Below are 104024 nucleotides of genomic sequence, written 5' to 3' on the forward strand. Positions count from 1 at the left end.
CACCGAAAGGGGAGTGGTTTTAACTGGAACTGAAGGCTGTAACCAGCACAGGGGGCGCAGGGGGCGCAGTCGCCGGACCCTTGGGACCCTAGGGTGCCAGTTGCCCCTCTTTGCAGGCCGACCACACTGCGGGGCAGGTGCTGCCGGGCGTGCCATAAGAGCACAGGCTGGCCTGGGCGGAGACTGTCGCCCCCACAGGGGGGAAACCCTAGCAGGCAAAGCAGGCTTCCGTGGAAGCAGCTGGGCATACTGCCTTGATGCCTCCCTGGTCTTCAGAGTCCACTGAAGCACCTCCTCCACTGTGGGGCCAGAAGTATGGCCAGGAGTGACATGGGTGTCCAGGAGAGAGGACTTGTCCAACTCCTGAACTCTAGCCTAGGAAAGCCAGAGTTGCCATCTGGTGAACACCAGTGCCGCAAGGCATCAGTCCTCCACTCTGGCTGTGAGTTGAGTCTGGTGTCTGCCTCAGAGACCTGGTTAAGCTCTTGTCTCTGAGCCGCCATGACCATATCAGGGAGCTCCTTAATAAGGATGGCCTGATAAACAGAGAGCATGTTCGACACATTGGAAAGCCGGGCAGCTGGGAGCAAGCAGCATACGCCTTCTTGAGGTGTGTCTTTGTTGTCCGACACTGTATGTTAGGACATTGCAGGTCCTTGGCCGGTCCAATGCCTGGTGCCTGTACGAGGGCCGCAATGGCGGAGTCCACCGGAGGTAAGTCTGCCAAGCCGGCACCCTCCGCTCCCTGCTTGGAAGAAGAAACCTGAGCTCCAGCCACCATGCTAGGTGCTGATGCTGACTTGAGAAAGGTGGCAGTGTCCTGTCCTGTACTGGCTTAACCGAGGGGAACCAGGAGCCCTGGGGCTCCTTGTCTCTAGGCCATTCCACCCATAGACGTTGAGCCGCTTGCTCAGCCAAAGCCTCAAACGCTGGCCTTGGAGATACCTCCGGTTCCTGCTGCAGCTCATCCATCGAGTTGCAAGAAAGCCCCTCCTACACAAGCTCCTCGTCACCAGATGCCTGCAGAGAAAGGATGTCCTCTTCATAGTCTTAGATGGCCTTAGGCTCAAGCTCAGGCTCAACAGTTGGAATGGGCAGCCGGGGAACTGGCACAGCCATGGTGCCAGGGGCCGACAACATACTCATCATGAGTGACTGTTGTCCCATCACCACCTCCATAAAACAACCAATCTGGTCCGTGAGAGCCGAGATCCCGCTAGGTTGTCTGTCCCTAGGGGACCTGGAGCGCACACGCTTCTACGCGGGAGGTGAATGCTCCTTAGGAGGGGAGTGCCGAAGCTGCCCCACACTCCTGGTAGGTGGAACGAGAGCGTTGCCTGAGAGATGAGGAGGGTGACCTGGATAGCTGCAGGTGGGCAGAAGATGATGCTGTAACCACCTGAAGGGGGAACAGACTCAGAATGAGATCCCCTGCTACATGGAGATCCCAGCCCCACTGCTCTGTTGGCTCTAGCCCTTAGTACCTGCCTCTGGAACTTCCCGCGGATAGTGCAGAATGCTCTGTCGAACAGAGCCAAAGTAGCATGTTCTGGACCCAGGCATGAAACACAGAATTCATGCGGGTCCTCTGAGGGAGCGGGTATGCGCACAGGGTGCGTGATAAGTGCACTGGCGCAGAACAGATTTGCACCGATGAGTGCACGGGATTCTCAGTTGCATGGGCGCACGGGCACCAATGTGCACGGAGAGCACACAAGCCACAGGTGCACGGATAGATGTACCGGCACGGATGTGCACGGGGCACGGGTGTGCATGGGCATGGAAGTGCATGGGTATGCACAGGGTGCATGGGCATGGATGTGCATGGGCACGGGTGTGCACGGGGTGCACGGACATGGGTGTGCACAGGGCACAGGTGTGCAGAGGGTGCACAGATACGGAAGTGCACGGCTATGCATGGGGTGCAATGGCACGGAAATGCACCGGTATCCACGGGGTGCACGGGCACAGATGTGCACTGGCACGGATGTGCACGGAGCACAGGTGTGCCAGATGTGCCTTGTATGCACAGGGTGCACGGGCATGGATGTGCAAGGGCACGGCAGTGCACGAGCACGGTGCTTGGATGTGCACGGGGCACAGGAATGCATGGGTGTGCCTGATTAAAATTAGTTTGGGAGATCTAAGCCAACACACAGGGTAAAAACTTTGTGTGCAGCTGGTGTCTGGAGCAGGCTATTGTCTAATAAAGATCGCTGCTGAGTGTTTAGCAGGCTAAGATCTAATAAAGACCACTGCTGTAGTGTTCCCTCTGGCCCAGGGCGAACACATACACCTGTTTCTCTCTGAAAGAAAGAAAAACAAATGTTAGTACAAATAATAAAATATACAATTAATAACAATAAGCTCTCAAATAATAAAATAATAATAGACAGACTCAAAGAGTCAGCAAGCTGAAAAAGAGTCAGAACGCTCTAATAAGCGACTCAGCCGAGTGCTTAAGGGGCGGTGCCAGCCAGCACGTTGAATAGGAGAGCCTGTGCAACATTATATGAAAAAATCAATGACCGCGGTACTTTTTAAGCAATACCACATTACTGTTTTTTTTCTTGTTGTGGCCACTTAAAATCCCATTCATCTGTAGGTTCGTCTAGTGTCAAAAAATGTCATTTAAAATCTATTTTTACAGTAGATTCCACATTACTCTTGTATTTTTGGTCTCTATTGGATATGTACAGGGAGATCACATTGAATATAAGTAAACTATATGAGTATAACATATAACGATATATATCATATATATATATTAATATATGATCATATATATATATCTATATATAGATATATAGTTTCAATCCTCTAGCCTTTACCTGGCTTTCAGCTTGCTTTGTTTGGAGAATCCTACGTTCCAAATTATAAGACAAAAAGAGTCTTGTTTTCATGCCTAATTGGCCTAGCACACTAAACTTGCCATGCAACTCCCCAGATCTGGATTTATAATTGTGTTATGAAAATAATTATATGAGAAGATCCTGAGTCCTGAAAAGAAAGCCAGACCATATGGCTTCTACTGCATACATTCAGGCATGGGGTTCAAAGGCACTGTCTAGTATTTTTGGTGCTGAACCTAACATTTAGGTTAATTTTTGTATTTAGATTTAGAATATTTCATAGATCAAGGGATAGACGTATTTGTGTAAAATGATTCCATTAACAGGTTGATTGAAAGAAAACAACCAGTTCTCCCAATTTAATAAGGTAAAGTGTAATCGTAAAGGAATACAAATTACTATTAACTGAGAATCCAAGCACCTTTTTAAAAAATTATAATATGCTAATCTCTAAATTCTTATATTTAATTGGACACATTTCATAAATACTACGGTATATGTTTTTTTATTATATCAGTCTAGCTGCTGTGTACGGAATGAACAATGGGTATTGTGGCAACAAAGCAAGTCAGCAGATAAGCAACTGTGCCTCCTGATTCAGACTCCTTAAACAGTATTTCTATGTATTTGTGGAGGCTCTAAACAGCACAAGCATGCATTCAAAAGCCTCAGCTTTTTTATGTACGGTATTTAAGTACTTAGAGAGGCGCTTTTGTAAAGGATGCACTTAGTTCCTTTATTGCAAACTGAAACTGACTTGCATTCTAGATTCATTCAAGGCATGTTGTATTTTCTCAATGTAGAACGCTTCAAAATATTGTGTCCACACAGCAGGGCTGTTTTGTGCTCTATGTGAAATACGAAGTTGGCACTGACTTTCTCAACATACTGACATTTTATCAGGCGTGCTATATCAAAATGGAATGACAAGTACCTGACGATTTTGGATTTTAAGACTGCATGTACATAGTCAATGTAATCTTTTAACTCTGCCATCCCAGCCTCGTCACTCTGTCTATATATATGGTAGGTGAGGCAGGACCCATTGCCATATGATTTGAATGGCACAAGGTAAGCAGTGCAGGTGCCTAGGATTCTCCAAACAACCTCAAAGCCAGGTAAAGGCAGATTCAAATAAACTGTAATAATCTAATACTGGAGCAACAGAACCCAATACCAATCAAAATGATTGCAAATACTATAACATAGTAAGGGGATTTTTAAAAAGCACTTAAAGCTATGTGTTCTTTAAACAAAGAGATCTGCCTTCATTAAACATGCTCTACACATATTATATTGTGTACAAGATGTGTGTTCATATCCTGTGCGTTAATATTCCTGCCTGTGTTCTCATTCTCTTTATGTCTTTATTGACCTGTATTCCATTTTGTTACCCATTTTATTTTATTTATTTTTTAAATCATATCCTATTATTCGCAAGACACGGTAAAAAAGAAATGGTTTCTTCAGAGAGCAGCCTCCTTAATGCATTGTCTACAGGCTAGAGAGAAAAGAATAGGAAATCATTAGCTTTCTCCCAGCTGTCAGTCCAGCAAACACTTCTTTCATTGCGATGTAAAGGTGGTCCAGTGTCACAGTTCTCTGTCATAATGTTCAAGATGCGTCACCGCTTGGTAATTCACACAGTCTTCCTATATTTAGGTCTGCATTCACATGTCTGTGTAATATCCTGAATCACAGAGGTTTGCTGCGTGACTGTGATTCTAACGGTGAGTGGAGATTCCAGGGACTAGAAATGCAATATAAGAGTGGAGTGCATTACTTTAAAAGATTGTAGTAGCTTGTCACAAAGACGGCTGTAGTGGGTGACGTCAGACCAGAAACAGGGACCAACACAGAACAGACACAGATAGGGAGTTTGGTGAAGCTGAGCGCTTGTTTGCGCTCAGCATTTAATAATTAAACAGACAGAAAATAAAAGGTTAGAAAAGCAAACAAAACACAGGACATGGCACTGGTAGCCAAAATAGAGAGACAAACAAACACGGTGAGCTGTTATTATGCTTACTATTATTATTACCTCTATCTCCAATCCCGTTCTCCACTCACCGAACACACAACCACGAGAGAGTGAAAACATGCTGCTTGTATGCAGCTGTACAGAGACTCGGTACAACTACATGTGAATTTAGTGCAATTCCCCATGCTCACATATTATTACATTTTACCTGCACTTGAAGTGCTGTGCAATCCCTGTGCCTAAATACAAATATACATTTTAAACATTCGTGCTCGTAACCCATATTATATACGGTGTACCAATGACTATACACCAACATTAACACACTACATACAACATAAAACACAAATAAATAGCACAGGGGTGGGCACTTTGCCACAAAGCTGTTCTCATATTGTTTCCATAATCATTTTAAAATATAAATATATCAACATATAATTTGAGAGCTGCGGCCAAACGTTTTGCATCACCCTACACGTGATGTTCAAAGTTCAAACCAATAGTGCTGAATAATGTTACGTTAACATATTGAATTGCATTCTGCTTTGTAGTTTTCTATATGCTTAAAGAAAAAAAAAGACACATCTAATATAAAATACAGTACTTAGTTATGGTGTCTGGTAGGCTGTTGAATATAATTTTGCAGTTTCTTTGATAAAATAAAAGATTAAAATTAAGTTAATTTTATTTATTTATTTATTTAACTATGTCTCAATCCTAAAATTCTAGGTAATTCTTGGCCATAGCTGTGCATTGTGAATGCCAGTAAACTAAAGGTAATGTTAAACTGTGATTTAATGTCATGCAGTAGTTTAAAGATCCCTCATTATAATACATTAGGTAAAACTTTCCATTCTGACATTACTGTGTTTTAATACAGGCAAGCTGACCTAGAACTTTTGTAGAACTGCCAGACTAATCATAGAGTAGTTATAAATGATTTTCAATAGTAACTGTTTACACCAAACTACTGGTACATGTGCAAATATATTATTAAGTGTGATGCTAAAGCCCAGTTCTCTTTGATGTATCAGAGTGTATTCAAGACTAAATAGTTAATGAGATGGTTGACAAATACAAATCTGTTTCAGTGTGAAGCTGCATAATCCTGCAATGAACTTCTATTCAAGTGCAGTTTATATGTAGAGATGGCCCTCTTGTTTCTAGAGACGGTGCATATTAACCTTATTCACTCTGACACGGTTATTATGTTGGAAATGCAGATGAGCAGTGGTAACAAAGTAAGTGTTGGGTGTTGCAACAAATATTTACTGACCTTTTAGTGGGCCCACAGCAGGCAAATAAAACCCTTGAAAGCGTTGACAAATAGATTCATTAGGAGATAAAACTTTGTGTTTTCTTGGATCATTTACCAATCTCCTGACCTTCTGAAAACCAGAAAACTAACAGCTGTGACCATTATACAAAAGTGTGACCCATTGCTAGAATTAAATTAAAATAGTGCCTGCTGTAGCATATATATCAATTAGGTCTTTTAATTGACTGAGATGTTTCTTTTTTTTTTTTTTTGTGGTTCAGCTGATTTTGAACAACACCACTACAGCTGCAGTTTGTCTACTTATCATTTTGATAAATGGCTGGTTTCACAGAGCCTAATTAGCACTAATCCTGAACTAATGTATGACCAACAATTACTGCAAGTGCCGAGCTTTGCCTGTTGTAAAAAGATAAGGCTGCCAACTATGAAACTCTGAAATACAGCAGAAGTGATCTAGTCTTGATAATTGACAATCCGGCACAATTTCTGGACACTCATACTAAAATACACACATATTCCAAATTGAAGAATAAAATATATACAATGAAACAAAAGGTGAGAAGATAATATTGTGAGCCGGTGGAAGGAAAGTTAATTTTGGTTGGCAGTCTTTTCACCTATCATACTTGTCTAGTTGACTACGTTTCTTCTAGTAGTATATCTGTTTATGGTTGCTTGTTTAAGCTGATGCTGATTTCCTGCTCTTTTATTGGGCTGGTTTGCCAGAAGGTGAGCCCACTTTGAAACACACAAGAGAGTGCAGCTTCCTCCTCAAGCTGTGTGAGAATGTAAATTGCGCCCTCTTGTGGAGATTGTCATCTTAAATCTGACAATGTGTTTGCTGTTTAAAAATTAGAAGTTAAACTAAATACAATGGCTATAGAAAGTTTACACCCCCTTGAACTTTTTGCACATTCTGTTGTGTCAGTGCCTCAGAGTTTCATGCATTTAAATGAGGATTTTTTTCCACTACACTACACACTGTTAAGGGAAAAAAAGTTTCTATTGAGAAAATAATTATATATTAAAAATACAAACTTGAAAGAATATAATTGGATAAGTCTCCACCCAATTCTTAGTGGAAGCACCTTTGGCAGCAATTACAGCTGTGAGTCTGTTGGGATAGGTCTTACTAACTTTGCACACCTAGATTTGGCGATATTTGACCATTCTTCTTTACAAAACTGTTCAAGCTCTGTCAAGTTCCTTGGGAGCGTTGATGGACAGTAATCTTCAAGTAATGGCACAAATTTTTAATTGGATTTATGTCGGGGCTCTGACTGGGCCACTAAAGGACATTTACCTTTTTGTTCCTTAGCCACTCCAGTGTAGCTTTGGCTGTGTGCTTTGGGTCGTTGTCATGCTAAAAGGTGAACTTCCGTCTCAGTTTCAGCTTTCTTGCAGAGGGTAGCAAGTTTTCCTCACACACTTTTCTGTACTTTGCTCCATTCATTTTCCCTTCTATCCTGACAAGTGCCCCAGTCCCTGCCAGTGAGAAACATCCCCATAACATGATGCTGCCACCACCATGCTTCACAGTAGGGATGTTCTTGGGCGATGTGCTGTGTTGGGTTTGCACCAAACAACGCTTTGCATTTAGGCCAAAAAGTTCCACTTTAGTTTCGTCAGACCACAAAACTTTTTTCCACATTGCTACAGAATCTCCTGAGTGTTTTTTTTGCATTCTTCAAACGGGATTCAAGGTGAGCTTTCTTGAGTTATGGCTTCCTTCTTGCCATCCTACCATACAGGCCAGATTTGTGGAGTGCTTGGGATATTGTTGTCACATGCAAACTTTGACCAGTCTGATAAAAGCCTGTAGCTCTTGTAAAGTTGCCATTGGCCTCTTGGTAGCCTCTTTGATCAGTCTCCTCCTTGCTCGGTCATCCAGTTTAGAGGGACAGCCTGATCTAGGCAGGGTCTTTGTGGTGCCATACAACTTCTTAATAATCGTCTTGACTGTGCTCCAAGGGATATTCAAGGCCTTATATTTTTTAAAAATATATATCAAGGAATATTTTTTTATACCCATCCCATGATCTTACCTTTCAACAACTTTGTCCCGAAGTTCTTTTGAATGCACCTTGGTGTTCGTGATTGATTTTAATGCATTTTAAATCCAGGCTATAAGGCAACAAAAGGTGAAAATTTTGAAAGGGGGTATACACTTTATATAGGCACTGTATATAAAAAAGCAAGAAGAAAAAAATAAACACTGTCAGTTAATATACATTTTAGACCACAACAAAATATTGTACACATTGGAAATAGGGGTTATACTAATAATTGAAATGTTTCTATTCCCCAGTTGAAACTGTTTATAGTCTCTCTGTTTAGTAAAACTTGTAAGATCTTCTACCCTGTTCTGTATTTGTCAGCAAGGGAAAACCCCAGGACCCTAGCAACACAAAGACAGGAACTCCCATTAACAACGGATAGAAAACTGAACTTACACAATTTACACAAAGACAACCTGTTCCCCAACTATCAAATTAAAATAAAAAACCCAAAATGAAACTGGAAGCCCCTGTGTAAGAAAAACACACACACACACGCACACACACACACACACACACACACACACACACACACACACACACACACACACACACACACACACACACACACACGCAGGATAGTGGGTTTTTAGTAAAGCAGCTTTGTGGAAATGATTTAACACTGAGTTATTGAACCACACAGCGTTTCATTTTGAACACCAGATGTTCCCTATTCTGTGACTTTAATCACAGGCATGTATAAACATGTGTAACGGGCAGTGTTGTGTGATACAGATTTTGTCCAATCCTGTCTGTGAGATGAGATGTGGTTAAAAGCGTTAAAAATAATTAAAAACAATGATGCAAATGAGCCTGACACTGTGGTTTAGACGCTCGCTTGCAGTGCGCAGGGTCACATGTTCACTCCCAGCCTCCACCCTGTTACACGTGCCACTGCATACTATGAACACAAGAATAAAACACAAAATATACAGCACTTCTGGAAGTTTTGTTTAGATTTTATGATTGGTAAAATCCATGCCCTAATATAATAATTACAAAAAGTTGTTAAACTGGTGTCATATATAATATTGCTGATGCACGCACACACACACACACACATACACAGATGCTGACTGCTGCGACTCAGAGAAAGGGAAGGAAGGAGGGGGGAGGAGTGATTTCTCTGAAACGCAGAAGTGAAGTGTTCAGAAACAGAACGGAAACCTGTTGCACCAAGAGAAAGAGAGAAAGAGTGCTAGAGAGAGGGCCCTGGCACTGTAAGGGTTAAAAGATGGCACCGTGGAGCAGGTCAAATAAGCATAAATATGGAGTGGGTAAGGATAATGACACCTTCTCTAGATAGACATTATGCAGTTACTACCATCTTCTCTCTGTATCAGTGAATTATTCTTATTTCAAGTTTAGGAAGTACTATAGTTCTCTGTGAGGCTTCCTCTGCACAGGATGTGGGCAGGTGCTTGCTGGCTGAATGTTAACTATCAGCTACAATTCTTCGATACAGAAATATTGCTATTTTGTTGTCTCAGTCTGATCATGACAATATAATTCTGTGCAGCTTTGTTGGGTGGGAGGGGATGGACACAATTCAAATTCATATAACAGTAGCTGGAGGGTTTCACATTGACAAGCAGTAAGACTTTTATAATTTAATGAGGATACAGAATGTATACAGGTTGGGCTGTTTGTGTAGGCCCAGTCCCCGTACTGAGTTGAGGCGGTGAGGGAATTCACAAATGGTACCTATGTAGGTTGTTTGAATTTTGGTGTGTATGTATGTATGTGAGTGCATCTATGTAGAGTATGTATATAAGCATTTGGATCAATCAATTAGCAGTTTGGGTAAAACAAGATTTAGGTGGGGAAAAAACTAAAACTTTGACCCCTATCTAAGCAATGTAAGCCAGGAGCACCATTTGCTGGTCTGTGTGTTCCTGTATCAAACTTAACCGTCAGATTAAGCCTTTTTCTGCAAATCGTTGTTAGAACAATCAAGAAAACACTTAAGGTTACAAGCCACTAAATTAAATGTCTCTGTTTTTTTTGTATTCTTGGTTTGCTAAGTTATATTGGGTACATTTTTGCCTTTTTGAAAAATCATGCTAAAGATGATTTAGTATCTCCATAAACAAATGATACAACAAGATCTGAAAAGTCTCTTGCAGCATTCTTCCATTGCATGTTTTATAATGATGGCATGTATGAGACAAAGACAGGGTTAAGGGATTCAGCATTGGTATTAAAGATGTCTCCCCCACGTACACACATATTTCAATAGTGTACACAAAACCAATACCCGCCTTACTTAACCACCATCATGTACTAAATTATTATATTTGTAGAAACGCAGAAAGCTCCACAACTGGCAGGAAATCACAGAGGAAGTCCGTCTTTGACACAGAAACTTAGACAGACACACATACTGAGTACCAGTGGTGTGACTGGGATGTACACACTGTGGGATCTACCCAGACCCCACTCCCACAAGATATACTTTATAAATATGCATGCCAAATTAGCTTTGCACTGCACAAATATAATTGTGTAAAGTATTAATAATGAACCAGTACTTTATACTTCATGTATTAATAGGCATTATTTAAAAAAAAAAAAAAAAAAAAAAACAGCATTTGTAAATGCATTTTAATACCTACAGTATATAGGTCATATTGTGTGGGGTTACGGTTGATCAAATTTACATTTAAATTTACTTTGAATCACTCAATCCCACACTTAAAACCACTGCAGTAATGTTTGAATACCATCATTTCTGTATACAGAAACTGTGATGCTCAATGTGTTGCAGAAGTGTAAAGCATTTTTCTTTAGCAACGTTCCATTTTGTTTTGTTTTTTTTGCAAAAGCAGATAACTTGGAAAAGGATCCTCTTTCTATGCTTAGTCTTGATAGCTCGCTTGGCAAATCTCCAAATGATCTTTGTAAACCAATATTGCTCTGAGATCAAGCATTGCAACCATACAGTCAGAAATCCTTTATTGCATGTCTGTCTCATTATGATTATACCACAGTGGTATTCTGTGTGCTGTAACAATACATTAGTTCAGTAAAGCCAATGAACACTGGTAAGAAAAGCATGTGGTCTTTTATTGGTATTTGGAAAAGGATACTGTGTACTTTAAATCATTTGAGGCTTTCAGTGACATAATCCATTTACATGTTATTTCAGCAACTTACAATTTCAATGGAACAGGGGAAATGCATCTGTCCCTTCAGATTGGGGACACCGTCCACATCCAGGAGACCTGTGAGGGTGAGTTCAACATGCAAAAAGGGAATCTGGCTTCAGTCAGAAACTCACACAATATATTATTTAGTAAAGCTTAGACTAGACATCACTACTACAAAAATATATATTTTACACAACATTAGTCAGCCTTTGTACTCGTCTTTTGGGGTACCCCTGCCCATAAATCAACTTGCAGATAAAGTGGATTGGTGGAGCATGGGCAGGGGGGCAGGATAGCTCCCGTCCCCCATTAGACAGCCAAAAAGCAGGTGGAGGTGAACTCTGGCATGCAGCAAGGACGTAATGGATTGAGGTAGGATATAAATCTTTTCATTGCCAGTCATTAGACGTATTGATGAAAAATAAGATGCTATACAACTGATGATTTGATCTGGTTTTGGAAGCACCTAAGATGTGCTTCGTATTTACATGATTTGGTCTAAAGTTAAAGTAAGTTCCCTGCCAGAACCTTTGTTTTGATTAATTTCTGGCATTGCAGAAAACATATTAAGCTGGGAACTGCGTTTGACCCTCAGTCGCTGCCTATATATACTGCAAAGAGTGCTGACGTACATTTCCATGAGTTTTTTTCTAAATACATCATTCAGTGTGGGGTTTGTGTGAGAATGCAAAGGATCATGGATGTTTATTTAAACACAGCCTGCAATCAAACACTGGCTGAAATAAACTATTTTATTTGAAAGCATTGTGAAAATGTTAATGGTATTTTTTTCTCTTTTGGCTTTAGGTTGGTTCAAAGGGTACTTGACAAAAAACAAATCACGCAAGGTAATTTTTAAAGTGATGTTTTACAGCTTTATTTTCACTGGCAGTGTCACAGAAAAAACACGAAACAGCAAATAATATTATAATCAAAAAGTGTAGATGTATAATATCTACGATTTTTCACTGCAGGCAAATTTGCCAGCTTCCTACATTTGCTATGGAGTGGGCAATTTTAGCTGCTAGTTGCACATTGTGGAACATACAGGCCCAGGTTTCAAAAAGTGTCAGGCCTCAAAATACACGATTTAAAAAGGCAAAGATAAACAAGTTAAATAATTTTCCAACAGCAGCCAAGTCTGGGTTTCTGATTGATAGCCCCTTTTCATCATAATTCCTTATTTTGTGCTTGGCTGTTTTGTACAGGTGGCTTGTTTTGGTTAGATATGGTGAGTCATGTGTGTGTTTTCCTTGGTTCTAATTGGTCAATGTTCATGAGTACCTCTTGTTTTAAAATAGAACCCTTGCTTGAGAGAGGATTGCTTGTGTTATGTGTAACCCATTTCAATTCAGGTTCTTTTGAGTGAGTCTCAGAAAATGAGTGCCCTTTTTCCAGGTGTTTATAGGTCAGGGAGTACAGTCATAAAGAAAATTTCCTTTATGATAGCTGTTATTTGGAGCTTTTGTGGTGAAAAAAAGATCTGTTGGCTCTCAAAGATATAAAGATTTTTTCCCCATGAAAATCACACTAATTGCACACTGGACTGTTATTGTGAGTTATCTGTCTACCCCTCTGTTTATCCACAGTGATGGGACGTAGAGTAACAGTGGAGTGCATGCTGCTGTAATGGGGATGACTGTGTGTTTAATGTGAATTATCCTTCTTGTCGCTCAGGGTGTGTTTCCAGCTGCCTTTGTCCACGTGAAGGAGGTGATTGTTGAGATGAAAGGGTAAAGAAAGAATTCTCTGTAGTTATGACATTTCATTTTTTTTTTTATATTGGCTAGGAGTGGACTCAATTATAGTGTTTATCCATATATTATATGTTAATAAACGCTGTGTAAAAATAAGGACTGCCCCTGAGAATGCAAATACAAAACACCGTCACCTGGAATTGAGCCAAATATGGCTATGACAAGAATGTTTAGCTGACCACAAGATGGAAAATATGTACAGGAATGTCACAAGCCAATAAAACAGGCAAAATAAAAGCAAATGTAGAAATTGTGTTGTAGCATATTTTAAACCATTACAGTATGTGTTGTATTTTATTGACTCAGGCTGTATTGCTTTCCTATAAAATGAAATGCCCCCCCCCCCCCCCACCTGCAGGGAGCAAGAGTGTGTGACCTCGGCAGAGATGCCCCTGGTTAAGGAGGTGACAACTACCCTCAGGGAGTGGGGCAGCATATGGAAACACTTGTATGTGGTAAGAGCTTTTTTTTAAGAGTAGTAGCCTGTGTTCTGGTCTTATTATTTCTTCATAGGGCAAAATTTTTTTGGCAGAATTACATTTTTTTATTCTAATACATTTCAATGCATTCTATTTATTAAGCAATGAAAGCAGACATCATAGAGGACGTGAAAAAAAAAAAATCTGTTAGGTCACGATCACAAGATAACTCTTGTGATCTCCACAAGATGGTTTGATATGGCTCCTGAGATCATTTATCTTGCGATCCTGATATAACCAATTTTTATTTTATGTTTTTCATCTGTCTTTATTGAACCACCATCCCGGGATGACTTGCATGACCCTGGAGCCAAACGGCCATCATAATTATATGAAAGATTTTAAATTATATGACTCATCCATCACTTGAAACACTCATAACGTCTGAACTAAAACATATAGATCGTTCCACCTGAAATGGACTATATTCTGGAGTTGCATTTGTAGATGATGATATAATATCCACATGTATTGGAGAAAATAGGCCCAAGGGATGTATCATGAACAGCAAAAATAAATCTGTTTAGCGAATGCCCCTCTTTGTTGGTCCAACTTAAGCCACAATGAATCTTGCTTTAGTGGATTCACCGTCAACCTGTGCCACTTGACTAGGGCTGTCTCTCATGGCAAGCTGCATCACAGTTTGAAAGGTACTGTGACTCTCACCTCTGCAGACCAACAAGCAGGACAAGTGGCGGCAGGTGCAGCGCATGATGTGGGAACTGATGGAGTGGCGCTCCCAGCTTCTGTCTGGGACGTTGCCCAAGGATGAGTACAAAGAGCTCAAGCAAAAGGTCACCTCCAAGATCGACTATGGGAACAAGTAGGTGGCCTTGCCTCTCAATCTGTTTCATTGAAGGAGAATAGCAAGAGAGTTTGAGATTGGGACTAAGTCATAGCCATTCAAACATTAGTGCCAATCGGGGTCTGTTAGAAACGGTCTCAAGCTATCAGCCTACACTATCAACCTGTTTGTTCTCTGTAGCATTCTAGAGCTGGACCTGGTGGTTCGAGATGAGAATGGGAACATTCTAGATCCTGAAGACACCAGTGTGATCAGCCTGTTCCGAGCTCACGAGGAGGCAACAATTAAAATCTCTGAACGAATTAAGGAGGAGATGGTATGTAGTGCATTGTAGTACCATCAACGTACCAGTGCTTTAAAATACATACATTCAAAATAAACTTGTTTGTTAATCTGCCCATTTGTTGAACAGTATGTTGCTTTAAATGCAATTTTAATTGATTTTTTACAGTTCTGTATGATATATATTTTTTTCTTATATCTATCATAACTAGACTTTACCAGGCTGTGAGCTTGCTTAGACTATTCCAACTGCCAGACAGTGAACAGAATAGCTCTTTCCATGTAAAATACGTGACAATGAAACATTTCAACATGCTGGCTCCACCTTCTCTCTGCAGATATAAGTAAAGTAGGAGTGGCCAGCAGAGTTGAAAGGTCACATTGTCACATGATTTCAATTGAATGAGGGGGTCAGTTTAATTATCCGCAACTTGTTTAATCCTAGTTTCCATAGATACGCAGTCATAGTCAGGCAGCTATGGGTGTGACTAGCATCCGTAACCACAGTCAACCACACTGAAGCAATCCTTACACTGAAGCATTCTTATCTAGAAATGTAACAAAACAACAAAACATCAAAAGTTTTGGTTTTCTTTAAGACTAAGTTTAACTTAATGTTGATAGCATGTGAAAACAATGTATTGGAAGCTATACGAAAGTCTTACACAATCCTACAGGTCTAATGTGTTAAGTATACATCCTTTCATATACAAGTACAATATTGTACAATATTTTGTTTTTTCTTTTAAAGACATTCTATTTTCACCATCAGTGAATTATCAAACAAAATAAAAAATAAAAATTAAATGTAAACCTAACGACACATGAAATGAATGTCGCCTTTTTGTACTGGACAGAAATAGTTCTGATCTTTGATGCAGCTGGTGTCTTTTTCATTGAAGACATTTGAAGTGCAGCTCTATGCAGTGTGTTCAATCATTTACAGGAAGCAAACTAAACCGGGAGCCAGGTTCCTAAATGCAGTGTGAATGCCAGTGAAAATAAAGCATTGCCCAAACAAACTAATTACAGTCCTCCCGTCCTACCTTTATGAGTGAAAGTTGCTTATCAGCAGTTTTTCCCCTTCTCTCTCCCTCCCATGCAGTCAAATGTGCAGACAGACCACTCCGGTGTCTCGGCCAGGATCCAGTCCTCCCCTACTCACAGCCTCTACGTCTTCCTCCGGAACTTTGTGTGCCGGATCGGCGAGGATGCTGAGCTTTTTATGTCCCTATATGACCCTCACAAACAGGCCATTATCAGGTAGTGATCAGAGAGCAAAGAGCTGCTGTCCAACATTGTTAACAGGTGCAGAGTAGGCAACTGCTGAATGCTGAGCCATTCATTAGAAAAAGATTCCAAACTCTGAGATATCAGCCACTAAATACATCCAGTCCTTGTCATTTTCTTTAACCTGAACAGTTTATTTTAGTGCAGTCTTTATTGCTTATTAAACGGTGAGCTATGTTTTAGCAATGCAGATTTGAATTACTCAGTTTCTAAATGGAAGCGTGAGTTTCTTTGTGAAGCTGGCACATTCAATAAGTGCAAACAGAGTGTACTGCAAGTAGCGCACATGTACTTATAGATTCCGGATGGCTATCACTACAGTTTATCATGAGAATCCCACACCGTCTGATACCTGCGTTTCCTTCTTCACAGTGAGAACTACCTGGTGCGCTGGGGCAGCCGGGGATTCCCTAAAGAGATCGACATGCTCAACAATCTGAAGGTCGTCTTCACAGTGAGTGACCACCAAGGGGCCATATCAACCCCAACACATGAAACACAGCTATCTTAATGCAGACCGTGTACTGACTCACACTGAACTGTAGTTGTGCTGTTCTAAACTTCACGAGGCCATGGCCAGTCACTGTGACCACTACAGGTGTAACTACTATTTCAGCATTGAAAGTTATCTCCTAAATTGAGTTTTAAGTTGATAAAAAGGAGCTCAAACTTAATGCGGACAGGGTGGTTTGTATTCATGTTTTTCAGTAGTTTCAGTATTTGTGCAATTTGTACATTTTAAAGTGGTTATGTACAATGTATTAGACATTATATAGAGCAAGGTGTTGTAACAACATTTACCAATGCTTTATAAATATCCTGGTAATATTGTTTGTCACATCTGATCATGTTTACTGTGTGTTAAACTGTGTGTGTGGCTTTGGATCTTCCCCTTTAAAACAAGGCCGTTAAACCACAGTTGACTTAATGACTTTTCATATGTTAGTTGTTTTGTGTTATTTTAAAAGAAATAAAGACTGACTCAATTGCATTTGAACATTTTCATCAGTTTTAACAGGACACTAATTAAACATCAATATGGTTCTTGATAGTTTTCTACTGTCAATTTTTATGTCCTTCCAAAAAATGTCTGTTAGAAAATGAGGCCCACAATGTTACTCCAGTACAGACTGTGAAAGTTAAAGCTTTCACAATCCGCTACTATCATGTATTATGCACTTTCCACTCTATTTAATGTATTATGCTTTTATATATACTTTATGCATTTCTCTGTATTTGAAGTATTATGGATTTTCTTGTTGTTGCTGCATCTTGTAAAGCGCTTTATGATGGTGGTCCACTATGAAAGGCACTATATAAAATAAAGATTGATTGATTATGTGAATCAGATACACTAACCTGAACTGATTACTCTCAGGATCTGGGGAATAAAGACCTGAATCGTGAGAAGATCTACCTTATCTGCCAGATTGTGAGGGTTGGCAGGATGGAATTGAAGGATACTAACCTGAAGAAGTGCACCATGGGATTGAGGAGGCCATTTGGAGTGGCAGGTAGAGTATTACTCCTGCCAAATTACAGTATATAAAACACATATAAAAAACTGAAAAGTACAAACCCACCTCCTGTATATAAATCAATCAAACAGGCAATGTCATGGAGGAATGTAGTGGGTTCAATGGCTTACACACAATGGCCTGTCACAAACCATAAATGTTAATTCCCCAAATGAAAAGAGGATGCCGTTTGGTTTGAGAATGCCAGAAATGCTTCCAGGAAAACAGTTGCTAGGTAGCCACTCCCACAGTTCTCGTGCTGGGATAAAGCCTACTTTAGGCTACAGAAACTGCAAGGGGAGATAGACCCCCTCTTAATGGTCAGTCACAGGGAGGGATCAATCTTTACTCAGCCTGTTTCTCTCTGACCTGCTTCCTTGTAGTGATGGACATCAGTGACATTATCAAGGGGAAGATGGAAAGCGATGAGGAAAAGCAGTACTTTATTCCCTTTCATCCGTAGGTTTTTAAAGTTTTTTTTTCATCAAACTCATTGTTGTTATAGACTGTTGGTGGTTTCATTATGATTTATATTCTCACAAACATGAAAACATATTTTATAAAAAAAAAAAAAAAAAAAAAAAAAAAAATTCCTTGAAATATCATACCTCAAGTTATACATTTGTGAATGTCATATAAATCACAAAGCTTGCTCACAAAGTATTTCAGTCTTTAATTCATGAATAGACTATTGTTGGCTTCATAACAACAGTTGAACGGTTATATGCATACAACAACATGTCATGCCTTATTTTTAAGGTGCACTGTAACAACTCACTTACTAACACGTTTACAAATGCTCATTTTGTGTTAATAGTTAGTAAATAAGTATAAACAGATGTATAAACAAAATGTATAAATACACTGATTAGGAATTGTTAATCCTCCTTACTTTAACCTTTCTCCCCCTCCTCCCTCCCTCTCTCTCTCTCTCTCTCTCTCTCTCTCTCTCTCTCTCTCTCTCTCTCTCTCTCTCTCTCTCTCTCTCTCTCTCTCCATGCAGGGTTGTTAATGAAAATGACTTTCTCCACTCTCTGCTCAACAAGGTGACTGCATCTCGAGGAGACAGTGGGGGGCAAGGTATGGCTCACTCAGTTCCTCACAAGTCTCTCTCGCTCATTGCATCACAGGTTCATACCTGGATGCCTTTCTATCAGACCTTCTCTGACTGTCTTACACTTCTATAAGATCCCCCATACCTCCCTGGAATCCTGGAATGATCTTCATTGACATTTGGTAGAAGATAGTCTCTCTGTAGAATCCCTTTCACCCTCCTCTGTGGTCACTGGGAAAGCTGCCTCTCTTATCTTTCGCAGGCCTGTGGGTCACCATGAAGCCGTTGGTGGGTGACATAGTGCAGATCCGCAAGGACTATCCTCACCTGGTGGACCGCACTACGGTGGTGGCACGCAAACTGGGCTTCCCTGAGATCATCATGCCAGGGGACGTCAGGAATGACATCTACATCAACCTGCAGAGTGGGGACTTCGACAAGTACAACAAGACCAGCCAGAAGAACGTGGAGGTCATCATGTGTGTCTGTGACGAGGAGGGAAAAGTGGTCCCGGTGAGAGAGCCTGAAAGTGGACCTGGGTTAGAAAGGGGTTTAGTAATGTTCTAGTTTGGTTTGGACTACATTTTTTAACTTTTATTGTTTAAATCAAGTTCAAATAATTGTCATTTTTTATTAGCCAATGATTTAGAAAAAAAATAAAAATCTGGCTACAGTTTAGATTCACTTCCTGTGTATCAGGTATTAGGGCCCCACCTGAGCTTCATACTATCTTTCTATACTGTGCTTAGTATGTGGTGGCAAGAGAACTTGAGACAAAAAAAAATCACTCATTAAATTATTTAAGGTGTAGGATATGATTTATTCATACTATCGCACAAAGGAAAGAGTTTTGAACTTGTGCGGAGGGGAGAGTAATATTAGGATGAATTTGTTAAAACAATATTAAATTAATATAACTATTATGTATCTTTCAGAATTACCACATTTTTCGCTACTGGTGCTTTAACTCAGTACTTTTTTGTGTTACCCTGCCATCTGGTGGCGTAGAAATGTTTGTAGCATTTTATGTTTTGGCTAGAGGTACAAGCTGTTTCCTTCCTTTCTTGTTGCCTGTGGCTTGTATAGGTGTATTGCTTTTATCATTTAGTAATGAGATTTCACTGGGGATAGAGACTAAACCAGTGGGATCATAGTTTTCAGGTCATTCTAATAAAGCACATTTTGTATGTTCTGCAGCAAGCCATCTGCCTTGGTGCTGGAGACCGGCCGGTGAACGAATACAAGTCTGTCATTTACTACCAGGTGAAGCAGCCACGCTGGATGGAGACTGTCAAGGTAAGAGATGTACGAGAGTGCATAATATGTTTGGATTAGAGGTATACTTCTCTCAATAATCTGGTACTGCATGGCAGTGATGTTCTCCAGAAGTGCCCTATGTCGCATGAAACAGAAGTATACAGAAGCACTTACCAACCGAACACCACCTCTCATCCCTGTCAATCATATCTGTAAACTTTTCAATTGTGACTCAAACTAACTTGCATGGGGAAATACAGCTTTTATATATTACAGAAAACAGGTGCGGGGTAACATTTGCATGAAATGAATCAGTCATCTGAGGGACAACCCTTTAAACATTTAAATTATGTGTGCTACACACGAACCAGAGTTGAATATTATCAATACTAATATTGTACATATGTAATAAAATGTGTTTAACTCTGAATTCAACAAAATGGTCCTGTGCTCCTCCAACCATTAGGTGGTGATACCCATTGAGGAGATGCATCAGATACACCTGCGCTTTATGTTCAGGCACCGGTCGTCCCATGAGTGTGAGTATGGATCTCATTTGCAGTCCAGTAGAAGCAACTGTAGTATTTTCATAATAATGAAATGATCCAGGGGTGCCATCTGTTTATTGAAATACAGTTTCTGTGCTTTAAAATATGATTTATGAGTTGCTGCACTTTTCCATATTTTACCACTCTGCACACTCTCTCAGAAATCAAATAATGCCCTTAAATGGGCTCTAGACAGGAGGGCGATGTCAGACCTCCATCTAAACCACCCCCATCATTTCCTTTTTGTAAGATATGACCCAGGATGTTAGCAGCTCTCTGGCTAATGTTGAGACCATCAAATGAGTCACAAACACTTGTGTAGTACATCATTCGAAATGTATTTTCGATTTATGGTTAAAACAGCAAAGAGGCACTTCTGTGCTTCAAATAGAGGAATATCAAAGTATATTATTTATTTATCTGATCTGTATTTTAGTTTTTTAGCTAAGAACCCAAAATTAAACTGAGCCTTAAGTGTTTCAAGTTTATAGTTTTTTATGTTTTTTATTCCTCAGCTAAAGACAAAAGTGAGAAGAATTTCGCCATGGCCTTCATCAAGCTGATGAAAGACGACGGCACTGTTTTCAAAGACGGTTGCCACGATCTCGTCATCTTCAAGGTTGAAAAGATCTTGCTGTTTTATAAATGCCCTTGAGATGCCCTCATCCTTCTACCTATAAAGGAAGATGGTCTCCCTTTCTTACTGATAATAACAGATATTAACAGGTGCTGTAGCAAGTGCCAGAGCTCATGTTTCCCAAGCCACACACCCAAGAAAAAAACATTGTGCTGGCACCTCTTGAACCAGTGGTTTTAAAGCTTGTATCCTGAGCCCTCTGTGCCTCTCCTACAGGGAGACAGTAAGAAGATGGAAGACGTCACCTCCTACCTGTCTCTGCCTTCTACAAGGCAGCAGGTTGATCACCACAAGGGGACTGGCCTGAGCCGAAGCAGCAGCAGTGTGGGCAGCTTGTCCTTCAACTCCAGAGACGTCTTCACCATCTCCACCCTTGTGTGCTCCACCAAGCTCACTCAAAACGGTACCCCTTTTTACACCTTCACAGCTGGAGATGCGAGAAGCATCCTCAGCCTAGCCCTCTTGCATGAGCTCCACTCAGTCAGTTTTGTGATGCTCTCTTTCTTTTTAGTGGGGCTACTGGGATTGCTGAAGTGGCGCACACGACCTGAGCTGCTGAAAGATAATCTGCAGCAACTCAAGTTGGTTGATGGGGAAGAGGTGGTCAAGGTACACAAGCCCGTGTCTCTGTCTCAAGTTCTTTGGTTTAGATGGTTTAAATAAAAATGGTGTATTTTGTAGCTTTGTGAATATGCAGTCCCAATGTTTGTCTGTATTTTTCTTGCTTTTCTGACAAACAGATTATGTTTTCTTTAGCAACAGGACAATTGAACAACATCATTAAACATGAAATAATTAGTTGTTTTCGTCCCATCCTAAAGAAGCATTTCACCAATAAGAAGCCACTGGTAAAATACTCTTTTAGATAGTAAACAGCCTTGCTTTCAATTGACTACTGTAAAACTAACAAGAAACTGATCATCGCCAGCAAAGAAGATGTGGCCATGTTAGCTCTCCCTCTGTCCCCGTGCATGTCTGTCTCTACTAACATAACTGAACCAGTAGAATGAGAGCATTATCATATTATAGAGTCATTATTGCAATCCGTCCACATATCCAAATCCGTTTCACTGGCCCAATATAACAATGGCATCCTGCTATAGGGCTTATGGCCCACAGGTATCGAATACAGGCCCCAAAGTGAATTGTGCTGAGCTGCAGTCAGTGTGAAATTTAAGGCGAGTACCTCTCTTTCTCTCTCTCTTTGTCTCTCTCCAGTTTCTTCAGGACACTCTGGATGCCCTTTTCAACATTATGATGGAGTACTCCCAGACTGACGAGTATGACATACTGGTATTCGATGCCCTGGTGAGAGCTACATGAAATAATAATAATAATAATAATAATAATAATAATAATAATAATAATAATAATAATAATAATAATAATAATAATAATAAACTGGCAGAGTGATAAACTAATAAAGTGAAGTCTGAGATAGGATTTATAGCTACTTTCTGTGTTTTTCTTGCACGTTTTATTTCTTCCTCATTTACTTTGGTGCCATTTTCCACTCTGTATTTGTTGCGTTGATGCATCGGAGGTGTCTTGTCCTTTCCTTCTGCAGTTGCTTGTAAGCCAGATATTATACCTCTCAACACACTTCCCTAGACACAGTATAGGAGTAGCACAGTATAAGAATACATGATGAATGACTGATGCTTGCTGGGTCCCTCTCAGATCTACATCGTTGGGCTGATCGCTGACAGGAAGTTCCAGCACTTCAACACTGTCCTAGAGGCGTACATCAAGCAGCACTTCAGTGCTACACTGGCATACAAGTGAGGACTGATTACTTTCTGTCTGTCTCTCTCCTTGCATGGCTGTTTTCATATCTGCAGGCAGCATGCAGCACAACTGGACAGCCCATTACAATTGAACTTCAGTTTTATTTGCAATAAACTGTATTTACTGGACACTGTACTCTACATTTCAGTATTTACTGAATAATGTGATAGATTGCACAATTATTCGGGGTAAATACAGAGCTATGCTGCTTAGTGAAGACTGACTTGGTCTAAAAGCACTGTTGTGATTCTCACTACGCCACAAGGGGGCAGAAGAGGAGAGGAAATTCTACCAGTTGTCAGGGTGTTCTCTGGTGCATACTATCCTTATAACCAAGGCTAAAAGACATAGAAGTCCAGTCACAGGAAACTGCTCTCCTCTCATTTTATTGCACCAAGGTGCAGTACAGACAACCTGGTTATTGTAACTTCAATAACAACTCTGATCAGTTTCTTGCAAATGTGGAACAAGCATGATTGCTGAGATATGTCTCCTTTAAATACCTTATTAACATAGTTAAATAGGGGGGAAAATAGGCTTAGTACCTTGCTAGCACAGTATTCACCCTGTTTAATGGAATCTAACCTCATAAGACAGAATCAGCAGGGGCAGGTCCCCCTCAGCAGCCCCTACTGGCCGGGTGCTCGGTGAGCTGTAAGTGGACACCTGCAGAGCTCACCTTTGTCTTCCAAGGGGTTGGTAGCTCGCTGGCATCCACTGTGTAGCTCATGGGGGTCAAGAGGCAGTTGGGTTGGTTGAGGCATTGGGGGATGCCCACTGACCTTCAGTTCTCCTGAGTTGTTGTGGGGATTAATGCTGTGAGGGAACACAATGCTACATTCTAACTTGGAGAAGATAATATAGTGAATGATCCCCATACCCTGTGTTTCACAGGAAGCTGATGCTGGTGCTGAAGAACTATCTGGACACGTCAAGCCGCGGTGAGCAGTGTGAGAATATTCTGCGCACACTCAAAGCACTGGAGTATGTCTTCAAGTTCATCGTGCGATCCCGCATGCTCTACTCGCAGTGAGTACTCCTGTCAGCTCAGGTCTGCTCCAATCTGGGGAAATACAGGTTGTCAGAAAGGGTTCAGCCATTTTAACAGTGTTATATTGTATCATAATCACAAACCACATGCTACTCCAAACCCTGGTAATCTGAATTAACCTATAATTCAAACTTTGCGCTCCTAATGAAATGCATGTATAATAAAATTAACTTTAACGTCATAATTCCATACTGTGCATGTACAACATTTACAGCTGTCTCTGTATGTTTTATTTAAATGGCTGTTGTTGATTTTTGATTAAATGTAAGTATCAAAAACATTAAACAATGTCTATGCGAGGCATTTTGAGTCTGGTACAGACTGTAATCACTATTCAAATCACTAATATGTGACCCGGGACAGCAAAATCAGTCGGAAGTCGCATATGTAGATTTTACACAGCAGCCAGATTACTGACTGAAGTCATGAATTATCGATTTTGCGTTTTACACGTTTCTGTGTACTTAGCAGTCCAAACTATCGTTTTATCATGTTTATTTTGTGAAATAATGTCTCCATTATACTGTAAATAGACAGTTTGGTAACAACAACGACCTATAGATTGTCAAAATTTAGCTGAAACAAAGACTAAAATCCGTACAAATCACGGAATCACAGCAACATCATCCTTCCACGCATACACATCATCCAGGTATCTTTTGAAAGCTGTATTATCCCTCTTTCCCGCTATGTTGGTCATTAATAGACTGACATATTATTTAGCCAATGAAAACGGTTTTAAGAAGTGGTTGCAGTGTAAACATTTCTGTCTGTTGCTATCCGTGACGTCATTTGGCTTCACCGATTGGCAGAATGCCTCCACGCGCTTGGACTTCTGGGACAGCGGCATTGCTGTGGTTGTGAACGCGGAGAACTTGTAATATTAAACCCCGGCAAAAAACAAACAAACAAACAAACAAATCAATAAATCAATCGATCGCAGGCGAATTATGTCTTTATCAAAAGAACAGAATGTTGCAAATTCTCTTAACATTTTACGATCCAGCAACATGGAATCTGCTGCGACTGACAGACAGTGCATGCAGCTGGTTTCGGGATGTTTTGTGCTCGTCTGAGTCTGACAGTGAGAGTGGTGATGTAGATGACCCTGATAATGTTGACAGCATAAGCGAAGATGATCGTTTCAGTGCTGATAGTGATGACGACGCGGCTGTCATTGATGAAGTAGCTGTGGTGATGGAGAATCATGTCGCTGACATTGTTATTGATAACAATACTAGAACCGAGTTGCAAAAAAAAACATAATTACAGCTGTGTAAATAAGTCGTCTAAATACAGCTGCAAACTGAATGACGGGAAACCCTGTGTTGAGGTATTTTCTGACGAAAATATATTTGACCTGAGGACATCAATGGGTTCTTTGCCAGACTTCGAGAATGATCTGATTCTCTTAGGAAATATGAACTGTGTTCTGCCCCAACTAGTTTGGTTTAGCTAGGGTCTAATGAATTTGATTTTAGTTATTTTAAATACATGTTCCAGTGTTTTTCCTACTTGTATATTTGTTGGCTACATGCACTGTGTAGTCTCATACAACTAAATGGAATTAACAAGTGATGAATCTCCAATCTACATTTAATAAACTCTATAAACTCCTACTGTCAGCCATGATAGCATGATTTGGTATGATTTGATATGTTTAGCCGAATGCATAAGATGAAAGTATCCTTTATCAAAGTCAGATCTCATGACTTTTCCATTGTAATTAAAAGTTGGCAAAAACATGCAGCTTTTATATCTCACAGAATACATGTCAGGAATGCCATTAAATCAGTCATGTGAGAGGGTGTGTACTACATATTGCAGATGTGAGCACTGCAGTTTCATAAAGCCACTAACTCCTGATTCACTTGTAAACTGCTCAGTTTTCTGGTTGATTTCAAGTAATTGATGCTGATGCTGAGACCAGGATTACGTATATGTTGTCTGCCTTGAACTTCGTTGCTCTTCATACTGCTCACTGATTTGTTTTAGAACTTTTTGCTGTAAAACAGAAGCTGATATTGATCAATTACAGAGCGATTCGTTATCTCGAACACTGACCTAGCTTCAACAGCATCCTTAAAATAACTATGAAACAGAAAGACAGACAGCTTCTTTGCCACGCCTGCTGTTGCAGATAAGCTCCCAGTTCCTTAGTATAGTCACAGTATGCATATTGGTGTGGAGTCTGATCGTTTGCATGACTAAGGCATAACTGTGTTGTATATTTTTCAGGAGTGTGCATTAACTTATTACATCTGTGTTTCTTTAATTAGCTGAGATTGTTTTGATGCTGTCGAAGGAGAGATAGCAGGTGTTAACTGGCCTGTTTGTTTCAGTCTGTTTGCATTGCTCAACTCTGGCATTGCAGTTATTGAGCCATATGTTCTCTTGTGATACTGAGAGTTTCAGTTTTATGTTTGGTTCAGAAATCTCACATACTTGAAAAAACAGCATTCGAGTTATAAAATGTGTGTGTGTGTGTGTGTGTGTGTGTGTGTGTGTGTGTGTGTAAAAATGTGCAGTAACACTTTACATTGTGTCTAATTACTGTGTGTTTACATTGTAATTACATAGTAAATACATGTGTAGGTATACATAATTACAATGATATTATGCATAGTTACTATGTACGTAATGTTTACATCTTTTTTAATGATATAACCATATCCATAACCCTAACCTAACCCTAACACTAACCTTAACCCTAACTCTTTTCTGGTAGAATTGTGTACTTACATATACCATGCAACAATTGTTCCACATTGAGTACATTGTAACTAAGCATAATAACAGAGTAATTATGTATAAGTACACATGTATTAACTAAGTAACTACTATGTAAATACATAATAATTAAAGACATTTAATTCCAAATGTTACCAAATGTGCACCTCTGTTGAAAATCAATTTTTGTCATAAAACAGTAGATCTGACAGACTTTGCATTAGAGTGGATTGTTCCTCCTCCATGTGCTTCCGCATGCAAGAATTCACAAGTCACTGAAGTTTTATGAAGAACAATCTCCAAGGAGAGAAGTCAGTAAGGCCACTCTTCTGAAGAAGCGTATTTAACTTGCTGTGTTATAGTTTTTCTAACAGTGAAATGAATTTGTCCAATGACACATTGGAGGTTCTAAGCTGAATTTAAACCCCTGAGATATATTATTTTAGACACACTCTTGTCAGTGCCTAATGCAGAATGAATCAGTTTTTCTTTGTCTCTCTGCAGGTTGTATGAAGGGAAGGAGCAGACAGAATTTGAGGAATCTCTGCGGCGTCTCTTTGAGTCCATCAACAATCTGATGAACAGCAAGCACAAGACAACCATCCTACAGCAGGTCAGCAGGTCACGAAAGGAAAGATTTATGGAATTCATTTGTTGGCTACAACCAAGGATCAACACTTATTAAATATTATCGCAGTGTACTATGATAAAAGCAGAGGGTCCCCTGCTTGCTGTGCAGGGTGACTCATTCAAGTGGAACACTGTATTTTTTCCCTCCAATGTGGAAAATCATCTGGGGATAATTTAACTCATCAGCGACACCTACTGGTCAGATGCTCGACAAGCCCCAGGCTGGCCCCACCTCCAGGGTTAAGTGTCTTGGGTGTTTCAAACCATTGTGTTGCTATAGCCTGTTATTATGAATAACAATTAACAGTTAAATACAACAGTTAATAATGTAACAGTTTAAAAATTGATTATAACAGCCTTTATATATGCTTTACTGATTTTTAATAAAGGATCCTTTAATTAAAAGATGCCAATATACTTCTATATGTATCTTAGATTTGTTTATGTACACCTAATGAAAATGCAAAACACTATTTGTAAACTTGGTCTTTCAATTAAAGGTTCCCCCGTCCTTGTGAAATGAAGTAAAGGGTTAAGTGAAAAGTGCCTGTCAGTACTCAGCAGGCAGCTTTCTAGGATTAAGTAATAGATCTTCTTCTTTCTGTATTTGTGCATTTTTGCTTCTCTAGGTGGCTGCCCTGAAGTATCTGCCCACAGTTCTCCATGACGTAGAGACTGTTTTCGATGCCAAGCTGCTCAGGTACACCGCACTGATGGGCAATGAAAATTTAATGACTGGAAGTTGTAATGCAAGAAACAAAAAGGCACTTTAGTCAAGAGATGTTATCTCAACTGTGAGATAACAGAATGCATCCTTAATAATCTCTCTGGGCTGAGAGGGCAGTCTTTCCATCACCGGGTGTATGGAGGTGCTGTCTTAATGATCACAATATTGGCAGAGTTCAACCCAGCTGCTGTTGTGGCCATCTCTCCTCTGTATTTAAAAAAAAAAATAATAATGATATTCAGTGTTGCCCACAAGGGTTTAATAAATCCCCCTTGTATTTAAATGGCAACAACACAATGTGTAGCTGAGTTGCTGTTTATATAATTAAACACGCTCCCTGTGTTCCAATGCAATTTTTTTTTTCTCAAAAGTAAAACAACGTACAAAACAAACCCCCCCTAAATAAACATTGTAACCTGTTCTCTAACTATACTTGACTCTCCATGACCTCCACGCACAACATCCTGACCCCTCTGAATTAGACTTGTATCTCACCCCATAACTGCCCCCTTACCCCACAGCCAGCTGCTGTATGAGTTCTATATCTCCATCCCACCGGACAAGCTGCAGAAGCAGAAGGTACAGTCCATGACGGAGATTGTCAGCAGCCGACTCTTCAAGAAACAAGGTAAGGAGTGCTGGACAACCTCCATCTTTCTTATTTATTGCAAGCAGGATAGATCCACTGAGAACAGGTCATTTCCATTGTCCTGTTTAATGAGATTGGTAGAATGAAAGTCTTGTATTGTTTAAGCATTAGGCAAGAACCAAGCTAGAACTTCGTTGACCTGTATTGGATTTTTTTCCACGACATTGCAGTTAACTCCCTGCTCTTCTTTAAAAGATGTCAATGGGATCTATAAAGTCCATATTGTAGACCTGACCTCTATTTACTCATTTCAAGGATCTTTATAACTTCAGTATTGTCTATACGTTTTGCCCTCTAACCATGTCAATACTATCCACCTGAGAAGCGTGCAATACATGTTAATTTGTGGTTAAATGTTTTTGGAGTTAAAACATGCAGAATGGCTGTCACTACTTGCAATCAAGACTGTACTATGCATATTTTTCACTTTATTGTACTAATGGTAAAATGGAAAACATTGCCATTCCAAATTGTCAGTGAAATGTAAGTAAGTAGTAACAGTCTATTCAGACAGCTAAATGGATTGCTGAATGTCAAAACACCAGATGCCTGTAACTATTGGAAACGTTGTGTAGGGATTTTTCCATTGGTCGAAACACCTCCATACCATTTATGTGGTTGCTGGGGTGTGTTTAAACTGCTGAAAGCCCCATTCTTGTTTTGTAAAATTCCATAATTTCTTAGTGTTTCTAAAAAAAAAAAAACACACACACAAATCTCGCAATCTTGAAATCTGTTCCAAGCTCCAGTTAACTGCAGAATATCCATCAGTATGATCAACATATCGAGCAGTGGCTCGGGAAACTGTGTGACACCTAAAGCCAGTACAGCATGACTGATGGCGCCCATTACCTTATAACTTGCCGGCAATTAATTCATCACCCCGTGAACCATTCTGCGCTGTCAGACATCGTTGGTGCCAATTAGTGACTAACTGATCACATCCCACTTCAAGCTGATTACAAACTGTCATCGAAAATCAACCTTCAATCAATTCCTTAAAAATAAAGTTCTGGTAAAAACTGACTGACTGAGAAATTATCTAAAACAATATTTGTAGGTGAGAGCTTAAGGAGGTAGAGTATAGCCTAGTGGATTGAGGGGAGGGAATGGGAGGCAGCATGGCCTTGTGTTTAAAGCTGAGGGCCTTGGAGGCAGTGTGGCCTAGGGGTTAGAGCTGTGGGACTGGGAGGCAGTACTATGTTTACATCACGTACTTGTCATAGATGAGGAGGGGCAATTTGGTTTTGTGTTTGGAGCTGATGGACTAGGTGACAGTGTAACCTGGTGTTTATAGCTTAGCAACTCAGCCAGTGTGCCTAATAAAGGACAGAGACAAGCAGCAGAGCTGAGCTGTACTTATATATAAAGAACATTCTATTTCATCATACTTAACACACTTTCTTCATTGCACATCATTTTCATTGAGTTTTTTAAATAGCAACTTAAAAAACATTCCGAATGGTAAGCATTTTAGACAGAGATGATTGTATAAAACCCACACTGACAGTTATTGTAACCGGCTCTGACAGCTAAAAAAGCATAACAACATTATTTCCCTTTGAGTCAGGCTGACTATTTTAGTTGTTCTGGAGCTTTCAGAGTTGGTGTCAGTCTGCTTCAGTTGCATTCTTACTGTTCAATTGGTTTGGAAACCTTGGGGTTAGAAAGCCACAGGTAGTAAAATGAATAATGATTTTAAAATGTTTATAGTAACAAAGATGGGCCTGTTCTATCTACCTAAGGTACTGAGAGAGTGAAGGCACTGGGGAAGGATAAAAACGTTAAATTGTAAATGTTAAGCTTGAAATTGTAAGTCATATAGATGAACACAAAAATATTGATGTTCTTCCAGCTTTACTATAACCAACTTGGTTCCCTTTTATTGGTACAATAACTCTGTAATGTGTGCTTTGTTTGTGTAATTTGATTGTTTGTTGCGGTTTAGTCCACAAATAAAACAAATTCAAATGAATGTTCATTCATTGAATGAGTCTGGTTTGCACAGAAACAAATATCATGAATCTCTTTTCATCCTGACCACATTTACAGCCCAGTAAACCAAAAACAAATAAATCATTATTTTGAATCCCAGACACTTTCATGTTTCCAGAACCAAAACCTTACTCTTTAACATTGTCTTAAATTGGCATATATTGCATGATTATCACATTGAGCACAATGAGCAACACTGAACAGCTGACACCAGGAATTAATTTATGAGTTTACCAGTATATGTTTAGAATCTAAATGTACAAAAGACAATATTTGCTGTTCATTAAGCTGCCTTAGTCAGTAGAAATATGCTGAATGCTTATCATAATAAATAGTGATATTAAAATGCTACTGTTTTCCGGCATAATATATATATATATGATATACGATAATATATAAGTCATATATATATATCTGGGATATATATATATAGATATATATATAATATAAACCACGAGCTCTCCTAATAATGAAATGAATCCCAATACCGCTGTGTAAAACAAACAAACAAAAATCTCCAAGACTTGCTCACAACTGCTGGCTTGCTGTGCTTCCCTTATCTGCCTGTATCTTTCGATAGTCCTCATCATTGCAGTTGTGTATTAAAATTGATATACTATAATCACTTCATTTCATGTGTTACATTGTGTTGTGAACATGCCCTGCCACAGATGCATGAAGTCATTCAGAGTTGAAATAGTGAAATAGATGACTGTTGCTTCTTTTTTTTCCTGAAGGGAGGACCTCGAGCTGCATCGGTCTTATAGTAGGGCTGGTTTTCAGGTTTTATTTTTCATCACATCGTCCCTTCAAACTACTTTTGAGCCGATTCTGTTTCCTAATTTTAAAAAAAGCTGTTACTCACAGAACAATGTCACTTGTTTTTACCTTCATATCTTGGCTCAGCCTGATCCTGTTTTGCTTAATTTGTATTTCAAATTACGTTAATTGCTTATTGATGATCTTATTGCATTTCTTGCAGTTGTCTAGTTTATCATTGTGCATTGGTTATTTTCACTCATTGTCCAGACAGATTTTCTTTTCAGCATACCCAGCACAGCGTGTACACTGATGGCAAGTCCATCATTTAAAACCTCCTTGATTTGCTTGATCTCCTTGATCTTAAACCCAGTCTTTAATTTGTAGTTTTCTCTTTATTAGGATGCAGATTTGTAAAATAAAAAAACAAAAAGTTCAAGCCCTAATTATATTTGAAAGGTCAAAAAGTCACATGCAATTGTAGAATAAAATATTGTGCAGTTGTTTGCAGTCAACATTCAGCCGATTGCCCCTGGGAAATCATGAAATATTAAATCTCATCATAACTGTAGAAACCCTAAAACGGTAAGGTGGAAAAAAATAACAAATATACATGAAATTGTCATTTCAATCCCTTTACTCTTTTGAGTTAATAAAGGGGCTGAGATTGCATTGGATATTTTTGAACATTAAAGGCTACAGTGGAATCCAACCCCTTTTTTTAAAGCTCTGTGAAATGAATGTTTACAGGCTCACTGGCTGCAGGTAAGCTCTGGGCTACAGAGGCTCTGTCTGCTAATGTGTTTGCAGGCTAGCTGCATTATTAGACTCAGCCAACAGGCACTGGGTCTCTGCCCTTTATGAGCGGACAGTGGAGAAGGATGAAATATAGATGTGGAGGAGCATTGAGTCTACTGAATGTATATTAACACAGCGCTGCAGCTCAGCTCTCTCAGCCATTTCACATCCAGTTATTTGTGGGGGTTGATAGGAGCATGTCAAAGTAGACCCTTCATTAGGCTTTAAAATATTTTTAAGATTCCTGCTTGTTATTGTAGTATTTTGTGTGGGTGGTGGGAATGAATGGGGGACCACAAAGCTGTATTTAATATGTTGAAAGTCAGTTTGAAGACTGACAATCTCAAAGCCTTTGATAGACAGTTGAAAGTAAGCGTTCAAAAGGAATGACTGTCCTCAAAGTAATCATTGAAGACTGGTAATGTATTCCTCCAGAACAATTTAAACACCTAATAAACTCACTGACAGTGTCATCTTGGCTGACCATGGTGGCCCTACACCCAGTTGATGATGATATGGCAGGTGTTTCCAATTTTTAACACACACACACACACACACACACACACACACACACACACACACACACACACACACACACACACACATATACACATATTCCAGCTTCCTACAAATAATCCACAAATATACTGAATCTTTTCATGTTCCTAGACATTGTAGGGACGGTCTGTTTGTGCGGAACAGTTACTTTTAGAGAAAGTTTATTCTTCTGTAAAGCAGCTTGTTTGTGAACACACAGCGGCAGGGCGCAGTATTAATAGAACAGGCTTCACATTGAGTCTCTGTGATGCCTTGCCGCAGACTGTAACTTGACAAGTGCATGTTCAAGAGCTGGGTGGATGTCACACTTACAGTACTGCAGAAACAGCAGGAGGCTGGGATGGAATTCCTTCCTCCCTTCTCTTACAAAACACTGTTGTTCAGGATTATTGTTGATGCTTAAGCTATATGTAATATTAGGCTGCTTCACATGGAATAATCTCTAGAAAATAATTCTGTATACAAATTAAACCCAATACAGATTTATGTGAACTTGGTTCTATTAAAAGGGATTATAGCCATGGTGATACCAAGGCATGATGTAGGGCACTCTCCATACAAAGGACCTTTAAATCAAATGCATTAGACCCTGACAACATACTACCTAATTTCAAGGGCATCTTTGGGTTTTGCAGCGTAGATTCTGACAACTGAGGATAGCTTGTGACGTATAGCTCAAATATGTCTAAAACATGAGTATGGTTACATTGGGGGAAATTTAAAAAGCTCTGAAGTGTCAACAGCAATTGTTTCTCTTAATGGGAATTATTGCAGATCTTTAAGGAATATTTTAATGACTGTGTTCTAAACTATGTTGTTAAATGATATGATGTGGTTATTAACATTAACTGGCTGTAGCTAGAAATGAGTCCTCAGATTCTTTAGACAGGAGAAGCCCCGGGGCTACAATCACCCTTCTTTGCCGCTGATCCAAGGGGGTTTTGAAGCGGGAAGGAAGATCAGTGAAGCTGGTAGGCTTCACCCTCCTGATAACATGTCAGTTTGATACTTGGCAGTCTGACTGATTCGTACACTTAGCCCTCACCATTCACTAAGAGAGTCTGTGACGGGCTGATATAACCAGAGCACAACTTGAGCATCCATACCCCCAGGAATGAACCCCCAAAAATGTATTGACTCTAGAGGGGTAGACAACAGGCTGGGTGTCTGCCAGAATTACCAGCAATGGTAATCCTGATAGCACACATTTGCAGTATTGGTTTTTATGTTACTACCATGTACCATTCTGATAATGGCTTGCAGCATTCTAGCTATCCTTATGGTGCTGTTACCCTTTTAATGCAGAATCACTGCATAATCAATTTTCAAGAGCATTGCCATTGAAAATGATTTGTCCTGTACTCAAGCCCAATTTAGCAGGGGCAAAAAGCACATTTTCTGAGAGGCCTCACACTATAGTATTTTAAAGGTATTTAACTAGTAATAAACAACTTGGTTACAGCAAGGAGCAGGTGTTCTTATTCTTGCCGTAACCAATTCCCTGCTATTTTTTTTACTGTTAAAATGTATTTATTTCTTTCAGAAAATGTGGTTTGCACTTGTAGCTATAGACTGTATAGATTTTACTATAGAAAATTTGGCAACACTTTATATTGGATGGCATAAATTAATATTAAATAGATATGCAATTGCATATTAAATGCAATTATTCCTTGTTACTTTCCATTAACATTTAAGTCAGATTAACTGTATTTTCAGTTAAAAACATGTAAACAATAGGAAATAATTACATATTTTCAAAGGTAACAAAACTTAATATAAATGGGCGTGATATGCAATTACATTTTCAGTCGACATTTGGTTAATATTTAGCAAGAAAACAGCTATTACCTATTTATTAAATTTTAATTTAACATTAATTTAATATGCAATTGCATATCTATTTAATATTAATTTATGCCACGCAATATAAAGCATTACCAAAAATTCTTATTAAGGCAGGCAGATATAGTTTGTGATATTGCTGGAACAATGCACAACAAACAGCTCCCAAGGCCTTTCTACATTGTGGCAAATAGATGTTCTTATCTGAGGATGATATCACATTCAATTAATCCTGACACAACAAGATCCCTGTCACCCCAATGGGACTGTTACACTCACTCCCAGTCTGCTTTCTCTATCCTTCTACACACTCTCCTCCTCATTAAAAAAGCTACAGTATGGAGGCAGGCACCGAGCAGAGCTTAAATTTGATCTGCTCTTTGCTTTTGCCTTTTTTCTATGCAGCCAGCATATTGATTCATTTGAAAGCGTTTGATTCCGGCTTCTTCTCCAAGTTAGAGACCTTTGTGAAATAAAGCTAACAAATGTAATCTGCTTGCCAGCACTTTTTACTCATAGTTCTGTCTACTGTTAGACTGTCAGAAGCATTAAGTTAGGCAGTGCAGAATTGACTGCAGTCTGACAGGACAGAGCCGAGCAGATCCTTAGGACACAGCTGGCAAAAGACTTGCAATCCATCAATAAAACTCATAGCAGCTGACAATATCCATCACTCATTACAGTGACTGGAAACTGGGGAATTCAAGCTGAACATTGAAAGAATATTAGAATAATACAGCTGCTCTTTAACTTTATATTAATCTTCCTGCTGTTACATAGATGATTTATTGGTCCGCTTATTAACATTACTGTATAATAAAAATACAGTCAGATAAGGTTATAGTTAAAGAGCATTGTTTTATTGTAATTATTATTTATTCACATGTTAAATAACATGATTGCAAACAAGTGTGTCACCTCTATAACATTTAATTAAACATCATTAAAATGAAAAAATACTCTTGAAACGATATTGAAATTCATGTGAATGTCTGGCCATACCAATTCTTTTGTGATCTGGATTATCACGTCAAACCGCCTAAATGTGTCTCCCCTGGACTGTTGGCATTAATTAGAAGAGCTCCTATGCCCGGAAACGGGCCGCACAGACCAGAGGAGGAAACCAGAGAAATAGGTCATAGCCACTGCCTTTTATAGAAAGCTGTGCCCTTGTTGCTAAGGAACTGTGCAACTTCAAAAGTAAGGCACAAATAAAAGAAACCACTCACTTTTTTTTGTTTGTTTTTTTGTTTTAACATAACAGGGGTGTCCACTCCAGGTTTAGCAGGTAAACTTCAGGTCTGGATGGAGGTTTAATTGGTTCAATTAAACAATTTAGAACCGGGTTAGTACAAAGATCAGGAGTGGAAGGGCCACCCCTGATCTATAGGCACAGTGTGAATTCAGTTTTAATTCATGTTTAGTTAACAAAGATAACTCTCAATGATAATTGCATTTTCTCATGTACATGACAGTAGCAGAACACCACCACCCCCACCCCCACCCCCCATATACTGAACAAAGCAATGAGAGTGAGATTGAACACGTCATCTATAACTGTAAACCGTCGATCACACGTTCTGAGTTAATACAATACAAATTGTTTCACAGCTTCACGATATACAGTACTGTAGACAAAAAGATCAGTGTCGCTAGATTTATTACATATTTTATTCAGGCTTGCTTATTAATGTAGGTGCTTTAAAAAAAATACTTTATTGTGTAGAGACGGATTTGATCAAATTTACTGGGCACCTCCTCATCCCACACTAAAACAAGCTTATAGTACTAAATCTAGTATAGTGCCCTCTATTCCATACAGTCTGATTATCTACTCTGTTACAAGTGCAGACAGGTCAGGCTCATGACACAATACTTGAATCCTACTGTAAATATCACCCTATACCTATAATAACTAACACTTTAGTCTTTAATTAAAGGAACTGAACTTTGATTTATAGCTTTTCTGGCATCCAGTTCTGCTTGAAAGCTTATCGGCAGTGCTGGACTTGAGATTGATGAGGGAGCCACTCTCAGCCAAACTGCATCAGCATTACTTTCATTTTCTCTATGAAAAGAGGAATGGAGAGAATTAATAGAATGCAACAAAATAAATGAAATTGATCAGGGTTTTGCTTTGCACTAGAGCCTGTGTTGCAGAATACTATTTGAAGAGCCACATTTTTGTGTGTGTGTGTGTGTGTGTGTGTGTGTGTGTGTGTGTGTGTGTGTGTATGTGTGTGTGTGTGTGTGTGAGACCCTAGTGGTAAGAGCTGAGGGACTGAGAGGCAGTGTAGCCTAGTTAATCTAGCTAAGGGACTGGGAGGCAGTTTGGCCTAGTGGAGAGAGGTGAGGATTTAGAAAGCAATGCAGCCAAGTGGTTAGAGTTAATAACCACAAGGCAGTATGGCCTAGTGGTTAGAGCTCAGGGACTGTGAGAAGAGGCCTGAAACACCAACACATATAGTCTATCAGACATCCAGCCAGTCTGCAACCACAATACTAACTCTGTCGAGTCTCTTTTGCCCATTATATTAAACAGCAGTCAATAGGATTTTCCAGTGGAACATAAACTAAGGTCAGAACTGTACACAGGGATTATGGACAAGGGCAGCTTTGATCAATACGTACAGCTCAACAATGTACCCCAATTCTTCCAGCCAGAGAAAGGCTGTAAAGATATTGGTTTGCTCTGAATCCCACAAAAGTATTAAACCCAAATATATTAACTGTGGGCTGTTTGTATTCATGCCTGGGTCTCTTGAGATTAGGGGACATAATTGAGATGTCCTGGTGGTGCTTTGTCGGCAATAATAGTAATACTCATCTCACTTTTCACAAGAAATAGCCCTAATATTGTGAGTTTAACCTGTGGTGTCTCAGCAAAGATCAAAGGCTATTCAAGTAAACATTGCTTTTCAAGACTGAGGAAGTGAGGTGGGGACGCATTTTAGCTCAGTGTTTTGAAGCCTGACTGAATCCTGTGCTATGCTAATATGTTTCCCCATCTCACTTCCTCAGAATCTTTTTGGGAACCATTTTTTACTGCAATAGTTAGTAAGCATGGCAATATAATCTAAGCAGAAAGAGTGATTGAGAATCAATTATCACCACATTATAGTATATTAAAAAGGTAAGAAATATAATATTGGGAAAAGGTGTATGATTTAAAGTATCTTCTAATATGCTTTAGCCAAACCACTCAGACAACAAGCATCTATAAAATGTTTTATCCAATGTCTTGACACTCTGCAAATAAATGCATTGCTGTGTGTGAATCTATTATTTTTTTTTAGTTTATAAAGCCTATAATATGAGAGTTGTGTCAATATCGTTGAGATGTCTTTCTCTTACCTGCAGAGTGTCGCGATGTGCTTTTACCCATGATGCTGCAGGAGCTGCATGTTCTGCTGGATAAGCATGGAGATGTCTCTGCTGAGTACTGCGTGATGTTGCTCAACAATGTGCTGGAGGTACTGAGCTGCAAAGACGTGGTGAGTTTTCTCTCAGAGCCTTCAGGTACTCAGGTCCTCTGGTCCTCACTTTCGGTTCCTTCTAGTAACAATACTTGCACATCCTCTGTACTGTATTAAATCTGACAGCTTTCCAATGCTTGTTTCTCTGTGCTGAGTCACTAAGTTACTTCCAGGTGTGAATCCTTTATATTGCTAAATTGTTTCCAGGTCTCGTGCTGGGCAGCTGCCCAATGCTTTGTTATCTTCTTGTGTCTCCATAAACTACTCCCACATAGTGCATTCTTCCCTCACAATGGGATTTCAAGGGTTTTGTTTACATCTGCTCTTGAATCCTGTGGTTCAAGAACTTTTAAATATAAAACTCCATAGGCCAGATTGCTAGGCTTTTGTTACTGCACTAAACAGGTGGCATTGTATTGTGATAGGAGCATTTTCTGAAGTGCTCCAAAGTGCGTCTTAATACTACCCTACTGTTTGAAAACTAATAGTTGCATTTTCTAAGCTTCCAAAGAATGGGTCAGTTCATATTTAAATAAAACTGAAGTTGTATAAGTGTCTGCTGTGTGTCTGGTTGCTGTACCAATACACACGCACAGTCAATGTAAAGCATAGTAATCTGGAACAGTACATATTCCCCTATGTTTATAGGCTGCAACAGGTATGCATTATTACTAGTGTTAAAGTGATCTACCATTTTGGAATATTTCTCTCCTGTTAAATATCCTGTCTGTGTTTGCTCTATCATTCTCTATCATTGTTTCTGGTGTAGATAAACAGTAGTTGACCAATCCCTACTGCTCTTGTGTTTTGTGTCAGTTCACTGCACTTTCACCTGCTGTTTTCTTCATATGGCTGGGCCTGGACTACATTCAGACCCCCAGCCTCTGAGGCTGCAGGACGGGGAGAAAACTAAAAACAAATTGCATTCATTTTATAATTGTATTACATATTCATAGCTGTTCCCTTTCAGCCAACGTCAAGGAGAATTAAACAGCACCTCCATCACCTTTAAATATAGAACTCATTTCTAGCTGGAAATGTAATTATTGAGATTGCAATTTTTTTTTTTTTTTCTTGGCAACCAGTAAACTTGTAATCAATTCGGCCAGTGCTGAGGCTTTGTTGAAATCCAGAAGGATCAACGCAGAGTCAGATGTCTTTATAAGTCTGGTGATTTATCATCTCACTAAGCACACCTATGTTAACATTATAATAGGATACCACTTTTGGCAGCAGAATGAAATAATTTCCTATAAAGCCTGCATCCTCTAGTCTTCAAATCGCATTACTATTCCCCAGAACATGTGAACACTAATCTATTATATAATATACCTCTGTCTTTTACTTTTCAGTTAGAGGTTCATAATGGTCAAGTTTCCATACCTTTTTCACCCTGCAGTTTAATTGCACTGTGCTGTAGAAAAATAATTGCTACTGGACACTGGGCATTACAGTGGGATAAAGACGGCACTATTAGTCAAAGTGCTGTTACCTTACTATTTACTTGTAATAATCATCGTCAAATAGATGCTGCAGTAATATTTATAAAGAACATATTAACACAACCCAGCATCATTTTTTTTTTAACCAATAAGGGCAGCTGTAGCATGGTGAGGAGAAACCAGCCCTGACAAACCTACAGGACGAATGTGACAATCACTGTATCGTCTGTTGCACACATTCACAGCCAGAACACATACCTGCACTCCGCTGACACTATGACTATTGGCTGTAATTAATACCACCTGCTGAGGGCTGACATATGATGACTGATTCATGTTTTTTACACTAAAACTCTAATCACATGTATTGAAAAAATATTGATTCTTGTTAGTTACAATGTTCTAGACCAGCAATATTTTTAAAGACAACAATGCACTACAAAGACTCAGATGCACTGTCAGCAGTGTTGGTTTTTATAACCTTGACACTTAAAGGGTCCTAATTTAGAAACTGCTGTTTACAGCAATTGGTGAAGATCATAATGCGCAAAGCAACAGCAAACGCAGCTGTAAACAGATTGTTCTCTCTTTTTTGCTGATTCTTTTATTTCACTGGCAGTTGTCGTGATTATGTTTACATTACATCTTGTGAAGCAATGCTAATTCAGGGACCCCAAGTTTACTTGTTATTCCCCTCGCTCCTACATTAGAGTTGATTGCAAAGGCATACAGTATGCTAAACATGATTACTGCCACTGTTGCAGTGTGAAGAGCAGTAGAGTGTGTCATCAAGTATAATTCTGTTCCAGTGATCAGGGATGACAGTCCTGCATCAAGTTACTGTGTATGTATTTATTAGCATGCTGCTTTTGTGATGAACATTTACAGAAAGGCATCAAGCCCAGTATATTAGTGTTTGTTTTGTGCAAAAGCATTTTTAAACTTTAATTTTCATATTATAAATGTCTGATGGAAAAAACAATTGCTTTTACATCATACATGAGAGATTGCCAACACAAGTTAAGATGCAGCAGTCTAAAAGAGTTAGAAGAGTTCAATTAAAGGATGGGGACCCTTTATAACTACTGCGCTACTGATGATCTGTCACAAACCAGTTTTTCGTTTAAGTGTAAAAATAGTTGTATGAAACATAAATTGGATCCTCTGAGTTTCAAGTAAAAATCACATGGTGTATGAAAAATGCTAGTATATCTTAACCTGCAAACAGATGTATAGAATAAAATAGACATTTACTGTGGATAATGACATTTTTCGGCAATTTTCCCACATTGAAAAATACAGGCCCCTGAGTACAAGATATGTTATTGTGATTTACAGTAAGCTAATATGTCATTTGTCTTTTATAATAGAAGGTATATTTGTCTCGTCGCCGCGGTCCTCTCGCCCAAACTACATGAGATGATATATCTTATACAATAAGAGACACCTAACAAACAACATACAGTATTAACTTATTAAAAATAGTCATATATTTAGACAAACATTAAGGGGCATAAAATGCAATACAGCATGGGTATCAGAGATACTAACATAAAATTCAATGCCGCAAAGTCTCTAGGTTTCTTGCTAAACAGCATGCAAATGTTCATTCAATTCTTTTTTTTTTCCTTTATTATTTGGAAACAAGCAGCCCTGATTACTTTAGCATCTGTGCAGTGAAAGAAAATCCTTTTGTTCAACTGAGAGATTTTAATGAAACACAACGTATGTGTGAAGATACAGGGACTAGAGTAGGATGGCAGCTGTGGAACTAAATTAATGTTTTGACACCTTTTACTCACTAGATCTTGTTTATGTTAGAACAAATCTTTAAGTAAAAAAAAAAAAACACACACACACATTGTATAGTAGTTCTAGTGATTTCCCTGTGCAGATGTTAGCAGCGTCCAGGAATCACATCAGATTGTCATGCCTTGTTGGCAGTTTTGTTTTCATCCCCCAAAGGTAGTTTTATCTTTGACAACGCAACCAAGTTCCTACAGTATTATTCAAGATTCCCATAGTAAAAGCATAGCATGGTGTAATAAAGCCGAGTGAATGCATGGTAAAGCACAATTAAACATTGTAAAAACAAATTTAAAAATAGCAAGGTATGGTAAAGCATATTGATAAATGTGGCAAACCAGAGCAAGCTATGGTCAATGCATAGAACAACCATGGAAGAAGCATAGTAAAACTGCAAAAAAATATAATGCAAAAATACATTGGGTTACTGTGGGAGCTTCTACTAATTTCAGCAGAACTATAGAAAACTATACAGCTATACAATAACACAAATACCATTTACTGCAATCAGTCTCAGAGCTTATATTGGCTTATAACATAACAACCATCTTAAATAAAGTTAACACTTTATTAGTCACTACACCTTTAAGAGGATTATTGAAACTGTGTGTTTTTAAATTGTTCAATATGTGCCAGCTCTGACCAGCATGGGCACATCTTAGTGATTGCAGTACTAATGCAACGACAGACCCCTGGGGCAGATTTGAAAGCAACAAGCAATAAAATAACATTGTTTAAAACAGTGTATTCGTGAAGAAAACACTCAGGGGCACTGCAATCTGTCCATGAAAAAAATCTATGCAAACCTTAAACAGTAAGCGTTAGGTGCGCTTTTTAAAAATGAACTTTGTAATCGAAACATGGCTAGAGGTGCAAATCTTGTTATTTTTAGGTTCCAGCTACTGTAGTTTAAAGCCCAATTTGGAAATAAGATCTGCATAGTGAAAATACTTAAAATACTGCTTTATCCATACAAAACAACATCTTATTGTAGTTTTTTACGAATGGCTGTGGAAAATCATTGGCTCAGTTTAACTTACAATAGAAAATGTTTCTGTTGAATGGAACTCAGTATTTGAGGTGATTGCTTCACAGGGGTTACCACAAAGAGCTTATGGCAATGCCAGCTTTTCAACACACCCCGGTGTGTATCTCACCTCTTCAGTCTGCCATTCCTAGTCCAGAGAATAAACTGGAACTGGAACTGAAACTCCTATTTCTCTTTGTGAGAGCCATCCTATGCTTGGACTACTATGGAAGTGAGCTGCTCCTATAAATCTGGAATGACATTCTGTAGGACTTTTATTTTACTATCAAAAACCCACAGCATACTCTAAGAAGTCAGGACACACCTGCTCAAAGAACAGCATAGTTAGCATGGTCCTAGTGGGTTATCTCCCTGGTTTAATACAGTTTAATGTACTGGTACCTGTACTGGTTTCTGACATACACTGACTGACCAAACAATTGGCGTGACCTACCAAAGCCCTCAATTCATAGCTCCTGCTGCATTGTACAAGGTGTGCCTTGTCTGGTGTAGAAGGTTTTTTTATGTTGGCCACTATAGCAGATCATTTTCTTATCACGGTATATTGCACACTTCTGTAAGCTCAATCCATCATGAACCCGGAAGGCTGTTTAAAACATATCAAAAGAGAAGTTACAAACAGAAGGGTGCCATTCAGCTTCATCTAGTCAGCTCTTAAAGAATTCTAATGACTCAGAACTGGCTTGGTAACCCATTCATTCACTCACCACTCTTGATCTTAAGTCTGTCTGTGCTCATTTCCCAGTGATGTCCTCTGGTCCAGGTCTCTGTGCTGTGCTTCAAACAAAGATTGGCACCATGTTCAGTGCAGCCATAGCATTAAGGAGCAAGCCAGTAAGGTGGGCACCCACAATCGTGCCCCTTGGAAGTCACTGAAATCTTAATCTTTCCTGTGATTGTTGCTGAAAAGTTGCTCAAAGTTTTCACACTGTAAAGTAAGTCTAGTGGATCATGTAAATGCGCACACTGTACATTTATGCTAATGAGCGTGCTGGTTTTGTTTTTCAGGGACATACACACCACCATATTCAGGAGATTGTGGTGCAGCTGCTGCGGACGGTGAACAAGACTGTGATTATTATGGGCAGAGACCACAATCTTATCGTGAGTCTTTCAAAACCTTTTCATGCAATCCCATACAGTATATTCAGCATGCTTCACCCTCTGCACTGTTAACAGTCTCTGTTCTGTTGTTCCAAGGAAACCATGCTGCTGTTGATGTAGTTGTGCTTGTTTTGGTGCAGAGGGCTTTTCTTTTGCTCTCTTGGATTTGTGTATTTGCAATGAGTGACTCAGCACTGCAGTACTCTCTGCCCAACTTTTGAGAACAGACATGGAAATAAAAAAAAATCATGTTTCTCCTGATACCTATACTATACTCTATATGATTGTTCAGTACTAACTGATTAAATATAATCAGGTGACAACGATAACATCACAGTGCAGCTTGTATTATCTGATAAGAGAAAAAAAATATTTATTCAACACCTTGAGGTAAAAATCTCCAAGATTGTGCTTCGAAATTCTTATCTCCACTTTTACTGAAAGGAAACAACATTTGCTACTTTAAGCATTACAAAGGCAACAACATGAAATGTCTGAGTAGTGTATTTTGTGGCTGTTTTCTTTTTCAAATGCTGTGAGAGTCCAGCCTCTTATCATAACAATTGTTCTGTAATTGAATGACTTATTTGCAGTACGAGCTTTACGTTCCAATTAGGATAAAGCCTCTTAGGTGTAGATTTATTAAACTAAATGAATAAAACCTAGAATTGAATTTCGAAATGAGGAAATCAGGACCTCAGTGCCCTACAAGTACTTAAGCTTTTAATCAGGTTTTGGGTTTAGAGTATAGTAGCTCAGTCAATGAGGAGTAAAACATTTTAATCAAATCAATACTTCACTGATTTAAGAGCTAGAGAGATTTACTATAGGCAGTCTGTCTCCAGCATTTTGTTCTGCTGTATGTGAAGCATCTGGAAGGCTGGAAAATAATTGCAGTGCTCAACTCTCAAATTTATTCTCATGGGGAATATCTAGCTCAAGCCACTTACCTACTGAATGAACTCCATGTTATCACCCCAAGGATACCCTTTAACCTACGGGAGAAATCATTTTTTCTCAGTTCAGTTTCTGTTATTCCTAACTTTCAGGGTGTGCTCCTGCTTCTGGCTCTCTGAGAGGTGGCTGTGGATTCTGGATATTTTATAGAGCAGCTCAAAACTCATTGTTGTTAAAACTCATTAATGTTTTATCAGTTTCTTAAAAAAACAAAAAAAATCTTATCAAGTACTTGCTTGCTGCTGTTGAAAGGTTGCTGTGTGAGGTCAATGTGTTCTGATGAGGGGGTTATCTGTGAGATGCTCCGTTTGCGTTGTTCTCATGAAGAAGGAAGCTACAAAGCAGTAAATAAGAGAATTTCCTCACAAGTTAGTGTGACTAACTTATAACTTTATTGCACTACAACTCAAATGTGCATCTGAACCGCAATGTGTGTGCAGTAAATCAGTATAAAGAACTATTTTAAAAGATGATATCAGCTGAAGCAATCGTGGCAGGGGCTTGATAACACCATGTAACAATTTTTTTTTTTTTTTTGGTTCCTGGGTAGTAAGTGTTATTTCCTATTATGCCTCAAAAGTATAGAAAATGGCTATTATTCCACACAAACTTTGCTTTGGTGACCAGGACAGTGATATTTTGAAATTTACCTATTTTCCAGAACATTCCAGATAGATTCAGTGCTGAGTAAACTTGGAGTAACTTATAGAACTTTCTAGAACTTTCCAGTAATATAAATAGTAGTATAAATATAGGGGCCTTAAGCCCACCAGTTCAGTTTAGTTCCAGCTGCCTAAGTGGATGCATATCTGCATTTTTCTGAGATGGCATCAAGAGGCTGCAAGCATCCGGCAGAAGCATTTTGCTATGTCTGCAGCCAGTTTATCAAGACAAGAGCGAAAAAGTACTCCATGGAAGCATCTGCTAAGATATGTGAGGCCTACAAGGCATATTTCGGCATGCCTGTCGGGGATCAAGACAAACCCTGGGCACCTCATTTCACCTGCGAGCACTGCAAAAATTCTCTGGAAGGTAAGATGGACAATTGTTGCTCGGAATTTTATGTTCTAAAATTTGTTAAAATTTTTAAAATTGTAAAAGTTTTTAATTTTAAAATGTTTTACAATTTTCAGTGTTATTGAAAAAATATATCATATATGAAAAATGGTGCGAGAATCTCTTACACATTAGTCATGGGTGAAATAAATGTATTTTTATAGGATGGTACAGAGGGGAAAAGAAAGCCATGAAGTTCGCTATCCCAAGAATTTGGCGGGAACGCACTGACCACTCAAGCAACTGCTACTTCTGCACCGTGGACCCTTCCAAACATCAGACTGGCAAGAATGCACCTGCTATCACGTATCCGGAACTTCCTTCATCCATCGCCCCGGTGCCACACTGCCATAAGCTCCCCGTACCCACTCCTCCGGAGAAAGAGCAGCCGTCTTGAGAAGAGTACAGCAAGTCAGAGAGCGAGGAAGACGTTGTAGATCCAGATGACAATTTCAGAGGTGGAGCTGAGGAGAGAAACCCATACCACCCCAACCAAAAAGACCTCAACGACTAGAGATCTAGGTCTCACCAAGTCCAATGCCGAGCTTTTGACGTCTAGGCTCAAGCAGTGGAACTTGTTGGATGAAAGTGTGCAAGTCGCAGATTAGAGGAAGCGTCACCAACCTTTTTCCCCCCCGCTTCTTCACCCGTCAAGATGGGCTCTGCTTCTGTCACAATGTGACCAGTCTGTTTGAGGCAATCAGAATCGCCTGTAACCAGAATGAGTGGCGCCTCTTCATTGACAGCTCATCCAGGAGCCTCAAAGCCGTGCTGCTCCATAATGGTAACAAGTACCCATCTCTTCCCCTGGCTCACTCGGTGCACCTCAAAGAGGATTACAACAGCTTCAAGGCCTTGCTGGGTGAGTACGGCTGGGAGGTCATAGGAGACTTCAAAATGGTGGCATTCTTCCCTTCCCTTCTTCCCTAAGCTGTCTGAGGCAAAGGTCAAAGTCGGTGTCTTCGTCGGACCACAGATAAAGAAGATCCAGGAGTGCAATGAATTCCCCAAGAAGCTCACTAGTAAGGAGAAAGCGGCTTGGAACAGTTTTGTCGCAGTGGTTCGGGGCTTCCTGGGCAATCACAAGGCCGAAAACTATGTGGAGCTGGTTGAGACTCTGGTGAAGAACTACGGCACACTGGGCTGTAGGATGTCCCTCAGAGTCCATATCCTTGATGCTCATCTTGATAAATTCAAGGAGAACATGGGAGCGTACTCAGAGGAGCAAGGCGAGCGCTTCCACCAGGATATACTGGACTTTGAACGCTGCTACCAAGGACAGTATAACGAGAACATGATAGGAGACTATATTTGGGGGCTGATTCGTGAAAGTGATTTACAGTATAATCGTAAATCTCGAAAAACTACTCACTTCTAAATCTTTTGTAGTCATTTTTGTATTACTTTAGTATAAATACATGTTAATTTGGATTCATATGTTGTTTTTTCTGACTTTATGTGAACGAAAAGACACAAATTCGCCCGTTTTCTCATTGGAAATAGGTAAATTTCAAAATATCATTGTCCTGGTCACAAAAGCAAAGTTTGTCAGGAATAATAGCCATTTTCTATACTTCTGAGGCATAAGCAATTAGGAAATAACACTTACTACCCAGGAACAAAAGTTGTGTTACATAGTGTAATACACACTTTTCAGAAACAAAGAAAAAACAACATGTTTCAGGTTCTTGCCCCGATCAGGGACTATTCTGCTCCAAATGGTTTGAAACCTAAATGTTTATATATACACTAATCATTTAAGCCAATTACTTCCTACAAAATATCATTTGAGGGCATTTGAAGCAGTTGCATTAGTTTTCCAATTGATTCATTTTCCATACAGAGACAATATTAGAACTTATAATACCCATTTATGATCGCTAATAACATCCTCTGTGTATTGTCGCCTATGAAAATACAATCTCTTGCCATTTCTGCAGCTAAATAACTGAGGGTGAACATGAACATGAATTCTAGTTTTGTGTTTGCTTTTTGAGAGCAGTTTGTTTTTGTCATTACCTGGGGCAGCTGTGAGCAACACTGTCTTCACATTGTCCCTCGAGAAGGAAGAGCGGAGGCATGCATCCTTGTTGTTTCCCTGTTCTCTGAGCTTTCATTAGCTTCTCCTGCCAGCTCACCACAATCCAGTCCTATTGACTTTGTGGGGCAGCTAGTGTTTCTTTAGGTGCAGACACAAAATCTGCAGGATGTTTAAATTATGTGTCAATGTAATCCATTTTTTAGACTGTTCCTTTTGAAGCATGGAATTTGTGCAATCTTGTTGCCAACTGAACACCTACAATCAGCCCTCTCTCAATGTCAGTCATATCTGCTGTCTGGCCTATTGGGAATCAAAGTGACTTGCAACAGAGAGACATTGTTAGAGCTGAGGACTGGGAGTCAGGTCCTAGGCCAGGCGTTGAATTAGTACGTGTCCCTGTTACACTGTTTGTTCATTGCAGACCATCCTTATAAATATGGAATAACAATGTAAAACCGATAAGCCCTCTATATGTTGTAATGACTTAAATCCAACAGTCACATCACATTTCCTCTGTATGCCAGCTGAGTGACATAAAACCTGTTGGATTCATTGGAAGGATTGCTGTCAAAACTCCCCAAATCATCTCTGTTTCTTTTACTTTTTCAATATATATATGTATATTAGAAAGGCATACTCTTACAGTAGTGACAGAGGCTTTTTTTTAAATACACTTTTATGATACTTTTTTTTTTTTTTATAGTAACAAACAGTTCCAAAAACAATTAGAATTACAGTGCAAATCTGATCATTAAATCACCTAGAAAAATATTCAACCATTTCGTTTTGGTTGGAGACATATAAAAATAAACTAAATGCATGAATTACAAAGTAATTACAGTTACAATGTAGTTACAATTTATATGTCACCCCACTTGCAATAAACATATCACTGTAGTGTGTTGGCAGTAATGTTGATTCACCCATTGAATAGCTGGGCTGGGCGTGACGTTCAACCCACTCATGAATAATTCAAACTGCTCTGGAGGAAGCCACCCCCCATCTTTGACAGTTTCAGGAACAGGATTGGATGATATTAACAGCAGGGGAGGAGCCACAATACAATTAGCTTGAACATGTATAAAGTTTGATTTTAAGAAACAAAAGTTTGGTTGTCTCAGCCTTGTGCTTTGCTTCATAACAAATTGAAATTAAAAAAAACATTAAACACATTGCTCTGTAATATACTGGATTTAACAATTTAACTCGGGATTAAACATTTAAAACAAATCAATTAAAATCTATATTAACTTGTAAAGAGAACAAAAAATCTCTTTGTTTAACTATGAATGACTCTATAAAGCACAAGTCAATGGTGCTGGCTTTCCACCAGTAAACTCTCTCATCTTGCTCTTATGGGTGCTGTGAACTGAAACTTAGCTAGAAGTTTAATTGGTTTCAGGTTAATAATTAAAGACATTGTTGGAACAAAGAATGTGGACTGGAAGGACCGAAGTTGTCTTCCTTGACTGATACAGTTAAAAGATGAAGAATGAATGTATAGTTGATTGCTCTGTGATGGGGTACCTACGAAGCAGAAGCAGAATGTTTACAGCCACCAGAAGCATTTCTTCCGCAGTTTTTTAGACTTGCTCTTGGCTCGGTGTCCCACAGTGGACTGGGGTGGTGTGGCTGGCTCTGTTTTTAGGGGTGGCGGTTTTGGGGGACTCTGTGCCTCCTTTTCCAGTGACTTCTCCAGTGATTGCATGACCCCCTGAAATCCACACTCCTGTTGCCTGAAGTCGTGCTCAACACTGGAGATAATACACAAAGATATTGCAACAAAATGACAATGTGTGAATGACATAATTTTAACTACATTACAAGTTTGTAAATTGATTGAAATTGAACCACAGCTCTTACCTATCAGTTCATGGCAGCACTGGGCTCTGTTTGTACAGCTCTGCTGCAATCGCTATATATATATATGTTTCAACAAGGTGTTTTTTTTTTAATGTGCTTAGACAGTATGAGCCAATGTGGAATGACACAGCAACATAATAGACATTGAAAAAGCTATTTTGTCAATAATTAATTTACTGGGGCATATTTTAATTATCTTAACAGAGACTAGCCTTAATACCTTAGCACTGACATTTTATTTTACTGTGTTTGTATTGTTTAAGCACTCGTTGCTCAGTGTAGCTGTATTGTTTATCTTGAGTAAGTTGCCCTGTTATTACAGTGAAGGGAACCTGAATGATGCTTCAAAACCACAGTGGAGTGGCTGCCAGTTATTTCGCTCTAAGTACAACTAAGGTGATCAGTTCAACACTCATCTGTTTTGCATTTTCAGCAAAAAAACAAACTGAGAGTTTAGCCCTGACATCAATCAGTGGCTTCCCAGCGCAGAACACAGCCTGGCTCAGCAGAGTGACAGCATGTCCTAATCCCTACACTTATCTCATTATATCCAGGCTCAGCGTGCAGATGCCACCAGTCTCCAGTTCAATAGCTAATCAGGTGGTCTCTTTGTGGCTGCACTGGGATCAAAATATCTGGGTGTCTGGTCTGGCACTCCTCAACAGTCATACATTGCACAAGGTTCCAGCTTTTATTGTACAGACTAGAAAAAAAAAACTGCTTGTCCTGCTGTATCGAACTACAAAAAAATAAGGATAGACAAGTTAATTGTGAAGGGGGAATCCTGCTATGCTTCAGCACTGTATTAATACACCACATTTCCATCTGCCCGGCACTGTCACCCTGCATCTTAACTCTTTGTCAGAGTCAATAATAGGGTTCTCACTGAAGGTGGAAAGGGCTGAAAATGTACCTTATGTACATACAAACGTGATTAAGTTTCAAACAAAAAAAAAAAAAAAACTTAAAACTGGTTTATATTATTATTTAAACCATGTTTAATTGAATTAATGTTGTTTTGAAGTGCCAAGCATTTTTTCTTTTTTAACAAAGCAGTATTATCAACAGTAAATGCCTTTAAAATGCCACAAATACAAAATAACTCTAACAATACATATGGTATTGTACTTAGAAGCTCTAGTAAAGAAACTAACAGTTTGTCAACACCTACTTGTGCTGCAGTTTGTCAACACCTACTTGTGGCATCCACAAAGATAACTTACATACATTACAAAAACAGGCAAGAAGCTGATGTTTTATACATACATTCTAAGATTGGAAATTGACGACATAGGGCTGTAGTTAAAATCAAGCTGTCGGGCTAAGTCAATAATTTTCTAAGCGATACGCTGTTTCTACATCTCCTCCAGCTGCCAAGCACATCTCAAAAATCTATTCTTCCAGCAAGCAGGAACTGTGATTGTTGTATGTTAAAAATGTTTTGCAACCATCTGCATTTCTGGGGTGCAAAAACACCCCAGAAATGTACCTTGTGCATCTTGAAGTAGGAATTCTCCCCTTTCCCATGTTGTACATAAAGGTAGTCAATTAATGTTTTATCACATATAAGGATATCCCGGTATAATGAAAGAGTTATGAGAGTTCATTTTCAACACACTGAGGTGTATTTGCAGGCTTTGCTGTTGACATTGACAATGGGTTAATAAGAATGCTAAATCACTCTGTTTCAGCTCTCTGAATCACAGTTCATAGGAAACAGAAATAAACAAACAAGGTGTATGAAGACCAGTCAACTGCACTTCTAATTCCCTCATTGAAATAGTCAAGTTCTGTAACTGTTGCTTGTCATCTTTTTTTATTTATTTTTCTCTTTTACACTTTGTCTGCATAAACATAAGCACATTTTAATTCAAACTCACTTTGACATTTAACTGTTTTTGTAGGATTTCAATCAGGTTTGTCTAGCAATTACACATCCTAAATAACAAGATTTTTAGAAGTAAAAACTGCATCCTTATATATGTTCAGTTCGCCTTTAATAGGTTGTCTTGGAGATAGAAACGGCAGCTTTGGGTTGAATTTGTGTGGCAACTTCCACTGGCTTGTTTTCAGTTTGCAGAAAGAAAGTCTGCATCCTTATGACACTAGATTAAGTCAGTCAGGTCCCAGAACGAAGCAGTTAGGCCTAGTCAGTGCTTGTATAAGGGCACCTCCAAGAAGCAATAGCTATCATATTTAAATGTTCTTTTAATACCATATATTCCTAGATGCCCACTCAGATCACAGAATGCCAGGCTGCTTACTGTCCCACAAATTAAAAGAGCATTCAGTACTAGAGCTCCAAAACTCTGGAATGATCTGCCTAGCTCTGTAAGATGAGCATGAAGTGTCACTGCTTTTAAAAACACACTTTTATAATGTAGCATTTTTATGCTAAAATGATGTTCCCTTTAGTCTCTGACTTGTCTTACTGTTATAAGTGTTTCTTTTATTTTTATTGCTTTTGTTGCATTCTTTTATTAATATTTGTCAATGTTTTTATTCATGTGAAGTGCTTTGCGTTCATTTTCATTGTGAAAGGTGCTATATTACAAATACAAATTATTATTATTATTATTACAACCCTAACTTTTTTGTCATTGGGGAAATGTAATGTTCATAAAATAGAGTTAGATTGCAATTTTGTGACTTCCATAAATGTAAGTGCAGCACTTCAAACATCACAGAATAGGCAGATACACAGCTGGTCCAGGTTATCACTAAATTAATGTAAAATTTACAATTGAGCCTTATACTAATGACTAATGCTATTTAAGGTTGTACTGCTGCGTTTGAAGTGAGTTTGTTTCAAGATTTAGTGAATATCGTAGGATAATGACAGCACTACTATGAACCTGATTGGCTGAGACGAACCATGATGTTCATATTTATTGATTGAGTGTTTGAAGTTAGGGATGAATTAGTCCTGAAATAAACAGCACAGTATAAACTGCTTAACTCTTCGATCGAGTGCTTTTTAGTTATTTCAAGGCGAGTTCTGTGGTTGCTGTGTGCACCAGGCCCTCAAGCCCTCTCTGCTTCCCCTTGTCCCACTCCTTGATGTTTTTTTCCTGGGTGCTTTCAGCAAGAGCCACACTGTTCACGATGCTGCTAATTAATCCGATTGACTCTCTGCTCATAGATTGCCGGGGGGAGGGGGCAGACATGTCAGAGGTGATGAAATGTTAATTAAAAAGGGTTGATTAAAATAGTTTCACAGAATGAGAGATAAAGGAGTAGATGGACTGTGATCTCTGGTTTCTATTGTAAATTCAAAGAGCCAACAGGCTAGGAGCAAGGCCAGATATGAAAAGACTCCCCTGTAAGAGAAGCTGGCTTGGGCTTCTGAGTTGCTAAATTGCAGCTCTTATCTGGGGGCCCACAGACAGTGCTATAATGGTCATTGCCCTCCCAAGGGTTAGGAAGGAAAATGGGCTGGGGATCATTGCATTTTATTGACCCTTATTGGTCAGGAGCCACACCACACCACTTCTTAGGTGAAAAAAAAAACAATACTGTAATTTGTTACATCTATGTATTATACTGAAAAATTATCAATAATAATATTATCAGTTAGTTGTGTGTCAACAGTCTTCTAAAGCTATAAAGGATTAACAGTGTCAACTCATATACTTATGTTATTCAGTTTATCTTTCTGCTGTAACGTGCTTTTGAAGATGAGATGCCCTTGTTTTAAAACAGGTGTCCGCATTCCAGGGAACCAACCTTGAATGACTATTTGTTAATAACAGATTATTCTAGCAACAACACAACAGGACAGGACTGTGACAGATTTAAGGGAGACGAAGGCCATTGATTTTCCATGACAATGTTTTTCTTCCCTTGAAAAAGAGGACAGCTAAGTTACCTGTAAACGATGCAGGCTGTTTTCTGACAGGTGGTGCAGTTATTGAGGTCCTGGCCTGTTCGGTAGGAACGTCGTCTGAAATACAAAAGCAGAAACATTTCGCCTAATTGGTGGAGACAGATGGAGCAGGTGTTGTCACCTAGGGATCAAACTGAATTAAAACAGAACAGTAATGAAATATTGAATATTTTAATCTGTTATCTGGACTGGTGGTTAAAGATGAGGGTCTGAGAGGTGGTATGATGTGGTTATAGCTGAGGGACTGTGAGAAGCAGGGCGGGTCAATGGTTAGAGCCAAGGGATTGGGAGGCTGTGTATAGTCGTTTGATGTGAAGGTCAGGATACAGTCCACTAAGTCACATGTTTGAGGGTAACTATAAAGGTTCTGTAGTGCTATCGATCCCTGCGCACACATTAAATAAAAAGTACAAAGTAAGTTAATGAAGTGGAAGTTTGAGCCCAGTGACTGAACAATTGTCAAAATCAGCTGATGGCAGAAACTGTAGTGTCTGCCTAGAATAGGGTACCCTTCACTGGCAGTTATCAAGGACAGCGTGAGGCGCAGGTACAGTATATTACACAAAGTACACACGAGAGAGGGGACCAGCAATAAACCAATGAGAACCAATGTCACTTCTGGCTAGAAACTACACCATTGTCAACTTGATTCACAGTTCCTGGTACGTCTGCCTCTAGTGGGAACATGAAGATAACTGCAGACTTGAAGACAGGATCAGTGAATATTATATTATAAGAAAGGGGGAGGGAGTGAGATTCCAGATACAGTTACAAATACAGGCATATTAGACACTAGTAGCTTCTTGGCAGTTATATTATGTATTACATGCACTTAGGAATACATTCTGTGATTGGAAGGATTAATGTTTTAACCTGTTTTGTCCTTCACATTGCTGTAGGTTTTGTATCAAGGGTATGTATGATAGTTCAGACTGCATCTTTATTAGCCTTTCCCAACGACCTTGGCAAGACTTTTTTTTTTTTTTTTTTTTTTTTTTTTAAGGTTGAAGTGGTATCTGATCAACACGTTTTGTCATCTTTTCTGGTCATATTGGGTTCCCCTTTTAATTTTGATTATAGATTATGTCAATATTGTAATGTTAAATGCATCAACAAAAATTACGATTAAAATACTAACTACAGGGTAGTTGTTGTAACTGTATTTAAACATGTATCTGTTACTTCAATAGTTACTTCTACATACTGTATATTTAATCATGTAGAATTCTACTGATGAAAATAATAGCCTACAGTAATATCTGCACATTTCTTTCAAACATTGTGAATTCCCTGATGTCCTATATGTTGGGACAGAAGTTTAGATTACAGTCTGATTTCATGAATATGAGTATCCATATTAAAGACTGGCCCTGACCCCTCGCTGAGTGCCTTGCTCCTCTCCAAGTCTTGGATGACATTGAGCAGCATTTTGATCTTCTCCTGGTTGGAGTGGAGGCACTCCTCCACGGTGTGCAGCCTGCCCTCCAACGCTGCAGGACTCCTGTTAGCCATGGGAGAAGGGGGAGAGTTCAGGGCCGCTGTTCCAGGCCCATGATGCGGCACCTCTACGTGGCAGTGTGGAGTAGAGGAGTCTTGGTCCTGTCCATGGCCCGAAGCGCCCTCCCTTCTCCTGGGATAGGTTCCCTTCCAACCTAGAAGACCAGAACCTTTGTAGTTGCCATGCTGGAGCAGGGAGGAAAGGGTCATTGAAGGCTTCAGCTGCTGTGTTGAGCTTGGAGCCCCAGTACACTCCTCATGCCTGTGGGAGGCGGCTCTGTGTTCATCAGAATCTCCTCTCTGTCTCTGACCTGACTGGCTGGTTATAGTATGTATGACAACAGGTTCAAGGCAGACCCTATGGGCACTGTCAACTTTCTGCAGAGACTCTGCCAATTTGGGCTGGCACAGTGGTGAACTGTTTGTAGGAGGTGCTGTTGCTGCCTTTTTGGTGACTGCTTTAAACCTTTCTCTTTGAATAACTACCCCCATTCTGACCTGAGAGGCCATACACTCTTTAACATGACTAGAAACGCCTCTCAATCCATCTTGGTTGCCAGCAATTCCTTTGATATCACACGAAATCCCTCTCACTTTGTCCTTGGGGTCCACAGCCCCTCTATTACATGATGCCTGGATGCTGCTCCTCCTGGTGACTGGCCCTACTCCTGCAAACTGCCCTGATTGGCTTGCCTGTGTGGGAGCGGGTAATTCAGCTCGTCTCCTCCTTCTAAAGGAAGGGTACTGCACTTTTAGGCTGGGTGAGGTTTGGATTGCTACATTCCGCAGGCCGGGTGCCAGGGGAAAAGTTAGGGAGCCCCATCGCTGTAGTGAGAACCCCAGAGATGTTTCCCTTCCTTCACTACTCCCCTCCTGGAATCGCACCTGCCCAGAATGAGACTTTCCCTCCTTCATCTCCTCAAAGCCTCCTCCTTTCCAACCCTGATCGGCTGCAGAGAGGTAGCCTAGCTCTGGTACTGGATTGGTCTCCTTCCTGCCCATTCCTGACCGAATAGGGGCACGAATTTGGAAAGCAGTCTCCGCCTCCCTCCTCTGCCTCCTCCGTGCTCCTACCCCCACAGGTCAGGGGCGCTGTTACTACAGGAGTCGCTGAGGCAGGAGCGGGTGCTCAAAAACTGTGCCAACGAGACAGGCAGGGACACACACATTGCCAGCACAGTAGGGATGCAGGGAAGAAAGGAGCTAAGTGCAAAAACGCTGAAAAAGGTTATTGAGTCAGTCCAGTTAAGACAGCTAAGTGTTAGATAGACATGTCTCTGGGAACAGCTTTTTGATAACTGTATCTCCTCTCAGCAAGGCTGTCACTGGATATTTACAAGTAGCTGTACTGGGGACATTGTTCTGTTCTCAATATCCAAATGGGTAGGTGTGTAAAACCGTTTGCTTGTGAAATATTCCTTCAGAAACAGGTGGCACAAAGATTTAGCAACATACACAGTGAAATAACAGTCTGAATCTGTCTTTTTTTTAATAGTTGTTTTAGTCACTTGTAATGATATCGGATTAATTTGCTTGGTTGCTTTGTCGCTGGTAATAATCTTAGATGAATCCTAAATAGATTTGATATTAAATGATTCATCACCAAGTACAATCTGAATTGTAAACACATCAAAAACAGTTGGGTTGTTTTAAATGGTCTTATTTTAACGTTTCTTATTTACCAGTTTTTGAAATAAATCAAATAAATAAGTACTAGCTGTCCAAGCAGTTCCTGATAGCTGGGAAATCAAAATGGAGTTACTCACTTCATGCTTTTTTCTAATGAGTGTAGGAAGCTGATACGATGATTGTTAAAAAGTGTGATGAGTCTTTTGCAGCACATATTGAGTGCTGCTATTGGATTGATATCCTTATCTATCAGATTCTGTGGCGACATCCTTCCTTACCAGAAGATAATCCACCAGGACAAAGCAAGAGGCTTATTTTGTGGTTATTTGAATTGTTTTTATTTGATAATTGTATATCCCAGAGCTCTGAACCATCTTTGTTTTCCTGAGTTTTCATATCCAGTGTTGCTTCGATGAGGTGAATGCTGAAAACTCGTTCCTTGCTGGGTGGGGTCTACTTTTCAGCTTATGTGTTGACTCCAGTATAGCTGATGTAAACATTAAGATATTTTAATTAACAGTGTGAACAGTTCTTGAGTTGGGTGGTGTTGAAACTGATGATAGCAGCCAATCTTACAGTCTAATGAAAAAAGACACTTTCTTGGAATTGAGCGAGTTGTTAACTGACGTTACATGCTACAGAAATGTACCACCTGAGGAATGAAGGTTCAGTCCAGGTCAGCCAAATCTAAAGAGGAAAAACAGAAACAAAGAAAGTGGGATTGTTAGGTGCCACTGGAAACCATAATAAATAAGACACAACATCCATCTTCCTCAGGATCTAGATCAAACTTCACAGCCCTACTGATGTAAAATTGTTTTAAAACTAATTTGTATAGTGTGAGTATCGACAAGTATTCTGTGCCCGAGTATAATGCATGCAGGTTCTTAATGACTTAATTTGTTCTTGACATAGAGACATTAATTAGTACTGCACCATTTGTTGCTGACTAATGAGGCACAATTTTCTTCTTTTAAGTGCACCTGTGATTTCCTGGCAGTACAGATATGATTGTTCTTGAAATGTCGCAAAGGCAGATTTCTGTCTCTAAGCAGTACCAGCAGGGCCTGGTTAGCACAGCTGACACAAGTGCAAGAAGATTGGAAATCATCAGGCATTTCCAGCTTGTATGACCAGATCCACCTATCCAATGTGTAACTCATTGTTCTTATGTATTAATTTATTCTCTCTCCTTGCTCCTTAATTATGAGCACTAAAGCACTCCATTTTGTTGCGCCTCCACATAAAAATCAACCAGATGAAGAAATACAGCTGACAGAAATTTCACAATGTTCTTAACAAGTTCTTTGCCTTCAGTTTGTAAATTGAATTTAATAACACCAATAACACTTGAGGGTGTTAAAAAATACATCAGCAAGATATCCAACAGTATCCACCAGGGACAGAGTGCTGCAGGAAGTTTACACTCCTGTAGCAGTTATTAGATATGATTTTTGAGAGCTCTATGAAGACCTAGGGGTGTTCTGTTTCACACCCATGTCAAGTTGCTCTTTAAGACACCTCATTTCTATCACTGACTGACAAAGAAGTACAGACTATGCATGCCTCAGTAATTTATTATATCAATGCTATTATATATTACCTATCCACCTGAACATAAGAAACTTTTTTGTTTTTCTGGTCAACAATAAGCCTCAGAAAATAACAATGTGTCTGTATCAAGAGATTCATTACAGAGTAAAACGAGCACCTGATGAGAAAATAACTGAGATCTGAGAGCAAGCTATGTATTACAGTATTGAGATGTTTGAATGTCTCATCGTATATATTTAATGCCCATAAGCGGTGGAGAGACATGGAAGTTGCAATTAAAATGTCACTCAGGCACTATTTACAATAACAAAAGAAAACCATGTTACTCTACCAGCAATGGCAGCACACAATAATGTACAATGTTCAAGAGAAAATACAAAACTGCAAAAAAAAAACAATGGGACAACAAAACTAAGAAATTAAGGACTGCCAATACCAGTATAGTTTTATTTTGTGGTACAGGTTAAAAAGTAGTACACTGTGTACTGCCCTTGCCTGGACATGCGCTAATCATTTTAACTCAGCAAATAAGGAAACATCCATCTGAAAGGGGGTACTGAGCTCGTCCCTTAAAGTTCTTTTATTTATTTCTTTTATTTATTTTTTTCAAAATTCAGCAAATGTATGTAACCGATGAGCAACAAATTGGGTTATCTAAAATTGACAGCATTGACAGCATACCATTTCGTGGCATTACACAGGTCAAGTTTTGGTATGCGTATCACATTCTGAAGATGTAGCACCTTCTGGCCCTACACCAGGTAATCTCTGCTCACGCTATCAGAGAGGTGCCACTTCAGGAACTATGCTGACACACCCTTTACTATGCTGGTTGGGATTGCCGAATCCTCAAACTAATCTTTATTCTCAAGGTGAAGACACAATCCTAGTTGCACACATGGTGGATGTGGAAAGGTATTTGACTCAGTTAAGGAGGTTTGTCCCTACACAAGTAATCATCTCTTTGATCACGAAACACTCCGCCGGGTCACGCCCACCAACTGGTCAGGGAACTGCAGCCGACCAATCCACTGCTACGACTTAATGTAGCACAAAATATAGCTGGTAGTGCATCACAGGTGGAGAGTCTGGCTCTCTAACTATTTACAAAAATATTTATAAGAAAGAAACATAATAACAAAACTTAAACATTGCTGTTTCTCAATGAAGGCCTGAGCCTTGCAACACTTCCATAGACCATATCTGGCTTTTTGGTTTGAAAACCTCACCTATCACAAATTTCAGTTGTTGCCCTGGAGAGACACATCTTCTACTTTAGGTTATTTTATACATTATAGTGGATGGAGGCACCCTACAGTTTCTGCAAATCTCATCTTCAGTCTCAAATTGAGGGATAAACTGATTTTATAGCTGACCCCTTATTTCGATACTGTCGTGAGGCTAATGGGGTGCTAGCAGGGGGCGAGCCTTGATGGACAGAACAGCCTCTTCACACCATCAATATTTCTCCAATTCTCATGAGTCTTTTCCGTCTCTTTCTTATGATTCATGTAGTCTTGTAAAGTGAATCTGAACACAACAGGACTCATAAGTAGAAAGCAGTTCAGTTGCAGTCTACCTCAGTTTGGCGGTTGTCTATCCCAATGTAATCATCTGCATTCGAAGCAGTTAAACTGCAGTTGGTTTCACGCAGCACTAAGATACTGAAGCTGTAAAGCTGTAAACTTTTCTCAATAAGAAGCATCTTAATAACCAGCTATTTGAAGTCATGTTTTTTCAGACTTTTCCACTACTGTCACACACACACACACACACACACACACACACACACAGACACATGCATGTATTTATGCCTCGATACAAGGTGATAGTCTTCCACTATCAATCATTCAGTGCCTCAGTATGATTAGTTTGTCTGCACAATTAATGTATCAGTTTCTCACTGATATTCAGTGCGAATGATAAAATCTAAACCTGGGCAGTAGATATGTATTCTTCTCAACTCAAGTGTATAACTGTATCAGATTAGATATTTTGTGTTCAAGCCACCACAAGCACTATAAACAGACTGAGATAAAATGGACTCACACAAACAAACATACACATGAAAGAAGCCACGAAAACCAGCAGAGATGATTTACAGGCAGGGTTGGGAAGTGTTCCCCATCTGATGTAGGGCTGAGCTCTGATCACAGTCTGACACACTGGCAATCAAAGCTGCATGGAATAGCTGGTTTACCAGTGCCTTGTCCTCTCTGTCTGTCTAATTGAGGATTTCAGCGTGTCCGAATGCACCGCTGACAGTTCTCTTTTAGATGTGTAAGTATACATGGGAGTCGTATCGTCTGACATTGTTATTCCTAAGTGGATTTCTGTGGTATTTCAGGGTTCTAACTAGTATTAGAATAATAATCGTATTTATTATAATATATAAACCTTTTCTCGATAACGCTTTCTGAAAATGACAACACATATACACATTTAACTCAAAACTATTCCATCTAAAATAAAGTTAATGGTTTGTGTTTGTTACAGGAGTAAATACGTACCAGGAATTTCTTCAAAACAGTGGAATTTATTAAGCATGCAATCACATGATACACTCAGAAAATTAATTACACATGCAATAACACAATATGTTCAGAAACAAAACAATGACATAGTCAATATTACACAACATTAAAATAAAACCAAGGCATTAGCAAACTCTATTAATGAAATATTAGTTAAATTAGTTTTAGTATGTACTGACAATTAAAAAAGCATGCACAAATGACACCAAACCCATGATAACCTAGCTATGCCTGAATGGAGATAGAATTGAAGAGTTATACTACGTTAAATTCCAATGAGATGGTAGGGAGTCTGGATGAGCAGAGCAGAGCAGTAAAAACTGTCAGGGTTTTCTCGCGGTGCTTTCTTTTTGGTTACACTGTGTTTAGGGCATGATCTAAGATTGTGTGACATCGCCTCATCTTCCAGAATGCAAGTTGATTATAATAGTGAAGGTAGTGTGTGTGTGTGTGTGTGTGTGTATATATATATATATATATATATATATAATATATGTATCATTGTCTTATCTTTTTATTCTGAATATCTTCACTAAATAAATTCAGTTTCCTTATATTCTGTATAAATCGAGACATATCCTGATTAATACATACCTTCCTAGGGTCTTTTATTCTGAATATCTGTTACACTCACCTGAATAAATTCATTTTCTTATATGCTTAGATACGTCAGAATGCATCCCTGATTAAGGTTTTAAATAGGTTCTATCTTGTCTAGGGATTTGGAGACTGCAAATTATTAATTTGTTAAGCACACGAGCATGAAATTCTTGATCGAGATGAAATTAGGATATTGCTATTCTTATTTTTTTTTGTGATGGTGGTCCACTATGAAAGGTGTTATATAAAAATAAATATTATTATTATATTATTATTATTATTCTTTATTTTATTTATTATTATAAGGATTCCTTTCAAGTTTATCATCGTAGCCACGCGAGTGGCTCACTTTTTCTTTGTTTGGAATGAGATTCACTAGTTTGCAATCATCATTCTTTGATGTAGAGCTGTTTCTGTTTGACTTACTTCAGAAAGGCTCATGACTAAATGAGCTGGTGTAGGTCAGGATCGATATGTGCTTTTATGCATGGGAGATGCTCTGAGGGAGGCTGGCTTTACTGTACATGGCAATGATTTGAAACAGAAAGTATGGACTATGTTGTATATCATTTCACAGTGCAATGTTTTTGGTTCCATCTCACAATATGTTGGTTTAATGGTGTTTCACCAGTAATGAATGACAATGAATCATTTCACCTTAACCCCCAAGGAGAGTGCTGTATATTCTGTTTGTCCATGCATGCACACCTTGGTGGGGTTATAATGGGGCACGATGGGATATTGAAGGATCATTGTCAGTCATGTTGCGCAGTTCGTAATAAAAGTAGTAAAACTCATAATCTCCTTGTCCTGTTTCCTCATTACAAGTTAGAGGTTAAGAAACCCTCGAGATATAACAAATTGGTGAGGAGGAAGTCTGAACCTGCATTCCCTTCTCTGTTCGGAAGCTAAGTCAGACTTTTATTTCTTTTTTTTTAAATGTAAAACTTTTAGTTTCCATGAACAGTTTAGGCTAATGTTACTATAATGTATTGCTAGCTTAGACACGAATGAGAATGAGGTTGGTTGAGAAGAAAGGATTCAAGACGGACGTTGGAACGAGACATATTAGTGTGTGGCCTATGTATTGAAACTACACAAAAGAGACTATTGACTGAAACCAACCTAACTTTGCAAAAGGCTGTTGAAGTTTTATCTATGGAGTTAGCAGCTAAAGAGGCTCGAAACTTGAGCTCATCAGGGAAAGTATATAGAGTTTCCACTGAAAATCAGAGACAGGCCAGTGGGCAAGGCACATGCTTCTACTGTGGCAAAGCAGGACATCAGGCCTCTGCATGTTGGTGTAAGGACATGGATTGGCGGAGCTGTGGTAAAAAGGGGCACATTGAGTGTGTATGCAGAAACAAAAAGAGCACAGAGAAAGTGTCAAAGTCAGACAACAGAAAAGAGACTTTCAAAGATAAAAAAGAGACATGTTCACTCTCTGGAGCAGGAAAGAACAGAGGTGAGTGACTCATCAGATGAGGAAGTTACACTACACATACTGACAGCTGCTGGAGGTCCGTACGGCTATTGGGTCTCTTCCTTGCTAGAATGGCAGCCTGTGCGCGTGAAGATCGATATAGGGGCAGCTGTATCTCTCGTGTCAGATACAGTCAACAAAAAGACATTGAAACACCTTCCACTTCAGCCAGCCAACATGGTGTTAAAGACCTATACTGGAGAATCTGTTGCCATGAAAGGAATCACTGAGGTTACAGTTCAGTTAGATGGACAGACTGTAAAACTGCTACTCTATGTAGTTAAAGGTGACTACTTCTGGTGGTCTGGATGGATGGAAACATAGAGGAGAAGGCAAAGACATGCTCCACATGCCAGAGGGTTCGAAACCAACCTCAACCTGCTCCTTTGCAGCCGTGGGATTGGCCGGAGGAGGCATAGCAACCTCTGCATGTCGACTTTGCTGATCCATTCGAAGAGAAAATGTTTCTGGTGGTGGTAGATGCCCATAGCAAGTGGCCAGAAGTGGCGATTATGCGGTCTACTACTGCTGAGAAGACAATCAAAAATCTGGGTGAAATGTTCAGTCGTTTTGGTTCCCCAGAACAACTTGTGAGCGACAATAGACCACAATTTGTGTCACAGGAACTGGCTACTTGGTCAACAGTGTACTGCATATCAGATCTGCACCTTACCACCCATTGACCAACGGGCTGGCTGAGAGGTTTGTACAGACCATGAAGAATGCCTTAAAGGCGTCACAAGGTCAAGGGACCCTGCATCAATGCCTGAACGGTTTTCTGTTAGCTTACAGAAACACGCCGCACGCAACCACAAAAGCGTCACCAGCGGTGCTTCTCTTGAAAAGACCATTGCACACCAACTTTGACCTTCTGAGGCCATCTAAGGAAAAGGAAGTCGTGAGATGTCAACAGGAGATCCGAGTCAAGAGAAGAGAGCAAAGAGCAAAGGACCGAGCCTTCAGTCTGGAAGAGCATGAACTAGCACAGAACTGCCTCCACGGACCGAAATGTGTTCCTGCCATAATTACCACACAGACTGGTCCTGTATTGTACACAATCAAAATTGCAGACATACAGACCAGCTGTTGTTGGGAAAGGAAATTCCTGCGGAGTTGAGAGCCGCTGGTCCAGAACTGTTCCTTGATGACACCCTGAGCCAGCAGCCTTTGTCAAGGGACTCACCTTCTCAGGAAATTACTGCTTCAGCCCCTCCCACACAAGTGTATGAAGAGATTGTGACACAGGCAACCAACCTGCCTACACCCATGTCACTGCCACCATCAGTAGACAGTGCTGACTGCTGGCATCCTACTAGAGAGCGGTGAGCACCAAGTCACTTGGACTTATAGTGATTTACCCTTTTATCTGGGGCAGAATAATCCCCATGGGTAAAGTCAGGGTTTGAGGCAGTCTACCCTCATCCCTCAGTTTTGTTATTGTTAAAAAATTTTGAGTTCATTGAAATATTATTTCATGGGAATAGTTTAATAAAAAAAAGATAAATATATATGTATACAGTTGTTTTAAGAAAAGGAAATCTAAACAAAAAAGATACCATCTATTGTTTTTCTAAAGGGACAATTCATGTAAGAAGGGAGGAGTTGTTGTATATGCACACCATAGTGAGGCTATACCGGGGCACTATGGGATATTGAAGGTATTATTCTCAGTAATGTTGCGCCATTCGTAATAAAATAAGTAAAACTCTCCGTGTCCTGTTTCCTCATTACAAGTTATACAAGGCGAGGTTAAGAAACCGGTTAAATAACAGAGAGACCCTTGTTTTTCAACGACTGGCTTTGGCTCTGAGCTTCTCGTACACTGCAGGGCAAATCTACAAGTCATTAGCTCCCAGAACTGTATTCCAAGTGTCTTTTATTTATGACAGTGTCAGCATCCCTTTGGGCTTCGACGCTAACATTGATATTGCATAATCTTTCACTGAAGGAATTAAGGGACAGCAGGATTGTGCAACATTTTCTTGTGTTCATGAAGAGCAATGGCAATGACTACAGTTAAGCATGGTGTTGCAGTGTGGTCTTCCCTAAATTTTGGACACTGCACCTCCTGTCCTGACCTTGCCCTCTGTGCCATTCGCTCCAGGGTGCATCTTCAGTGCTGTACTGTATGGTAGATTTTTGGTGATAACTATCTGCAGTATACTAAGAATTAAGCTGAAACCACCAAAATTATTTGACTGCTTCTCTGGAGGAGCTTTTATAGAAAGTACAGTTATTGCAATTAAATTCATGGCTTCTCAAAAGCACATTATGACAAGTTGTTATCTAGACCAGCAATACAGCAAAGAAATCGATTCCAGGGTGATGTGCATTGTGCAGGAAAAAAAGTCAATCTCAGTGTATTTTTTTATTAAAAGTATTTAATTCAATTTAATAAGATGAATGAATGAATAAATCAATTTCTTGGCTTACCGGCTATGTTGCGTTGTGCTACGCTCAAGACAGTCAAAGTGTTGATGGATAGACTGCCTCCGTTCTGATGTCTCAACAGCAGGTGTGTGTCCCCAATTCTCTCCTTTGCCTCCAAATTTGATCCAGGTCTCAAAAACACTGACCTTGATTCATATCCTTTTAAAAAAGTGTTTTGGTACAATATGTGAGTTTAGCCCACAAACTTTCCAGACCACATAGGTCCTTTCATCAGATGACTGGTGATCTGAAAAAAAAAACCCTTTTAAAATCTGCTGTGTGGATCTGCTCTCTCCCTGTCCCTCTTCAGCACACATTCAGCTTCCCACAACAGACTTGAACTCACAGGCTTCTCTCCCAACTGCTTCTGTGGAGGTAAAGTAGTGGAACGTTCCTTGAGAGAGAGAGAGAGAGAGAGAGAGAGAGAGAGAGAGAGAGAGAGAGAGAGAGAGAGAGAGAGAGAGAGAGAGAGAGAGAGAGAGAGAGAGAGGTCTCAGTCAGGGACAGTCTCAAAAGTACTATTTGATGCCTGCAATGAAGGAGAATAATGGAAAGACTGATTGCTCAAATTAGATTTCTTTTGTGTATCTTTCAAAGAGGGGAGTACAGTATTAAATACATTCAGAGCTGTAAACACTTGGCGATAGTACCTCCAGTATATTATAACAGTATGCTATTTGTTAACGCTAACACTACATATAATGCCAAGTTACCTTCATCGCTGTTGTTGTTCATGTTCTCATTTTTTTAAAGCCTGGTATAAAAATAGCTGACCCATATTTCAGTCATCTCAGATCCTCTCCTTGACTAACCTGAAGTTCAATGTGGCAGTGCTGCCAACAAGTGAGGACTAAAGCCAAGCTCTGGAAGCTCTAAGAGACCATCTGAATTGGAATGGCCTTCAGAAACTGATACCAATATCCAGATTATCCTCAAATGTAAAACCCAATATGGAAGAAGAGGGCTGGGATCCTAGAGATTAAGACTTGGTGGTTGAATCTGAGGACTGGGAGCCAGGAGACCATGTCTTGTGGTTAGAGTTAAGAACTGGGTTCCATGAGATCAAACCTAGTGGTTAGAGATAAGAACAGGGAACCAGGAGATCAGGTGTAGTAGTTGGAGCTGAGTTGAGGACTCGGAAATCTTGGCTAAAGATGAAGCTCTTAAAATGCCTGTTTTTAAGAGGGGGGGGTGGGGGGAGATCTGTATTTTGGGAATAATTACCTCTTTAGAACCAATTGCCATCACTAGTAATCATGATGCTTTTAACGGGAAGCTGTAAATCTGTGCAAGTGGAATCCTTTCCAAAAGCCTGTGTCATAGTCTTTATCCCTCTGAGTTTCCGGGGCTTATAAGACAGTGCCTGTTATCTGTCTTCAGCAGGAGAAAGCAATGGGAGTGAGTGGCTAACTCTAATAATACTAGAACTCCCTTCGCCAGCAACAGAATCAAGGCACCGAGCGACTACAGCTTGTTAAACATAGTCTATTCAAGCTTACTAACAGTTTTTCGCTTGAATGGTAATATATCTACCTCTCTTCCTTGACTGTTCTTATTCACATTTGTGATTACACCATATTAAATATTCATTTTTATCCCTAATGAAAAAGCTCAGTGACTGTTTTGAAATTGGCCCACCACAAACTCAGGCTTGCTATATGCCTTCACTTACGGGCCAAGTTTTGTTGAACAGCCTTTTATGGTCCCTTTGAATGACAGACGACTAGGCCTCGGATAAAAGCATAACATTAGAGGGACTGTCTTCCAAATAAGTGATTCAAGCAGGCACAACAAGCTGCTTTAAAAAATAACAGGCTCTATTCACAAAGCTTCATTTCTACAGAATGTATTTTTTAAGTCTCTGTTGAAGGATTACATTAAATTTGGCCAGTACACTTGGGAGTGTGAACATTTAATTTGAATAGGAAATATCAAACAAACTCACTGTGCTCCCAGTGGTCATATTTACACATTACAGAAGCTCCACTTTGCAGAGGACTGCCCAGACTGCCCAGTAGGTTTGGTGCCTTTATTAAACATGCCAAAAATCCAGGAGGGCTGAAACAATAATATATTATTAAAGGGTAGATAAGGACCTTTTTATTTTATTGTGTTACGTGTTCCCATATGTTGCAACAACTGTTTAAGGTATGGTATTATTATACACACAGCTGGGGACAACCACAAAGTCATAACTACCTTTGTGTATATATATATATATATATATATATATATATATATATATATATATATATATATATATATATATATATATATATATATATATATAACATATTTAACCACTTTTTTAAACTTTTAAATTGCATTCCCTGCCTCAAGATGGCATCACATGTACCTGCATGGACCTATCAGAACTATGTTTCCCATCATCCTCCTGCTCACTGAAAATCCATCTCAGTTACATATGTGAGCAGGAAGATGATGGGAAATGTAGTTTTGAGAGGTCCATGCGGGTACATGGGCAGCCATCTTGAGGCAGGGAATGCAATTTAAAAGTTTAAAAAGGTGGTCAAAATGTAAAAAAAGAAAAATGAAAACAATACACACACCTTACGTGAGCAGTTGTAGCAACACATGGGAACATGTAACAATAAAATAAAAAAGTAATTATGTACCTTTTAAGAACACATATCATGAGGAAAGAAATATTTAACAATAGTACAGTTTGTTTAAGATTTGTTGATTGGCCCCACTCTCAGATTATTAGATGGAAATGGGTTGTGCTGATTTTCCAGACAGTGATCGCCCAGAGAGTTTGAGCTTCTTGTCCTTCAGGTTCTGTTTCCTGGCTCCTTTCAACACAGCGTCACCGTAAAAAATTATCTTTTTTTTATGCAGGACATATATGAGGCTGATGTACAGTAAAACACAGCAGACTATTCCAGGTCACAAATGTTTCAATTACAGACATTCTTAGGTGAACGCTCAAAGAAGCCAATTAAGCCATCCTTGCACTGAACATCTCTATTCCTTCCAAAACTCAGCGCTCAAACAAGAAGGAGACTTGTGAGAGAAGCCACAGAGAGGCCAACAATCACTTTGAAGGAGCTACAGAGTTCAGTGGCTGGGAGTAGAGTAATGGTGCATCAGTCAACCATATCAAGAGCTCTGCATAACACTGGCCTGTATGAGAGGGTGGCAAGAAAGAAGCCGTTACTCAACAAGTATCATCTGAAAGCACATCTGGAGTTTGCCAGAAAGCATGAGAGTGACCCAGTTGCGATGTGGGAAAAGGTTTTGTGGTCAGATGAGACCAAGATAGAGCTTTTTGGCAAAAACTCAAAGCGCTATGTGTGGCGCAAACCTAACACTGCCCATGCCTCAAGACACACCATCCCTACAGTGAAGTATGGTGGTGGCAGCATCATGCTGTGGGGATGCTTCTCATCAGCAGGGACTGGACATCTTTTTACAATTGAAGGAAGAATGGATGGAGCAAAATACAGGAAAATACTGCAAGAGAATCTGCTTCAGTCCGCTAAAAAACTGAAGCTTGTGAGGAAATTCACCTTTCAGCAGGAAAATGATCCCAAGCACAAGGCCAAAGCGACATTGGAGTGGCTGAAGAACAAAAAGGTGAATGTCCTATGGTGGCTCAGTCAAAGTCCTTGATCTCAATCCCATTGAGAATCTGTGGCGTTCAACCAACCTGAACAACCTGGAGCAAATCTGCCAAGAAGAATGGGCCAAAATCACTCCGACACTGTGTGCAAAGCTGGTACATACTTAACCCAAAAGACTTAAAGCTGTAATTGCAGCGAAAGGTGGCTCTACTAAATATTAATGTGTGGGGGTTGAATACTTATGCAAGCAAGATATTTCAGTTTTTTATTTTTCTTAAAAATATTTCCCAACATAAAACCAATGTCACCTTACAATAATTGTTTTTGAGTTTTAGTGTTTTAAAATAAAATATCAAACAGAACGAAATTTCAATGTACCATTTGTAATTCGTTAATATGAGAGAATTGGTCAGCGGTCTGAATACTTTTGCAAGCCAATGTGTGTGTGTGTGTGTGTGTGTGTGTGTATATATAATTTAACATTGAGTAATCAAAGAAACTACAAAATTACACTTCGAAATGTCACATTTTTAAATTTTTGTAAGTATTTGTTAAGTATAGAGAACACTATATGTATGTAATTCAATATGTTAACATAACATTATTCAACTTTATGAAGCAAAATTTGTTAATTCGATAGGGTGATGCAAAACTGTGGCCATAGCAGTGCAGCTGGTACTTATTTACTTAGCATGCCGTGTTCAGCTTGCAATTGATTTCCCAATAAGTAAAGAGCCGTGTATCTACAGCACAGTGGTTTTCTTTTTGTTGAAGTAAGAATACTCAGATCTCAACAAAGATAATAATAAATGAGAATTTGTTTTGTTTTGTTTTTTTCCTAGAAAGAAACCAGGGGAAACAGACATGTGCACTATTGTTTCTCTAGCGCAGTTGTATTTTCTTTCAGTGCAACTGCTATTGTGCACATATACTCTGTTGTATCCCTGCAAATATGTTTTTTCAATGGACGTTCATTTATCAATTAATAAATGTTTGGGATCAAAACAACAGCAGAATCTTCCAAGAGAATGTCTAGCTTTAAAATAAATAAATAAATAAATAAATTACTACTACAACTATTAATAATAATAATAATAATAATAATAACAATAATAATAATAATCATCATCATCATCATCATCATCATCATCATCATCATCATCATCATCATCATCATCATCCTCGGCTGATTGAATGATTGTTTTTGAACAGTCTCCTCTCACAAAGGGAAGTCTCCCTGTGGGAGCTGTCAGGACACATTGTCTGCCTGCCCATCCTGTGAGCAGACCTCCCCCATGGCTCAGTGGCAGTTCTGTTTTAAGGATATTTTAGCAGATATTTCTGTGTCAGTCACGTTAATTCAGTTCAGTATAGAGAACTCAATATTGGGGATCTGAGAACTGCCAAATTCAGTACAGTATAAATAACTCAGTACTGGGTATCTGAGAGGTGAATCCACTCAGGCATCTATAGGTTAGTGATTCCTTAACTCTGTTTTACAAGAGTTCGGGAATCAAAGACTTGTTTGTGAGATTGTCAGTCATGGGAGTATTTAGCTAGGTCATAATTTTAAAGATTAGTAGCTTATTTGAATTACCTTTTTATTATTTCTCTTGCTGTTTTATGGTGTCTGCAATTGTTCTGGTTGTATCTGGGTTCTGTTGTTCCAAATTGAATTATCATTTTTCTCCAAATTACTTTTGTAACCTGGAATGGAACCATACAGTCATTTTACTATACTCTTCTTCGTTTTTGAAAATGTGTGTTCTAAAAGTTGATTCATATGATTGTGGGCTATAGCTTTATCAATAGATATATTTATTATTTTATTCATGTATGTATGTTCAGTGCCGAGAAAAAGTTTGTGAACCCCTTAGGATTTTCACATTTCACATATTTCAAACCTAAAATGTTACTAGATCTTAATCTAAGTCCTAATAATAGATAAAGATAACCTGATTAAACAAATGACACAAACACATGATACGTTTTCAACATTTATTTATCCACAGATGATTCAACATTCAATATCCACGTGTGAGTATGTGAACCTTTAGACTGAGTAACTGGTGGCACCCCCTTGAGCAGCAATGACTTCAACTAAGCATTTCATGTAACTGTTGGTCAGTCTCTCAGATCGGTTTCGAGGAATTTTGGCCCATTTCTTCTTATAGAACTGCTTCAACTCAGTGACATTTGAGGGCTTCCTTGCATGGACAGCTCGCTTCAGGTCCTGCCACAACTTTTCGATGGGGTTTAGGTCCGGACTTTGACTAGGCCATTCTAAAACTCAGAATTTCTTCTTCTGCAGCCATTCTTTTGTAGATCTACTTGTATGTTTAGGATCATTGTCTTGCTGCATGATCCACTTTTGGTTCAGCTTCAGCTCAAGGACGGCTGGCCTGACATTCTTCTCTAGATCTTCTTATACAATGCAAAATTCAAGGTTGTGTCAATGATGGCAAGCCGTCCGGGTCCTGAGACAGCAAAGCAGCCCCAAACCATCACACTCCCACCACCATGCTTGACGGTTGGGATGAGGTTCTTCTGTTTGAATGCAGTGTTTGGTTTTCGCCAAATATAACGTTCTCATTGAGGCCAAAAAGTTCTACCTTTGACTCGTCTGTCCAGAGAACATTGTTCCAGAAGTCTTGTGGATGATCTATGTGCTCTTTGGCGAACTTTAGATGGGCAGCAATGTTCTTTCTAGAGAGTAGTGGTTTCCTCCTGGCTATCCTTCCATGATCACCATTCTTGTTCAGTCTTTTTCTGATAGTTGAGTCATGAACACTCACATTAGCCAAAGCGAGAGTGGCCTGCAGATCCTTGGATATTACTCTGGGGCTCTTTGAGACTTCCTTGATAATTTTCCGGTTTGTTTTTGGAGAGATTTTGGTAGGACAACCGCTCCTGGGTAGAGTGACTGTGGTCTTGAACTTTCTCCATTTGTAGACTGTCTGTCTGACAGTGGGTTGGTGGAGCCCCAAATCCTTAGAAATGGTTTTGTAACCCTTTCTAGACTGATAACTGTTTTTCTGCGGCCCTCAGAGATTTCTTTTGATTGTGGCATGACATTTTTCCACACACCTGTATGGTGAAGACCAAAATCACAAAGTTTCTGATCTTTATATAGAGATCTACCTAATTATTTAAACACCTGATTCTGTTAAAACAAGGGTTCACTTACTTTTTCACATACATTGAATCTTAATTATGCATTGTTTATCTAATTCATACATCATTTTGTTTCAGAAGACATGTAATTGGTTAATATAAGCCCTATTGGATATTTAAGAAAAGAATGGTTTTGATTCAAGAAGGCTGTCATGGTAAAGCATGTATGTATGTATGTATGTATTTATCTATTGACTGAAAGATTATTTGTTCAACATTATAAAGCAGGAGCTGTTGGGAGGACTGGTGTAAGAGATTTATTACAGTGCTCATAGAGATAATTACTCTGTCACTTTATCGCTTCTCTTTGTTTGGTGAGACGTTGATGTCTGTGACCCCAGAATTTTGAATTTTGAGTACATGTTTAAAGCACACAGCCTCAGACTGAGGTGAGAATAGACAAGATTGCGACCTGGCAGCAGCTTGACAGAGACACTCTTGAATGAGGTCTGATTAACAAACACTAGACCACACACAGCTGGGGACAACCGCAAAGTCAGAACTACCTTTATAAATATATATATATATATATAGAGAGAGAGAGAGAGAGAGAGAGAGAGAGAGAGAGAGAGAGAGAGAGAGAGAGAGAGAGAGAGATATATATATATAGAGAGAGAGAGAGAGAGAAAGAGAGAGAGAGAGAGAGAGCTAAAAACATATATATATATATATATATATATATATATATATATATATATATATATATATATATATATATATATATATATAGTGCCTTGCAAAAGTATTCAGACCCTTTCACAGTTTTCACATTTTGTTGCTTTAAAGCTTGCAGTCATGACACTTTGAAGTAGATATTAATATGTGTTATATACACAACCTACTCCACACATTCAAAGCAAAAACAAAAAGGAAGTAAACAGATAATTAATAGAAAATAAAAATGGAAAAGTCATGATTGTATAAATATTCAAACCCTTTGCTGTGGCAAACCTAGGCACACAAAATTACCTTAGTGAGCCACACAATTAGCTGAATGGTCTCTGTCTGTGTGCAATATTAGTGGTTCTCATATTTCAGAATAAAAACACCTGTCTCTATAAGGTTCCTTGGTCAGGTAGTGAATTTCAAGCAAAAACTCAACCATGAAAACCAAGGAGCTTTCAAAGCAAGTCAGGGATAAAGTAATTGAAAGGCACAGATCAGGAGAAGGGTACAAAAAAAATATTGTCTCTGTCTCTGAATATCCCTGTGAGCACAGTCTACTAAATCAGCTAGAAATGTAAGGTGCATTTTACCACCCAGACACTGCCTATATTCGACCATCTCTCCAAACTGAGCAGCCGGGCAAGGAGGAAACTGGTGAAGAATGCCACTGTGAGGCCAATGACAAAATTTGAAAAAATTTGTCTACACATTCTACCCCACAGCTTCTAAGTGAAAAAAAAATTCTAGAAATGTGTAGAAAATTTATAGCAATCCTCAATTAGCTTAGGTGTAACCAGTCACCTTCAAAATCACACACCAAGTTAAGTGGACTCCACCTATGTTAAACTGTACTGACTCACATGATTTCAGGATAAATTCAGCAGTTCCTGTAGGTTCGATCTGCTGGGTAATGCATTTCAAACCAAAACTCAACTACGAGCACCAAGGCGCTTTCAAAAACAACTCCGGGACAAAGTTGTTGAAAGGCACAGATCAGGGGATGGGTGTAAAAAAATATCAAAGGCCTTGAATATCCCTTGGAGCACAGTCAAGATGATTATTAAGAAGTGGAAGTTGTATGGCACCACAAAGAATCTGCCTAGATCAGGCCGTCCCTCCAAACTGGATGACTGAGCAAGATGGCAACTTTGCAAGAGCTACAGGCTTTTATGGCCAAGACTGGTCAAAGTGTGCATGTGACAACAATATCCCAAGCACTCCACAAATCTGGCTTGTATGGTAGGGTGGCAAGAAGGAAGCCATTACTCAAGAAAGCCCACCTTGAATCCCATTTGAAGTATGCAAAAAAACCACTCAGGAGATTCTGTATCCATGTGGCAAAAAGTTTTGTGGTCTGACGAAACTAAAATGGAACTTTTTGGCCTAAATACAAAGCGTTATGCTTGGTACAAACTCAACACAGCGCATCACCCAAAGAATATCATCCCTACTGTGACGCATGCTGGTGGCAGCATCATGTTATGGGGATGTTTCTCATTGGCAGGGACTTGGGCACTTGTCCCGTTAGAAGAGAAAATGAATGGAGCAAAATACAGAGAAGTCCTTGAGGAAAACCTGCTGCCGTCTGCAAGAAAGCTGAAACTAGGACGGAAGTTCACCTTTCAGCATGACAATGACCCAAAGCACACAGCCAAAGCTACACTGGAGTGGCTAAGGAACAAAAAGGTAAATGTCCTTGAGTGGCCCAGTCAGAGCCCCGACCTAAATCCAATCAAAAATTTATGACTTAAAGCTGCTGTCCATCAACGCTCCCCAAGGAACTTGACAGAGCTTGAAAAGTTTTGTAAAGAAGAATGGTCACATATCGCCAAATCTAGGTGTGCAAAGTTGGCAGAGACCTATCCCAACAGACTCACAGCTGTAATTGCTGCCAAAGGTGCTTCCAACAAGTATTAACTCAGGGTGGTTGAGACTAATCCAATTATGATCTTTTAGTTTTGTATTTTTAAGATATATATTTTTTTCTCAATAAAAACCTTTTTCCCCTTAAAAGTATGAAGTATGGTATGTAGATAAGTGGGAATAAAATCTTCATTTTAAAAAAATTACACCTATGAAAGACGAATTACACCTATGAGGCAATGCATTTGTAAAAACAGTAGTGCGTGACAAAATGTCCACATTTCAGTTTAGTGAGACATTGGATTAGTCAACATACAGGCTGAAAAACAGCACAGCATTTTAGAAGTCGGGCTGTAATTCTTCTGTTTAGCTTATGTAACTGCATAATGAAGCAGTTAGTTCAGGCTAACTAACTTTTGCAACACTCAGTTTGTTTTTTAACAAATACTTCCGTTCCCTTGATTCCCCCTAAAGGGGTATATATATATATATATATATATATATATATATATATATATATATATATATATATATATATCGTTTCCAAATATGTATAATGTTACAATTTGGTTTTTAAATTGCTATGGTTATTAAAACAATAATGATGGTACATCAAGTATACAAGAAAATATCTGGCCTCAGACTGGTTAAAATCTGAGACAGAGATGAGGATTTAATAATATAAAGGGAGACTATTGTGTCCATGTGCACTCAATTCACTCTCTAGTTTAGCTATTATATGACTCAGGCTTTGGCATTTCCTTGTTTTAAGGTCCTGGTTTTTAATTAAAGAAAATGAAAATGTCATTTCCACCCTGAGGGAAGTATATTTGCCCTGTAGTTTATTGCACATGTATATGTGTAGTCAGTCTCAGTTATTTCTTAAACTGACAACTAATATTAGAATCTCTACTACTCTGTCATCAGTGCATAACTGTGGAAATTCTGATATTTAAACAGAAAGATCACACAGCATCTAAAGATTAACCCAGGAATAGATCCTATCAGATCCCTAGCATTTAGGTCTATATTGAATTTCACGTGCTAACTTTTCTACAATGTATTGAATTCGCTCGTTCCCAGATCACTAGCACCTAGCCCTCTATCCTGAATTTGCTGTCTCTCAAAGTACTGTGTATTGAATTTGTAATGTGACCTGTAATTGACTGTCAGATTGTAGTGTTGATGTATTATATATTTTATTTTAGCATTACTCTAGTGGAAATATCCGCATATCAGTTCTTACAATAATAGATTTTCACGTCAACAGCTTATAAATAATTTCAGCAAAACCGTACATTATTATTATTATTATTATTATTATTATTATTATTATTATTATTATTATTATTATTATTATTATTATTAGTAGTAGTATTTTTAAATAATTCAAGTGTTGTTTGTAGTCTCAGTATAAGTTCAACATTTAATATTCAAGGTCTTCAAAAATAACTTTTTTAAGTGCTATAGTATTTATCTGTTGATCCTTTTGTTAGCATTTTACTTTTCCATTCTCATGAACTCCATAGTGCTATATGTTTAGGGTGCTAATTTGGAGCTGTGGCGCTAAGGGTACCTTATATAGCGTCTACAACATTAAATTCTGGCACCAGTGGGCATGTTGATTTCATATTTATTTTTATTTTTTTTATTTCTTACCAACCATTGACGATGATAGTTTCTCTTTGGGTCTTGGCTACTCACAGGACCCACATACACACATATCCACGTACACAGGAGAGAAGGTTTGTGTTATGTTGAGTTGTTAGAGCGGGGTTTGATAATTTAACACAAGTAGGCTCTCTGGTGCTAAACTTTTTCAACAGTTTAGCACCAATTTTCAAAACGATTTGCACCCCTGTAACTACTGGCCTTACTAATCCCTTTGATGTGCACAGGTGTCAATACCATGGAGTTGTTATGTTTATCTGTACAGCTACATTTCCAAAGTCAGACATGTCGTTGAAACAAGCTGAACACCTGATTGGTATGTCCTGTTGAATTCTCACTTGATAGGATCTTTAAATCGAAGGTCAAGCAATACGAAACTCAAGTAAGTCAAACGGATAAAAGTTTCAGCCGATGTCTTTGTTTAACCTAACAGTTTATTGCTGAATGTTTAAAGTTACTGAACATATCTATGTCTTCAATGATGGGGTTTTTTCTGTTCAGTCAGGGGCTGTTCTGTGCTATGAGCTGTTCTAATCAGCACTACTGGCAGCATTGATATTTCTGACAATTAAGCTGTAAATTACTCAATTTATTATATTGTCTGAGGGTATTTTTTTTTTTTTTTTGTTGAAAAAGAAATCCTTAGGATAGAGCAGATGAGAGTCCATCTGTGAATGGGCAGCATTGTGGTGCAGCCTTTAATGGCTGTAAAATAGCAGAAGGCAGGTTAAACACTCTTGTGCATGTTTATTTACAAAGTGCAATGTCTCTTTAAATATTTTACAAGTATATACAAGTGGAGTGACTGCTTTTTTTATACACCTGTGTCTGGAATTAATTAATTGTTAATTAATCAATTAAGTCCCAGCCACGGTCTGCACCTGCATTTGGCTGGGATAGTATTAACCCTATCCCTGCCAGACTGGAAGAACAATAATATAACAGTACATTATATACATTCATATGCATTATATTATTAGTTAGGTATTCCAAGGTAGACCGTTATTGTTCCCCACTGAGGATAAATATATAGTTATAGTGCATTATCCAAAAAACTGGCTAAGGATGTTCTTCAGTATCAGAATCTGGGAAATGCTGAGGCATCTTGTCTGTCTGTCCCTCTGTACAGTAGAACACACTTTAAAGTTTTACAGATTTCTAGAGAAGCACTTATCCAGTTGTGTTGAATCATTTTTTAAGAATATCTCTAGCGACCCTGTCTGTTCTTTCATATGTCAACATTTTTTACATGGTCATATGGTGAACCTTAATTTATTAATTTTTCATATCATGATACCTTAATTTATTAATTTTTTCTCAATGTCAAAACCCCTTCAAAGGTGTATTGCAGCAAACCAAACTAAATATTATAGCTAGGAATTTATAAGCTGATGGAGTCTGTAAAAACAGTGTGCCATACTTTAAATAATAATAATAATAATAATAATAATAATAATAATAATAATAATAATAATAATAATAATAATGTTGCTGGGTGCATTGACAAGCAAACACATTTTACATAGCATTTAAATTCTGCTGTGGTTGAGATGACCACTTAAATAAAATCAATCAACTTGACAGGGGAGTATAATTTTTTATAGCTAATTCCTTTCACTGGCCTGCCGTACTAAGAAATCCATCATTTCCCGCATACCGCTGAGCAACCCTAACACATCCTACAATGTTTTCAGTTGTCCTTGGAATGAACTTGTGGACACTACTTTGGTACATGTGCATATACACCACAGGAGAGTAATGAGGTTGGATTTGTGGCTCTATCAGGGATACAGGATGCTACGGATCTTCCAGGCAAGGTGGCAGGCAGGAACAACCAGCTGTGAACACTGGTGAGGGAACTCAGTTAGGAGAGAAAGACACATCCATCAGGCAGGACTAACACAGCGGCAGACAAAGAGGGGTGGGGGGTGAGTGGTACTCTAATATATTTATATACATAAATTATCTGGGAGGCGTTTCGATTTTTTTTGCAATATAGGTGTCACAAAATATACATCCCAGTATGTCCAGGTTGCATAATGTATAATGATATATGGGATGGCCAGCTTTGCATGGTGTGATAAGGTAAAACAAGAATTGAAGAAGTTAAAATACTTACTGGAGCAGTGTAGGTTGTATAATAGATAACGAACATTTGCTACAATACTTTGTACAAGCCTCAGGCACTGCATCTGCGTTAATAAACCAGCCTGAAAAAACAACATTTGCATATGTAATACATTGGAGCAGTTTTGAAATAATGTTTATTCTGGAAAGAGAAACATGAGAATCAAACTGCTGCTTAAGAGTTCATAACTATATTACCAGTAGATTTTTAGGTCTAGTTAACAACTGCAAAGAACACTTTGAATATATACACATTTTTCAACTGATTATTACTGAAATGAGTGATTGTCTAATTGAATTGATGACTTTAATAGGCCACACATGCAATTAATTAAAAATGATAAATTGCATGCAACTTTTTACAAATTGTTTAAGATGCCTAATTAAAGCATAAAGTGGTCTAACATTTTCACATGAGTGCCTATTATTTCTATATCACTGATTACTGACAGAAGATTGAAATTCATGCAGGTAGTTAAATAAAGGGTATAAATAACAAATATTGAGGTAATAAATCTGCACACTACTGTATACGTGTGTATGTGTGTGTATGTATGTGTGTATAGATACATACATACATACATACATACACACACACAACCACACATCAAGGCCATAGCCAGCTATGAGGCACCCATAGCATGTGCCTCGCTTAAAATCATACTGATAATTATGTATTTAGGCTCTTTTACAGGTTGCTTTGCCACAAATAAAAATGCATGTCATCCCTTTTTGCATTTGAAGTAAGTGGGATACTTAAAGGCTTATTTCAGACAGTGTGTGATTGGCACTGGTATGAGGGATGTGTCGAGTTCATATGGCTGCGGTTTGCATATTCATGAGTATAAAGCAGAACACAGCCAAACAGCCAATCAAATCTAACAGCCGAAAAACTCGAGCTGCAACCTTCATTGGTTATGATGTGCTTATGCAACATTGCCCTCTTGTCAACATGCTTAAGTTAATTTTATTGCTTAATGTGATTTTATAATTAATATCACACAAAACTTTATGTATGCAAGTACTCTTGTACCTCTGTCATTTTTCATGGCTGGCTACAACCCTGTATATATATATATATATATATATATATATATAGATATAGAGAGAGAGAGAGAGAGAGAGAGAGAGAGAGAGAGAGAGAGAGAGAGAGAGAGAGAGAGAGAGAGAGATTGTCATAACATTGTTAAGATGGCACTTTAAGAAAGATGAGATGATTTGCAATAAACAGTCAGACGAGTCTTCATATTAATAAACTGTGTGAATGCTACTGAACTGTTTATGTTAATCATGCTTAACTGAAGTGATTCCTGTAGTTTCCCTAGTTTGGAGTTATTCACTGGTTTGGGTATTTTAGGGCTGGAGATTAATATAGATCTCGTTGGGCTCCTCATCCATCACTGTGTCCAACTCCTAACCCCACATCAATCCTCTAATACCTGCCAAGCCATCACTTGTAGCCTGGAGCACTTATCACTCCACGAGGGAGGTGGGGAATGTGTCCTTCATGGGTCTTCTGGCAGGGTAGGGCAAAAGTAGGGGATCTCTTAATGTCGAAACAGAACGGCTGCAAGGCTGGCATTTGTCCTTCAGGGGTTGGTGGCTTGTCTACACCTGAGAGTAAACAAGATGATTAGGTGGTTCTTGGTGGGATTAGAGGACGCCAAACGACATTCTAAATAAAAATAAATGTTGTTTTAAAGTGGTACCTGCGATGTAGCTACATCAGAAGGAAACAAGTTCAACTAGCTACACTGCACAGTGCTGGTTGTACTATGCTATGGTTTGGAGATCAAGTCCCTGGATGGATTAACACATGGAAGCACAGTTTGATAACTCTGTTTGTCTCTCTCTGATAGAGCCGATTTGTGGCATGCATGACAGCCATCCTGAGCCAGATGGATGACCAGCACTATTCCTTCTACATCGAGACCTTCCAACACAGCTCCGAGCTCATGGTGAGTGGAGACGCTAACGCCAAGAGGTCCAGTGCCCACTAGAGGGCTAGACTATGAGGTGTTAATAGAGTACCACTGATCTGTGGTAAAGCACATCAATATATGGTGTTAGTAAAGGTCATTAAAGGACTGAGTACAAAAGGTACAGGGCAATATAATATGGTATACAGCCTAAAACATTAAGGACTGTTTAAAGGAATCTTTTGCTGTGGGTCGTTTTTTTTTATAATCCATTTTTATTAATTTAATCAAGTTTGCCATGCATGATATCTTTTTATCTGTTTCAGAACAGTTTCAAAGTTTCTTCTCATTTTTCAGAGCAATATTGAACCTAAGAGAATCGCTATAAACACTCTTCAAAACGTGTTCCTTAAAACAGACTTCAAGTTTTGTAAATTTAAAAAAAAAGAACCACAATATTTAATGAGTGTCACTTCAAATATCAGGTCACCATATTCATTTTTTTAGGGAAAAGGGAAGAACAGGCATGACACTGTGTAGATAAAATACAGTGTTTTTATTTTAATAGGCTTAACACTTCTAATCCATAATAGAGTATAACAGCTCTGTACAGTACCGTGCAAGGGTTACCATATGGTTCCATGTACACTGGGGTTGTTTACAACAGTTCAGGCTTTTCAACTCACACCCGAATGCATTCTGGTAAGTGTAGCCCTGTTGTAGAAAAGTACCTGAGACAGGTAAAACATGCTAGAATTAATTATGATGTGAGTTGAAAAGCCTGAACTGTCCCAAATGTCTTAGTGTACATGGCGTTAAATGGTAACCCTATCTGTAGCTTGTTACTGTGCAATATAGTTTGGAGATAGTAGAGCACCACCGTTTAGTGCCAGTGGTGACCCTCTATCACAGTGCATGTGGTATCTCGCAATAATGCAATGCAAATTAGGGATCAGTTGCTCAGGGCAAGTCATTAAGTGGCATGCCATTTTTTTTTCTTCTCGATTTCCTTAATCCAAGAGCATAATGTCTAATCCCACAGGAATAGAAAAATACCGCTGTATACTGCTGTAGGTGTGGAAAGAGGCAGGAGATTTTCAGCTTCAAGTATTGAGCAAGTTTATTAACAGATGACTAATATTACAGGTGGACTGTAGTGGATTTAGATTTTTCAGTCCTAGAGCCAAAATTTACTTCCTCTTTTAAATTCACTACTCTCACTCTCTACAGGAAACTGAACCAACAGAACCATAGAATACAATTAATATCCCCACCTAGTAGTCAAAGGCAGACAGACAGACAACAATGAGACAGGTAGTTTTGCAGGCAGATAGACAACAGATGGACAGGCAGACAGACAAGTTCTCAGGCAGGTTGACAGACAGTCATTTAACAAGCAGACTGGTGAATGTGTGTCTGTGGTCTTTTCTTCCAGGATTTTCTGATGGAGACCTTCCTCCTGTTTAAGGATCTCATAGGAAAGCATGTCTACCCCCCTGACTGGATGACCATGATCATGCTACAGAACAAGTGAGGAGGAGGGAGAGAGTGAGAGGGGCGACATTGTAGTGACCCTTTAGTAATATTGCATCCGAGACCCATGATAAACACAAACTTTAGACTCTAATATCTCTGCCATAAAAGCCAGGTACACAGAAGTAACCAACGAAAAGCATCAAATCATAACTATTAATTATTTTCCCACTCCCATCCTATTCAGAGTGTTCTTGCGAGCCATCAACACCTTCGCAAAAACCATGAACCAGAAATTCCTGGAGAACATGAACTTCGAGGTGCAGGTGAGAAATATTTAAAAATACTTTATTAACACTTTTTAGGGTCTGTGCATAAACATTGGCAGTAAGGAGCATATTTTAAATTATAAGAACAACATTAACAAGTGTATTCGTATTTATATTTGCTTTTATTGAGAGGTGATAGTTTACCAAAATCCCTTGGAGTTCAAAAGTGTACTCACAAACTCCTCTGCACAGTGTTGTCTTGATCTGTTGGTATCTAATTCTCACAGTTGTGATAACAATTCCACAGAAAATAATTGTATGCAACCCCGTGTTGTTTTTTTTTTTTTACATACTTGTCTCTCCTCAAAGCTCTGGAACAACTATTTCCATCTGGCTGTGGCCTTCATTACCCAGGATTCCTTGCAGCTGCAGCACTTCTCATCCACCAAGCGTAACAAGATCCAGGCCAAGTAAGTCGCTCACCGGTACAATTTTCTATTATTCTTGAATAAGACGTAGACGTAGTGTAGCAATTGTGGCTTGAAGTATATTGAGGCTGTGTTTGTACAGACTATTCACAGCACACAGAACAGTGACACACAGTGGTTGCTTCCTCTTAATAGTTTAGATCCATCTAAAAACAAACCTGTCTCTGAACACAGGTATGGGGACATGAGGAGGCTGATTGGATTTGCAATCCGTGACATGTGGTACCAGCTGGGTATGTTTTTTTTTTTTCTTTTTCAGCAATGTAAAATATTGTAGATTATAAAGCAAATTAAGTGTATTTGTTTACAGCTCAGAGAATGTAGTGCTTATGAAAGAGGAGGGATAATGGCACCGTCTACAGTTCTATATAATGCAGGCACCATTAGAGCTTCCCTTCACAGCTCTGAGACTGAAACTCAATGCTGAATTACAGACTCAGAGCTGAATTGTGCCTAATTGCATAGCTGTCTTGTGATGCATACAAATGTCCTCTGGAGTCTAGGTTGAGACCACCAAACTCCTTTCACTTTAGCCAGAGTTAAACCCAAGCCTCCACAGTTGAGTGACATGGGAAACTAGGGAGTTAGTCTAAGGAGACAAGCCCACAATGAAGTGTTTGTCTGACCGACTATCTGGCTTTTCAGGCCAGCACAAGATCTGTTTCATCCCAGGGATGGTGGGCCCGATCCTGGAGATGACTCTCGTTCCTGAGGTGGAGCTGCGCAAAGCCACCATTCCCATCTTCTTTGATATGATGAAGTGTGAGCACGACAAGACTGGGAGCTTCAGGAAGGTAATGTTGTGCTTTCTATTGCACTGCAGGGTTAACGAATAGCATCTCAGAAAGCATCTGACTCCAAACATGTTCTGATCGTTCTCTTCAGTGCTTCGGATTTTTGTTGTGCTCTGGTAAGAAATGATTGTTTAAAACACCCACAGTATGACATTAAGTCGACTGCTCACTGGAGCACTGCCTTCAAGAAGGCAATGTAGAATTCAAAGGCATGTGTTGTTCTGATTCTCCTTGTCATCAGAGCACAGCAAACAGTTACTGGATACTGAGTCACACCATCATTTAAAGTCATGAGGTCAATACTGAGATCATTTCAGAGAGGGCAGCAGCAGCAGCGTTGTAAGAAACCTGGGGTGGTGACCTAATGTAATGAGATAGCACAGCATGTTCCAACTAGCCTCAGAAGCAAAAGGCTGTTTTAATAAAATTGATTAATCAGATTCATGTTTTTGATTTTTTATGTCAGAGAATGTCAACATCAGAACATTAGACACGTTTGTTGGTCTCAGTTTTAGCCCCCAGTGGCCATAAGTATACAACACAAAAACTACCACATCATTTTGACAATAATGGCAGTTTCATGCATTAAAGTAATTGTAGCTAAAACAACTCAGGAAATGCAAGACATTTAAAAGCATGGCTTGCAAACAGAATTGGCTTTATCAGTATAAAAAACATGCATACCTGTGCAGGGGATAAAAGTTATGTTTTACTATTTTATTATATTATATATATATATATATATATATATATATATATATATATATATATATATATATATATATATATATATATATATATATATATATGAGGTAGCAGGGAGGGGGTGAAAAGCCTTCCCTGCTAAAACATGTGAGAATGCACGTTTGGGTGAATGGGCTAAGGGTTTTAATTGTTTAGTTATCCCCTGCACCTGGTGGTAATTGTAAATTAGAGCCAGGTGCAGGGTATTTAAGTGAGGCAGCCAGTCTGCTCAGGGTTGCTGAGTGGAGAGCCACACTGTGTGTTTGTGAGAGCAGTCGTTGCAAAATAAGGTATTGTGTGAAGCCCGTGTGTTATTATGTTTGTGTAGCAGGTAAATGGCTTAGCCATCCTGTGGGTTAGTCAGGGATATATCAGTGTATAGTCAGAGCTCCAAAAGAGAGCTAGGTATTTGTTTCTGTTTTATTTATTTTGGTTTTGTGTTTATTGAAAGTACGCGCAAGCGCTGAAAAATCAATTTCCGTGTCCTGGGTCTGGTCTTAAAGGGGTGACCAACCGTGTGATATATAGTCTCTTATTGTCTAAGACACGTAATTTCACACATCCGTTACAGAAATAGGGACACCTTACATATTAACCTGTAGAGTTCTACAACTTTTTAAAACGGAACTACTTGTTTTCTACAACATGTCTTTCTTTCAAAACTACATTTGAGACTTTATAGCTAGTGGGTGTTCATGACAAAGAACATTCATGGAACTGTTTTGTTAGCTCCAGTTACTTGTGCCATACACAACGTGCCAAAACAATAATTGGAAACAAGGCAATAACCATGAACATTATTCTACATTTTTGTGTTAGCTTGAGAACAAGAACAAGAAAACTAAAGCACTAGTTTGTATTTTCCCAGGTTTTATTCTTGTGTAAAATAAAATAATGAATCAAAATTAAGGAAAAAATAACCTTCTGTGAAAAATTAATAAATGCATAATAATAATAATCAAGGTTTTTAGTCCTTTTTTGACCGCCAAATGTGGACCAAAGATTTTTGTAGCAAGAGTAATGCTAGTTTAACAAGCAAGTGTGTCCAGACTCTTCTGCAGCTGACAAACAAGTATCTACAATAATCTTCCTGTCGTATTGTTCACATGTTAATAAACGTGTACCATGCATCTTATCACTCTTACTGTACACCGATAGTGTCTTTGTGTTTCTGATGAGCCTGTTGGTGCTGTTTCAGTTTGAGAATGAGATTATCCTGAAGCTGGATCATGAAGTGGAGGGAGGTGGTGGAGATGAGGAGTACATGCAGCTCTTCCAGTCCATGTAAGGAGGACCGATATCACTGCCCTGGTGGGCAAGTCTCTCACTGTCTGCCTTACCAGCTTACCTTCTCCAGGTTTATCAAACCCAGATATCCCATAGTGCATTGATTATAAATAATTAATAAAGCCTCTCTAAAGTCTTATAAAGGTTGTCAATATCAGGCAATGGCAAAACAAGGTTATACAATACATAATAAAGCAGTGTCATTTTGGTTCCTTTATGATGTATTAATGGCATGGAAATTTTCCATTGGCAATTTGTCATTTTAATTGTGTTTTATAAATGGTAAGCTGACGTGTGACCCACTTGCAATCGCCTTAGTTAATCCACACTTTAAGAAAAAATTCAATCGACTGCAGAATGACGTTTCCTCGAGGAAACTGCCATGGACTACTCTGTGCCAGAAAAAACGATCTTTTTACTATTAGTAAGTCTAGTGTTCAATAGTCTCATTTTGTAAAACATCTCGTGTTGTATATATATACATATATATATATATATATATATATATATATATATATATATATATATATATATTTTTTTTTTTTTTTTTTTTGTGGGTCATTCTTTTTAATGTAATTTGATCATTTAATTGCCAACTGGGTTTCTTATTGTGCAAAGCAGTGTATATTTTACTGCAACTTGTAAAATGCAGGACGTCTAATTTTAAAAATGCTAACTAACGAAATAGATTGTAACAGGTCTTTGTCGCTGCTGAATGTTGGTTCTATAAAGCCCCTCTCCTCTCACCTAGTCTGCTGGAGTGTGCCACAAAGTCACCCCATCTGGCCAACCTTGTGCAGCAGTTTGTTGTTCTGGTGAAGGGGCTGCTGGAGAGACTGCTGGACTACCGAGCAGTGATGAATGATGAGAGCAGAAACAATCGCATGAGCTGCACTGTCAACCTGCTGGTGAGTTAACCCTCAACTTACACCCTGCAGTACACACACTGATACTCAAACTCACACACGCTGACAGATACTGACAAAAACACACACACTCACACACGCACACGTACACTCACACACGCTTAGACACTGACAAAAACAAACATACTCAAAGATTGACACACAGACTCACATGGGCTGACAGGTACTGACAGAAACTCACAAAGACACACAGACTCCCGCGGCCACTGCCTATGACAGCTTAACTGTATCTCTGTTTTTTCAGAATTTTTACAAGGACATTAACCGGGAAGGCATGTACATCAGGTATGAACATCCTTTTTCATGTTTGTTATTATTTGTATTATTATTATTATTTGCATCTGTATAGACTACAGGACTTTACAGCCTTTGCATTTGCAGTTGTCGTGCAACAACTTTAAGATAAGAAGATTGCACCTGCCTTCTGTAGTTAATATACACAACAATCTTCACTGACTTTGGTCTACAAACCAACTCAGCATTATGAAAATTATGTCCTGATTTAAAATTTTGAACAGGATGAAAAAATACACTAAAGAATGTACTACAAATGTACCATTGAATTGTTTACTAAATATAACGAATAAAATACACCTTACATATAAGGATGTATTTCCTTATATGTCACTAAACGTCTTTGATGGAATTACTGTATTTTTATGTTGGGTTGGGCGTGCATTATTTCTTATATTATGCATACTGACACTTAGATAACTGCCGCATATAAAGTCATGTTTCAACTCTATAATGTTAGTGTTTAGAATGTATAGTACTGTATGTAACTCCCTTCACCTGCATGTCAAGAAAGAACCATTGCATTTTTTACATCATCTAAAAACCCTTACTATCTTTTAAAAACTTAAAATGTGCATAATCTAGCTGGGGATTTCATTCTCATTTATTTTTAAAGCCATGCCAATGAACTGACACTGCTGAGATAAAAAGACAAATGAAAGATTCTTCTTTTGTCAACAGAGAGAGTAGAGTAACTGAATGAGAGAGAGAGGGGAAAGATCGAGAGGAGGTGACAGTTACATTACTGTAGATTGATTATGTGAAGTATAAAAACATAATATTCCCTTTAAACATGCCCAATCCCCAGTCAGTAAGAGAAGATGTTTAAGAATGCCTGCAAGGATAAATGAGCAGCTAGTGAAATCCCTGTGTAAATCAATTGCAATAAAAAAATGACCTGGTTTTCCAGTCATTTTGAACCACCTTGTATTCATATGAGAATACAACAGATACCTGCTCCTGGTATTAACATTTGCAGTAAGAGATATCTGTCAGTGCTATAGTCTGAACTGCATCAATAAAAGCAGACCATTGTAATCCTTTTTCTTAGGTACCTGTATAAGCTGCGGGACTTACACCTGGACTGTGAGAACTACACTGAGGCTGCCTACGCATTACAGCTGCACACGCGTCTGCTCAAGGTCCTGGGACTGGCAAAGGAGTTCCGGGGTTGGGAGGGCAACAAGAAAGGAGAGAGAGGCTGTTAGGGCAGGGGGAACTGGAGGGACTCACAGAGGAGCTGGGGATTATTGGTGGCACTAGCTGGATTGTAAGCTGGGAAAGATACTAGAATGATTTGGACTGGGGGACTCTCAGAGGGGGGTAGAGAGAGAGGTACTGAGAGAGGGGCTATGGGGAGCTGGGAGAACTGGAGTGAACTGGTGGGAGAGACTGGGAGAAGGGCTTGAGGAGTGGGAACTGGAAAAGGGGAGACGAAGAATCTGGGAGAAGTACTATAAACATGGTGAGGAGTAAGTAGAGAAGGATGGGAGGATAATAGGTGCTGGAGGGGTGAGGACCAGGAGTGGGGCTGGGCCAGGGACAGGAAGAGAGATTAGGAGAGAAGAAATGGGGAGGCTGGTGGACTGTAAAGAAGAAAGAGCATTCAGGGTATTGCTGGTGCAGGAGAGCAGCCTGTGATTGACTCTGCACTGTGTGTGTTTGTCTCCCCAAGTGGTCGGATGACCAATGCTTGCCACAAGTGATGCCCAGTGATTTGCACAGTTCTCAGACCCAGCGGCAGCTCAAAGAGACCCTGTACAGCACCATCATTGGATATCTGGACAAGGGCAAGGTAACAATACAACACAGCAGAACAACATCTCTGGGGAGGGATTACCAAACACTTAAAATACAGTGTTGCAAGCATCAAGTCTTTTCACTGGAGCTAGTACGTCCTGTGTTATGAAAATAAATTGAACTGTCAGTTGTTGCCAATTTAAAGGATTGTAGAATAGTTTGAGTGCAGGCTTTTCTGAAAACTTAGGTCAACATTTGTCATATAGTGAGCTTCACAAAAGAACATCATTAGAATAAGTACTGACATTTTTGTCCTGTGTCTTATTTATTGGCAAAACTGGAGGTTTCAAACAAACCTTAGTATGTATATGAATCTTGCACCTTCTAAACTGACAACATTCTGAGAGTCATCATGTTCATTTTTTAACTATAAAAAGCCACCTAGAAGCAATACTGCAGGCAACACAAGTAGAAAGAGTATATCAAGTGTTATAACACCATTTTGTAGTAACTAATAATGGCAACGCTTATGCAATTTTTTATTTGTTATCAGCTAAGGCTGACAAATATCCCAGCAAACAGTCTTCTGAAAAGACTCCTTATGACTGATTTCCCCATGTCACTTGCCCACAATTAGTCTTCAGGAGTCTTTTCATAAGCAATCTGTGCATGGATAGTTAATAAGCTTGGCATTAAAATGTCTAAAATGGATATTAGTATAGGGGCCGCTTGACTGCCTTTGCTTTCTGTTCTGGTAGATGTGGGAAGATGCAATCTCTCTATGCAAGGAGCTGGCAGAACAATATGAGATGGAAATCTTTGACTACGAGCTTCTCAGTCAAAACCTGGTAACTGAGCACTGCCACCTATATGACCCTGTCTGTCTGAACAGCAGAGGGGTTTTAGCCATTCTGTGTTTCATTAGGCCTATTCTATTCAGGGGTTTGATTTAATAACACACAGTGGAATGGCTCGTCTGCATTAGGAGTCTTACTTCCATCCCTGCACAAGAAGTACAGTATTTAGAAAACAAATAAATAAAAAACACATTAAGATAAATGTGCTTTTATGTTAATATATTTCATGAATGGTAACATAGTCTTGGCAAGTTACATATTCAGGATTGAATCTAGCCACTTATAAACAGATCATTTAAATAGCATCCTAATATTAAACCTGTGAGGGAGGGTGGAGGAGCCACTACCTTACTGAAATCAATGAGGAAATTAGAAAGGGTATTTCTGAATTGGTTCGATCTGTTTGCCCCACAGGCTTACGGGAGTTGTTGTTCTTTGTTTCTATAGCAACAGCAAGCCAAGTTCTACGAGAACATCATGAAGATTTTGCGGCCGAAGCCAGATTACTTTGCAGTAGGCTACTATGGACAAGGCTTCCCCTCGTTCCTCAGGGTAAGACATAGGGAGTTCAAGCTCCTGTGCTTTCATTGTTCTTCATGAGCAGTTTCCCAGATAGTATGGTTGTGTCAGGGGTAAATTTCAATACTGCCCTGGTACTAACCCAGTGCTAACAAGGACTTTCTCATTCTCACCCTGTTCTATGTTCTTCGTCTCTGCAGAACAAGGTGTTTATCCACCGTGGGAAGGAGTACGAGCGGCGAGAGGATTTCCAGACGCAGCTCATGAGCCAGTTCCCCAGCGCTGTGAGACTCAACATCACCAGCAACCCTGGTGATGACATTCGAAACTCCCCGAGGCAATGTATCCTTCAGGAGCTCGTCCGGGCTGGGATGGGGGGTGGGGGGGTGTGGGGTGAATGGGTCAGATCTGAGAGGCCGGGAATCACTGAGATTGTGTTAGAGCTGGGGAATCCAGTGTGAAATACTGGTTTAAGATTAGGGACTGGAAGGCAGAGTAAAATTTAAATTACAGCTAAGGGTCGAGGCAGCGTGGTTTTGTTTTAAGAGCTGAGAGATTGGGAGGTAATGTGGTCTAGTAATAATTGAGGCATTATTAATTTTGGTGGTCCAGTTGGTTAGTGCTAAATGACTAGACCATGTGACCTACTGTTTAGAGCTGAGGGACTGCCAATACTTTCAATGAATAACTGCATGCATGTGGAGGTGTTTACATTGAATTAATTATGTAGACATGTAAATGGTAATGTATTGCTTTTCTATATTGTAAATAAATAAATAAAACCCGATCTGGCTGTAAGTGGATTCCTGCCTTGACCTTGACCCCCTTTCAGATATCCAGTGCTTCACAGTCCAGCCTGTCCTTGAGATGCAGACCCGTCTCAAGAACAAACCCGTCCCAGACCAGATCATCAAGTGAGTGCCCTCAACACACACCGTGGCTTTACAATGAGGACACAGCATTAGCATGCGAGCCCTGCAGAAGCTACATTCTGCAATCCGCAGTACACAATGCTACAGCAGTGCTTTGTTCACCTTTTCGTGTGAAGCTGCTGAGTTATTTTCCAGTTTGCTGTGCAAACAGCATCACTATGTGATCTCATTCTGGTTACAAAAGGGAAGGAATTAAGCATTTCAGAACAAGAAATATGGATGAAATCATTGTGGTATACCAAACATGATTCAGAAACTCTTAAAAACCACTGGAATACCATTGTAATAGTGTACCAACCAGAGTATAACCCTGAAGAAATCCAGCAATACCAGCAATGGCAACACTATGGATTTGGAACAAATATGGCACAGCGGTCCTGAAAGGGAAGCAAACTGCCTGGCGCAGATATGATACAGTGGTTAAGCAATAGGTTATCAATCATTGTGAGCCATTACTGGATTGCCATTGGAGATGACGTGCTGCAAACAGTTCTCCCACAATACCTGCCTCTGTGCTCTCCTGTCTCCCACAGTTTCTACAAGTCGAACTATGTGCAGCGTTTTCACTACTCGCGACCCGTGCGCAAGGGATCAGTGGACCCTGACAACGAGTTCACAGTGAGTGCTAGACACAGTCTGGACTGTGTATTTACACAGCATTTAGGGTCTGTTTGAAGACGTGTGTGTCTGCATTTGTATGCCTTAATAATACCTTTTTTTTTTTTTTTTTGTACTTTTCTCGATCGATGGCTTCAGTAGCTGCTCTTCAGTTTTACTTGCCTACCATATACATGTGTGGTGTAGGCCAGATCAGCAAAAGTGTCTTTTTCTTAGTCAGCGCCATCTAGTGCTCAGCAGTGTCTTGTTAGCAAAACAAACGGAAACTTGATCCACAGTGGCAGATCACTAAATAGATCTATAATTAAACATATGTTATTTATATATATATATATATATATATATATATATATATATATATATATATATATGAGACAGGCAACAAGCAAATGAAATCTACCTACTCTTAAAAATATTTCTCTATAAACAACAAAATATACACATTTCTGTCTTATTGAGCCATTTTGTTGAATACCTGAGCACCCTTGTCACTTTTCACTCACAGTATATTTTATCACACAGCATCGGTTGACGGTATAGACAATTGTGTATGTGAAGCAATTTTCAAACTGTTTCACTGGTTCACTGAAAAGAAGTGCAGATAAATTGAAGGGCCGACACATGTCGATGATATGGTGTTTCTGCTTTAAAGGAAGGATTGCAATCTCTGATTCAGACTCGAGGCAGAATTGACCCTATCCACATAGCTTATGGAGTTATTTAAAGACTGTTCTGATTAAATAAATCAAGTTTTTTTTATTATTATTATTATTATTAATTATAGTTATAGACTTTGTTTCGCAACAATCTAGAAATGTTTCATGCATCCTAACATGATTCCATCAAAATCAACTCTCTCTCTCTCTCTCTCTCTCTCTCTCTCTCTCTCTCTCTCTCTCTCTCTCTCTCTCTCTCTCTCTCTAGTCCATGTGGATTGAACGGACCACTTTCTCCACAGCCTACAAACTGCCTGGGATCCTGCGGTGGTTCGAGGTTACCACCATGTCACAAGTGAGTAGGAGTGCAGTTGGGGGGGGGGGGGGGGGTACATGTTCTGAACTGTTTTTATCCTTCCCTATCTGCATATGTAGAAATACCTCTTACTGTTGACTAAACTTCAGTACTCATTGGAGCTAGCTGTGGGGATCTCCATTGTAGTTTGTATAAAGAACAATAGAATATGTGTGGCAGATTAAAAAAAAAATCTATTTATTCACAAGGCAACCATTAGCCCGCTGGAGAATGCCATTGAAACCATGGAAACCACCAACGAGAAGATCCTGACTATGATCAACCAATACCAAGGCGATGAGAACCTTCCCATCAACCCTCTCTCCATGCTGCTGAATGGCATTGTGGATCCTGCCGTCATGGGCGGCTTTGCCAAGTATGAGAAGGTGGGTCAGGGGCAATAAAGGGCACTGGGCATTTGTGCAAGAATGTTAAAATGTTACCCCTTTATTATATAACCCATTACTTAGCAAACTAGTAGATTTTTGAGACCGGTGTGGGATAATCTCTAGAAATTCCCCTGTGTTGGGTCTTATTGTTTATAAGCATAATATTATATAGAAGTATTCATTGGTATCTGACACTGCACAGTGAGAATGTAGCTCCTCTTGTTCTTTTTCAGGCCTTCTTTACAGATGAGTACATGCGGGAGCATCCTGAGGACCGTGATAAACTCAACAGACTCAAAGACCTCATCGCCTGGCAGGTATAAATCAGGCAATATCTGACTATATTAAGTTTCTGCTCAAGTGAGCCAACTACCTAACAGTTTGGTATGTTTAACATACCTTTGAAAACAAACAGTGGAGGTAACTGTAGGCTTTTGATGCCATGGTAACTACGCTAATTTATGTATAGTTAAATCTATAAATGTGCTTGTGATGTAACTGATGTAATTTTTTTATTCATAATGTCCACTAAATGAAATAAGGAGGGATTGCCAATACAACATGTTTAAACTGTGAACTGTTCCCCCTTTTCTTGTTCCCCCTTTCTGACAGATCCCTCTGTTGGGGGCGGGGATTCGTCTGCATGGGAAGAGAGTGATGGGCGATCTCCAACCTTTCCACGACCGCATGGAGGAGTGCTTCAAACAGCTGAAACCCAAAGTGGAGAAACAGTACGGAGTGAGAGAGCTGGTGAGCAGGGCGAGTGTGATCAATATCCCTGTCCCAGCTGGCAGACAAGGGATGCAGTTCAGTACACCTTGCAGTGAACAGGAACAGAGTGGAGTTTCTTACAATCTGCTGCCACCTGCTGGCTGAATGCAGAACAACAAAAACCTGCTGAACAGCAGTCAGGAATACAGATTAAACACCAGGCCAAGACTTCCACCATAACATGATCTGTGGCATAAGTGGAATGTTGCTCTTGTGGTGTTCAATATAGTGGTTTGTTTTGAGTCACTGAAAGAGAAGTGTATGAATTTAATATTGTAATGGCTCCCTCTTTCTCTGTCATTCTGTCCATGTCTGTATCTAGCCGGAGCTAGATGACCGCAGAGCTAGTCGCCCACGCTCAATGCTGAGGTCCTACCGTCAATCCATCATCTCAATGTCCTCAATGGGGTCTGAGTGTGGGACACCCACCAAGCTATTCCCTGACAGGTAGTCCCGCTTCCTTCCTCTCCTCTTTTTTGTTGAGTCTTTTCTTTATCTCCCTTTTTCCCTTTTCCCCATCCATTTGCCATTTACACTGCGTGCACCCTTGTCCATTTCCTCATCCCTTTAATTTCTTCTCTCTCTCTCTCTCTCGGATTGTGGGAGGAGCCAGGTGGTGAGTGGAGCGCGGGAGTTGTGATTCAGGAGACTCTAAGCTTTTGCAATATATATATATATATATATATATATATATATATATATATATATATATATATATATATATATATATTCTGTGTTTTATGTTTGTTGGTAATATAGTTAAGTCTTTGTTGTTTGTTTTAAAAAGCTCCGATATGGCGTATAGTTCGGGGGGAGGCGGGGAGGGTATGGTCTCGCCGGCATGGCTGCCGCTGTGTGCCTGATATCGGGGTGTCAGTGGAGGATTGCCTGGTGGCAGTAGGAGAGGTTGTGGGCTTTGACAAAATAAAGTCAGCTTCAACGAAAAGCCGTCTCAAAGCTCTAGTCATTTTTTTAAGTGATGTGGATTTGGTCAATAAGCTCGTGGAGGAGGGTTTTAGTGTGCAGGGGTCATTTATTGAAGTTTCACCTTTAGTAACACCCGTAACCAAAGTAATACTGTCTACTGTCCCTCACTTCTTAAGAAACGAGTTACTGGAAAGAGAGTTATCAAGATATGGAAAATTAATGTATCCCATTAAGACGATCCCTCTAGGTTGTAGAAATCCCAGTGTGAAACATGTTTTGTCTTTTAGAAGGCAAGCGTTTATTTTACTAAATGACCCTAATTTAGTTATTGAGGTAGCGTGGAATTTTAACATAGAGGGGACCAATTGCGTTGTTTTCGCCAGCTCTGATACAATGAGGTGTTTTAAATGTGGAGCTCAGGGACATCAAAGAAAACAGTGCCCGAGAAACAGAGATCGAGCTGAAGCAGAGCAGGATAAGGGAGCTCCTGGCGGGGAGGAGGTTGGAGGTGAGCGGGAGGACGAGCAGCCCCCGGAACCAGCGGAGCCCGAGTCAGCGGTGCCTGAAGTCGAGCCAACATCGCAACAAAAGAGATACAGCCACAGCCAAGCGCCAGCAGACTCAGGAGAAGAGGCTGGACAAAACGAGTAGTTTGAAATGACAGCGAAAAAAAAGAAAAAGAAAAGCAAACGGCCTGAAGAAGGAGAAATAAAGCGGGACTCTGAATTAGTGCCTGTGGGCAGCGGAGAGAAGACCCAGTCTCCCGGCGTGAAAGTTGCGGAGAGCGGAGGCGAACCCCAACTGATGCCAGAACTGGAGCTGACATCTTCCCCGGCGGCTATGCCACTTTGCCCGGAGGAACAAAGCAGTACAGAACTGCCCCAGTCTGACTACGAGACCGGTAGTAAGACAGGGGGTAATGAGGCAGAGGCTGAGGCTGAAGCTGTGGAGAGCGGCGAGGTCGCTGAAGAGAACGGGGCAGACGGCGAGGAAACTGAGGGCATGTACGAGTCGGACGACGAGGGGCTCTCCGATTCCTCGTTAATCTCGGACGTCCCTGATAGCCAACCCGTCAGGAAAAAACTACATACATTACAGTATATTAATAACTTTCTTGACAGTACCAAAGGTCAGATGGGAGTGGAAAAAAAAAAAAAAAAATTTTCCCCGATTTTAAATTGTTTTTACATTCTGCGCATGTAGTCTCCAGGAAGTCCACGCTCGAGGAGCTAGATCAGAGATACCGTTTTAAAAAAAGTTGTACAGACAGTAAAGAAGTTGTTACGATCGAAAACATCATTTTAAAATGGATTTTTATAATACGACATTTTTATTTTTAGTGTTTGTTTTAACTTGATGGTCTTAAATATTTTAGTTGCCATGGAGAAGTCTTTTTATTTCTTTTAACGTTAATTGTTGTAGACAGTCTTTCAAAAGAGCACAGTTATTTGATTTTTTTTAAAGCAGAAAAGGGCTGGGGTTGCGATACTGCAGGAGACGCACGTTGAGCAGGAGAATGAGGCGGTCTGGCTGTCAGAGTGGGGAGGGCAGGGTGTGTTTAGTCACGGCTCCAGCACCAGCGCGGGAGTAGCGGTGCTTTTTAAACCAGACCTGGGTGTCAGTATAAAGCAAGTTGAAGAGATTGAGAAAGGGCGGCTTTTAAAAGTAAAGACACAAATAGCTGGTTTTAACTTTACTTATATAAATATTTATGCACCAAATACAGGAAGAGAAAGAACTGTATTGTTTAACAAGTTGAAACAAACCATTTTAAAATGTAATAATAATGACGTATTAGTGGTTGCGGGTGATTTTAATTGGACTGTAGATTTTACAAAGGACAGGAATACTGAGGAGCCACATCCTCAGTCCTCTAGAGAGCTGACTGCAGTGTTACAGTCCAGTGATCTGGTTGACGTATGGAGATGTGTGCACCCTCATGCCCGACAGTACACCTGGTCCCAGTCTGGTAATAATTACACTTCTAGAGCACGACTGGACCAGTTTTATTCATTCCCTTGTCACCTCAATTCTTTTGTAGGGGCAAGTATCATTCCCAGTAGTCTATCGGACCACCACTGCCTGATAGTCAATGTACTTATTCCATCCGAAGGGCACAAATCATCTTACTGGCATTTTAACATTCAATTATTAAAAGACTGCAAATTTGGAAAAGGTTTTAAACAGTTTTGGAAAGTCTGGCAAAAACAAAAGAACATGTATCAAGATTTAAGGCAGTGGTGGGACATTGGGGGAAAAAACAAATTTGAATTTTTTGTCAGCAGTACACTCTGGAGGCAACCAGGTCACTGGACAAAGCAGTCAGGGAGTTAGAAAAAGACATTCTAAATTTAGAAAATAATGATCACTCTAATGAGCAAACCTTACAAAAAATAAAAGAAAAAAGAAATGTGTTGGGCAGCTTGCTGGAGGAGAAGGTGAAGGGGGCATTGGTGTGTTGTTGCTTCATGGAGCTGAGGGATATGGACGCTCCTACTTCCTTCTTCTTTGGCCTGGAGAAGAAGAGAGCGTGCACCCAGCAGCTAAGGTGTGTGCAGACGCCCTGCGGCAGAGAACTACACAGCAGAAAGGAGATCAGTGAGGCGGCTGTGCAGTTCTACAAGCAGCTATTCACAAAAGAACAGTGTGATCCTGATGACACAGAGACCCTGCTCCAGGATCTACCCAGCCTGAGTGAGGAGGAGCAGAGTGGACTGGATACAGAGCTCTCCTTCAAAGAACTGACTACTGCAATGACACAGCTCTCCAGCGGGAAGGCGCCTGGGATAGATGGCCTCCCCGCTGAGTTTTTCAAACATTTCTGGCCGGTGATCGGGGAGGACTTCTTCCAGGTGCTAAAGAGTCTGGAGAAAAAAGAACTGCCTCTCAGCTGCCACAGGGCAGTGATCACACTGCTGCCCAAGACGGGAGACCTCTGCCTTTTAAAGAACTGGAGACCTGTTTCACTGTTATGTGTCAATTTGAAAATAATTTCCAAGTGTCTCGCAAATAGACTTAAAAATGTATAAGTACAGTAATACACAAAGATCAAAGTTATTGTATCCCTGGAAGATCTATTTTTGATAACCTGTTTTTAATTAGGGATTTTTTAACTCTGAACGAAACGTGTCATTTTAATGTTGGATTGGTCTCCCTTGATCAAGAGAAGGCTTTTGATAGGGTCGACCACACCTACCTTGTGAAAGTCCTGGAAGCCTTCGGGTTTGGCCCTGTTTTTATCTCTTACGTAGAGCTTTTATATTCTGATGTTTTTAGTGTTTTAAAGATTAATAATGGATTGAGCAAACCTTTCTCGGTGAGCAGGGGCATTAGACAGGGCTGCTCTCTGTCTGGCATGCTGTACTCGTTGTCTATAGAGCCACTGTTGCATCTTCTGAGGGGCAGGTTGTCTGGCTGGGCGGTGCCTGCCTTACCCGTCCCTGTCTCTGTGAAAGTATCAACTTACACTGATGATGTGAACGTGTTTGTGTGCAGTGATGGGGACATCCAGGCCCTGAAGGAGAGCTTGGCAGTGTTTCAGAGAGCATCGTCAGCACGGATAAACTGGGCAAAATGCAACACCTTCCTGTCAGGTGGTTGGCAGGAGAGGTGCCCCCCCACGCTGCCTCAGGCTCTGCAGTGGGACAGGACTGGGATTAAGGTGTTGGGGGTGTTCTTTGGGACAGAGCTGTTCATTCAGAGGAACTGGGAGGGCCTGGTGGATAAGGTGAGGGGGCAGCTGCACAGCTGGCAGGGGCTGTTGGCTCAGCTGTCGTTCAAGGGGAGGGTCCTGTTCATCAATAATTTGGTGGCCTCCATGTTATGGCACAAGCTGGCATGTCTGGACCCTCCACGGGGAATGGTAGAGGAGATCCAGAAAATACTGCTGGATTTCTTCTGGAGTGGGAGACACTGGCTGAGGCCGGCAGTTCTGTACCTCCCCACTGATGAAGGGGGGCAAGGCCTGGTCAGCATTGCCAGCAGAGTGGCAGCCTTCAGACTGCAGGCAGTGAAAAGGCTCCTGTACGTTGAGGAAGGTGCTCACTGGAGAGAGATAGCCTTTTATTTTTTAAGAAGAGTAGGAGGAATGGGGCTAGATCGGAACTTGTTTTTAATTGATTTTGTCAGGCTAGACAAGACAGGTCTTGAAAAGCATCTTTAAAATGTGGCAAATAGTAAGAGTGGAGAGGGAGGAAGTGTCAGTGACAGGGCAGTCATTACTAGAGGAACCCCTATTCTTTAATCCCCTTTTTCCCATTCAGTTTTTTCAGTCGGGGGTGCTGTGTGCCAGTTTTTTTGAGGCTGGAGTAACCCGACTGGTTCATTTGACTGAGTTCGGCCACCCCAGTTGGATCTCAGCGGCTCAGCTGGCCAGACGGCTGGGCTGGCGCTCGGAGAGGCTGGCTGAGAGAATGATAAATGAGCTGAAGAACTCTCTCTCCCCGAAGCTCAAGGAGGCTTTGGGGGAGGGGCCAGCTGCGGGGTCGGATCAGGGAGGGGACCCCTTTTTCCCTACAGTTTTTTTATCCCCAGGTTTAGGTGAGGAGGAGGACAGGGATGGAGTGAGAATAGGGAAAGTGGAGAGAGTTAGAAATATAGCTCTCCACACAGCAGAGGGGAAAAAACTGTATGAGCTGCACATTAAAACAGTCCATTCCAAACACCTAAGAGGGACTGTGGACACAAAATGGAAAAGCCATTTACAGGTAGCAGAAGAGAGTTAGCCGGTATGGAGGGTGTTGTACAAACAGCCCCTCACTAAGAGAGCAGGGGACCTGCAGTGGAGGATCCTGCACTGTGCTATGTCTACGGGCAGGTTCCTCCACAGAGTGGACCCCAGCATCAGTGCTGAGTGCTGTTTCTGTGGGGAGGAGGAGACTATGTTCCACACGTTCAGTGACTGTGTCAGGCTGGGGTCATTCTTTCACCTCCTGCAGGGGCTCCTGCAAGCTCTTGGAGTGACTTTCAGCAAGGAGATTTTTATTTTTGGGTTCCCTTATAGTTTTAAAACAAGGAGTAGGAGTGTTTTAATTAACTTTATTTTAAGGCAGGCAAAATTGGCCATTTTAAAATCCAGGAAAAATAAAATTTTAGAGGCAGGACTAACAAATGTTGTCAGACTTTTTCGTATTTTATTAGTTAGCCGGATAATGGTGGATTTTAATTATTTTAAAATAGTCAGTGACCTGGAGGGCTTTCAGGAGAGGTGGTGTGTGGGAGACGCCTTGTGCTCATTGAGTGAAGAGGGAGAGCTGCTGTTTAACTTTAGTTTTAATTTTATTTGGTTTTATTGTTTTACAGTGTTTTTACTTTGGGTTTAATCTGTTTTCACAGGAAAAGCACTGTTTAGATTTTTTTGATATAGGGTTGTTTGTTTTTATTTACATTTTATGATCCTTTTATTTGGTTAAAATCTGTTTTTAAAGGAGAACATGATGTTTTTTAGGATTTTATGCTCTTGCCTGGGGAGGTTTCCCTGGAGCCAGCATGTATCTTAATTGTGTTGTGTTTTACCTTATTGTTATTTAATGGATTTTAATTGCAATGATTTAATAAAGGATCTTTAAAAGTCAAAAAAAGTCTCTCTCTCTCTCTCTCTCTCTCTCTCTCTCTCTCTCTCTCTCTCTCTCTCTCTCTGTCCTCTTCATTCTCCCCTTCCCCTCTCCCTCCCCCCCTCTCTCTCTCCCCCCTGGCTCTCTCTCTGCAGTGTTGTCTCCCCCGAGACCCCAGTGCTCCGCTGCGCCCCCTTCAGGCTGGAGGAGACAGTGGCTGAGGTGGCAGACTCAGCGGAGGGAGAGGTCAAGCTGAGGAAGTCCAAAAAGAGGAAGAAAAGGAGCAGTGTGATTTTCGTCGGGGAAGAGAAAAGAGCAGCCGAGCTGGAGAGCAAGCGGGTATGGGGGGTGGCGGGGGGGGGTGGATAGCCATGAACTGACATGAGGCTCAGACCCTGGTCAAAGCAGACCCTAGCCTTGTAGTCAAAGCAGTCCTCAGCTTGCCTGGCTCTTGTAAAGCTCTGCCTGCCTCTAACCCTGCTTCTTGTGCTCTGGGGGTTCCAGATGTCGAAGAAGCAGGAGTTCCGCAGTGACACCAACCTATCGGAGCACAGCGAGCCTCTGGGGGCAAGGGCTCTTCTGAAACAAAGCTTAAACAGCCGGTCCATGCCCACCATACCAGGTAAGAGCACTATCCACCACACCACCCAACTCCCCAACTCGTTCTCTCAAACACAGCCTGAAAAGAGACGTTGCATCTTATACCTATTCAAATCCAACCTCTTTAGAGCAACAATAATAACCTGTGTGATGAGCGCCCCCTACCGGATGATATGTTCAATGCAAAATTGGAATGTTTCAGTAAATTCCAGCTAGCATTTTTGACACAGCAAAATAACAGCAGCAAAAAAAATATAAACTTTCTCTTTTGTTTACTACTTCACTGTTCTTTCATAATTTCTATAATGTTAATAATAAATAATGTCTTTTTCTACTCCCCAAATAATGACAATAATAGTGATAAAAAGTTCTGCTGGTTCTGTCACTTCTTTGAACAGGAATAAAAAAGTTGCTATTTTTTCCATTAAATCATTTTTAAGGGGCGTCATCTTTAAATTTCTAGCGTTTTGTATGATTCTTAAAATTCTTTATTTGCAAGTAAACTTGAAGCACTTCAATTGGTTTAAATAGATATTGTTTACTCATTTAGAAAGTTGTTACTGATGGTACATGGATCTGCAGGTCCATACAATAGGGGTGTGTGTGTGTGTATCTCACTCCCTCTAACTCTTCCAGGGGTCTCATTCTCTGTCGTGAATGGCTCTGACCTGGAGGACCCAGAGCTATCCCAGCGTGCCAAGCGAGACAGCAAGTCCATGTCGGTGAGCATTCCTATGGAGCGTCCCCCTACTGAGCGTGCTCCAGACCGCAAGTCTAAGGGCATGATGAACCTCTTCTTCAAAAGCAAGGTGAGGGCCGGTCTGCACTTCTGAATTCTCACTCCAGGGCACTTCTTATCAGAGTGGGGGATCATAGCTTAGAAAACTGAAAATTGCAAGTTAAAAAAATAAACAGATAACATAGGGCCATGTTTCCAAGACTGTTATAACACGGTAAAGTGAAATCAAAGTTCAGCAAGCGTGGTGAATCACTGGAAATGGTGGTCGTTTGTGACTAATCGTGAATTAAATTATTTATTGTAAAAAAAATGTAATAAAAAAGAAAACTGATCTGAAAAACGAGTACACTAAATGCTTCTCCTAATGCACAGTATTAATGCAGGTGGATAAAATGGCGAGCAGCCCCATGACTCTGTTTTCTAATCCAGACCTGGCTATCTCACTAATACTATGCCTTTCTCTGTCTCACAGCTGGCAAATAAAGCCCCTGAAGATGGAAAACAGTCCACTGAACAAAGCTCAGACCCCACCTCCACCCAGTTCTGAGACCAAACTGTCCCTGTGCGTTATCCCCTCTCCCCTCCCTCTGTTTATTGCTCAATGGTCAGTGCTCTACTCCCATCACCCTTATTCCCTTGCCCCTCTCTGGTCAGAACAGCCACTTAGTGGAGTGGTGCAGCTTTTCAACAAGACTGACTGTGTGCTGGAGCCAGGAGTCACCATTGCCTTGCACAGTGCAAAGAAGGCAGCCCAACTTCTTCAGTATCTGCTTTGAAGATTCTAATCTTAATTCCTGTTTGCCCAGATGTGAATTCAGTCTTTTTTAAAATCATTATTTTCATTTTTTTTGATAACAAGAATTTGTTTGTTTTTTTTTAGGGTGGGGATGGGGGGTTGTTTTGTTTGTTTTTTTTTGTTTGTTTTGACTGCATTTTTTTATAGTTTCATGTATTGTTTCTTTTTTTACTGACATGAAAGACTTTGTTAAAAAAAAAATAAAGTATTGCTAATTAGCTAATAAATGGAATGTCTTACTACATCAGTGTTTTTTTTTTAATGCAAGTTCACATTGATTATTAACATAAAACAAGCATATAGATGTATACGTAAAACTATATAGGATGTGTAGTGTTTTGAAGTAGATTGGAGTAAAATAGAGAAAACATCCACAGAGAAAGGGTGGCGATTTTTAAAAAATGTAGTACTAGAGGCACAAAACAAATAAATCCCGAAAGCTGACTAACCAAAATCTAAAAGAAAATGGCCAAAATGGTTTAATAGATCAATTAAAACATATTCAGAGAAAAGGGCACTTTACAGAATATTTAAAAGGGACCAACAACAAACTACACAGAAAGAGTATTTGAAACTGCAAACACAAGTCAAAAAGGAAGGTAGAAAGGCCAAGAGAAAGATAGAAATGAACATTGCCAAGGAGGCTAAAACCAGTTAACATGGTTTTAGGATAAGGAGATTGTGTTTAACTAACCTGCTTAATTTTTTTGAAGATGTAACATCAACAATGGATAATTGCAAAGCATATGACATGGTTTATTTAGATTTCCAGAAAGCTTTTGATAAAGTCTTGCATAAAAGATTAATTCTCAAACTGAACTCAGTAAGGATTCAAGGAAAAGCATGCACATGAATTAGGAAGTGGTTAACATGTAGAAAACAAAAAGTACTGATTAGAACATTCAGAACCGGGCAGACACTTGCAAATGACATTTCATATAGAAAAGTGTAAGATACTGCACCCAGGCAATAAAAATGTTTATTATAAATACCATATGGGAGACACTGAAACTGAATAAGGGAATCTATGAAAAAGATCTAGGTGTTTATGTTGACTCAGAAATGTCTCCATCTAGACAATGTGGTGAAGCTATAAAAAAATGCCAACAAAATGCTCAGATATATAGTAAAAAGTTCTGAATTTAAATCAAGGGAAGTAATGTTAAAACTTTACAATGCATTAGTAAGACCTCATCTAGAATATTGTGTTCAGTTCTACTCACCTCGCCACAAAAAGGATATTGCTATTCTAGAAAGAGTGCAAAGAAGAGCAACCAGAATTATTCTTGTTTTAAAAGGCATGTCATATGTAGACAGGCTAAAAGAATTGAATCTATTCAGTCTTGAACAAAAAAGACTGTGCATCGATCATTGACAGTGTCAACCCAGGAGGCTTTTTTGACCTGAAAAAAGAAACAAGGACCAGGGGTCACAAATGAAGATTAGATAAAGGGGCATTCAAAACAGAAAATAGGAGGCACACAGAATTGTAGGAGTGTGGAACCAACTCCCCAGTAATGTTGTTGAAGATGACACCCTGAGATCCTTCAAGAAGCTGCTTGATGAGATTCTGGGATTAATGAGCTACTAACAACCAAACGAGCAAGATAGGCGTTTGGCATCCTCTCGTTTGTAACCTTTCTTATGTTCTCATGGAACTATACAGTAAATGCATTAACACTTGCTATAGAAAAATTACACACTTTCAAAACCACACCTGATTCCTGAGTAATTTTGTATATGATGTGTTATGGTTCCATTTATCATGCTTTTACAATGGGAATCTTTGATCAGCGAAAGTAATTCAGATTCCTCTGCTCCCCATTGATTGCTGCTGAATAATTGCACAGTTCTCACACAGCTTATACAGGTATAGTGGATCAAGTGACACACATATTTGCAAATTGCAGACTAATGGGTTTTCTTTCTCAATTTTGTTGCAGTCTAATACGGTTGTGACGTTACTACTGAAGTTGGATAGTATGTATTACAACACACTAAAAAAATAATACTATACTACTATATTAGTTTAATCAGCTAACCATTTCCTTGATTTTAAGTATGTTCATTTTCTTTTGTGACTGTATGTGAACTCTCCTAATTGACTGTAATGACCCAAAGCACTTGGTTGGTGGTGCAAAGTTGTAATGAGAATGCACCTGCATTTCAATCATACTGGTTCCCATGCACAATGAACCCACACCAAGCTTTGGAAGAAGTATATATTATACACCAGTTACACTTTCCACGTACTGGAGATAGACCCACGATGTGGAATTGTGAATTTATTTTAAGGATACGTAATTATAGAATGTATGCTGTTGGATTTCAACACTGCCCAGTGTTGATGCACAGGACATTGTCTTTTTATATGACTGTGAAATAACTCACAGTCTTTCTTTTGTAATATTAAG

The 104024-nt window shown here is 39.6% G+C and overlaps 2 protein-coding genes across 2 annotated transcripts; one reads left to right on the forward strand and one right to left on the reverse strand.

The window, feature by feature from the left end:
* Positions 1–9309: 9309 nt before the first annotated feature.
* LOC121324489 (dedicator of cytokinesis protein 2-like) lies at positions 9310–101695 on the forward strand. The gene is made up of 51 exons (XM_041266442.1): positions 9310–9446; positions 11318–11401; positions 12126–12166; positions 12996–13051; positions 13434–13530; positions 14229–14377; positions 14540–14675; positions 15747–15904; positions 16304–16385; positions 17310–17445; positions 17832–17907; positions 18452–18528; positions 18765–19015; positions 19700–19798; positions 20226–20298; positions 20823–20926; positions 21161–21347; positions 21456–21553; positions 22163–22252; positions 22625–22725; positions 23627–23761; positions 27018–27126; positions 27773–27843; positions 28392–28498; positions 37835–37968; positions 43255–43350; positions 79825–79923; positions 81320–81414; positions 81605–81683; positions 81996–82096; positions 82289–82347; positions 82760–82908; positions 84851–84936; positions 85691–85847; positions 86110–86150; positions 87211–87301; positions 87835–87954; positions 88658–88747; positions 89204–89308; positions 89476–89617; positions 90108–90189; positions 90741–90825; positions 91750–91836; positions 92046–92222; positions 92459–92542; positions 92838–92975; positions 93319–93443; positions 99631–99814; positions 99980–100097; positions 100712–100884; positions 101287–101695. The coding sequence occupies exons 1-51, from the start codon at positions 9404–9406 to the stop codon at positions 101359–101361; spliced, it is 5532 nt and encodes a 1843-aa protein (XP_041122376.1). The 5' UTR covers positions 9310–9403; the 3' UTR covers positions 101362–101695.
* On the reverse strand, positions 48293–65169 carry LOC121324490 (protein INSYN2B-like). The gene is made up of 4 exons (XM_041266443.1): positions 64884–65169; positions 54529–56966; positions 53136–53210; positions 48293–49158 (listed from the first exon to the last, which is right to left on the reverse strand). The coding sequence occupies exons 2-4, from the start codon at positions 55650–55652 to the stop codon at positions 48954–48956; spliced, it is 1404 nt and encodes a 467-aa protein (XP_041122377.1). The 5' UTR covers positions 55653–56966; positions 64884–65169; the 3' UTR covers positions 48293–48953.
* Positions 101696–104024: the final 2329 nt, after the last annotated feature.

The sequence above is a fragment of the Polyodon spathula genome, chromosome 12, assembly GCF_017654505.1.
Source record: "Polyodon spathula isolate WHYD16114869_AA chromosome 12, ASM1765450v1, whole genome shotgun sequence".
NCBI lineage: Eukaryota > Metazoa > Chordata > Actinopteri > Acipenseriformes > Polyodontidae > Polyodon > Polyodon spathula.

Coding starts and splice junctions, on each gene's coding strand:
- LOC121324489 (XM_041266442.1), top strand. CDS start 9,404: ATGGCACCGTGGAGCAGGTCAAATAAGCATAAATATGGAGTGG. Junction 91,837..92,045: donor AGGTTACCACCATGTCACAA/GTGAGTAGGAGT, acceptor TTTATTCACAAG/GCAACCATTAGCCCGCTGGA. Junction 99,815..99,979: donor CCGAGCTGGAGAGCAAGCGG/GTATGGGGGGTG, acceptor TGGGGGTTCCAG/ATGTCGAAGAAGCAGGAGTT.
- LOC121324490 (XM_041266443.1), bottom strand. CDS start 55,652: ATGGGCAGGAAGGAGACCAATCCAGTACCAGAGCTAGGCTACCTCTCT. Junction 53,211..54,528: donor AGCAAGGCACTCAGCGAGGG/GTCAGGGCCAGT, acceptor TTTGTATTTCAG/ACGACGTTCCTACCGAACAG. Junction 49,159..53,135: donor ACAGCCTGCATCGTTTACAG/GTAACTTAGCTG, acceptor TATTATCTCCAG/TGTTGAGCACGACTTCAGGC.